This window comes from Bombina bombina, chromosome 3, assembly GCF_027579735.1.
Source record: "Bombina bombina isolate aBomBom1 chromosome 3, aBomBom1.pri, whole genome shotgun sequence".
Taxonomy (NCBI): domain Eukaryota; kingdom Metazoa; phylum Chordata; class Amphibia; order Anura; family Bombinatoridae; genus Bombina; species Bombina bombina.
In genome coordinates this window covers 323700765-323844943 of record NC_069501.1, presented here as the reverse complement: position 1 = coordinate 323844943, position 144179 = coordinate 323700765, and the positions used below count along the sequence as shown (strand labels likewise).

General features: G+C 37.1%; 1 protein-coding gene across 1 annotated transcript; it reads right to left on the bottom strand.

Moving 5' to 3' along the window:
- Nucleotides 1–50752: 50752 nt before the first annotated feature.
- On the bottom strand, nt 50753–124470 carry LOC128652337 (acetylserotonin O-methyltransferase-like). Its single transcript, XM_053705273.1, is given in 8 exon segments — nt 50753–50964; nt 55251–55373; nt 90643–90783; nt 92077–92195; nt 96144–96212; nt 110946–111075; nt 112699–112942; nt 124399–124470. Coding segments are annotated over 8 exon segments (1110 nt in total).
- Between the last annotated feature and the right edge of the window lie 19709 nt (nt 124471–144179).

Sequence of the window (144179 nt, the reverse complement as noted above, 5' to 3'; positions counted from 1 at the left end):
AACAATCCCTGTGAAAGCTCAGGTTTTTCCGAATTTTGTTTCAGATTTAGAGTTTTCAGGGGTGAAGGTTCCAGTTCCTCTGCAGGAACGGAGTTTGGGTTTCTATTCAAATCTATTCATTGTCCTAAAGAAAAAAATTGTTCAGACCAATTCTCGATCTGACATTTTTATATTGTTTTGTAAGTGTCCAAACTTTCAAGATGGTGACTACAGGGAATATTCTGCCTTTCTGTTTAGCAAGGTTACTTCATGTCCACAATAGACTTACAGGATGCTTATTTTCAATTCATTCAGACCACTATTGTTTTCTAAAATTCTCTTTTCTAGATAGCATTACCAATTTGTCGCTAGTGGCAGCTCAGAGATTCTTTTCAAAGATTCTTGGTGCCCTTCTATCTGTTTTCAGAGAGCTGGGCATTGCAGTGTTTCCTAATTTGGATGATATTTGGTACTAGCTTTAATCTTTTCATTCAGCTGAATCTCACTTGAAACAACTAGTGTGGTTTCCTCAATACATGGTTGGAGGATCAATTTACAATAGTGTTTCTTGATTCCTTAGACAAGGGTCACCTTTTTAGGTTTCCAGATAAGATTTAGTGTCTATGATTCTTTCTCTGATAGAGTAGAGACGAATTGAGTTAATTTTAGTTTATCTAAAAATCTTCAGTCTCTATTTTTTCCTTCAGTGGTTATATGCATGGAAGATTTTGGTCTCATGACTGCAGCATCAGGTGCAATCCTCTTTGCACGTTTTTCGTTTGGGGCCTCTAGAACTTTGCATCTTGCACCATAGGCACAGGGATTATTTTCAGTTATTACAACTGATATATTTAAATACCAACACTTTTTTCTCTCTAATTTGGTGGTTGGACTATCACCTTATTGTTCAGGGGGCCTCATTCGTTCGTCCTACCTGAACTGTATTCTCAACAGATGCTAGTTTTTCAGGTGGGGGAGCTGTCTGAGAGTCTCTGACAGCACTAGGGGTTTGGAAACCTCGGGAGGCGAGGTTACCAATCAATATTTTAGAACTCCATGCTATTTTCAGGGCTCTTCAGGCATGGCTTCTTTTGAAGAGACAACCTTTACATTTATTTTTTAAACACACACTATCACAACAGTGGCATTTGTCAATCATCAAGGAGGGACTTGCAGTCCTTCAGTTATGTAGGAAGTATCTTGGATACTTTCTTGCACATAATCCAATTCTTGTCTAATTTCTGCGATTCATATCTCAGGTGTAGACAATTGGGAAGGGGATTATCACAGCCGTCTGACTTTATATCTGGGGGAGTGCTCTCCATCCAGATGTGTTTTTTTTTCATCTTGTACAGATGTGGGGGTCTTTCAGAAATAGATCTGATGGTCTCTCATCTAAACAAGAGGTTTTCCAGATTCCTTTCCAGGTCCAAGGATCCTCAGGAGGAGATAGTGGATGCTCTAGCAGTTCTTTGGTTTTTACCAACCTGCTTACTTGTTTCCGCCTCTAGTTCTTTTTCCAAGGGTGATCTTCAAGATCATAATAGAACAATTTTTATGTGTTTCTGATTGCTCCAACTTGGTCTCTCAGGTTTTGGTATGCGGACCTTGTCAGGATGTTCAGTTGCCAGCCTTGGCCACTTCCTTTAAGGCCAGACCTTCTGTTTCAGGAGCCGTTTTTTTCCATAGGATCTCAAATTTCTAAATTTGAAGGTTTGGAAATTGAACGCTTAAGTGTTTAGTCATAGATGTTTCTCTGACTCAGTTATTAGCTCTATGACACAGGCTCGTAAGTCTTTTTCTAGGAGATTTTATTTTCAGGTTAGGGAAAACCAATATTTCATAATGTTCAACTCATGATTATTCTTGGCATTCTTTTAGAATACCTAGGATTCTTCAGTTTCTTCAGGATGGTTTGGATTAACGTTTTGTCTGCAAATACTTTGTAAGGACAAGTTTTTTCTCTTTCTGTCTTATTTCATAGAAAGATTGATGAATTTCCTGATATTCACTGTTTTGATTAATATTATACCTGTTTTTAAATCTATTTCTCCTCCTTGGAGTCTCAATTTTGGTTTTGAAGATTTTTCATGCTCCTCCTTTTGACTCTATGGCCTAGATTTGGAGTTTGGCGGTAAAAGGGCTGTTAACGCTCCGCGGGCTTTTTTCTGGCCGCACCATAAAATTAACTCTGGTATCGAGAGTTCAAACAAATGCTGCGTTAGGCTCCAAAAAAGGAGCGTAGAGCATTTTTACCGCAAATGCAACTCTCGATACCAGCGGTGCTTACGGACGCGGCCAGCCTCAAAAACGTGCTTGTGCACGATTCCCCCATAGGAAACAATGGGGCTGTTTGAGCTGAAAAAAAACCTAACACCTGCAAAAAAGCAGCGTTCAGCTCCTAACGCAGCCCCATTGTTTCCTATGGGGAAACACTTCCTACGTCTGCACCTAACACTCTAACATGTACCCCGAGTCTAAACACCCCTAGCCTTACACTTATTAACCCCTAATCTGCCGCCCCCGCTATCGCTGACACCTGCATATTTTTTTTAACCCCTAATCTGCCGCTCCGTAAACCGCCGCAACCTACGTTATCCCTATGTACCCCTAATCTGCTGCCCTAACATCGCCGACCCCTATATTATATTTATTAACCCCTAATCTGCCCCCCTCAACGTCGCCGACACCTGCCTACACTTATTAACCCCTAATCTGCCGAGCGGACCTGAGCGCTACTATAATAAAGTTATTAACCCCTAATCCGCCTCACTAACCCTATCATAAATAGTATTAACCCCTAATCTGCCCTCCCTAACATCGCCGACACCTACCTTCAATTATTAACCCCTAATCTTCCGAGCGGAGCTCACCGCTATTCTAATAAATGTATTAACCCCTAACGCTAAGTCTAACCCTAACACCCCCATAACTTAAATATAATTTACATCTAACGAAATTAATTAACTCTTATTAAATAAATGATTCCTATTTAAAGCTAAATACTTACCTGTAAAATAAATCCTAATATAGCTACAATATAAATTATAATTACATTGTAGCTATTTTAGGATTAATATTTATTTTACAGGCAACTTTGTAATTATTTTAACTAGGTACAATAGCTATTAAATAGTTAAGAACTATTTAATAGCTACCTAGTTAAAATAATAACAAATTTACCTGTAAAATAAATCCTAACCTAAGATATAATTAAACCTAACACTACCCTATCAATAAAATAATTAAATAAACTACCTACAATTACCTACAATTAACCTAACACTACACTATCAATAAATTAATTAAACACAATTGCTACAAATAAATACAATTAAATAAACTAGCTAAAGTACAAAAAATAAAAAAGAACTAAGTTACAAAAAATAAAAAAATATTTACAAACATAAGAAAAATATTACAACAATTTTAAACTAATTACACCTACTCTAAGCCCCCTAATAAAATAACAAAGCCCCCCAAAATAAAAAATTCCCTACCCTATTCTAAATTAAAAAAGTTACAAGCTCTTTTACCTTATTGTATCAGCCAATCGGATTGAATTTGATTCTGATTGGCTGATTCCATCAGCCAATCAGAAAATTCCTACCTTAATTCCGATTGGCTGATAGAATCCTAGTGTTAGGTTAATTGTAGGTAATTGTAGGTATTTTATTTAATTATTTTATTGATAGGGTAGTGTTAGATTTAATTATATCTTAGGTTAGGATTTATTTTACAGGTAAATTTGTTATTATTTTAACTAGGTATCTATTAAATAGTTCTTAACTATTTAATAGCTATTGTACCTAGTTAAAATAAATACCAAGTTGCCTGTAAAATAAATATTAATCCTAAAATAGCTATAATATAATTATAATTTATATTGTAGCTATATTAGGATTTATTTTACAGGTAAGTATTTAGCTTTAAATAGGAATCATTTATTTAATAAGAGTTAATTAATTTCGTTAGATGTAAATTATATTTAAGTTAGGGGGGTGTTAGTGTTAGGGTTAGACTTAGCTTTAGGGGTTAATCAATTTATTAGAATAGCGGTGAGCTCCGGTCGTCAGATTAGGGGTTAATAATTGAAGGTAGGTGTCGGCGATGTTAGGGAGGGCAGATTAGGGGTTAATACTATTTATGATAGGGTTAGTGAGGCGGGTTAGGGGTTAATAACTTTATTATAGTAGCGCTCAGGTCCGCTCGGCAGATTAGGGGTTAATAAGTGTAGGCAGGTGTCGGCGACATTGAGGGGGGCAGATTAGGGGTTAATAAATATAATATAGGGGTCGGCGGTGTTAGGGGTAGCAGATTAGGGGTACATAGGGATAACGTAGGTGGCGGCGCTTTGCGGTCGGAAGATTAGGGGTTAATTATTTTAAGTAGCTGGCGGCGACGTTGTGGGGGGCAGGTTAGGGGTTAATAAATGTAATACAGGGGTCGGCGGGGTTAGGGGCAGCAGATTAGGGGTACATAAGTATAACGTAGGTGGCGGTCGGCAGATTAGGGGTTAAAAATTTTAATCGAGTGGCGGCGATGTGGGGGGAGCTCGGTTTAGGGGTACATAGGTAGTTTATGGGTGTTAGTGTACTTTAGGGTACAGTAGTTAAGAGCTTTATGAACCGGCGTTAGCCAGAAAGCTCTTAACTCCTGCTATTTTCAGGCGGCTGGAGTTTTGTCGTTAGAGCTCTAACGCTCACTTCAGAAACGACTCTAAATACCGGCGTTAGAAAGATCCCATTGAAAAGATAGGATACGCAAATGGCGTAGGGGGATCTGCGGTATGGAAAAGTCGCGGCTGAAAAGTGAGCGTTAGACCCTTTAATCACTGACTCCAAATACCAGCGGGCGGCCAAAACCAGCGTTAGGAGCCTCTAACGCTGGTTTTGACGGCTACCGCCGAACTCCAAATCTAGGCCCATGTATTCTCTGGACATTAAATTACTTTCTTGGAAAGTGTTATTTCTTTTGGCAATCTTTTCTGCTTGAAGAGTTTCTGTATTGTCTGCTCTCTCTTGTGAGTGTCTTTATCTGATTTTCCATCAAGATAAAGCTGTTTTGTGGACTTTATTTACATTTTCTGCCTAAAGTTGTGAATTCTAACAACATCAATAAGGAAATTGTTGTTCCTTCTTTGTGTCCTAATTTTAAATAATACTCTTGTAGGGTCTTTACATTATTTGGATGTGGTAAGAGCTTTGAAATATTATGTTGCGGCTACTTAAGATTTCAGAAAAACTTCTAGTCTTTTTGTTATTTTTTTCTGTCTCCAGGGAAGGTTAGACAGTCTCTGTTATTTATCTGGTTTGTTTTTTTTATTGAGACTTTTGATTCACAAAGCTTAGAGAATTACAACTCATTCTACTAGGTCAGTTGCCACTTCTTGGGCTCTCAAGAATGAAGCTTCAGTTGATCAACTTTGCAAAGTAGCAACTTGGTCTACTTTGCATACTTTTTAATTTGACCATTTTTTATGCCTTTGCTTCTTCGAAAGCAGCCTTTGGTAGGAAGGTTTTTCAGACAGTTGTCTCAGCTTAATTATCATGCCCTGATTTGAGGTTTTTTTAAATATTTAAGAAAACTTAATTATGGTTTGGGATTTAATTTCTCAGCGGAAATAGCTGTTTTTATTTTTTATCCTTCCCTATCTAGTGACTTGTTGACTTCCACATCTTGGGTATTATATCCCATACGTCACTAGCTCATGGACTCTTGCCACTGAGATGAAAGAAAACATAATTTATGTAAGAACTTACCTGATAAATTCATTTATTTCATAGTGGCAAGAGTCCATGAGACCCACCTGATTTTTTCTGGTTATGATTTTTTTGTATTAAGCACATTATTTTTTTCAGTTCCTCTTTTTGTATGCTTTTTACTCCTTTTTTACACCTCACTTCTTGGCTATATATGGTTAAACTGAAGTATGAGTGAGGTGGGAGGTGTATTTATAGGCATTTTGAGGTTTGGGAAACTTTGCCCCCTCCAGGTAGGAATGTATAAACCATATGTCACTAGCTCATGGACTCTTGCCACTATGAAAGAAATGAATTTATCAGGTTAGATAAATTATGTTTTTTGCACAAAAAAGTTATAAGGGCTCAAAGATATGAGGTATCATAAAAAAGGCAGGCAAAGTGCTTTAACATTGAGATACATACACATTTCTAAATAAGTTACGGTATTGTAATGCAGCAAATAGAAATCACTGCTAGACAGCCTGTTGTGTTCCTTTTGGAACTCTTCAGTAGCAGATAGATTTCTAATTGTTGCTTAGGTAAAGTTAATTTCAGGGTTAAATCAAAGGTCATTAAAATTATGGTGGGGATAAAATTTTGAGAATAAAATCCTCCATGTCTCAAAAGTAAATCAATAAAACATGTTTGCATAGGAAATTAGCACATCTAGGCAAGTATCCCTGCTTGCTTTTCCCCAATAAAACTCCATTAACATTGTTACTGATGCACCAAGAGGATTCTGGGTAAGATATGCAAATTAGATATGCAAAATCTCAAAATTTTAATTTTAATCTCAAAATTTTATCTCTACCATAATTTTATGAATTTTGATTTAACCCTGAAATTAGCTTTACCTAAACAGCAATTTGAGATCTATCTGCTACTGAACGAAACAGGCTGTTTTAAGATTTTGCATATCTAATTTGCATATTTTACCCAGAATCCTCTTGTGCATTGGTAACAATGTATATGGAGTTTTATTGGGGAAAAGCAAGCAGGGATACTTGCCTAGATGTGCTAATTTCCTATGCAAAAAATGTTTTATTGATATCCTCAGCCAAAATTGAAAAAGAGGCGAGTCGGGGCCACAGGCTTAAGAGCTTAAAAGGGTAATTTTATTGCCATACAAATTAAAATAGTGATATTCACAGCAAAAAACATAACAGGTCAGATCTGAGACAGCAGCGGTCTGACATGTTTCAGCTCACTGCCTTAATCATAGACCGTGCTGTCTCAGATGCACAGCCTTCTTAAATTACAAAATCATAGTGACGTGCAATGTCTAAGTTTAACTCTTTGATTACCTGCTGACACATATATATATGTTCTACAATCTAATGCAAGAGGACTATATAGATATTAAGATTCTGCAGAACGTTACTTTGCAATAGAAATATAAAGTTGTTGACAACATGTTAAATAAACAATCTATCAGTTAAAGCAATATTCAATCTATTATGTAACAGATTGTTCACAAACGTTGCTTAGGGTTCCACAACCAAATTTTGGGTGTTTATAAAGCTAAGGAGTGTCACTTTTTGTAATCAACATTATGACAATTTAAAGAGAAATTATCTCAATACTTCCTATTATATTTATATATTTCTTAGCTTAATCCCTACTAGATGTGTTTGGGTTTCCTCATAATAACTTGGCAGTGTTAAGGGAACTTAACCCCATTTTTTTGTTTTTTTATTTTATATTAAGCTTAAACTAGATGTTGTTGTAACATATAATCTCTCTCAACTTGATGTCTATTGCGGTTGTAAGAGAAAGACAGAAACTAGGGAAAGGGAGTAAGAAGCAAAATTCTATAAATATTATACATTAGTGGGACCACTTGACAGTATATATTTTGAAACAAGACCAGAGTAGGCACATATATCCAAAAAGTGCCCATTTTGTTTAGCATCATAAATTAGGAAAAATAGAAATGTATTTCATTGCGGCTAATGCCGAGAGAATTATCTCCAGCAGTTTATAAGGTCAGTATGTATATTTAGGCCCCTAGGGGCCCTCGTATCCAATTTGAAGATCCAAAATGCCTCGCGCATGCGAAGCAGTTTGTCTCTGTCACCCCCTCTACTGGGTACTTTAACCCATTCAATAATTTGCCACGATAGATTGTTTGTGCTACTATTGTGACAAAATTTGAAGTGTCTCGCTACTTGTGAGTCTGGATCTTCTGATTTGATATCATAGATATGTTCCTTTATCCTCTCTCTAGCTTCCCTTGTAGTAAGACCTACATACTGTTTTAAACATTCTTGGCATGTTACAAGGTATACTACATATGTGCTGCGACAGTTTGTGCATGCATCTATAGTAAACACCCTTTGTGTGTATGTTGATTGAAAAGTTTTACCAGTTAGGGTGTAGGAGCAAGCTTTACATCTCGCAGCACCACATCTATAGTGGCCCTTGCATTCCAGCCAGCTTGTGGGTCTTTGTGGATTTATTTTAATTTCACTTGGGGCCAAAATGTTCCCCAGGGTTTTGTTTTTTCTTGGGATGCATTTACATCCTTTTTGTACTATCTCATAGAGATCTCCATCTCCTTTGAGGATCGGTAGGCATTCATGAATAATGTTTGCAATCTGATCAAATTGCTTGCTATAATTTGTTACAAACATTGGTACGTTGATCATCTTTTTGTCTTTGTGCGCTCTATTTGTATTGAGCATTTGATCTCTATCCATTCTAGATACTATGTTGTATGCTTTAGTGATTTGCTTCCTAGAGAATCCTCTCTGCAAAAACCTCTCTTTAAAGTCCCTGGCCATATTATGATACTCTGATGTTGAAGAGCAATTCCTTCGTAAACGAATGAATTCTCCTTTAAGTATGCCAAAGCTTGTGTGTTTGGGGTGCATACTTTTAGCATGCAAAATGCTATTACCTGCAATCTGTTTCCTATGTAGTTTGGTGACTACTTTACTACCTTCACTAGAGAGTGTAAGGTCCAAATATTCAATACTTATTTTACTTGCATTACTCGTAAAGCTCAGACCAACATCGTTGTCATTGAGACTTTCCACAAATTTGATGCCTTCCTCAGACGATCCCCGCCATATTAGGAGGAGATCATCTATGAATCTCCGGTACATCACAATATTTCTCCTCTGGCTGCAGCTCTCTCCATATATATGGGATAGCTCCCACCACCCCATATATAAGTTTGCAAATGAGGGGGCAAAAGTGGCCCCCATCGCTGTACCTCGTTTTTGCAAGTAGAAGCTGCCGCCAAAGGAGAAATAATTGTGCGTTAGCAAGAAAAAAAGAACTCTTAATATGAAGTCTTTATCTGTATTACTGTAACCTGTATATTTATCCAGGAAGTATGCCACAGCAACCATACCTTTGTCTAATGGTATGGTTGAGTATAGGCTAACTACATCAATAGTCAACCATGAGAATTCTGGTTTCCAATTAATGTCTTTTGTCAGGACCAGTAAATGCTTTGTATCCTTAAGGAATGAGGGAAGAATTTTAACTAGAGGTTGTAGAATACCTTCCATCCATCTTCCCAAGGATTCCAACAAGGATCCAATGCCAGAGACAATAGGGCGTCCCTGGACATTGTCAAGACCCTTGTGTGTCTTGGGGAGATGGTGGAATATAGGAATTCTGGGGTTTTTAACCCATAAATATGCCTTAGTATCGTCATCCATAATGCCTAATTCATTCCCATCATCTAGGATCTGTCTCAAGCTTAGCTGGAATGCATTAGTAGGGTCAAAACTTAATTTCTCATATACCTCTGTTTGACTTAATTGCCTTTCTGCTTCTAGGATATAATCCTGTTTGTCTAAGACAACAATGTTGCCACCTTTGTCACTTCTACGAATCACAATATCATGTTTGGACTTGAGCCTCTGTATGGCTTCCTGTTCTAATTTTGTCAGGTTGTTTGATCTTTCATGTTCCGTTACAACAGATTCCTGCAGTTTATGTAGTTCTGCCTCTACACGTTTATGAAAGGATTCTAAATAGATTCCTCTTTTCCCTGTAGGGTAAAATACTGAAGTCGGTTTAAATTTTACTTTAACATTTTCTCCTTGAGATGACTCCATTTCTAAATCTAATAGGGATAGATAATCTGTAGCCTCACTAAATTCAACATTATCATACACATTAGACCCTACCTCACATGTATCAGAAGTGTTTTCTTCAATTCTACTCTCTTTGAAGCATTTCTTAACAGTTAGATTTCTCACAAATTTGTTTAAATCTAGTAATGTCTCAAAGAGATTAAAATTGGTAGAGGGAACAAATCCTAGACCATATTTCAATACTTTTTCTTCCTCTTCATCTAGGTCTGTATTTGAAAGATTCAGGATAGTTAAATCTTGTACTTGTTCTTCTGTTTTATTTGGGGTCTCAGTGTGTACCTGTTTGTCCCTGCGTTTCCCCCCCCCTCTTGTGTGATCTCCTCCTCCTTTTAGGTTGGGCTGGTCCCTTTGAAAAACCTGCCTATCATTATTGGCTGTTTCTATAATGCTATCATAGGCGGGTTGCAATTGGTATTTATTTTTGTTCTTTGCTTGTGTTATTGGGGGCTCATTAGATCTTAGAATCCCTCCTATTGCACCTGTGACATGTTGATTACTATAGGCTGCATTAGGTGCATTACTGGGTTCTATGTGTGTACTATGTGTATTAGGTTGACTCTCATAGGTTCTCTGCTGATTGCTGCATGCCTCTGTGAGTATGGTAGAGTTAGTTTGAAAGTCTCTATCTTCTCCTGATTCTCCATCTGTGTCCGAGAATGTGACTCGTCTTCTATTTCTTCTCCTTTTTTGCTGTGAATATCACTATTTTAATTTGTATGGCAATAAAATTACCCTTTTAAGCTCTTAAGCCTGTGGCCCCGACTCGCCTCTTTTTCAATTTTGGCTGAGGATTTTATGCAGACTTACAGAGGTCTGCTGGCGGTTAGCGGGGAGCTCCACAATTGGATGCTGTGCTAAGGAAGGAGCAAAGTAGATTGGTCACGCCTGGTTGTGACGAAGGATTGTAGGAGGGTTCAGATAAGGAAGACAGACCGAGACCGGGAGACCATGCAGCAATTGCAAACACCAGAGGATTAAGGTACTGTGCATACTTTAATTTGATACACTGCCCTCGTATATCCATTGCATTCTGGATCTGCAGTTTAGTTTGAGCGCTATATTGGGACTTTCTGTTTGTATATGATGTTTTATTGATACCCTGTCACTAAATACCGCCACTATACTAAAATGTTTAACCCCTATCCCGCTGCTCCTGGACCCCGCCGCAACTAGATAAAGTTATTAACCCCCATCCCGCTGCCCCCGGAGCCCACCGAAACTCTAATAAAGTTATTAACCCCTATCTCGCTGTTCCCAGAGCCCACCGCAACTAAATAAAGTTATTAACCCCTATCCCGCTGCTGCTGGAGCCCACTGCAACTAAATAAAGTTATGAACCCCTATCCCGCCGATCCCGGAGCCATCCGCAACTAAATAAATGTATTAACCCCTAAACCTCTGGCCTCCCACATCACTACCACTTACTAAACTTATTAACCCCTAAACCACCAGCCCCCCACATCGCCATAAACTATGTATTTATGCAACATCGGACTAGGATATTTCAGATATCTGAGAAAAGAGTTAATATGAATCTCAGCTGCAGATCTAAAAGTTATTTCAAATTATTCTTGCTGAATATATATATAACTTTCAGAATGAATAAATGATTTGGTGTGTAGCTGTGGAAGTAAAATACTATAGAAAAACTTAAGACACTGGGGTCAATTTATCAAGCTCCGTACGGAGCTTGATGCCCCGTGAAGACTCGCTGGAAACAGAAGTTATGAAGCAGCAGTCTAAAAACTGCTGCTCCATAACTTGTCCGTCTGCTCTGAGGCGGCAGACAGAACTCAATCCGATCGAATACGATCGGGTTTATTGACACCCCCTGCTAGCGGGCGATTGGCCGCAAATCTGCAGGGGGCAGCATTGAACCAGCAGTTCACAAGAACTGCTGGTGCAATGATGAATGCCGACAGCGTATGCTGTCAGCATTTATCAATGTGAATCGGACATGATCCGCCATATCGGATCATGTCTGCTCGCACCATAGTAAATATACCCCTATAACATTAGAGAATGGAGCATAAAGACAACAGTAAGTCACAGAAAACTGGTCTGAACAAAATCCCACAGTGGTTCTATGTACAGGAATCAGATCAGTATAACAATAGTGCAGACATGACAGTCTATGCTATGCTGCATCTGATCATAGCGATTATGTGGGCTCTTGTTACAGGTACCTGTTAATAACATATGGATTAAAATAAGCATGCAAAAAGCTAAGTGCAAGAATAGTCCAAAATGCATTTACTGGTTATGATTAAGCAGAGTAAACGTTGGACAGTGTAGATGCGATCAGCGTGGTTGCAGAGCAGGGGAGATTCTGAAGGCAGTCTCAGTTTGCAGGTGGAGTTGATCAGCTGATTGGAATCAGTAAGCGTCACTGCTACAGGAATAGCAGCAGACAGTTCACTCGAAATGAACGTGGTTAAAGAAAACAAACAAAAGCTTAAATTAGGTCAGCCAAAGGCTGTAAAGTCCAACAAATAGCAACTGCTACTGATGTGAGTTTAGAAAGTACGATACTATTTTCCTTTGCACTTCAGATCAATGAACAGAGAGAGTTCTTCATAGGAAAATAGGAGGCTTAGTTCTACTAGCCCATAGGAAAACAAATACCAAGCAAAGAGGTCAGGAAGGGGTGTGAATATATACAGCAAAGACTTAGGATAAACCCTCCCTTCCTTAAAGGTACAGGCTCATGACAGAACACTGTCACGCTTGGATGAGCAGGTTCTGGGGTATGCAAGGTGGTGGCAGACTGTCTTGAATACTGAAAGGGGCCAGTGGTATGTGCTTCTTTCTGGAATTACCCCTATTAGGCATGTTTAAGAAACAGACAAGCAATTAAGTTTATTGCACAGGAAATGGAGACTTGAAGCAGGGTAAGTAACCAGGCGAGTCTGAGGTAATGCCCACAATATGGCCAGGAACAGGAGTGCAAACTTAGGCTAACACAGGGGGTGCGAATGGAGGCCGAGGCAGGAGGTGACCACTTGAGGCCGAGACTAGAGGTGCCCACTTGAGACCGAGACTCGAGGTGCCCACTTGAGGCCAAGACTCGAGGTGACCACTTGAGGCCGAGACTGGAGGTGTCACTTGAGGCCGAGACTGGGAGGTGCCCACTTGAGGCCGAGACTGGATACACTGGTACTGCTGAGACAGGTTGAAGACACAGGATACACAGGTTCTTCTATGACAGGCTGAAGACACAGGATACACAGATACTGCTGTGACAGGCAGGAGACACAAAATACACAGATACTTCTGTGACAGGCTGGAGGCAAACTGATACACAGGTACTGTTGTGACAGGCTGGAGGCACAGGATACACAGGTACTGTTGTGACAGGCTGGAGGCACAGGATACACAGGTACTGTTGTGACAGGCTGAAGGCACAAGATACACAATTACTGCTGTGAAAGGCTGGAGACACAGGATACACAGGTACTGTTGTGACAGGCTGGAGACACAGGATACACAGGTACTGCTGTGACAGGCTGGAGACACAGGATACACAGGTACTACTGTGACAGGCTGGAGACACAGGATACACAAATGTTTGGCAGGGCCCACTTCAGATACCTGAACACTGGTAGCAGAGACTCTTACGCAAAACTTGGCACACATGCAGTATACTGGAACTTGACAGAGTTTGGATGCAGAAGTAGGTGACTGAAACTTTGCAAATATGCTTAGCTGCGTTTGGGTACATGAGCTCGATTAAGGAACTTGGTAAGTGTCTTCGTTAGGGCTAGGCACTGAAACAGAATTCCAGGGAAGCAGGATGATGCCACAGAAAGCAGAGACAAGCTGGTACAGAGAGGATAGTCAGGAGACAAGCCAAGGGTCAGACATCTGAGAGCAGTCAGTTTCCATAAACAGAAAAGCAGTCCAATCTTTCATCAAAACCAAGAGAGATCCAAAAGGGTAGTCAGAGAACAAGCCAGGTTCAGGAACCAAATGGGAAATACAGGCAAGGTTTACACTGTGGATTGTAAAGCAGCCTATTATAGGGGAGCTGATTGCAAAACTGCCTGCAGTTGACAAGCAAATGCAAAGTCCTCTGATGGTGCAGGAAAAGAGAAACAGGCTGGGAACCAAAAGACCCAGGTTCAAATCTGGGCACTGCTGGGACAACCCCCCCCCCCAAAAAAAAAAAAGAAGTTTCCCAAGAATCTCTCTCCTCCTCAAACCCAGACCATCTGATATACTAGAGTTACCCCTTATGACGTCTGGAATTGAGTATTTAATTAACTTCATATTCAACGTCATCCACAACATCAGGCAGGGTGGTACCTGGCACCAGTTCCTCAGGACGATAGAACTTTAACAGAGCCACATGAAAGGTGGGTATGAATGTGGTACATTGAAGGGTGTTCCAATGTAACTGCATTTTCATTGATAATCTTAATTATGCGGAAAGGAGCCACATAGAGCGTATTGACTCAATAATGGCCGCAAAATAAAAACAGTCAGAACTGCTTGCGGGAACGTTTAACTGCTCCGTCGACAGATACACAAGAGAAACTGAAGGACTCCGCTCTCCGATCAGATGTGAAAAAGCAGAATCATAAGAGCAGTCATGTGACTGCATCAGAGCAAAAAAGAGATGTGACATAAGGAAAAGCGTGCAAGTTACGCTGTGCTGCCGGCCCAGAGAAAATAAAAAAGTAAATGTCTGTAGGGCGGTTTAGCCCTAAAACATAACACCCATATCTAGGAAGCATTAAATAACCCACATTTTTTTTCTTTAATGATTCAGATAGAGCATGCCATTTTAACCCCTTAGTGACCAGGCCACTTTTCAATTTAGTTACAAATATAGTCTATATCTAGGAGGATAGAGACTAGAAGAATGCACTTGAGTAGCACTTGAGTTCCTAGAAATAATATGATGCTTGTATGAGACTTAAACACTCGCTAGGAGTCAATGGGTTGGAAGGAAAATTAAAACATAACTTTTATTAACTAAACATCAGATAAAAATATGATGTGTACGTGTGTGCATTTTTAAAAACACATAGCAACTTTGAAAATATAAGTGGCTCTAAGTATCAAGAAAATCAGTTGTCTTGGACTAGAAATATCGGTGGATTGTATAAAAACTGATTAATGTAAATCTATCTAACTGATAGTTTTCTTATCCCCTATAGTGTTGTCCACTGCTATTTCCCTAATGGAGTTGTTACTGTATCTGATAGGGTAATCGTGTGTAGAAGATGGATGCAAAATTTGTATCAGTAAAGGATACTAGTAACTAAAGTACTAAAGTATGTTTGCACCTTCCATTATCAGAGTGAATGGGTTTCTAAATTGAGCTCGGTATTTTAAATTTATTACTTCTATTATACCAGATTATATTATTGATATGTGTATAAAGTAACAGCACATATTTATTCAATATTCCATTATTTCATGCACTGATATATTACACTAGCTCAAATAGCTAGAATATGTATATCAATATATACTGTATAATTAACCTGTTGTTACAGCAGGAGTTTTTTTAGTGTAAATGGCTCAAGTTTATATCTGACATGTATGGGTGCTTGGTGTACTTTAACACAATTGCTCTTGAGAGTTTCGAGTTTGTGTTTACATTAGTAGTGGTGTTAATATTTCACCAATTTTAATACTTATGTAATTTGTACTTTGTGGCAAAAGTTATTTGGCTTTTTCTATCACTTAAACTATCTGGTCATCTGGCAGGCTTTCAGTGTCTTGCTTTTGAAATTTGCAGCATTCTCTGAACAAAAACCTGCGTTTTGGATAATTGTGTAGATATCTTGTGGATATTATATTCTAGGTATCCAATATTTTTGTGTATCTATAGTTAGGTACTATTTGCTAAAGTGCAAACTTAAGTAGCCAGTATAAACGTCTAACCGTAATGCTTAGCAGTATCAAGAAATTGTTTTATCTTTAGTTTCTTCTAAATCAACCATTGTAAGCAATTATTAGTTGTAGTTTAGAGACGTTTAAAGTATATATTATTGTATTATCGAAAAGAAGTTTACTGCTACTTGTACCAACATCTAGCTTCTATGCCTTTAAATATCAATAGAAAATTGTTTGAGCCTGCCACGATAACTGACTAGTGGTTCTAACTTTCAAATATTGTTCAACAATTTACCAACAACACTTATTACTAACTCGCCGCTATAGCCTTGAGGTATCACCATATATGTATATGATAGATTGTTTAAATTTATATAAGAGAGGAAGGAGTAGTTTCGGCGGTTGGCGGTTATGGCTTTTGTAATAATAGCTTATGGAATGCCTTTAAAGTTTGCCACTGGTACTTTAGAGATAATGCCTAAAGTCTTAGTATTGATCTAGTCCGGATTTGCCACTTTATCAATATAATAATTAGAGTTAGCTATGCCATTAAAAAAACAACAACGGGGTATTTAACTGATACCCATCCCTAACATGTTTCGCCGATAGCGTTTCGGCTTTTTCAAAGGTGACGCGTGCCGGCGTCTCAGGGTATTTGAATGCGTGAACAAAAACCCATTGGCTACCTTTGAACCAATCTTAGCCCTCTGAACGTCTAGAGGGGCGTAATTAGAGTATGATTGACATTAGTAGTATTGACAGCATTTTTCTATGCTTGCCGATGTAAATTAGTTCAATACAAGGCGGAAGATTAATGGCATTAAAATATCATGATATATACTTTGCATAAACAGAGTTTATTATTGTGTATGAATATCATAGATAGATTTGAGTCATGATCGTATGTACCTGTCCGATATTGCAAGAGAAGTTGTTGCTTTTCTCTCTGTGTGGGAAGTGTATTATTTGGTATATATTTGTTGTTTTCTTCTTTCAAGAGTTATATATCCTTAATGATATGTATGGAGGTTGTAAGTACATGTTCTCCTTTAAGTGATCACTATTGCTTTTTTCGGACTTCATGTGTACTGAAAGTTTTACTCATTCCCATTGAAGGTATATACTTGTTACCTATTGTCATAGTGGCCCTTGTATAATAGGGGCATGACTTGGACTTGTAAATATTGTTTTACTATACTTGAGGGGAAATTACAATATCGATGCTTCATGTATAGTATTGTAGCTCAGACCCTCCGATTATAATTCTCTCATATTGACTAGAAGGAGGGGGAGGTGTTGTTAACCCTTGAAGTTAGATAGATGTCAATTGTGGTGTGGGGGGGTTTTAGTGTTAGGGAAATGTGAGATTTATCAATTGAATGGGGAAAATAAATTAAAATGAATAGTGTAATTTCTGCATGAGGGATAAAAGGGATCCTTTAATACGTGAATAAGGTGCACTCGGGCAGGGGAAGTATTCAAATATGTGTGGCGAGGTGTAATAATTAATGTGAGTTGGGATTAAGGAATATATATATAATCACGTGCTGCCTGTGTAAGGGATTGACATCAGGTTGTGCTCTACATATTGGGTTGAATGGAAACTTATTGGAAATACATTGCACTGGGTGATGTTAATGTTACATTTGTAATTGTAATTATTTAGAACAATTTTTGAAAAAATCAAAAGTGAAGATGAAAATAGAATAGAAATAAAAAATATGTAAAAAAATTATATAAAATTTTTGATAAGAGTGAATATAAATATAAATATAAACGTAATGTGATAATAATTACATATGAATGTGATGGCAAACGTGTAGTTAAGAGAAATAATGACAACATCCTTCAAGGATTAGTTGAGATATCTCGTATATCGTATCAGTCTGAAGATACTAGCTTACATGGAGATGGAGAAACTTATTTTACATGTCATTGACATTAATTTTCCTTATATAAACATCGAATAGTTGTTCTGCTCGTTCATGCCTTTAGGGTATACACTATCCATTAAATATATCCATTTTGCTTCTGCCTTGAGTAGCGCTGTTTCTAAGTCACCCCCTCTTAGTCCTAAGGATATCCTCTGGATTCCAAAGCATTTTAATTCAGAAGTTTTTGATTGGTGGTGTTTAAAGAAATGTGAAGCTACGGACGTTATTTTTTTGTCTTTAGATAGATCTTTCGGGGCATTGCGTATGTTTCGTAAATGTTCCATCAATCGAGTATGCACTGTTCTAGTAGTCATACCAATGTACACTCTGGGACATTTACATTGAAGCACATAAATTACTCCACTAGAATTGCAATTGATGTAACTTTTAATTTGATGTTGTTTTCCAAATCTATCGGTGATGGATTTCTTTTTAATCATGTTGCCACATGAGGAGCAATTTCCACATAAGAATGAACCTCTTTCTGGTGGTCTGGTTTGATTGTTTTTTTGTACGAAATGACTGGGGCTCAGCATTTCCTTTAGGTTTCTATTCCTGCGATAGCTGAGTTGAACCCTTTCTCCTATTAGATCCTTTCAATAAGGGTCCGCTTGTAGTATGTGCCAGTTGTTGTTAATTATGTTCACAATTTCCTGTGTTTGCTGGTTGTACGTTAGTACCAGTCTGGTTTTATTATCACCTTTTTTGTTTTTTGTTTTTAATAATTCGGATCTATTTGTTTTTAATGCTCTTGTTTTAGCTTTGCGAATAGATCTCTTGCTGTAGCCCCTTACAAGTAAGCGTTTTTCCAATTCTGCAGCTCTCATTTTGAAGGAGAATTCTTGTGAGCAGTTTCTCCTTAGTCTCAAAAATTCTCCAACTGGTAGGGATTTTGTAGTGTTGGGTGCATGGGCACTGGTGGCAAATAAGACGTTGTTGGTAGCTGTTTCTTTTCGATACAAGTCTGTGCTTAGGGAGCCATCTTCTTCTTTACAGATCATTAAATCCAAAAAAGAGATATTTGTCTGACTTTTGTGGTGGGTTAATCTAATGTTCAGATTGTTCTGATTCAGTCTTGATAGAAAGATTTCAAGGTCTTCTTCGGTGCCTTCCCATAAGAATAGAATGTCGTCTATGTATCGAATCCATACAGGGATCTTGTCTGCATAGTCGTCATTTATATCACTAAATACCACAGTTTGCTCCCACCACCCCAAAAATAAATTTGCGTAGGTAGGGGCACAGGCCGTGCCCATGGCAGTACCTTGCGTTTGGAGGTAGAACTTATTGTTGAAGAGAAAATAGTTTTTAGTTAGCACAAATTTGAGTAGGTTAAGTGTGAATTGGTTATGGTCTGGGCTTTCATCAGAAGACATATTAAGAAAGTATCGGATGGCATTCAATCCAATTTGGTGGTCAATGCTGGTATACAGTGATTCCACGTCACAGGAGACTAACCAGGTGTTTTTAGAGATGTTAATATCCTGTATTATTTGTAGCACTTCCATGGTGTCTTTTACAAATGATGATAGTTGTGTTAAGAATGGTCTTAATCTTAAATCTACATATTGACTCGCTTTTTCCGTTAAGTTCTCATTACCGGAGACGATGGGTCTGCCAGGTGGTTTTTGGCTGTTTTTGTGAACTTTTGGAATTAAGTAAAAAGTTGCGACTTTGGGATGTGTTATAGTCAGATACTTCTTTTCCTTAGTATTGATTAAGCCGTTCTTAAAGGCTGAGTCAATTAATTTATTGTATTGCTCATGGAAATCTCCTGTTGGGTTACTCCATAGTTCTTTATAGCAGACTTTGTTCTTTAATTGAAGTTTGGCCTCATCCAAATACATTTCTATGGGCCATATTACAATATTACCACCCTTGTCAGCATTGCGAATTATGACATCATTCCAGGATTCCATTTCAGTCAAAGTATCCCTTTCCTTTTTTGATAGATTTTGTTGTTTGGAGGTAATATCTAATTTGTTGATACTTTGACATACAATTTGATTGAAGACTTCAATATTGGGACATGTGTTGTTAGGGGGAACGTATTTCGATTTGGTTTTTAACGTTCTTCGCCAATTAGGTCTTTCATGTTCTTCTTGTTCTGAATTGAGATCATTTAATATTTGTAGAGATTCCAATTCGTCTTCAGTCCAGTCAACAGATGGAATGTCTGGTTCTTTGTTAGTGAAATGTCTTTTTAGAAGAAGTTTGCGTAAAAACAATTGTACGTCTTTAATTACCTCAAATTTGTCCAGATTGTTATGTGGACAAAAAGATAAGCCCTTTGATAAAACGTTAATGTGAAGAGGGGTTAGAACCCTATTAGATAGATTTATAATTCTTAATTTCTCATCCGTATTAGAGAGAATGGGCTCGGATTCCTTTTGGGTGGTTTGTTGGTCTGTTGTTTGTCTTTCTGGTTCTTTTTGTTTCTAGTTTGTCTTTTGTTTTTTCCACCCACCTCTTCTGGTGGTTCGGAATCGGTACTTGAATCCTCTTCTAAAAAAGATTTTCTTTTTCTGTTTTCCACTATACTTGTGTTGCTGGAAGTGGATGCTTGAGGGGTTGTTTCCTGATCAGTGTCTTCATTGTCTGTATCGGATATGTCAGTTTCCACAATGTTTACTCTTCTCTGAGATCTAGAGTTGGTTGGATTGATTTTGTTTCGCCATTTGTAGACTTTATTATTATTGAAATCCTGTATGTCTCTTTGTAATTTGCCCTTTTTAGTCATCTTGATTTCATTTTCATATTTATCCAATTCGTTTTGGTATTTTTTATATGCAGTTTCAAATTCTTGCATTTGCTCAAATTGTTTCAGTTGTTCATTTTGGCTTTGGATTATCTCTTCTAATCTATCGTATTCAGAGGAGTCGTGTTTAATGAGAATTTTCATTAATTTGGCAGAGCATTCACTTAGTGCTTCTTCCCATTCTATACTTAAATTTTTTTGTTTGAATTTGAATGCTGGGAAGAGTTGTATCCTCAGGCCCCTAGGTATTAAGTTCCTCTGAATATACTGCTCACAGAATTGTTTGTCCCACCAGAGTTTATCTTGTTTAAAGAGGTTTTTATGTAGTTCTCTTAATAGAGTGTCTAGATTGTTTGGAGTGGTATCTGTACTAGTGGTTATTGAATTGTTAAAGACTTCATTCATATCTGCAAGTCTTTTTTGCTCCCTAGTTTGTCTATCAGTCTCGAACTTTTCAATTTGTTGACCATCTGGGACCAAGGCTATTTTTGCATTTCTGCAATGTTTGTGTTTAACTGTTATTTTCCTCTTACTCATTTACTGTACCCACACATATTATATACCGTTTTTCTCGCCATTAAATGGAATTTCTAAAGATACCATTATTTTCATCATATCTTATAATTTACTATAAAAAAATTATAAAATATTAGGAAAAAATGAAAAAAAACACACTTTTTCTAACTTTGAGCCCCAAAATCTCTAACACATCTACAACCACCATAAAATACCAATGCTAAACAGTTTCTAAATTTTGTCTTGAGTTTAGAAATACCCAATGTTTACATGTTCTTTGCTTTTTTTGCAAGTTATAGGGCAATAAGTACAAGTAGCACTTTGCTATTTCAAAACCATGTTTTTTCAAAATTGGCGATAGTTATATTGTAACACCAATATCTGTCAGGAATCCCGGAATAACCCTTCAAATGTATATATTTTTTAAAAGAAGACAACCTAAGGTATTAAACTTGGGGTATTTTGACTTTTTTTATGCAACCATTTTACCACCAATCTATGCCAAAGTTTGGGGGGGGGAAAAATAATTAGATTTTTTGACAAATAGCAATTTAAGAATACATTTACTGATAAAATGGTAAGGGTTAATGCCAAATAACACCCTAATATGTCTTCAGTAGCTACTCCTGGGTACAGTGATACCACCCATGTATAGGTGTGTCGGGTTCTCTGTGGGCTAAAAGCCCTTATTTTTAGAGAGCGCATTCCAGTTTTTCAACTTGGAATTTTCACATCGGTCATCATGCACCCATGTCCTATTTGGGACATTTCTGAAGCTGGCCAATGGAATTTACCCCCATCAAACCATATATTTTTGAAAAGTAGACACCCTAGGGTTTTTCAAATGCTGATATTTTAACACTTTCCATGCACTAATTCAACCACCAGTCTTTGTCAAACTTTTGGGTAGTCATTTTTTTGTGTTATTTTTCACACACATTGTATTTTAGGCATGTATTTTCAGTTCCTGTTATGTGTTACTGCCAAAAACCACCTCAATATGTGTTCAAAAACATATCCTGAGTACAGTGATACCACCTATGTATAGGTGTGTCGGGTTCTCTGGGGGCTAAATGGCCTTATTTGTAGGTAGCGCATTCCAGTTTTTCAACTTGGAATTTTCACATCGGTCATCATGCACCCATGTCCTATTTGGGACATTTCTGAAGCTGGCCAATGGAATTTACCCCCATCAAACCATATATTTTTGAAAAGTAGACACCCTAGGGTTTTTCAAATGCTGATATTTTAACACTTTCCATGCACTAATTCAACCACCAGTCTTTGTCAAACTTTTGGGTAGTCATTTTTTTGTGTTATTTTTCACACACATTGTACTTTAGGCATGGATTTTCAGTTCCTGTTATGTGTTACTGCCAAAAACCACCTCAATATGTGTTCAACAACATCTCCTGAGTACAGTGATACCACCTATGTATAGGTGTGTTGGGTTCTCTGGGGGCTAAATGGCCTTATTTTTAGGTAGCGCATTCCAGTTTTTCAACTTGGAATTTTCACATTGGTCATCATGCACCCATGTCCTATTTGGGACATTTCTGAAGCTGGCCAATGGAATTTACCCCCATCAAACCATATATTTTTGAAAAGTAGACACCCTAGGGTTTTTCAAATGCTGATATTTTAACACTTTCCATGCACTAATTCAACCACCAGTCTTTGTCAAACTTTTGGGTAGTCATTTTTTTGTGTTATTTTTCACACACATTGTACTTTAGGCATGGATTTTCAGTTCCTGTTATGTGTTACTGCCAAAAAACACCTCAAAATGTGTTCAACAACATCTCCTGAGTACAGTGATACCACCTATGTATAGGTGTGTCGGGTTCTCTGGGGGTTAAATGGCCTTATTTTTAGGTAGCGCATTCCAGTTTTTCAACTTGGAATTTTCACATCGGTCATCATGCACCCATGTCCTATTTGGGACATTTCTGAAGCTGGCCAATGGAATTTACCCCCATCAAACCATATATTTTTGAAAATTAGACACCCTAGGGTTTTTCAAATGCTGATATTTTAACACTTTCCATGCACTAATTCAACCACCAGTCTTTGTCAAACTTTTGGGTAGTCATTTTTTTGTGTTATTTTTCACACACATTGTACTTTAGGCATGGATTTTCAGTTCCTGTTATGTGTTACTGCCAAAAACCACCTCAATATGTGTTCAACAACATCTCCTGAGTACAGTGATACCACCTATGTATAGGTGTGTCGGGTTCTCTGGGGGCTAAATGGCCTTATTTTTAGGTAGCGCATTCCAGTTTTTCAACTTGGAATTTTCACATCGGTCATCATGCACCCATGTCCTATTTGGGACATTTCTGAAGCTGGCCAATGGAATTTACCCCCATCAAACCATATATTTTTGAAAATTAGACACCCTAGGGTTTTTCAAATGCTGATATTTTAACACTTTCCATGCACTAATTCAACCACCAGTCATTGTCAAACTTTTGGGTAGTCATTTTTTTGTGTTATTTTTCACACACATTGTACTTTAGGCATGGATTTTCAGTTCCTGTTATGTGTTACTGCCAAAAACCACCTCAATATGTGTTCAACAACATCTCCTGAGTACAGTGATACCACCTATGTATAGGCGTGTCGGGTTCTCTGGGGGCTAAATGGCCTTATTTTTAGGTAGCACATTCCAGTTTTTCAACTTGGAATTTTCACATCGGTCATCATGCACCCATGTCCTATTTGGGACATTTCTGAAGCTGGCCAATGGAATTTACCCCCATCAAACCATATATTTTTGAAAAGTAGACACCCTAGGGTTTTTCAAATGCTGATATTTTAACACTTTCCATGCACTAATTCAACCACCAGTCTTTGTCAAACTTTTGGGTAGTCATTTTTTTGTGTTATTTTTCACACACATTGTACTTTAGGCATGGATTTTCAGTTCCTGTTATGTGTTACTGCCAAAAACCACCTCAATATGTGTTCAACAACATCTCCTGAGTACAGTGATACCACCTATGTATAGGTGTGTCGGGTTCTCTGGGGGCTAAATGGCCTTATTTTTAGGTAGCGCATTCCAGTTTTTCAACTTGGAATTTTCACATCGGTCATCATGCACCCATGTCCTATTTGGGACATTTCTGAAGCTGGCCAATGGAATTTACCCCCATCAAACCATATATTTTTGAAAACTAGACACCCTAGGGTTTTTCAAATGCTGATATTTTAACTCTTTCCATGCACTAATTCAACCACCAGTCTTTGTCAAACTTTTGGGTAGTCATTTTTTTGTGTTATTTTTCACACACATTGTACTTTAGGCATGGATTTTCAGTTCCTGTTATGTGTTACTGCCAAAAAACACCTACCTCAATATGTGTTCAACAACCTCTCCTGAGTACAGTGATACCACCCATGTATAGGTGTGTTGGGTTCTCTGGGGGCTAAAAGGCCTTATTTTTAGGAAGCCCATTCCATTTTTTCCACTTTGAATTTTCACATCCCATGCACCCATGTCCTATTTAAGACATTTCTGAAGCCGGCCAATGTAATTTACCTCAATCAAACCATATATTTTTGAAAAGTAGACTTCCTAGGGTATTTCAAATGCAGGTATTTTAACACTTTCCATGCACTAATTTAACCACTAGCCTTTGTCAAACTATTGGGCATTCATATTTTTGTGTTATTGTTCACATACATTGTACTTTAGACATGGATTCACAGCTCCTGCTATGTGTTACTACCAAAGACGACACCAATATGTGGTCACCAACATCTCCTGAGTTCAGTGATACCACCTATGCATAGGTTTGGTGGCTTGTTTGGGGGGTGCAATGCCAAATGTCTGACATGCGTTTGTGATTTTTTTTCACATTTAACATATTTTCTTTGCCTATCGTCTTTTTGGGGGGTCTTTTAACATACCCCAATTTATTTGTTTTCCATGAATGTGCATATATTTGAAAAGTTGACACCCCAAGGTATTGTATATGGTGTGCTTTGATGCCTTTGAAGCAACCGTTTTAGCCAAAAAAATTGGAGAAAGTGTATGGTGGTTATTTTTCAATTTTCATTTTTACAGACACATTGCTTTTGACTATGATTTAGGAGAGACTGTTGTAAGTTATTGCAAAAGAATACTTCAGGTTGTTTTCTGCAAGGCACCCTGAGTACACCTATGCCCCCCATGCATAGGTTTGCCAGGATTTTGGGAAGGTTATGTTACAATTTTATGACTTGTGATTTTAGTTATTAACAATGAGAGTATTTCTTCTGATAGGCCTATCTTTAGTTTGTGGCCTATTGCATACCCCACTTTTATTTATTGCCATGAAAGTGTATATTTTTTAAATGTTGACACCCGAAGGTATTGTATATGGTGTGCTTTGATGCCTTTGAAGCAACCGTTTTAGCCCAAAAAATTGGAGAAATTGTATGGTGGTTATTTTTCAATTTTCATTTTTACAGACACATTGCTTTTTGACTATGATTTAGGAGAGACTGTTGTAAGTTATTGCAAAAGAATACTTCAGGTTGTTTTCTGCAAGGCACCCTGAGTACACCTATGCCCCCCATGCATAGGTTTGCCAGGATTTTGGGAAGGTTATGTTACAAATTTATGACTTGTGATTTTAGTTATTAACAATGAGAGAATTTCTTCTGATAGGCCTATCTTTAGTTTGTGGCCTATCGCATACCCCACTTTTATTTATTGCCATGAAAGTGTATATTTTTTAAATGTTGACACCCCAAGGTATTGTATATGGTGTGCTTTGATGCCTTTGAAGCAACCGTTTTAGCCCAAAAAATTGGAGAAAGTGTATGGTGGTAATTTTTCAATTTTCATTTTTACAGACACATTGCTTTTTGACTATGATTTAGGAGAGACTGTTGTAAGTTATTACAAAAACATACTTCAGGTTGTTTTTTGCAAGGCACCCTGAGAACACCTATGTCCCCCATGCATAGGTTTGACAGGGGTTTTGGTTAAAAAAAAATAACAGGCCCAATTTTAGAAAAAAATAGAGTAGTGAAATGTAAAAATCTGGCACAGTAAAAGTAAAAAAAAAAAACCCATCTAACAGTAAACATAACCAAAAAAAAAATATATATATATATAACACCAAATGTATTTATTTTTTTAAAAATTGACCATTGTATGGTACCGCTTGAAGCAGTCCCCAATGCAGAGTGCAGGCTGTCCAGGGCAATCAGGACAGTGATATATGGTGTCCCTTCTCTTCCCCCTCTTGGTACAGACTCTGCATTTTTTTTGTGGTTTCTGCTTTGCGGCAGTAGGGGGGATTTTAAAAATAAAATGAGTAGCCCCAACTCTGCTCTCTCCCATCACCACCCGGGGAGCAGGTGCATCATGGTACAAAATCCCAGTAATAATCTGGAGCTGAAACTGTAAAAATGTTTTTTTAACTCTGGGGTTTGCTTTTTTGAACAACAAAAAAGCGTTGTGGGTTGCAATCTGCATTAGGTAAATTGCAACCTTTTTGTACCAGGCCCTTGTCTTCCGCATAATTAGGTAGGGCTGCAGCAGCTGATCAGCCAGATCAACCCCACCCATATGCCGGTTATAAGACTTGATGCACACTGGCTTCCTTATGATCTCAGCTCTGCCACGTACAGAAACCGCCACCGTCCTCTCTGTGTGGATGGTGGTAAGAAGGTATACATCCTTCTTGTCTCTGTACTTAAGTGCCAACAGCTCCTCTTGGCGCAGAGCTGAGGTCTCCCCCCTTCGTAGCCGGGTGCGTACAAGTTGTCCTGGGAAACCTGCGCGGTTCTTTTTAATTGTACCGCAAGCTACTGTATCAAAGCAATACAGTAGCTTGAACAAAAGGACACTTGTATAAAAATTGTCTAAGTACAAGTGATACCCTTTGTTCATTAGGGGTAATATCAGGTCCCAGACAATCTTGCCAGTGGTTCCCATATGTTCTGGGCAACCTGGAGGGTCAAGGTGGCTATCCTTTCCCTCATACACCCGGAAGGCCTGAGTATACCCAGTCTCGCTGTCACAGAGCTTATACACCTTTACCCCATATCTGGAGCGTTTGGAAGGAATATACTGCTTGAATCCCAGCCTTCCCTTATACTTCATTAGGGATTCATCAACGCATATATTCCTTCCAGGTGTATAAGCCTCTGCAAACCTGGCAGAAAAGTGGGTTATCAGGGGGCGGATTTTATACAGCCTGTCAAATTGGGGATGCTCCCTAGGGGGGCACAGGCTGTTGTCGCTGAAGTGCATGAAATGCAGAATCATTTCATACCTCTTCCTCGACATAGTCTGGGAGAAAATGGGGGTAGAGCAGATGGAGCTACTACTCCAGTAGGAGCGAATGGAGGGTTTCTTTATGATGCCCATCAGCATAGTCAATGCCCAGAATTTTTTTAATTCTGGCACATTGATGGGGGCCCATTGCTGCTTTGCCAAATATGTTCCAGGCTTTGCAGCACGGAACTGATGGGCATATAAATTAGTTTGGGCGACAATGTTCCCCAATATATCATCGCCCAGAAACACTTCCAGAAACTGCTGGGGGCTAAAACCTGCCACATCTATATTTATGCCAGCATTTGCTGTGAAGGGTGGGATATCTGGCCTCTGGAGATGAGGCGTTACCCACTCTTCAGCAGCAATGGCAGCAACACGCCTCCTTCTGGCAGGGGGGCTAGCAGGGGGGCTGGCAGGGGGGTAGCAGGGGGGCTGGCAGGGGGGCTAGCAGCCACAGATACATCACTATCAGTTGAGACTGCATCTAGTGATGTATCTGAGCACATGGCAGGGTCAAAATTGGGGTCTCAGTCAGAAATAGAGGCATCTGACTCTGACGCAAGGATGGCATACGCCTCCTCAGCACTATATCTTTTCTGTGACATTTTTGTATCTGTCACAGAAAACAATTACTAAAAAAAATTAAATTAACTAAATTAATTAACTAAATTAACTAGCAAAAAAGTACAGCTATGCTACTGCCAGTGATTTATAGCGATCACTGGCAAGCTAGGGGTTAATGGCTCTGAAAATTAAATTAAATTAACTAAATGTTTCTGAAAAGAGCCTTTGGGTTTTTAAAAAATTACAACAACAAAATTAACCCCTAAAAAAATGCACAGACAGAAAAAAAGTACAGCTATGCAACTGCCAGTGATTTATAGCGATCACTGGCAAGCTAGGGGTTAATGGCTCTGAAAATTAAATTAAATTAACTAAATGTTTCTGAAAAGAGCCTTTGGGTTTTTAAAAAATTACAACAACAAAATTAGCCCCTAAAAAAATGCACAGACAGCAAAAAAGTACAGCTATGCAACTGCCAGTGATTTATAGCGATCACTGGCAAGCTAGGGGTTAATGGCTCTGAAAATTAAATTAACTAAATGTTTCTGAAAAGAGCCTTTGGGTTTTTAAAAAATTACAACAACAAAATTAACCCCTAAAAAAATGCACAGACAGCAAAAAAGTACAGCTATGCAACTGCCAGTGATTTATAGCGATCACTGGCAAGCTAGGGGTTAATGGCTCTGAAAATTAAATTAAATTAACTAAATGTTTCTGAAAAGAGCCTTTGGGTTTTTAAAAAATTACAACAACAAAATTAACCCCTAAAAAAATGCACAGACAGCAAAATGCAGCAAAAAAAAGTACACCTATGCTACTGCCAGTGATATATAGTGATCACTGGCAAGCTAGGGGTTAATGGCTCTGAAACAAATAAAATAAATAAATCTCTCTCTCTGCTAAATACAGGTCTCTCTCTCTCCAACAAAATGGCAAGTGAGGAGAGGGAGGGAGATCCACACTGATAAGTGTCAATATTTACAAATATTGACATGATCAGACAAATGGGGTATTTTATTATTATTATTTTTTTTAGGGTGGGAGGCTCAGATTGGGTGACCCTAGCTTGCCCCTATGATGATGCAGGCTAGGGACACCCCCAGAGGCCCCATGATGCACTGGGCATCGCCATCTTGGATGCCTAGTGAAGGGGGAGGGGGGGGCTATTTGGGCTTTTTTTTATTTATCCGTTTTGTTTTTTTTAAATTTTAATTTATTATTTAATAACAAACTAAGTGCCTCAACCCACCGAGGCACTTAGCACACAAGCAGAGCATCGGAAGCGTGTCCGATCGCTTCCGATGCTCTGAAACACTGCCGGGCTCCACGTGGAGCGAAACCGGAAGTGATCACTCGTGGGGGAGTGATCAATCCGGTCCCGGCACTCGGGAACAGTATTGCAGGATGCCTAGACATCAAGGCAAGCCTGCAATACTGTTAGAGCAGCTGGAAGCGATTTCGATCGCTTCCAGTGCTCTGTTAAACCGACGACGTATGCCATACGTCGTCGGTCGTTAAGTGCTTTTTTTTTGAGGACGTATGGCATACGTCGTCGGTCGTTAAGGGGTTAAGCAACTTTCTAATTTACTCCTAATATCAAATTTTCTTTGTTCTCTTGCTATCTTTATTTAAAAAGCAGTAATTTAAAGCTTAGGAGCCAGCCCATTTTAGGTTTAGCACCCTGGATTGTGCTTGCTTATTGGTGGGTACATTTAGCAAACCAATAAGCAAGTATAACCCAGGTTCTCAACGAAAAATGGACCGGCTCTTAAGCTTTACATTCCTGCTTTCTAAATAAAGCTAGCAAGAAAACGAAGAAAAATAAATAATAGGAGTAAATTAGAAAGTCTTTTAAAATTGCATGCTCTGTCTGAATTATTTAAAAATAATAATTTGGGTTTAGTGTCCCTTTAACAGCTCTGCTAGTGTGTTCTTTGTCTCCTCCTGGTGGCCAGGAGTTGAATTCCCACTTGTAATTTGAATGAATTTGTGGACTCTTTGTGCCATTGGAAAGAAATATAACTTTTATATGCACTGGGAAACAAAAAAATGTGTGTGACTCACTCTATTGCTATATTTACTTTATTGAGGTGGTTTGGAACTGAACCCGCTTTATCTCCGAGGTGTGCCTGTATACATATTATTATTATTATTATCAGTTATTTGTAGAGTGCCAACAGATTCCACAGTGCTATAAACATAGGCATGATAGGCAAGGTAACATTTATAGGGATCAAATGGGTAGAGAGCCCTGCCGAGACTTGCACCGTTGTAGTCAGCTCTTATGAAGGTGATCTGCAAACAGTTGGGATTTTAGGTTTACATGCTAAGGGGATTAAAGGGGATAGCAATGGAAGAGAGGAACTGGGATTAGGAATGGTTAGTGTAGGTTGTATGCATCTCTAAACAGTAGCAACTTTAGGGAGCGCTTGATGCTTTCAAAACAAGGGGAGAGTCTTGTGGAGCAAGGCAGAGAGTTCCACAAGATGGGAGCCAGTCTGGAGAAGTGTTGTAAACGGGAATGTGAGGAGGTAACAAGAGAGGAGGAGAGTAGGAGGTTGTGAGCAGAGCAAAGGGGATGAGACTAAGAGAATCTGGAGACGAGGTCTGAGATATAGGGGGGAGCAGTGCAGTTGAGGGCCTTGTATGTCAGAGTCAGAATTTTGTGTTTAATTCTGGAGGCAAGAGGAAGCCAGTGAAGGAATTGGCAGAGAGGTGCAGCAGATGAAGAGCGACATGTAAGGAAGATAAACCTGGCAGAGGCATTTATTATGGATTGTAAAGGAAAATAGAAAATCCACAGCACCACTGTAAGTTTTCAATGCTTTATTGAGACATCTTTATCCCATGCAGGTACAAAGTAGATAGGCAGCAACGTTTCGGGATGTTATCCCTTAATCATGCTAATGAGCCTCATCTGTTGAGGTACATTTATAGGCCTACATATTAACCCCATGTATAATGTTACAAAGTGATTTCTATCACCTAACACTACCACCTAGTGGTTACAAAAATTATTATAATGTTAAACACATAAGTAAAGTTAAAAACAATATACAATTTACCTATTCATATGTTGTTAAAATACATATAATTTCTTACCAATACTTGATTTTTACAATGTAATTCATTATCTAAGGACTATTGCAATTATTTATACTACATAAGTATATATTACAGAAACACTTTAAGGTCCAGTTCTCTATTAATGCCTTTAGGAATTAGAGCATCCAATTTATATATCCAGTATGACTCCTTTTGTTTTAATATGGTTTCCCTATTGCCCCCTCTTCTTAAATTATCCACTCCATCAATTATTTGCCACCTTAACTGACTTATATTGTGGCCTGCACTCAAGAAGTGACATGATACAGGGGCTTCTTGGTCCCCACATCTGATATTGGATCTGTGTTGACTCATCCTATCTCGTACCCTTCTGGTGGTCTCACCGATATAGATTTTGGAACACGGGCATTTAATGAGGTATACGACATAGGATGAGTCACACGTATAGAAATTGTTAATGCTAAAAAAAATTCCCGTTTGGGGATGTTGAAATTCTGTCCCTTTAATAACTGCACTACAGCTTGCACAGCCCAAACATGGAAAGGTTCCATAACTCTTTTTAGTTATGTATTTCTGTTTCTTCCTAGATCCTAAATCATTTCTAACTAGAATGTCCCCCAGGTTTTGAACCCTGCGGTATGTCATCATTGGTGGGTTTTTAAAGGATACAACATCCATATTGCAATTTTTCAAAATGTGCCAGTGTCTGGATATAATGTTTCTAATTTCTCTATTGATGGGGTTAAACTGTGTTACACACACTACCCTCTCTTCATTCTCTTTCTTAGAAACACTAATTCCTTTCTCCTCCGGCTCCTGAACCCTTTTAATCTCACTTTCAATCAATTTCACAGGGTATCCCCTTTGTATGAATTTATCCTCCATTTCTTGAAGTCTATTCTTGACTAGTGATTCTTCATTGACTATCCTTTTCACTCTTTTAAATTGGCTACGTGGTAGGGAATTTTTTAAGGGTTCATTATGGAAGCTCTCATACCTTAGTAAAGTATTTCTGTCTGTTTCCTTTCGGTGTAAATCAATCTTAAAATTACAAGTTTCCTTATCAATATGTATTACTGTGTCCAAGAATACCACCTTTTCTTCACTGAAGGTTAATGTGAATTTTAAATTATTAACAGCCAGATTTAGTTCATCAACAAATGCCACTAGGGTACCAACGTCACCCCACCATACGCCAAATATATCATCTATGAAGCGCCACCATGACGCTCCATACTTAATGAACAACTCATTTTCATATACAAATTTTTCTTCAACACTATTCATGAATATATTGGCGTATGCTGGGGCGACGTTGGACCCCATGGCTGTGCCTCTTATTTGTAGAAACCAGTCATCTTGAAACAGGAAGTAGTTATTATACAATACCATTCTTAACAAACTCTCAAAGAACAGTATTTGAGCCTTATTATATAATGTAGAATTTCTGAGTGCCAAAATGCATGCACCTATGCCACTTTCATGATTAATTACCGTATATAGACTACTTACATCAAGTGTATACAAAATACATTTTGCTTTATCCAATGGTAAACCTTTTAATTTTTCAATAAAATCATTTGTATCCTTAATGTATGATGTTATTTTCTGTACCTCTGGCTGCAAAATTCTATCCAGATAAGTAGCTATATTAGTAAAGACTGACTCAATTCCTGCCACAATTGGCCGCCCAGGGGGTTCTGATAAATTTTTATGTATTTTTGGGACTGTATAAAAGATTGGAGTTTTAGGCCAATCCACATATAAATATTCACATAATTTTTTGTCTATAATGCCAATCTTAGATGCCCAGTTTAACACTCTTTTTATTTCTGCCTGTATTTTAATCACTGGGTTACTCTGTAATGGCTTATAGGTATTAGCATCTCCCAATTGTTGTTTAATTTCTGTGACATAATAGTTGGTATCTAAAACTACGGTGGCTCCTCCCTTGTCTGCTCTCCTTATCAATATATCTTTTTCTTTAAGTGTATCTATGGCTTTCTTCTGTGATGCTGTTAAATTAGGTTTATATCTCTGGTTTTTTTTTGACTTAATGCTGTTATATTTAGCCTTTAATTTCATCATATCACATTTGACCAATTCAATGTAAGTTTCCACACTATTATTACCCTGGGTTGGTATGTAAGTACTTTTCTTATATAAACCAGTAGATTTTAAAGTTAGCATATTCCCTCTAGGAGTAACAGTGTTATTAATCATTCGTGGACTCTCATTAAGCATACATTTTAATCTTAGTGTCCGAAAAAATCTGTATAGATCTTTCTCTAATTCAAAAAAATTAATGTCTTTTACCGGACAAAATGACAATCCTTTTTCTAATGTCTCGTACTCACTATCTTGCAGAGTCTTACTTGAGATATTAATCACTGTGGGCTCTTCTTTTTCGCCTTGTTGGCTTTCCTCCTCGGCTGGTATCTGCGGTCTTTCTCCATGCCGCTTGTGTTTGCGGCCGCCTCTGTGGCGCTTCCTGATGACGTCAGCGATTCGTCGCTCGACTCTAAAAAACTTTGCCCATCTGACGATTCAGTGCTGCTGGCTCTGTTTCCACCATCTTTGAACTTCTCTTTGCCTTGATTTCGATTGGCCCTCTGTGTTTTACCGGCCCCTCTTCTCCTCCAATGTGTAGGCTCACATCTCCATCTGTAGACATGCCCCTGGAGGTAATCCATTTCGTCTCGCTGGAATTTTAACCTCTTCTGTTCCTGCAGCTCTTTCTTCAAGGTATTAATTTTATCATCAACCTCCTTTATTTTTTTATCAAAATCCTCCAATTCCAGCATTTGTTGTAAGTCCTCTTTTTTCTTGTCTATTTCCAGCTCTTGTTTATCGATCTCTTGTTGCAATGACTCCACTGTTAGCACAATAATGTCGTAAGAACATTTATTTAATATTGCCTCAAATTTCTCGCAATATTGTGGATTGTCCTTAAGTAGAGTAGGTTGTGTGGACATGCGTAATCCTCTTGGGATCCTTTTCACCCTAAAGTATTCAGCAAGGGTAATCGCATGTAATTCCCATATCATATTTTTTCTTTTTAATCTCTCATACTCTTGTCCGCTTTTTTCTTTTGGGGCTTCTTTGAGGAAATCCCTAGACCCCCGAATGAGTGTGGTAATCCTGGCCGCATCAACATCTGAATAGGTAAAAGTCTTTGTACCATCAACTTTGGGTATTGCATCCATAATATCCGGACACAACAATTACCTGGAGCAGGTAAGCACCATAGACAATCTGTAATATCACAGAATACACATGAACAGTGTACAGCTCCACAGTATCACAGGTGCAGGTGGTGAGAGGGACTGTCAACCTCGATAATATGTAGAAAAATAGAAAATCCACAGCACCACTGTAAGTTTTCAATGCTTTATTGAGACATCTTTATCCCATGCAGGTACAAAGTAGATAGGCAGCAACGTTTCGGGATGTTATCCCTTAATCATGCTAATGAGCCTCATCTGTTGAGGTACATTTATAGGCCTACATATTAACCCCATGTATAATGTTACAAAGTGATTTCTATCACCTAACACTACCACCTAGTGGTTACAAAAATTATTACAAAGAGGGGGCAATAGGGAAACCATATTAAAACAAAAGGAGTCATACTGGATATATAAATTGGATGCTCTAATTCCTAAAGGCATTAATAAAGAACTGGACCTTAAAGTGTTTCTGTAATATATACTTATGTAGTATAAATAATTGCAATAGTCCTTAGATAATGAATTACATTGTAAAAATCAAGTATTGGTAAGAAATTATATGTATTTTAACAACATATGAATAGGTAAATTGTATATTGTTTTTAACTTTACTTATGTGTTTAACATTGTAATAATTTTTGTAACCACTAGGTGGTAGTGTTAGGTGATAGAAATCACTTTGTAACATTATACATGGGGTTAATATGTAGGCCTATAAATGTACCTCAACAGATGAGGCTCATTAGCATGATTAAGGGATAACATCCCGAAACGTTGCTGCCTATCTACTTTGTACCTGCATGGGATAAAGATGTCTCAATAAAGCATTGAAAACTTACAGTGGTGCTGTGGATTTTCTATTTTTCTACATATTATCGAGGTTGACAGTCCCTCTCACCACCTGCACCTGTGATACTGTGGAGCTGTACACTGTTCATGTGTATTCTGTGATATTACAGACTGTCTATGGTGTTTACCTGCTCCAGGTAATTGTTGTGTCCGGATATTATGGATGCAATACCCAAAGTTGATGGTACAAAGACTTTTACCTATTCAGATGTTGATGCGGCCAGGATTACCACACTCATTCGGGGGTCTAGGGATTTCCTCAAAGAAGCCCCAAAAGAAAAAAGCGGACAAGAGTATGAGAGATTAAAAAGAAAAAATATGATATGGGAATTACATGCGATTACCCTTGCTGAATACTTTAGGGTGAAAAGGATCCCAAGAGGATTACGCATGTCCACACAACCTACTCTACTTAAGGACAATCCACAATATTGCGAGAAATTTGAGGCAATATTAAATAAATGTTCTTACGACATTATTGTGCTAACAGTGGAGTCATTGCAACAAGAGATCGATAAACAAGAGCTGGAAATAGACAAGAAAAAAGAGGACTTACAACAAATGCTGGAATTGGAGGATTTTGATAAAAAAATAAAGGAGGTTGATGATAAAATTAATACCTTGAAGAAAGAGCTGCAGGAACAGAAGAGGTTAAAATTCCAGCGAGACGAAATGGATTACCTCCAGGGGCATGTCTACAGATGGAGATGTGAGCCTACACATTGGAGGAGAAGAGGGGCCGGTAAAACACAGAGGGCCAATCGAAATCAAGGCAAAGAGAAGTTCAAAGATGGTGGAAACAGAGCCAGCAGCACTGAATCGTCAGATGGGCAAAGTTTTTTAGAGTCGAGCGACGAATCGCTGACGTCATCAGGAAGCGCCACAGAGGCGGCCGCAAACACAAGCGGCATGGAGAAAGACCGCAGATACCAGCCGAGGAGGAAAGCCAACAAGGCGAAAAAGAAGAGCCCACAGTGATTAATATCTCAAGTAAGACTCTGCAAGATAGTGAGTACGAGACATTAGAAAAAGGATTGTCATTTTGTCCGGTAAAAGACATTAATTTTTTTGAATTAGAGAAAGACCTATACAGATTTTTTCGGACACTAAGATTAAAATGTATGCTTAATGAGAGTCCACGAATGATTAATAACACTGTTACTCCTAGAGGGAATATGCTAACTTTAAAATCTACTGGTTTATATAAGAAAAGTACTTACATACCAACCCAGGGTAATAATAGTGTGGAAACTTACATTGAATTGGTCAAATGTGATATGATGAAATTAAAGGCTAAATATAACAGCATTAAGTCAAAAAAAACCCAGAGATATAAACCTAATTTAACAGCATCACAGAAGAAAGCCATAGATACACTTAAAGAAAAAGATATATTGATAAGGAGAGCAGACAAGGGAGGAGCCACCGTAGTTTTAGATACCAACTATTATGTCACAGAAATTAAACAACAATTGGGAGATGCTAATACCTATAAGCCATTACAGAGTAACCCAGTGATTAAAATACAGGCAGAAATAAAAAGAGTGTTAAACTGGGCATCTAAGATTGGCATTATAGACAAAAAATTATGTGAATATTTATATGTGGATTGGCCTAAAACTCCAATCTTTTATACAGTCCCAAAAATACATAAAAATTTATCAGAACCCCCTGGGCGGCCAATTGTGGCAGGAATTGAGTCAGTCTTTACTAATATAGCTACTTATCTGGATAGAATTTTGCAGCCAGAGGTACAGAAAATAACATCATACATTAAGGATACAAATGATTTTATTGAAAAATTAAAAGGTTTACCATTGGATAAAGCAAAATGTATTTTGTATACACTTGATGTAAGTAGTCTATATACGGTAATTAATCATGAAAGTGGCATAGGTGCATGCATTTTGGCACTCAGAAATTCTACATTATATAATGAGGCTCAAATACTGTTCTTTGAGAGTTTGTTAAGAATGGTATTGTATAATAACTACTTCCTGTTTCAGGATGACTGGTTTCTACAAATAAGAGGCACAGCCATGGGGTCCAACGTCGCCCCAGCATACGCCAATATATTCATGAATAGTGTTGAAGAAAAATTTGTATATGAAAATGAGTTGTTCATTAAGTATGGAGCGTCATGGTGGCGCTTCATAGATGATATATTTGGCGTATGGTGGGGTGACGTTGGTACCCTAGTGGCATTTGTTGATGAACTAAATCTGGCTGTTAATAATTTAAAATTCACATTAACCTTCAGTGAAGAAAAGGTGGTATTCTTGGACACAGTAATACATATTGATAAGGAAACTTGTAATTTTAAGATTGATTTACACCGAAAGGAAACAGACAGAAATACTTTACTAAGGTATGAGAGCTTCCATAATGAACCCTTAAAAAATTCCCTACCACGTAGCCAATTTAAAAGAGTGAAAAGGATAGTCAATGAAGAATCACTAGTCAAGAATAGACTTCAAGAAATGGGGGATAAATTCATACAAAGGGGATACCCTGTGAAATTGATTGAAAGTGAGATTAAAAGGGTTCAGGAGCCGGAGGAGAAAGGAATTAGTGTTTCTAAGAAAGAGAATGAAGAGAGGGTAGTGTGTGTAACACAGTTTAACCCCATCAATAGAGAAATTAGAAACATTATATCCAGACACTGGCACATTTTGAAAAATTGCAATATGGATGTTGTATCCTTTAAAAACCCACCAATGATGGCATACCGCAGGGTTCAAAACCTGGGGGACATTCTAGTTAGAAATGATTTAGGATCTAGGAAGAAACAGAAATACATAACTAAAAAGAGTTATGGAACCTTTCCATGTTTGGGCTGTGCAAGCTGTAGTGCAGTTATTAAAGGGACAGAATTTCAACATCCCCAAACGGGAAAAAAATTTAGCATTAACAATTTCTATACGTGTGACTCATCCTATGTCGTATACCTCATTAAATGCCTGTGTTCCAAAATCTATATCAGTGAGACCACCAGAAGGGTACGAGATAGGATGAGTCAACACAGATCCAATATCAGATGTGGGGACCAAGAAGCCCCTGTATCATGTCACTTCTTGAGTGCAGGCCACAATATAAGTCAGTTAAGGTGGCAAATAATTGATGGAGTGGATAATTTAAGAAGAGGGGGCAATAGGGAAACCATATTAAAACAAAAGGAGTCATACTGGATATATAAATTGGATGCTCTAATTCCTAAAGGCATTAATAGAGAACTGGACCTTAAAGTGTTTCTGTAATATATACTTATGTAGTATAAATAATTGCAATAGTCCTTAGATAATGAATTACATTGTAAAAATCAAGTATTGGTAAGAAATTATATGTATTTTAACAACATATGAATAGGTAAATTGTATATTGTTTTTAACTTTACTTATGTGTTTAACATTGTAATAATTTTTGTAACCACTAGGTGGTAGTGTTAGGTGATAGAAATCACTTTGTAACATTATACATGGGGTTAATATGTAGGCCTATAAATGTACCTCAACAGATGAGGCTCATTAGCATGATTAAGGGATAACATCCCGAAACGTTGCTGCCTATCTACTTTGTACCTGCATGGGATAAAGATGTCTCAATAAAGCATTGAAAACTTACAGTGGTGCTGTGGATTTTCTATTTTTCTACATATTATCGAGGTTGACAGTCCCTCTCACCACCTGCACCTGTGATACTGTGGAGCTGTACACTGTTCATGTGTATTCTATGGATTGTAAAGGAGCTATGTGGCAGCTAGGGAGGCCAGAGAGGACTTAGTTGCAGTAGTCAAGGCAGGAAAGGATGAGAGAGTGGATTAAAATCTTAGTTTTGTCTTGTTTAAGGAAATTAATATTTTAGAGATGTTTTTAAGGTGGAAGCGGCAGGATTTAGCCAAGGACTGAATGAGAGGAGTGAAAGAAAGATCTGAGTCAAATGTGTACATATGTATTTATATGTGTATATATGTATTTACAGACATATATACACCTATAAACATATAAATACATATGTATACATATATAGACATATATAAAAGTGCATTGGAGTCCTTTGCAGTTAAGCAGATGAAAACATATAAAATCATATTTATGCAATAGTCATATTCTATAATGTGTTATACTGTGTATTTACTGTAAATATTTCACATTCTAATGTTCTGCACATAGCAAAATATGTTCTATGTATTTTGAAATAGATATTCCTATATATATATATATATATATATATATATATATATATATATATATTTTTTTTTTTTTTTTTATTTTTTCCTTTACATAATCTTCTATCTATCTATCTATCTATCTATCTATCTATCTATCTATCTGCCTCTGACGAAGCGGATGTTTCCGTGAAACGCGTAAGGCCATGCCCACCTTACGTCACTTGTGAACCACACGCTGTACAGGAGATTTGTATCGCACGCTATCAAACAGATCCGCGCTGCAACTGCTCTCAGTGTTCACTTACCAGCCTTGGATTGGTTCTTCAAGAGTGGTAAGTCCTGAACTTTAGGACATTATAAACTGTTAACAATCGAAACAGCATCTTCTTTGGATTCAACTGGGGACAGTAACAGTAAGGAGACTTTCCTATTACATTGGGGACCAGTTGCCTGATATAAGTGGGGACACTTTAAAGTTTAGACTGCCAATACTTACCTCATATGATTGGGGTTACACTTGTGAGTAGGATTCACTCCTAGATGCCTGTTTTATGTTTTTTGGTTTTATTGTATTAAATTGATTTGCACTATGAGAGGTGTATCTGTGCACTTGTTTTTTTAGATCCCTGCATATATATATATATATATATATATATATATATATGCAGGTATAAATATATATTGTACCAAAATACCATCAGATATATGAAAAAATTGAAACATAAAAGAAACAGTGCGACCCAAATTCAAGGTATTTTTATTAACAACGATTGTTGCACAAATAAAAACACACTTACGAAACGTAAGTTCTTCATCGAATGTCCAAAACAACTGCCCAATTGCGATCTAACTGCTCTCTGCAGCTCCAGATAATCTGTCCCGCGTTCACCATAAGCATCCGATTGAACACCTGTTGCAGCAGTCATCTACGGGTCCTTGTGCTCGACACACCAAGTTCAACGCATTTCTCCCAGAGTACTCCCGGGCAAACTACCTTGAATTTGGGTTATGCTGTCTCTTTTATGTTTCAAATTTCCTAGATCTGCATTTCCACTCGTGGAGGAGGAACCCAAGGGAATAGAAACGGCAGCACCCTATCTTGGAGGACTGGTGTGTAATAATTGTCAGATCAAAACTATTTGAGATCCTAGCCTGGACTGGTATCTCCTCATGTTTTTTAACCAGTAAGACTCCATTACATTTTAATCAGTAAGACTCTACATTGGAGCCGTCATTTGTTGTTACTTAAAGCTGTGTCTAATATTCACCTGATCTTTATGTCTGTGTGCAAGAGCTGCTACATTGCTTGCATTTATCTTAAGTGCTTTTTTTCTGTTAGATATATGAACAATGTGTATTTATGAATAATTGAACATAGTGTTCTATGGGCAGAACATTGGAATGTGAAATATTCATATTTTCATGTCGGGTTAGCGCACTTGAGATAATGCGATCAGATTTGCACATGAGAAGGGAGTTTTTCCCCCCACTTTTTTTGCTCCATTGCCTTCTATGGGGGAATACGTTAACAGGATTGTGATATTCAAAGGTCGGCTTTTTGCTGGTGTCGGGTTAGCGACCGTACGAGGGAAAACACTTTGCTTTCAACTTGTATTATGAGCGCTACCCGACACGCGCAAAAAAACGTGAAGTTAGCACACGAGCGGCAGCGTTAAATACTGCTCCACTTGTAATCTGGCCCTTATTTTGTTAATTGCTGACATGATACATTCTGAGCAGTTTGAGCTGCTGCAGTATTTAAAATGCTGGTGCACTGACAATATCTAGCTATGCTTCACATGCACATGCAGAGACAAATGGTAATACTAAAACAGTGATAGCTTTTACTAGAAGTATTTATGCCAATATGTGTATATTGCAAATGTTCCTATTCAAAAATTTAATTCATCTATGCACATTTAAATTTTGACCGGAATGTCCCTTTAAACACAGTAAGATGTTTTATAACAATAAATATGTTGACTACTGATAAATGTTCCTTTATTATGCATTAGTTTAGTCATATTTATTTTATTTTTTTGATAGAGTGGAAAGTTTGATGAGGAACTATGGTGAGGTTGCGCACTCTAGTGGTTAATTTGCAAATCTGTTTTTTAAGAAGATAAATATTTTTAGTGGGCCCATCAGTCATTTAAGTGTTTATCATTTAGACTTTCCTGGACCTTTCTGTAAACACTGTTCAGCAGGGCTATGCTTTCTTTTAAGTCAAACTAAGTCCTTCATTGCATACATATTTAAAAACAAGTGCATGACATTAAAAAGGCAAAATCTGACAAGTTTATAACCTCTGGCACTTTCTCAATGATGAGAAGTAAATGAATGAATAGAACATGCAGAGGTCTTAATTCACAAAAAGGGGAGGATATAAACCTGAAAATGAGACTGCTAGAATCTTCAAAGTGACAGTGCATGTAAAACTTGATTCCCCTTAATGTGTTTCTAGTGACTCGTTATAACAGATGAAGAGTATAAAATGAATGGGAAATATTTCCTTTAGGTTTATTTTTTTGAACTATCTGTTTTTTCTCTTTGAAACCACAACCTATTAAAATGGTTTGAGCTTGCATGGTTATCAATTCTCCTTAAATTATCACTCTGTCATTTCTGTTTGCATTATTAGAGAGAACAAGTGAAAAACAACATTTGAGTACTTATCTCTATGACCCCCCACTGGGGTTCTATTTATACAGCTTTTCCATAGTGAATACTTAAATATTAAAATGTTCAGAATAGGTGGGGATACAACAAGCAAACGCATCTATTTCAAATGACAAAATAAAGCTAAATAACATTTGTAATCAATTTATAATACTCCAGCAGGTAAAATAGATCATTAGTAACACATTAAAGAGGATAAAAAATGACAGTACACTGTCCCATTAATCACACAGGTCCATTTACTACAACCACTGTTTATCCAGGTGCAATTGAAAGTGTTAAGGAGTTTATTGTTTTCCCTTCTTCTTGATTTTTATAAATTAAAGGGACATTCCAACCAGAATTGGAATCCACATGGATACATTTCAGTTTTGAATAGAAGCATTTTTGTAATATAGATGTATTAGCAAAAATGTTTTTAATAAAAGCTATAGCGGTTTCAAATGTGTATTTAAGTACGCACGTGCACCAGCATTTTAAACACAGCCGGCTAGATTACGAGTTTTTGTCGGTAAGGCTCGCGGTGCTAACGCTCAGTTTATGCTCACTGCTCACCTACAAACAATGCTGGTATTACAGGTCTTCTTAAACCCGGCGTTAGCCGCAAAAAAGTGAGCGGAAAGCAAAATTTAGCTCCACATCTCACCTCAATACCAGCGCTGCTTACGGTAGCGGTGAGCTGGCTGAACATGCTCGTGCACGATTTCCCCATAGGAATCAATGGGGCAGAATCGGCTGAAAAAAACCTAACACATGCAAAAAAAACAGCGTTCAGCTCCTAACGCAGCCCCATTGATTCCTATGGGGATATAAATTTTATGTCTACACCTAACACCCTAACATGAACCCTGAGTCTAAACACCCCTAATCTTACACTTATTAACCCCTAATCTGCCACCCCCGACATCGCCGACACCTACATTATATTATTAACCCCTAATCTGAAGCTCCGGACACCGCCGCCACCTACATTATACCTATGAACCCCTAATCTGCTGTCCCCAACATCGCCAACACCTACATTATATTTATTAACCCCTAATCTGCCGCCCCTAATATCGCCGTCACCTAACTACACTTATTAACCCCTAATCTGCCGTCGCCAACGTCGCCGCCACTATAATAAATATATTAACCCCTAAACCTAAGTCTAACCCTAACACCCCCCTAACTTAAATATAATTTAAAATAATCTAAATAAAATTACTTCAATTAATTAAATTATTCCTATTTAAAACTAAATACTTACCTGTAAAATAAACCCTAAGATAGTTACAATATAACTAATAGTTACATTGTATCTAGCTTAGGGTTCATTTTTATTTTACAGGCAACTTTGTATTTATTTTAACAAGGTACAATAGTTATTAAATAATTATTAACTATTTAATAACTACCTAGTAAAATAAAGACAAATTTATCTGTAAAATAAACCCTAACCTAAGTTACAATTACACCTAACAATACACTATAATTAAATTAATTCCCTAAACTAACTACAATTAAATACAATTAAATACAATTATCTAAATTACAAAAAAAACACTAAATTACAGAAAATAATAAAATAATTACCTTTTTTTTAAACTAATTACACCTAATCTAATCCCCCTAATAAAATAAAAAAGCCTCCTAAAATAATAAAAAGCCCTACTCTATACTAAATTACAAATAGCCCTTAAAAGGGCTTTTTGCAAGGCATTGCCCCAAAGTAATCAGCTCTTTTACCTGTAAAAAAAAAATACAATACCCCCAACATTAAAACCCACCACCCACACACCCAACCCTACTCTAAAACCCACCCAATATCCCCTTAATAAAACCTAACACTAACCCCTTGAAGATCACCCTACCTTGAGACGTCTTCACCCAACCGGGCAGAAGTGGTCCACCAGACAGGCAGAAGTCTTCATCCTATCCGGGCAAAAGAGGACCTTCAGACGAGCAGAAGTCTTCATCCAGGGGGCATCTTTTATCTTCATCCATCCGGAGCGGAGCGGGTCCATCTTCAAGAAATCCGACGCGGAGCATCCTCTTCATCCGACATCAGACGACTAAGTGACGGTACCTTTAAGTGATGTCATCCAAGATGGTAGAAAAAATCCTATTGGCTGATCAATCAGCCAATAGGATTGAGCTTGCATTCCATTGGCTGATTGGAACAGCCAATAGAATGCAAGCTCAATCCTATTGGCTGATTGGATCAGCCAATAGGATTTTTTCTACCTTAATTCCGATTGGCTGATAGAATTCTATCAGCCAATCGGAATTGAAGAGATGCCATCTTGGATGACGTCACTTAAAGGTACTGTCATTTAGTCGTCGGATGAAGAGGATGCTCCGCGTCGGATGTCTTGAAGATGGACCCGCTCCGCTCCGGATGGATGAAGATAGAAGATATCGCCTGGATGAAGACTTCTGCCCATCTGGAGGTCCTCTTCTGCCCGGATAGGATGAAGACTTCTGCCCGTCTGGAGGACCACTTCTGCCCGGTGGGGTGAAGATGTCTCAAGGTAGGGTGATCTTCAAGGGGTTAGTGTTAGGTTTTATTAAGGGGGTATTGGATGGGTTTTAGAGTAGGGTTGGGTGTGTGGGTGGTGGGTTTTAATGTTGGGGGGGTATTGTATTTTTTTTTTACAGGTAAAAGAGCTGATTACTTTGGGGCAATGCCCCACAAACAGCCCTTTTAAGGGCTATTTGTAATTTAGTATAGGGTCTGGCTTTTTATTATTTTGGGGGGCTTTTTTATTTTATTAGGGGGATTAGATTAGGTGTAATTAGTTTAAAAAAATTGTAATTATTTTATTATTTTCTGTAATTTAGTGTTTTTTTTTCTTCATAATTTAGATAATTTATTTAAATTGTATTTAATTGTAGTTAGTTTAGGGAATTAATTTAATTATAGTGTAGTGTTAGGTGTAATTGTAACTTAGGTTAGGTTTTATTTTACAGGTAAATTTGTATTCATTTTAACTAGGTAGCTATTAAATAGTTAATAACTATTTAATAACTATTCTACCTAGTTAAAATAAATACAAAGTTGTATGTAAAATATAGGTAAGTATTTAGTTTTAAATAGGAATAATTTAGTTAATTGTAGTAATTTTATTTAGATTATTTTAAATTATGTTTAAGTTAGGGGGGTGTTAGGGTTAGGGTTAGACTTAGGTTTAGAGGTTAATACATTAAATATAGTAGCGGCGACATTGGGGGTGGCAGATTAGGGGTTAATAAATGTAGGTAGGTGTCAGCGATGTTAGGGATGGCAGATTATTGGTTAATAAAATTTAACTAGTGTTTGCGAGGCGGGAGTGCAGTTTAGGGGTTAATATTTATTACAGTGGCGGCGATGTCCGGTCGGCAGACGAGGGTTAAAAAATGTATTTAAGTGTTTGCGATGTGGGGGGGGGGCTCGGTTTAGGGGTTAATTGGTTTTTATGGGTGTTAGTATACTTTTTAGCACTTTAGTTAAGAGTTTTATGTTACAGCGTTAGCCCATAAAACTCTTAACTACTGAGTTTTAAATGCGGTAGGAGTCTTGACAGGAGAGGGTGTACCGCTCACTTTTTCCAAGACTCGTAATACTGGCGTTAGGAAAATCCCATTGAAAAGATAGGATACACCATTGATGTAATAGGATTTGCGGTATGCTCGAGTCGCGGAAAAAAAGTGAGCGGTACACCTGTACCTGCCAGACTCATAATGCCAGCGGGCGTTAAAAAGCAGCATTGGGACCTCTCAACGCTGCTTTTTAACCCTAACACAAGACTTGTAATCTAGGCGAGCATTAGCTCAGAGAGCCTAAGGTGCTTGTATCATCTGGAAATGACTCAATGTATTGATACAAACCCCACTGGTGATCTGAGCAGCTGCAGTATTCAAAATGTTGGTTAACTGAGAATATCTAGCAATGCTTCACATGCACGTGAAGAGAAAATTGTTGCCAAAAATCAATAATAACTTTTACTGAAAGCATTTTTGTCAATAAATGTATAGTGCAAATATATAAATATATAAACCCACCCAAGCATGGAATACTTTGTAAATGTATGACTGTTGACTCTTGAGAATTAAGTATTCTTTTGAGTTCAAGTATAGAGCCTTTTTATCAAGAAATTCTCTTATCCATCTGAATTCTATAAAAGTCAATATTTTTTTTTTTAAGAACAAAAGTTATAAACTTGAATCACAATTCTAGGGTATGCATTTCAACCTCTTGTGGGAATTGGAAGAAAATACCATTTTTAGAGCTAATTTTCAGGAAAAAAGAATGCAAAAATATGATAAAATACATTACAAATTATTTTTACAATGTATAATTAAACATTTTGGGGGATTCAATTTGAATCCACAAAATGAGAGATCTTTAAATCTTGGCCACATTTTGGCCACCAAGGGCTGAACTCACTAAATATTCAAAAGAAAAAGGAGTATATTTATTAATGTGTGAGCAGACATGATACGACATAGCATATCACGTTCACTGCACATTGATATTTATGATTTATCATTGCACCAGTAGTTCTTGTGAACTGCTTGTGCAATGCCATTCCCTGCAGATTTGCGGCCAATTGCCCACTAGCAGGGGGTGTCAATCAACCCGATCGTATTTGATCAGGTTGATTTCTGTCCGCCGACTCAAAACAGGTGGGCAAGTTATGGAATGCTCACGGGGAACAAGGGGCATCAAGCTCCATACGGAGCTTGATAAATCGATATATATATATATATATATATAACACATAGAAACACCCAGCACTCACCAGCTAGCTCACAGCTAAGATAAAATCACAACTGGAAAGGTTAGTCACCGCATCTGGCCAAATGGGAAAGCTCAGGCACCACGTCAAGGTCCTTTCCTTAGCCTGAGTCCCTAACACAGACACACCATCATGCGAGCTCACAAAGCTAAACAAACTGAGAACAAAGAAGGGGTGCACAGGTGGCTGTAATCACCCATAGAAAATACAAAAGATGGAAGGGAACTGCACTCCAAGACTGGATCAGGTACACATCCTGTGACTCAGTACCATCCAGCCCTGGGTGCTAAATAGCACTCCAAAAAAGCTGTGATGTCACCAGAGCCACAGGCAGTTAACCCCAGTCCGGAATGGGTGCAAGAACCAAGGGAGATTACAAATAAAAAGTAATACAACACATAGAAACACCCAGCACTCACCAGCTAGCTCACAGCTAAGATAAAATCACAACTGGAAAGGTTAGTCACCGCATCTGGCCAAATGGGAAAGCTCAGGCACCACGTCAAGGTCCTTTCCTTAGCCTGAGTCCCTAACACAGACACACCATCATGCGAGCTCACAAAGCTAAACAAACTGAGAACAAAGAAGGGGTGCACAGGTGGCTGTAATCACCCATAGAAAATACAAAACATGGAAGGGAACTGCACTCCAAGACCGGATCAGGTACACATCCTGTGACTCAGTACCATCCAGCCCTGGGTGCTAAATAGCACTCCAAAAAAGCTGTGATGTCACCAGAGCCACAGGCAGTTAACCCCAGTCCGGAATGGGTGCAAGAACCAAGGGAGATTACAAATAAAAAGTAATACAACACATAGAAACACCCAGCACTCACCAGCTAGCTCACAGCTAAGATAAAATCACAACTGGAAAGGTTAGTCACCGCATCCCATTTGGCCAGATGCGGTTACTAACCTTTCCAGTTGCCCCTTGGAGAAGCAAAACAAAATCTACCTTTTGAAAATTTCACTAGGGATCTCGCAGTGCTAAAGGATCATTTTAGAAGATCTCACTTGAGCAGAGAGGTTTTGAATATCAGGGCCTGAGAATGAATATATATATGGAGTTTGGCACTGGGATTTCCAATGTAAGGTTTTTTTTAGACAAATTTCAGCAGCATTATGTTTATATGTGTGTACATATGAATTTATGCATTTATGTTTTACTATAAATTTACTGTACATATTTCACATTCCAATGTTCTTCACTTAAAGGATAATGTTTTTTTATTGTAAATACATATTTCTATATATACCCATACCTGTATATCTATTCCTATAAATATATACGTATAAATATGTATTTTACTTGAACAGTAGCAGATATATATAGCAATATACATTTAATAATAAAAAGTATTTTTTTTTCTATGTGATTTAGATTTAATGAGGTTGGGTTAGCGCACATGAAACTTTAGTAATCTTAAAACGGATTATTGAAATATTACATCTAAAATATTTTTTAAAATTATTTAAAATTGTTAAATATAATGTAAAATATTCTAAATAATCCATATAATAAATCTATATATTTTACAGTATGTTTAATCATTTTTAACAAATTTTTTTTTTAAATATTTTAAATGTATTTTTTCAATAATGTGCCTTAAGATTACTTGAGAGCTAACCCGACCGCGTTCAAATCTAAGGGCCAGATTACAAGAGAAGCGCAAATGTAATGTGAGCCGGTAAAGGGGCAAATTCGCTATTTTTCAGGAGCATGTTAAATAACCAGCCATTACAAATGACTGGTCAATGCTGTAGCAATCTCACGGTAGCACTTAGTGCTATATTTCATTAACTAGAGGTCAGACCTCTGGTTAATGAAATAAATGTCCCTCAATTTCCCCCAAAATAATGTGTAGAGTTCCTCAATAAAAAAAAATAAAAAAAATAGTACCATCTTTATAATTTTTTTTAATAACTGCACAAAGCAGTTTTAAAGGGTTAAAGTGTGCGGATGTGAGATGTTAGAAAAAAAAAATGGCACTAAAAAGTGCCTTTATATTGCGGTCTATAGGGACTGTGTTATTATTCTAAATATATATCTATATGCTTAAATAGATATATTTAAACTTTTTTGCCCACCACTGTGCTACATACCCTTCTTCGCTGCACTAGGCTCTCTGCCGTGACTATTGGCATGAGAACTAGGCTCCCGTTGGAGCCTAAGGAAGCGCTCCACTCATAATTTGGCCCTAAATCGTGAAACCCAATGTGTAAGATGCATATTTTACATTCCTATGTTATTCATATAGAAAATAATGTACTTTGTATTATTACAGGTACAGTCTACACCAGAATTTTTATTGTTTAAAAAGATAGATAATCCCTTCATTACCCATTCCCCAGTTTTGCATAACCAACACAGTTATATAAATATAATTATAATTTTTACCTCTGTGATTACCTTGTATCTAAGCCTCTGCAGACTGCCCCTTATCTCAGTGCTTTTGACAGACATGCCATTTAGCCAATCAGTGCAGACTCCTAAATAACTCCACGGGAGTGAGTGCAATGTTATCTATATGACACACATGAAATAGTACTGTCTAACTGTGAAAAACTTTCAAAATGCTCTGAGCTAACAGGCGGTTTCAAGGTTTTAGAAATCAGTTTGAGCCTACCTAGGTTTAGCTTTTCAAAAATACCACCAAGGGAACAAAGCAAATTTGATGATAAAAGTAAATTGGAACGGTGTTTAAAATTGCATGCCCTATCTGAATCATGAAAGTTTAATTTTGACTAGACTGTCCCTTTAAATATATATTTCTATATATATCGGATATTGTTCATGTAAAATACATATCAATACCTATATATCATTAGGAATAGACATACAGATACAGGTGTGTATATATATATATATATATATATATGTGTGTGTATTTACAATAAAAAGTACATTGTTCTGTATGTGACGAACATAGGACTGTAACTTCTGTCGGGTTAGCAAGCGAGTATAGGTGTTAGGTGTTTCAGTTTACGCGTTCCATTGTCTTCTATGGGAGAAGTTAATGTGGTTGTGATATATTTTTTGCACATTTTGTGTTTATGCTCACGTGTAAACTTTTTATGTTCAACTTTTAAAACTAGTGCAAAACGGCGAGCACAATAAGCGCTAAATTGTGCTTCACTCAGTCCACCCCTAAGCCATTTTACTCAACTAGTAAATGGCTACACATGTCTGCACATAGCCTTCAATTAGAGCCTAGGAGAGAAACAGTAGTGAGAGCTTTACTACCTCTTTTTAAATCTACTGTCCTCTGAAAGGAACTGCTTCCACAGACTCTAAAGTTTTTTCCTCCAGTATTCTTTAACTACACTGTGCCACAAAAAAAATTCTGTTACCGCCCCCCAAAAAAATCTGCTCTTGTCTGAAGTCCCACCTTAGTCACTTTGACTTTAGGCATAAATACACCCATGTAAATGATATACAAATATATAGCAACCTCAATAGTGCTTTCTAAAATATATATCTATAATCTGTAAAATGATTAAGAGTCTTAAGGATCTCTGTTGATCCTGTCTGGAAGACAGAATAAAAAGGTAACAGGAAGGGGAGGAGTCTTTTACTTACATTAAAAGGTGGCATCTCAGGTGTGAGGTGTGTATATCCTGTTTATTTTAAAATAAAAATTTTCACTGTGAGGGCTAATAGGGGGAGACGAGATAAACTTATTTGCTGAGTAGATTATATATTATTTTTTTTAAACATATAAAATTGCAGCCATTTTTTGTTTGGTTTCCTTTTTTTTTACCATTTTGTTTAAAAGTTTGTAAGACATATTTTTTTCCAAGAATACTGCAGATTTTTTTAATCAGTCCTTTTCAAATAGTACTTTAGTAAAAAATAAAATAAAACTGCTTCTATTCCATGGGGCCTATTTATCAAGCTCCGTATGGAGCTTGATGCCCTATGTTTCTGGCGAGCCTTCAGGCTGTCCGCCTGCTCTGAGGTGGCGGACAGACATCGCCAGAAATTTACCCAATCCAATACGATCGGGATGATTAACACCCCCTGCTAGCGGTCGATCGGTATATTGGATCATGTCGCACGTTCTTAAATAGGCCCCCATGTCTTTAGCTGAAATAAGTTTATTAGCTGCATAATTACAATAGTTTTTTTTAAAGCTACTCTCAATAAATATACATTTGAAGCAAAATTATATCTAGTTTGTCAAAAAATATGATGGAAAAAAATAAAATTGTCACTTTTTATAACAATGTGCTGTGTCAAAATGAAAACAATACAGGACACATACGTTTATTTTCTACCAAGAACAGCGTCATATATTTTTCCAGTTGATTTCACTTGAACATCCCTAAAGCCAGAGGCTGTTAGAAGCTTCTTGTATTCAGATGGAGTTCTCTCCTTCCCTTCTGTCTGCACCAACATGTTCAAAGAGTACAGCTGGGAAATTAAGGGACCACTTCTGTCTTCATTGAGGAGTACTTCAACCAACAGCACTCCGCCTCCTTTCAAAAGAACATTATATCTAGGCATTAGGAACATTAAATAAACATCAGACTATATTAATTGCAACACAAATAACAGTAAAAAATATGTGGCAATCAATTGTGCAGTACATGTAAGTAAATCCATGAAATTTATGAGAATAGTATATCCATTTGCATAGAAAATAGTTTGAATGTGAATTCTGAATGATGTATTTATTAGGGCTCGATGATCTAAACTTCGAGGGTTCAGATGTGTTTTTTTCTTGCTGACCCTCGCAGGGGCTGTCCTGGTGGAATGGTCATAACAAAGGGGCAGTTCCTGCAAGTGGCAAGATGGCTCCTATTGAAAGTAATGGAGCTCGCTGAATAGGGACACTTCGCTCTGCTAGAGCGAAGTTAGCAGTGAGCAGGAGGTGCATTTTCGTATACATGTGTTTTTCTGTTAGGGTTATATAAGTATTTTGAGTGTTTTGAGAAAAACTCACTACATTTGCAAGAAAAAACTGAGATCTGTAGTATAAAAAAATCTAAACAGAATTACAATGGGATTAAAGTGGCAATTTCATATACACCCATGGAATGCCCATGTTCAGCCTATTTTACGGGAAAAAAAAACAATTATGCTTTGTATTTTGTACTTTTAAGTATGAATTTTGAAGTGATTTTTGCACATACAGTGTACGATGTACGCTGTACATATTTCATTCAATTTATTCTTGAGTAATTTACATACACATTTTATATTTTTGGTTAAGAATTTTGTTATGATTTTATATGATGTTTAAAGTACAAATTTACTTAGCGAGACCATGTTTTGCATGGTAAAAAGATCATTCCACCAGGGAAATAGAAGGAGTTGCGAGCAGTCTTTAATAATCTTGCCAACCCAGAGAGCTTTAGATCATAAGGCCTAAAGTCTCAAAAAGTGATTTTGAAGGACATTTTTAAATCTCTCTCTAAATATCTATATATCCATCCAATTTGAAGATTGCACTCTCACAAACTCATCCAGACTCAGATATATTTCTGACCAGGGTGCATCAAAGATACAAATAAGTGAATAAAGAAGTGAATAATTCATATTTATATATATATATAATTATTATTGAATATGTGTAGAGTGCCAACAGATTCCGCAGCGCTAAATAAGTATTTAAGCCCAGTAGTATACTTAGCGTTACACTAATCATGTCAGTTAGCACAGGAACAATTTTTCTCTCAGACAAAAAAATTATATGAGTGCTTAGAGATTTTTGGTTAAAGGGACATAATACTAAATCACTTGAAACTGATGCAGTATACCTGTAAAAAGCTGACAGGAAAATATCACCTGAGCATCAAATATCAAGATATTTTACCTCACAATCTCCTCAGCTCAGCATAGTAAATTCTGTGTAAAAAGTTATACTCAGCTGCAGCCCAGCTGCAGGTAAAAAAAAATAAAAAAATGAAGAAATGAACAGCAGCCAATCAGCATCAGCAGTGCTGAGGTCATGAACTCTTTTACTGTGATCTTATGAGATTTCACTTAACTCTCATGAGATTTCATAACAAACTTCCTTTAAACTGAATAGGGAAATAAGATGAGAGTGCACATAAGCTCGCCCCTTCCGCTGTCCCGGGACAGACATACTGATATGCTGCTTAGAAATCCTTTACAATGGGAGGTGGCTGCTGAGGAACTTTTGAGGTAAAATATCTTTCTTTTTTACATAGAGATGTTCAGGTGATATTTTCTATTCCGCTTTTTACAGCTATACTGCATCCCTTTCAAGTGTTTAAACATTTGGGTATTATGGCCCTTTAAGTTCTTTGCTGTACACCTTTAATGTTTTTGAATGCACACTAATAGTTCAAAGATAAAGTGGTATTTTGTAAAAGTGCTTTATTAACTGACTTGTAATACGAGCAGAATGAGTGTGCTACTTTTGTTTCTCATTGATGGTATAGGGTGCACTGAATAAGTTTGGTTTGGTTTAACATTTTAACCAACAAATTTCAATACTCAATCTTGCATTATTATATTTTTTTTTGCATGAGGCCATATTACAAGTGGAGCACTATTTAACAATCCTGTTCGAGCGTTAACTGTGCTAGAAGTAAGCTTTTTGCGTGCGTTGGGATGCGCTTGTATTACAAGTTGAAAGTAAAAATCAATTGCTTGTGCGCTAACCTGAGAGTAAAAAGCCGAACTAAGAATATTGTGCATGCAATGACCTATTCCCCCATAGAAGTCAAAGGAGCAAAAAAAAAAGCTGAAAAAATAGATAAAAATGGACATTCTAGTCTAAAAATGAAATGCTGTTGTGTTACAGCATTTTATTATGAATCAAGTTGCATTTTGTTGTGTTACAGCCACTTGTAATGGCTGGTTAGTTATTGCACGGCCGCAAGTAGGTGAATTTGCTAGATTGCGAGTGTGCGACAAATTAGTGCACCACTTGTAATCTAGTCCACAATCGGTAAAGTGGACAAGAAGTTAGTCATTGGTTTCAATGCTAGAAATGGTTACAAAACCTACTATTATGACCAGTAAAAACCACAGACATTTTTTATGCAGGATTATATCTTATACTGTTTATCTAGCTTCTAAACCAAAAAACATGCAGCTAGATTACGAGTCTTGCGTTAGCCTTAAATAGCAGCGTTAAGAGGTCCTAACGCTGCTTTTTAACGCCCGCTGGTATTACGAGTCCTGCAGGGACAGGTGTACCCCTCACTTTTTTGGCCAAACTCGGAAATACCGCAAATCCACTTACGTCAAATGCGTATCCTATATTTTCAATGGGACTTGCATAGCTCCGGTATTACGAGTCTGACCAAAAGTGAGCGGTACACCCTCTCCTGTCAAGTCTGGTACCGCAATTTTAAAGTCAGTAGTTAAGAGTTTTACACTACAAAGCCGTAGCATAAAACTCTTAACTAAAGTGCTAAAAAGTACACTAACACCCATAAACTACCTATTAACCCCGAAACCGAGCCCCCCCCCCCCACATTACGAACAATAAAATAAATATTTTAACCCCTAATCTGCCAAACCGGACATCGCCACCACTATAATAAATATATTAACCCCTAAACCGCCGCACTCCCGCATCGCAAACACTAGTTAAATATTATTAACCCCTAATCTGCCGTCCCTCACATCGACGCCACCTACCTACATTTATTAACCCCTAATCTGCCGCCCCCAACGTCGCCGACACTATATTAAAATGTATTAACCTCTAAACCTAAGTCTAACCCTAACCCCCCCTAACTTAAATATAATTACAATAAATCTAAATAAAATTACTACAATTAACTAAATGATTCCTATTTAAAACTAAATACCTGTAAAATAAACCCTAAAATAGCTACATTATAACTAATAGTTACATTGTAGCTATCTTATGGTTTATTTTTATTTTACAGGCAACTTTGTATTTATTTTAACTAGGTACAATAGTTATTAGTTATTAACTATTTAATAACTACCTAGTTAAAATAAAGACAAAAGTACCTGTAAAATAAAACCTAACCTAAGTTACACTAACACCTAACACTACTCTATAATTAAATAAATTAACTAAACTAAATACAATTAATTACAATTAAATAAAATTATCTAAACTACGAAAAAAAAACAAACGCTAAATTACAGAAAATAATAAAATAATTACAAGATTTTTAAACTAATTACACCTACTCTAATCCCCCTAACAAAATAAAAAAGCCCTACCCTACACTAAATTACAAATAGCTCTTAAAAGGGCCTTTTGCGAGGCAATGCCCCAAAGTAATCAGCTCTTTTACCTGTAAAAAAAAAAAAGTACAAAATACCCTCCCACATTAAAACCCACCATCCACACAACCAACCCTACTCTAAAACCCACCCAATCCCCCCTTAAAAAAAACCTAACACTAACCCCTTGAAGATCACCCTACCGTGAGATGTCTTCACCCAACCGGGCAGAAGTGGTCCTCCAGACGGGCAGAAGTCTTCATCCAGCGCGGAGAGGGTCCATCTTCAAGACATCCAACGCGGAGCATCCTCTTCATCCGGAGTCTTCTTACTAAATGATGGTACCTTTAAGTGACGTCATCCTAGATGGCGTCCCTTCAATTCCAATTTGCTGATAGAATTCTATCAGTCAATCGGAATTAAGGTAGAAAAAATGATTGCGTTCTATTGGCTGATTCTATTGGCACAATTTACACTAGAAATCTCACACAAAATACTGCCCCACTTGTAATCTATGCCTATCAGTTTAATATAACTTTAAAATCACTAGAACAATTGTCTATTTTGCAAACAAACTCACCAGGTCTGCATGATTCATATATTTTAGTCAGCAACTGTAGACATTTATCTTCATTCCAGTCATGAATAATCCTAGCCAGAATAAAAAGATCTGCTTCTGGAATATTGTCATTAAAGAAGTCCCCTTTGAAAGAAAAAAAACAGAAACAATGCCACTTAAACAGTCATAACAATTAAAATCCATAAAATATTGGCTATAAAAAAAATATATATCATTTTTATTTCTACTCGACCTTGTGGAGAAGAAGGGGTAAATTAGCTTGAGCACAAGCATTAAACCATTTCTTAAATGTTGGTTTTGTCATTGTTGTCTTCAAAATGCATACTTTACAAATCTTTAAGAGGAAGAGGTAACTGCTTTAGATACACTGAAGGATCTAAACAAAACCACATCCAAATACAGACAAAAAAAAAAGATATTGATAGTCAAGTCATAAAGGGACAGCTTCAATGTGTTTACAACAGTTATCACTTCCCATAGAAGCCCCTACACCATGGAGAGACAGTGCCCCTTTTCCCTACAGTTCTTGATCTACATAACCTATCAGAAAACTTTAAGGGATCTATATTGACAGTAAGCCCCCCCCCACCCACCCTGAATGGTTAATTTGATAAAAGATCAGGGCTGTTCTATAAATTAGAGGGAACAATGAACGAGAACCATACAGTGGGCTCGAGCAGGACCCTTAGGGACTTGTTGCTGACTATCCAGAAGTGGCTGAAGATTTTTGTTTTCAATTAGACTTAATTCAAAATGTTATTGGTTTTACTTACTGTGCTTTTTTTTTTTATTTAATTCTGAGTCGTTTTAGTTTTTGATGGGGTAGTTAGGTGCTCGGGGGTGTGTGCAGAGTGTAACTTTTGGGGAGGTCTTTGGAAGTTAGTGAGGGCATTGCAGTGAAGGCATTATATAGTAGTGTCCTTGGGTGTTAGTATGGCTGTTGCAGTGTGGGATTGCATATTTTGTCCATACCAAGCTAGAAGAGTCACATACTATAAATGTATATTATAAATGTATATATTATTATGTATAGAAGAACATTATCATATAAATTCCTTTTCAATCAGATTATGTTTTCATTACTTCCCAAAATATAACATTGATGGTAAATAGGGTTAGATTACAAGTGGTGCACTAACTATGCGCACAAGTGATATTGTCTTTTTGGGCTCAAAAGAAATAGCGCTCATATTACAAGTTAAAAGTAAACGCGAGTGTGCAATCACATTTTACGCTTGATGGGTTATCGCAATTTAAAACGCATAGAGGATAGTGTGTTAACAAAAGTTGAACCAAACACAACATAAATACAATTAAAATTACAGTTACACTCCTATAAACACTTTCTGATCATCAATTATTCACTTAAATATAAAAAGTTATAAGGGTTCAAAGGTATATGGTATATGACAAAGAGTTTGACTGCAAAGGGCTAAAATGTATATATACATGTCTAAATATGTGTACGTATGCATTTATATATATTGTGTTTTTGTGTTTTACTGTATATATACTGTTAATATTTCAGATTCGATGCTCTTTACTTAAAGGAATATGTTATTTTTTATTGCAAATATATATATAACTATATTTATCTGTATATACCTATGTATCTATTCCTATGGATATATAATGAGTCAAAGTAGAAGGAGTATACACTTATGGACTAAACCGGAATATATGTCACACAAAGTGATTAATGCCCCTTAAGGTTGTCAGTAAGTAGTAGACAAATCTCCCTGAGTGGAAACAGTACGGATAGTATCTGTGCGGGGAGCCTCCAGTATATGTGTGTGTCAGCCATGAGATTAGAAGAAGCTTGAATTTATCACTCCAGCGGGAGAACAACAAAAGCAAGCTATGCTCACAGCTTATAGCCGTATCGACTCACTGCATCAAGGTGTTCAAACCGGAATCCAGGCCAGAAAAGTAAGCGTTCTATCACTCAAGAGCCGCCTGCATCCACAGCATTCGTAGCGGCGTAGTGAAGAGCTGAAGGAGGTGTGTCCGGTCACGTGATGTAAAAAGCCAATCAGGAGAGCGGAATCACAGAGCTAATTTCGCTCTATGTCAGAGGCAATCCGGGAGATCCCTTAGCCTACGGTTACCTGGTCCATGTAGAGAAGGCAAAAGACGATGTGTACCGTAGGCAAGGGTGAAGTAAAAGTTAATTTATTGAAAATTCCAAGTAGGATAAAAACAAACCAGGAGGTGCAAAATAAAACATGCACACTTACAGAGAATACAAGTATGCTAACATACAAAAGAACAAAAAAACAATGTATAAATTTGCTTAACTCACAATATAAGAAATAATAAAATACAAAAACAAAAGTGATGGTGCACAAAAAAGGATAAAAGTCCCAGGTTATCACGGTGGTAATGCTCAGCAGGTGAACCTCAGGGGAAAAAAAAAGAAGAAAACACATATAGTAAAGTTCTGTGAAATGTATAGCAGAAGCAAGAAAGGTACTCACATTGTCTAGAGCTTCAAAATCAGGGTCTAGATATATAGGTACAGGAAGCTCCTAATAGGAGGCAAGGCAAAGAAGGATGTTCCAGCTCCAAAGGATGAATCAGAAGTGGTTAAAAAGTATAACAAATTAATTAAAAACAAGTCAAAAGGCATCTACAATGAGACTGTCCCAATCATAGACTACTACAAGCAAAAGACTGTGTGTATCACAATGTCCAATGATTGCTCTGTTAGTCCGGTAAAAATAAGGCTCCACCCCTTTTTTGACGTCACTACTCCAACGTATGTTTCATCAGTCACAGCTTGGCTTTTTCAAGGATGACTTCAAGATGTTCCTGATGACGTTTTATAGTTGTAACTCCACTTCTGATTGGGTTCTGGATTCTTATGCAGGTGTTTTGACAGTTTCCTTATGTCTTATTGATTCAATTAAGAAAAATACTTTTGCCACATAGCAGAAATATATATAATTGGCATCTTATCAAATACAATTCATTTATACATAATAAACAAACATAAAAATTCAAAATTAAATAAAACGTTCAATTAAACCTTATAAATCTAAAAGGTAAATATGGGAATCGAACCTCTGTTTCTACATCCTGAGCTAACATGATAGTACTTAAGCTATAGACTCCTTACTAGTGTTAGCAAATAATTATGTTATACAGAAATATTCATAAAATGGCATCTACCTGGAATCGAACCAATGTCTTCAAGATTGTAAAAATTATTTTTGTGTTACTGTGATAGTCCACCAGGTTATTTAAATTTATGAAATCTACAAAAAACAAAGTGATTATAACCAGAGGAGAATATTATTCTGAAAAATTATGCAATTAGAAATTTATTTAAACCATTGGGTGTAATATAGGAATTGAACCTCAGTCTTAAAGGTTCATAAGATGGCTAAATATATGACTTAGCATCCTGAGCTAACAGGATTGTTCTGTAACTTTAGATTTTTTATTAATATGAACAATTAGTTGTGTTGTACGGAAAAATTTATAATATAGCATTGATCCAATGTCCTCAACATCTTAAAATGATTGAATTACTGGCACAACCCACTAGGCTATTAGAATTTCTGAAACATGTTAAAGGTATAGAGTAATTGTAACGAGAGAGGAATATTATTCTAAAAAGTGATGCAATTCAAAATCTTTATTCAAACCATTGGGAATAAACGTGTTCAGATCAAACATCCATTTCATTTCCAATCTACCTAAGATCGCATTAATGCCCCCACCTTTCCAATGCAATTGGGCCTTTTGGATACCCATATGTAATTTTGTATGTTTAAGATCACAGTTGTGTTTCCTTTTAAAGTGATCAGATAGTGCATGTTTATCAAAACCTTTTTTGATATTATATACATGCTCCCTAAATCTAACTGAAAGTTTTCTAGAGGTTCTTCCAATATAGATTAATTTGCAAGAACATTTTAATAAGTAAATAACATTATTTGAATTTAATGTGATCATTTGTCTTACCTTGTATTGTTTATCATTACTCATTGTTAGAGATCTAATATTCTTCTCTTGTGGAGAGAATTCTTTACAGCCCATTTCCCACATCAGTAGAAACCTTTTAGATTTTCTCTCTAACCAATTCTTTTTGTTCTAATCTTTGAGAAAACTTCTAGTAATTGTATCCTTTATATTGTGTACTCTTTTAAAAACTATAAATGGTTTATCCTGTATAATATCTCTCAGACCATAATCTTTTTTAAGTATGTCCCAATATCTATTAATGATGTTCCTTATTTCTTTATTTTGGGCACAATAATCTAAGATTATAGGTCCTACTTGCCCTTCAATGCATTCAAACTTGTCGTTCTTTTTGTCATATTTCAAAAAGGTCTCTTTTTTTTCTTGGTCTATTTCTTTTGCTCTGGATACTTTTTTTCTATAAATTTAGTCTTAAAGTGTTTAGATTGTTCGTAAAAAACACAGTTATCACTACAATTCCTTTGCAGTCTGCTTATTTGGCTTTTGGGGATATTTTTTAGCCAGTTGTAAAGATGACAGCTATCTAATTGAATGTAACTATTGACATCTACAGGTTTAAAATAAGTTTTAGTTTTTAACATACCATTTTCAATATATATGGATAAATGCAAAAAAAAATTTATGTTTCTTGACTACTTTCCCAATTTAGTTTGATTTGCCAGTCATTAACATTAAAGCGATTCCAAGAAAGTTTTAAGATCTCCCTCTGTTCCCTTCCAGATCATTAATATATAATCTGTATATCTGTGATAGGATACTAGGTTTGTAGGTAAAAAAGGTTTCCAAAAAAGACAAAGACCCTTGGAACTTTTTAAAAAACGAATGTTTCTCAAAGATAAGAACAAAGAGAATTGGTTAGAAGAAAATCTAAAAGGTTTCTACAGATGTGGGAAATGTATAGGCTGTAAAGAATTCTCTTCACAAGAGAGGAATATTAGATCTCTAACAATGGGTAACGATAAACAATACGAGATAAGACAAATGATCACATGTAATTTAAATAATGTTATTTACTTATAAAAATGTTCTTGCAATTTCATCTATATTGGAAGAACCTCTAGAAAACGTTCAGTTAGATTTAGGGAGCATGTACAGTATATAATATCAAAAAAGGTTTTGATAAACATGCACTATCTGATCACTTTAAAAGAAAACACAACTGTGATCCTAAACATATAATATTACATATCGGTATCCAAAAGGCCCAATTGCATTGGAGGGGTGGGGGCATTAATGCGATCTTAGGTAGATTGGAAATTAAATGGATCTTTGATCTAAACACGTTTATTCACAATGGTTTAAATAAAGATTTTGAATTGCATCACTTTTTAGAATAAAATTCCTCTCTAGTTACAATTACTCTATACCTTTTACTTATTTCAGAAATTCAATTAGTCTAGTGTGTTGTGACAGTAATATAGTCATTTTAAGATTGAGAACATTGGTTCGATTCCAGGTAGATGCTATTTTATAAATTTTTCTGTACAACACAACTAGTTGTTAATATTAATAAAAAATCTAAAGGTTTAGAATAATCCTGTTAGCTCAGAATGCTAAGACATAAATTTAGCCATCTTATGAACCTTTAAGACCAAGGTTCAATTCCTATATTACTCCCAATGGTTTAAATAAATTTTGAATTGCATACATTTTCAGAATAATTTTTCTCCTCTGGTTATAATCACTTTATGTTTTTGTAACATTTCATAAATTTAAATAGCTTGGTGGACTATCACAGTAACACAATAACATAATTTATGTAAGAACTTACCTGATAAGTTCAATTCTTTCATTTTGGCAAGAGTCCATGAGCTAGTGACGTATGGGATATACAATCCTACCAGGAGGGGCAAAGTTTCCCAAACCTCAAAATGCCTATAAATGCATTCCTCACCACACCCACAATTCAGTTTAACGAATATCCAAGAAGTGGGGTGATAAAGAAAGTAAAAAGCATCAACAAAGGAATTTGGAAATAATTGTGCTTTATAGAAAAAAATCATATCCACCAAAAAAAAGGGTGGGCCTCATGAACTCTTGCCAATATGAAAGAAATTAATTTATCAGGTAAGTTCTTACATAAATTATATTTTCTTTCATGTAATTGGCAAGAGTCCATGAGCTAGTGATGTATGGGATAGCAATACCCAAGATGTGGAACTCCACGCAAGAGTCACTAGAGAGGGAGGGACAAAATAAAAACATCAATTTCGCTAAAAAAAAAAATCCACAACCCAAATATAAGTTTATTCTCAAAAAATAAAAATAAAAACTTAAATCATAAGCAGAAGAATCAAACTGAAACAGCTGCCCAAAGAACTTTCCTACCAAAAACTGCTTCCGAAGAAGCAAACACATCAAAATGGTAGAATTTAGTAAATGTATGCAAAGAAGACCAAGATGCTGCGTTGCATCTGATCAACCGTAGCTTCATTCTTAAAAGCCCAAGAAGTGGAAACTGATCTAGTAGAATGAGCTGTAATTCTCTGAGGCGGGGCTTTACCCGACTCCAAATAAGCTTGATGAATCAAAAGATTTAACCACAATGCCAAATAAATGGCAGAAGCCTTCTGACCTTTCCTGGAACCAAAAAAGAAAATGAATAGACTAGAAGTCTTCCTGAAATCTTTAGTGGCTTCAACATATTTCAGAGCTCTCACCACATCCAAAGAAGGTAAAGATCTCTCCAAATAATTCTTAGGATTAGGACACAAAGAAGGGACAACAATTTCTCTATTAATGTTGTTAGAATTCACAACCTTAGGTAAGAATTTAAATGAAGTCCGCAAAACTGCCTTATCCTGATGAAAAATCAGAAAAGGAGATTCACAAGAGAGAGCGGATAATTCAGAAACTCTTCTAGCAGAAGAGATGGCCAAAAGGAACAACACTTTCCAGGAAAGTAGTTTAATGTCCAAAGAATGCATAGGCTCAAATGGAGGAGCCTGCAAAGCCATCAAAACCAAATTAAGACTCCAAGGAGGAGAGATTGATTTAATGACAGGCTTGATACAAACCAAAGTCTGTACAAAACAATGAATATCAGGAAGTTTAGCAATTTTCCTGTGGAATAAAACAGAAAGAGCAGAGATTTGTCCTTTCGAGGAACTTGCAGACAAACCTTTATCCAAACCATCTTGACAAAACTGTAAAATTCTAGGAATTCTAAAAAAATGCCAGGAAAATTTATGAGAAGAACACCATGAAATATAAGTCTTCCAAACTTGATAATAAATCTTTCTAGAAACAGATTTACGAGTCTGCAACATAGTATTAATCACTAAGTCAGAGAAACCTCTATGACTAAGCACTAAGCGTTCAATTTCCATACCTTCAAATTTAATGATTTGAGATCCTGATGAAAAAATGGACCTTGAGATAGAAGGTCTGGCCTTAATGGAAGTGGCCAAGGTTGGCAACTGGACATCCGAACAAGATCCGCATACCAAATCCTGTGAGGCCATGCTGGAGCCACGAGCAGCACAAACGATTGCTCCATGATGATTTTGGAGATCACTCTTGGAAGAAGAACTAGAGGCGGGAAAACATAAGGAGGTTGATAACACCAAGGCAGTATCAACACATCCACTGCTTCCGCCTGAGGATCCCTGGACCTGGACAGGTACCTGGGAAGTTTCTTGTTTAGATGAGAAGCCATCAGATCTATTTCCGGAAGCCCCCACATCTGAACAATGTGAGAAAACACATCTGGGTGAAGAGACCATTCTCCCGGATGTAAAGTCTGACGACTGAGATAATCTGCTCCCCAATTGTCTATACCTGGGATATGAACCGCAGAAATTAGACAGGAGCTGGATTCCACCCAAACAAGTATCCAAGATACTTCTTTCATAGCTTGAGGACTGTGAGTCCCATCCTGATGATTGACATATGCCACAGTTGTGATATTGTCTGTCTGAAAACAAATGAATGGTTCTCTCTTCAACAGAGGCCAAAACTGAAGAGCCCTGAGAATTGCATGGAGTTCCAAAATATTGATTGGTTATCTTGCCTCTTGAGATTTCCAAACCCCTTGTGCTGTCAGAGATCCCCAAACAGCTCCCCAACCTGAAAGACTCGGATCTGTTGTGATCACAGTCCAGGTTGGATGAAAGAAAGAGGCCCCTAAAATTATACGATGGTGATCTAACCACCAAGTCAGAGAAAGTCGAACATTGGGATTTAAGGATATTAATTGTGATATCCTTGTATGATCCCTGCACCATTGGTTCAGCACACAAAGACCTAAAACTTCCATGCACATAGCTACTGAATAGAATGACTGAGATTGAAGGTTTCGACAGGCTGCAACCAATTTCAAACGTTTCTTGTCTGTTAGAGACAAAGTCATGGACACTGAATCTATCTGGAAACCTAAAAAGGTTACCTTTGTCTGAGGAATCAAATAACTTTTTGGTAAATTGATCCTCCAACCATGTCTTTGAAGACACAACACTAGTTGATTCACGTGAGATTCTGCAGAACGTAAAGACTGAGCGAGTACCAAGATATCATCCAAATAAGGAAACACTGCAATACCCCGCTCTCTGATTACAGAGAGTAGGGCACCGAGAACCTTTGAAAAGATTCTTGGAGCTGTTGCTAGGTCAAAAGGAAGAGCAACAAATTTGTAATGCTTGTCTAGAAAATAGAATCTCAGGAACTGATAGTGATACGGATGAATTGGAATATGAAGATATGCATCCTGTAAGTCTATTGTGGACATATAATACCCTTGCTGAACAAAAGGCAGAATAGTCCTTATAGTCACCATCTTGAAAGTTGGTACTCTTACATATCGATTCAAAATCTTTAGATCCAAATCTGGTCTGAATGAATTTTCAATCTTTGAGACAATGAATAGATTTGAATAAAACCCCAGGCCCTGCTCCTGAAATGGAACTGGCATGATTACCCCTGATAACTCCAGGTCTGAAACACACTTCAGGAAAGCCTGAGCCTTTACTGGGTTTGCTGGAATGTGTGAGAGGAAAAATCTTCTCACAGGTGGTCTTACTCTGAATCCTATTCTGTACCCCTGAGAAACAATACTCTGAATCCAAAGATTTTGGACCGAACTGAACCAAACATCTTTGAAGAATTTTAATCTGCCCCCTACCAGCTGAGCTGGAATGAGGGCCGCACCTTTATGCAGACTTGGGGGCTGGCTTTGATCTCTTAAAAGGCTTGGATTTATTGCAATTTGAGGAAGGCTTCCAATTGGAAACAGATTCCTTTGGGGAAGGATTAAATTTCTGTTCCTTATTATGTCGAAAGGAACAAAAACGGTTAGAAGCTTTAGATTTACCGTCAGGTTTTTTATAATGAGGCAAAAAATTCCCTTCCCCCCAGTGACAGTTGAAATTATTGAATTCAACTGAGAACCAAATAATTTATTACCTTGGAAAGAAATAGAAAGCAATCTGGATTTAGATGTCATATCAGCATTCCAAGATTTGAGCCACAAAGCTCTTTTAGCTAAAATAGCTAAAGACATATATCTAACATCAATTTTGATGATATCAAAAATGGCATCACAAATGAAATTATTAGCATGTTGAATCAACTTAACAATGCTAGACAAATCATGATCTGATACTTGTTGCGCTAAAGTTTCCAACCAAAAAGTTGAAGCAGCTGCAACATCAGCCAAAGAAATTGCAGATCTAAGAAGATGAGCTAAATATAAATAAGCCTTCCTTAGATAAGATTCAAGTTTCCTATCTAAGGGATCTTTAAAAGAAGTACTTAGGAATAGTAGTACGTTTAGCAAGAGTGGAGATAGCCCCATCAACTTTGGGGATCTTTTCCCAAAACTCCAATCTAACTGCTGGCAAAGGATACAATTTTTTAAACCTTGAAGAAGGAATAAAACAAGTACCAGGCCTATTCCATTCTTTAGAAATCATATCAGAAATAGCACCAGGAACTGGAAAAACATCTGGAATAACCACAGGAGGTTTATAAACAGAATTTAAACGTTTACTAGTTTTAATATCAAGAGGACTAGTTTACTCCATATCCAATGTAATCAACACTTCTTTTAATAAAGAATGAATATACTCTGTTTTAAATAAATAAGAGGATTTGTCAGTGTCAATATCTGAGGCAGGATCTTCTGAATCAGATAGATCCTCACCAGAGAAGGATAAATCAGTATGTTGCCGATCATTTAAAATTTCATCAACTCTATGAGAAGTTTTAAAAAACCTTTTACGTTTATTAGAAGGCGGGAAGGCAGACAAAGCCTTCTGAATAGAATCAGAAATAAATTCTTTTAAATTTACAGGTATATCTTGTACATTAGATGTTGAGAGAACAGCAACAGGTAATGAACTACTACTGATGGATACATTTTCTGCATGTAAAAGTTTATCATGACAACTATTAGAAACCACAGCTGGAGGTATAATCTCCACAAGTTTACAACAAATGCACTTAGCTTTGGTAGTGCAGTTATCAGGCAGCTGGGATCCAACAGTGAATTCTGAGACAGGATCAGATTGAGACATCTTGCAAATGTAAGAGAAAAAAAACTACATATAAAGCAAAATGATCAATTTCCTTATATGGCAGTTTCAGGAATGGGAAAAAATGCAAACAGCATAGCCCTTTGACATAGAAAAAAGGCAAGAGGCAAATAAAAATGGGGTCTTAAATAATGAAAATATTTAGCGCCAAGTATGACGCACAACAAACAGAAAAATATTTTTTTTGGCGCCAAAAACGTCACACTCGCGTCAGATGACGCAACCTTGTGAAGGACTTGGCGTCAACTAAGACGCCGGAAATGACGAATTTGCGTCAATGAACGTAAGTTCAAGAATGACGCAATAAACTTTGGCATTTTGCGCCCTCGCGAGCCTAATTCTGCCCGTGAATTTAAAAGACAGTCAATTTGAAAAAGAGACTATACCCCAGGTAAGAAATACATTTTCATAAAAAAGCATTTCCCAGATATGAAACTGACAGTCTGCAAAAGGAAATATACTGAAAACCTGAATCATGGCAAATATAAGTACAATACATATATTTAGAACTTTATATAAATACATAAAGTGCCAAACCATAGCTGAGAGTGTCTTAAGTAATGAAAACATACTTACCAAAAGACACCCATCCACATATAGCAGATAGCCAAACCAGTACTGAAATGGTTATCAGTAGAGGTAATGGAATATGAGAGTATATCGTCAATCTGAAAAGGGAGGTAGGAGATGAATCTCTACGACCAATAACAGAGAACCTATGAAACAGATCCCTGTGAGGAAAACCATTGCATACAAAAGGTGATACTCCCTTAACATCCCTCTGACATTCACTGTACTCTGAGAGGAATCAGGCTTCAAAAAATGCTGAGAAGCGCATATCAACGTAGAAATCTTAGCACAAACTTACTTCACCACCTCCATAGGAGGCAACATTTGTAAAACTGAATTGTGGGTGTGGTGAGGGGTGTATTTATAGGCATTTTGAGGTTTGGGAAACTTTGCCCCTCCTGGTAGGATTGTATATCCCATACGTCACTAGCTCATGGACTCTTGCCAATTACATGAAAGAAAATAATTTTTACAATCTTGAGGTTATTGGTTTGACTCCAGGTAGATGCCATTTTATGAATATTTCTGTATAACATCATTATTTGCTAACTTAAGACAGAGGTTCGATTACCATATTTACCTTTAGATTTATAAGGTTTTATTGAACGTTTTATTTAATTTTGAATGTGTATGTTTGTTTATTATGTATAAATGAATTGTATTTGATAAGATGCCAATTATATATATTTCTGCTATGTGGAAATAGTACTTTTCTTAATTGAATCAATAAGACATGAGGACTCTGTCAAAACACCTGCATAAGAATCCAGGACCCAATCAGAAGTGGAGTTACAACTATAAAACGTCATCAGGAACATCTTGAAGTCATCCTTGATAAAACCAAGCTGTGATTGGTGAAATATACGTTGGAGTAGTGATGTCACAAAAGGGGTGGAGCCTTGTTCCTTACCTGACTAACAGAGCAATCATTGGACATTGTGATACACACAGTCTTTTGCTTAGTAGTAGTCTATGATTAGGACAGTTTCATTGTAGATGCCTTGTTTTTAATAAATTTGTTATACTTTTTAACCGCTTCTGATTCATCCTTTGGAGCTGGAACATTCTTCTTTGCCTTGCCTCCTATTAGGAACTTCCTGTGCCTATATATCTAGAGCCTGATTTTGAAGCTCTAGACAATGTGAGTACCTTTCTAGGTTCTGCTATAAATTTCACATAACCATAATGTTTCTTCTTTTTTTCCCTGAAGTATGCTAACATGTTTCGGCCAGTGGCTGAAACATGTTAGCATACTTGTATTCTCTGTAAGTGTGTGTGTTTTATTTTGGACCTCCTGGCTTGTTTTTATCCTACTTGGAATTTTCAATAAATTAACTTTTACTTCACCCTTGCCTACGGTTCACATCTTGTTTTGTCTACCCTATGGATATATAGGTATAGATATCTATTTTACATCATCATATACACTCACCGGCCACTTTATTAGGTACACCTGTTCAATTGCTTGGTAACACAAATTGCTAATCAGCCAATCACATGGCAGCAACTCAATGGATTAAGGCATCTAGACGTCGTGAGGACGACTTTCTAAAGTTTAAACCGAGCATCAGAATGGGGAAGAAAGGGGATTTAAGTGACTTTGAACTTGGCATGGTTGTTGGTGCCAGGTGGATTCTTTCACCACCCTGCCATTTTCAGAATCCACCTGCCTCCCGGATGTCAGGATTATACAACGGTCCTCAAGTTGGGTGATGCTGTGGACACCAAAACGTCATGGGACTATGCTTTTAACTTTTTTTCAATAAAAGTTATTTTTTATCTAAATCCAGTGAGTGCTGTCTTTTCTCTGGACTGTTTATATCTGACACATGCACCCTGGTATATGCTTACCCCAACCTGGGGTTAAAGAGTGCTTATCCTTTACTTGAAAAAAATAAAAAAAATAAAAAAAATATATATATATATATATATATATATATATATAGAGAGAGAGAGAGAGAGAGAGAGAGAGAGAAAATATATATATATATATATATACAAACACACATATACACATACACACACACACACACATGGCTCCAAATGTCAGGTCGTAAGCTACTAACCAAGCCAAAATGTTACATGCCATTTCCAATTCCACTCACTACCTGCCCACACCACACCCACTATGCCACCCCCTTTTTGCATATGTTTAGCCATTGTGAAACACATTATTGTGCAGTCATTTTTAATATTTTTTATTTTATACCTTAACAATTAATAAATGCTACATACAGTAATAGATTAACAAAAATAAGTGCATAGCAGTTAGCAACATGAACTTAGTGATTCTGGGTAAGACAACAGCTGGATAAAAATAGAAAGTTGTTGAAGTGAGAGAATGCAGAGAGTGCTGACAGTCATAGCAGACCTGGAGATTTTGTTTTAATTCTTTCTCTCTCTCTCTAATTTGTAATTATTATTCATATTTTTTAATATTCTATTTGCAATAGTTCAAAAATGCGCTTTGAGATTAGCAGATCTTCATGTGCGCTAACCTGACACTGCATTAGACCTAAAGCGCAAAATACGAATCGTGTTATGAATATTTTACATTTCTATGTTCTTTACATAGAAAAAATTATGTTTTATTATAAAATATATACAGTATTTATATGCGTGATAGTGTTAATGCTAAATATATATATATCTATACCTATCTAAAGGAATTGATACAGATATAGATATATATAGATATATATATATATGTATATATATATATATATATATATATATATATATATATATATATATATATTTATTTATAGGGGCAGGGAGAGAGTGTAATCCTGTATTATAATCTATACACAAATAGTTAAAATTATTTACCTTATTCAAAGGATTATTGGTGCAGACCCTCAAAATAACTTTTAACCTTTAAAAAAAAGAGAAAAATGAAAGAGGTATGATTAAACCTCTTTCCTAAAGTAAGGGAAATCAGCACTCTTTTAGTATTAAACCATAAGTATTTTTATTGTTCATATACGTGCACCTCCCAGACACAAATTAATTCCCATGTGAAATTGGAACCAAATATATCTATACATCTAAGTACATCTATGTGCTTATTGAAACCATTTACTTAAACACTAAACATATAAGTGCAATACTAAACATGTCCCTTTAAGACCTTATAGCATATTTAGATAGGCACATATTGTCCATTGCTGATACCAGATTATTAATCACAGTTCTTAAGCAAGTTTAGTTCATCATCCAAAAAGATAACATATAAAAAGTATTTGGGGATTGTCCATCCAGTGTGTTTTAAAGGGACATAATACTCATATGCTAAATCACTTGAAACTGATGCAGTATAACTGTAAAAAGCTGACAGGAAAATATCACCTGAGCATCTCTATGTAAAAAAGGGAGTTCTTTTACCTCACAATTTCCTCAGCTCAGCAGAGTAAGTTCTGTATAAAAACTTATACTCAGCTGCTCCCAGCTGCAGGTAAAAAAAAAAAAAAAAATGAAGAAATGAACATCAGCTAATCAGCATCAGCAGTGCTGAGGTCATGAACTCTTTTACTGTGATCTCATGAGATTTGACTTAACTCTCATGAGATATCATAGTAAGCTGAATAGGGAAATAATATGAGAGTGCATGGAAGCTCACTCCCTTAGCTGTCCTGGGACAGACATACTAATATGCTGCTTAGAAATCCTTTACAATGGGAGGTGGCTACTGAGGAACTTTTGAGGTAAAATAGCTTTCTTTTTTACATAGAGATGTTCAGGAGATATTTTCTAGTCAGCTTTTTACAGCTATGCTGCATCACTTTCAAGTGTTTAAACATTTGGGTATTATGGCCCTTTAACAAACCATAGCAGTTATTTTCAAACTGTATTGAGCCAATTCCACAGCTCCCTTAAATGCTTTATCATTTATCAGAGATGTTTAAACACACTCTAGCATGTTGCTTCCAATGGGCTGATACAGACTTTGCTTGTAGGTTTACATACTACAGCCAGTGACCGCAGTTTACAACTGCTCTTAAGGTCAAGCTGCTCCTGCTAACCTTTCTCCTCTTACCGGATCTGTAGAAATTGTTAGCAGTTACTCAGATCATCAGTAGCTTAGATCTCCAAACAGCTCTGCTCTCATAATAAACAATCCCCCTGCTTCTCACACATGCATGTCTTTCCAGCGTGCTCTTAGGTCTGATGTCACCGCCCTCTGCTCACTGCAACCAGGTGTAGTGTTTCCAAGCAGGCATGCAAATGCAGTCCGGGGGAGTTTCAATAGCAATTCAAAGCCCAACTTTCCTTTTGCTTTTAAGGCTATTTTAGCATGTGGGAGCTGCCTTCCTTTGCTCCTACATAGGATGATGCTGTATTTTAAAGTGCCATTCAAATAGCATATAAGGTCTCAGCAAACCAACACCATGTACGTTTCACCCCTTTGAAATCATCAAGCAGGGGCCTCATCAGGGCTGTATTGCTAGACACCTGTGTGCCTTCCTTTATGCAACTTAAGCCAAGCCCTCAGGCATCACCTTCTGTCTCTTAAAGGGACATTTACTAACAATCGCCTAGATTACGAGTTCTGCGTTAGCTTTAAAAAGCAGCGCTAAGGGGTCCTAACGCTGCTTTTTAATGCCCGCTGGTATTACGAGTATGGCAGGTACAGGTGTACCGCTCACTTTTCTTCCGCGACTTTTGGCTACCGCAAATCCCCTTATGTCAATTGCGTATCCTATCTTTTTAATGGGATTTGCCTAACGCTGGTATTACAAGTCTTGGAAGAAGTGAGCGGTACAGCCTCTACCTCCAAGACTCCTACTGCATAAAAAAGTCAGTAGTTAAGAGTTTTATGGGCTAACGCCCGGAACATAAAGCTCTTAACTACAGTGCTACAAACTACACTAACACCCATAAACTACCTATGAACCCCTAAACCGAGGCCCCTCCACATCGCAAACACTATAATAAAATTATTTAACCCCTAACCTGCCGACCGGACATCGCCGCCACCTACATTATACCTATGAACCTCTAATCTGCTGCCCCTAACATCGCTGACACCTACATTGTATTTATTAACCCCTAATCTGCCCTCCCCAACATCGCCGCAACCTACCTACAATTATTAACCCCTAATCTCCGGCCCCCAAGGTCGCCGCTACTATAATAAAGTTATTAACCCCTAAACCTAAGTCTAACCCTAACACCCACCTAACTTAAATATAATTTAAATAAAACGAAATAAAATTACTATAATTAAATGAATTAATCCTATTTAAAACTAAATATTTACCTATAAAATAAACTCTAATATAGCTACAATATAACTAATAGTTACATTGTAGCTATTTTAGGATTTATATTTATTTTACAGGTAATTTTGTATTTATTTTAACTAGGTACAATAGCTATTAAATAGTTAATAACTATTTAATAGCTACCTAGTTAAAATAATTACAAAATTACCTGTAAAATAAATCCTAACCTAAGTTACAAATACACCTAACACTACACTATCAATAAATTAATTAAATAAATTAACTACAATTATCTAAACTAAAATACAATTAAATAAACTAAACTATAGTCCAAAAAACAAACAAACACTAAATTACAAAAAATAAAAAAATATTACAAGAATTTTAATCTAATTACACCTAATCTAAGCCCCCTAATAAAATAAGAAAGCCCCCCAAAATAATAAAATTCCCTACTCTATACTAAATTACAAAAGTAATCAGCTCTTTTACCAGCCCTTAAAAGGGCTTTTTGCGGGGCATTGCCCCAAAGTAATCAGCTCTTTTACCTGTAAAAAATAAATACAAGACCCCCCCAACATTAAAACATTGAAAGTTGCCTGTAAAATAAAAATAAATCCTAAAAAAGCTACAATATAATTATTATTTATATTGTAGCTATATTAGGGTTTATTTTAAAGGTAAGTATTTAGTTTTAAATAGGATTAATTTAGTTAATAATATAAATATTATTTAGATTTATTTAATTAATATTTAAATTAGGGGGGTGTTAAGGTTAGGGTTAGACTTAGCTTTAGGGGTTAATAAATTTATTACAGTGGCGGAGGTGTAGGGGGGGCAGGATAGGGGTTAATAAATGTATTATAGGTGGCAGATTAGGGGTTAATAACTTTATTATAGAGGGCGGCGGTATAGGGGGGGCAGGATAGGGGTTACTAGGTATAATGTAGGTTGCGGCGGTGTCCGGGAGCGGCGGTTTAGGGGTTAATATGTATAGAGTAGCTTGCGGTGGGCTCCAGGAGCGGCGGTTTAGGGGTTAATATGTATAGAGTAGCTTGCGGTGGGCTCCGGGAGCGGCAGTTTAGGGGTTAATATGTATAATGTAGCTTGCGGTGGGCTCCGGGAGCGGCAGTTTAGGGGGAAAACACTTTAGTTGCAGCGGTGTAGGGGGGACAGATTAGGGGTGTTTAGACTCGGGGTACATGTTAGGGTGTTAGGTGTAGACAGCTCCCATAGAAATCAATGGGATGTCTGGCAGCAGAGAACTTGTACTTTCGCTATGGTCAGACTCCCATTGATTCCTATGGGATCCGCCGCCTCCAGGGCGGCGGATTGAAAACCAGGTATGCTGGGCTGGAAAAGTGCCGAGCGTACCTGCTAGTCATTTGATAACTAGCAAAAGTAGTCAGATTGTGCCACACTTGTGTGCGGAACATCTGGAGTGACGTAAGAATCGATCTGTGTCGGACTGAGTCCGGCGGATCGAAGCTTACATCACTAAATTCTACTTTTTCCGGTCTCTAGCCTTTGATAACTAAGGCGAATCAGCCTCGCCACAAATACGCTGCGGAATTCCAGCGTATTTGAGGTTGACGGCTTGATAACTACCCCCCAATGAATAGATTTGAATAAAACTCCAGGCCCTGCTCCTGAAATGGAACTGGCATGATTACCCCTGATAACTCCAGGTCTGAAACACACTTCAGGAAAGCCTGAGCCTTTACTGGGTTTGCTGGAATGCGTGAGAGGAAAAATCTTCTCACAGGTGGTCTTACTCTGAATCCTATTCTGTACCCCTGAGAAACAATACTCTGAATCCAATGATTTTGGACCGAACTGAACCAAACATCTTTGAAGAATTTTAATCTGCCCCCTACCAGCTGAGCTGGAATGAGGGCCGCACCTTTATGCGGACTTGGGGGCTGGCTTTGATCTCTTAAAAGGCTTGGATTTATTCCAATTTGAAGAAGGCTTCCAATTGGAAACAGATTCCTTTGGGGAAGGATTAGATTTCTGTTCCTTATTATGTCGAAAGGAACAAAAACGGTTAGAAGCTTTAGATTTACCTTCAGGTTTTTTATCCTGAGGCAAAAAACTCCCTTCCCCCAGTGACAGTTGAAATTATTGAATCCAACTGAGAACCAAATAATTTATTACCTTGGAAAGAAATAGAAAGCAATCTGGATTTAGAAGTCATATCAGCATTCCAAGATTTGAGCCACAAAGCTCTTTTAGCTAAAATAGCTAAAGACATATATCTAACATCAATTTTGATGATATCAAAAATGGCATCACAAATGAAATTATTAGCATGTTGAATCAACTTAACAATGCTAGACAAATCATGATCTAATACTTGTTGCGCTAAAGTTTCCAACCAAAAAGTTGAAGCAGCTGCAACATCAGCCAAAGAAATTGCAGATCTAAGAAGATGACCTAAATATAAATAAGACTTCCTTAGATAAGATTCAAGTTTCCTATCTAAAGGATCTTTAAAAGAAGTACTAGGAATAGTAGTACGTTTAGCAAGAGTGGAGATAGCCCCATCAACTTTGGTGATCTTTTCCCCAAACTCCAATATAACTGCTGGCAAAGGATACAATTTTTTAAACCTTGAAGAAGGAATAAAAGAAGTACCAGGCCTATTCCATTCTTTAGAAATCATATCAGAAATAGCACCAGGAACTGGAAAAACCTCTGGAATAACCACAGGAGGTTTATAAACAGAATTTAAACGTTTACTAGTTTTAATATCAAGAGGACTAGTTTACTCCATATCCAATGTAATCAACAGTTCTTTTAATAAAGAATGAATATACTCTGTTTTAAATAAATAAGAGGATTTGTCAGTGTCAATATCTGAGGCAGGATCTTCTGAATCAGATAGATCCTCATCAGAGAAGGATAAATCAGTATGTTGCTGATCATTTGAAATTTCATCAACTCTATGAGAAGTTTTAAAAGACCTTTTACGTTTATTAGAAGGCAGGATGGCAGACAAAGCCTTCTGAATAGAATCAGAAATAAATTCTTTTAAATTTACAGGTATATCTTGTACATTAGATGTTGAGGGAACAGCAACAGGTAATGAACTACTACTGATGGATACATTTTCTGCATGTAAAAGTTTATCATGACAACTATTAGAAACCACAGCTGGAGGTATAATCTCCACAAGTTTACAACAAATGCACTTAGCTTTGGTAGTACAGTTATCAGGCAGCTGGGATCCAACAGTGAATTCTGAGACAGGATCAGATTGAGACATCTTGGAAATGTAAGAGAAAAAACAAAATATAAAGCAAAATTATCAATTTCCTTATATGGCAGTTTCAGGAATGGGAAAAAATGCAAACAGCATAGCCCTTTGACATAGAAAAAAGGCAAGAGGCAAATAAAAATGGGGTCTTAAATAATGAAAATATTTGGCGCCAAGTATGACGCACAACAAACAGAAAAATATTTTTTGGCGCCAAAAACGTCACACTCGCGTCAGATGACGCAACCTTGTGAAGGACTCGCGACAACTAAGATGCCGGAAATGACGAATTTGCGTCAATGAATGTAACTTCAAGAATGACGCAATAAACTTTGGCATTTTGCGGCCTCGCGAGCCTAATTCTGCCCGTGAATTTAAAAGACAGTCAATTTGAAAAAGAGGCTATACCCCAGGTAAGAAATATATTTTCATAAAAAAACATTTCCCAGATATGAAACTGACAGTCTGCAAAAGGAAATATACTGAAAACCTGAATCATGGCAAATATAAGTACAATACATATATTTAGAACTTTATATAAATACATAAAGTGCCAAACCATAGCTGAGAGTGTCTTAAGTAATGAAAACATACTTACCAAAAGACACCCATCCACATATAGCAGATAACCATTTCAGTACTGGTTTGGCTATCAGTAGAGGTAATGGAATATGAGAGTATATCGTCGATCTGAAAAGGGAGGTAGGAGATGAATCTCTACGACCGATAACAGAGAACCTATGAAACAGATCCCCGTGAGGAAAACGGTGATACTCCCTTCACATCCCTCTGACATTCACTGTACTCTGAGAGGAATCAGGCTTCAAAAAATGCTGAGAAGCGCATATCAACGTAGAAATCTTAGCACAAACTTACTTCACCACCTCCATAGGAGGCAACGTTTGTAAAACTGAATTGTGGGTGTGGTGAGGGGTGTATTTATAGGCATTTTGAGATTTGGGAAACTTTGCCCCTCCTGGTAGGATTGTATATCCCATACGTCACTAGCTCATGGACTCTTGCCAATTACATGAAAGAAAATAATTTTTACAATCTTGAGGTTATTGGATGTGTATGTTTATGTTTATTATGTATAAATGAATTGTATTTGATAAGATGCCAATTATATATATTTCTGCGGAATGTGGAAATAGTACTTTTCTTAATTGAATCAATAAGATATGAGGACTCTGTCAAAACACCTGCATAAGAATCCAGGACCCAATCAGAAGTGGAGTTACAACTATAAAACGTCATCAGGAACATCTTGAAGTCATCCTTGATAAAACCAAGCTGTGATTGGTGAAATGTACGTTGGAGTAGTGATGTCACAAAAGGGGTGGAGCCTTGTTCCTTACCTGACTAACAGAGCAATCATTGGACATTGTGATACACACAGTCTTTTGCTTGTAGTAGTCTATGATTAGGACAGTTTCATTGTAGATGCCTTGTTTTTAATAAATTTGTTATACTTGTTAACCGCTTCTGATTCATCCTTTGGAGCTGGAACATTCTTCTTTGCCTTGCCTCCTATTAGGAGCTTCCTCTGCCTATATATCTAGAGCCTGATTTTGAAGCTCTAGACAATGTGAGTACCTTTCTAGGTTCTGCTATAAATTTCACATAACCATAATGTTTCTTCTTTTTTTCCCCTGAAGTATGCTAACAAGTTTCGGCCAGTGGCATACTTGTATTCTCTGTAAGTATGCGTGTTTTATTTTGGACCTCCTGGTTTGTTTTTATCCTACTTGGAATTTTCAATAAATTAACTTTTACTTCACCCTTGCCTACGGTTCACATCTTCTTTTGTCTACCCTATGGATATATAGGTATAGATATCTATTTTACATTATCATATACACTCACCGGCCACTTTATTAGGTATACCTGTTCAATTGCTTGGTAACACAAATTGCTAATCAGCCAATCACATGGCAGCAACTCAATGGATTAAGGCATCTAGACGTGGTGAGGACGACTTTCTAAAGTTTAAACCGAGCATCAGAATGGGGAAGAAAGGGGATTTAAGTGACTTTGAACTTGGCATGGTTGTTGGTGCCAGGTGGATTCTTTCACCACCCTGCCATTTTCAGAATCCACCTGCCTCCCGGATGTCAGGATTATACAACGGTCCTCAAGCTGGGTGATGCCATTTGACAAAGGTGTCTGTGGACACCAAAACGTCATGGGACTATGCTTTTAACTTTTTTTCAATAAAAGTTATTTTTTTATCTAAATCCAGTGAGTGCTGTCTTTTCTCTGGACTGTTTATATCTGACACATGCACCCTGGTATATGCTTACCCCAACCTGGGGTTAAAGAGTGCTTATCCTTTACTTGAAAAAAAAAAAAAATATATATATATATATATATATAGAGAGAGAGAGAGAGAGAGAGAGAAAAAAATATATATATATATATATATATATACAAACACACATATACACATACACACACACACATGGCTCCAAATGTCAGGTCGTAAGCTACTAACCAAGCCAAAATGTTACATGCCATTTCTAATTCCACTCACTACCTGCCCACACCACACCCACTACACCACCCCCTCTTTGCATATGTTTAGCCATTGTGAAACACATTATTGTGCAGTCATTTTTAATATTTTTTATTTTATACCTTAACAATTAATAAATGCTACATACAGTAATAGATTAACAAAAATAAGTGCATAGCAGTTAGCAACATGAACTTAGTGATTCTGGGTAAGACAACAGCTGGATAAAAACAGAAAGTTGTTGAAGTGAGAGAATGCAGAGAGTGCTGACAGTCATAGCAGACCTGGAGATTTTGTTTTAATTCTTTCTCTCTCTCTCTAATTTGTAATTATTATTCATATTTTTTAATATTCTATTTGCAATAGTTCAAAAATGCGCTTTGAGATTAGCAGATCTTCATGTGCGCTAACCTGACACCGCATTAGACCTAAAGCGCAAAATACGAATCGTGTTATGAATATTTTACATTTCTATGTTCTTTACATAGAAAAAATTATGTTTTATTATAAAATATATACAGTATTTATATGCGTGATACCGCTAAATATATATATCTATACCTATCTAAAGGAATTGATATAGATATATATATAGATATATATATGTGTATATATATATATATATATATTTATAGGGGCAGGGAGAGAGTGTAATCCTGTATTATAATCTGTACACAAATGGTTAAAATGATTTACCTTATTCAAAGGATTATTGGTGCAGACCCTCAAAATAACTTTTAACCTTTAAAAAAAAAGAGAATAATGAAAGAGGTATGATTAAACCTCTTTCCTAAAGTAAGGGAAATCAGTACTCTTTTAGTATTAAACCATAAGTATTTTTATTGTTCATATACGTGCACCTCCCAGACACAAATTAATTCCCATGTGAAATTGGAACCAAATATATCTATACATCTAAGTACATCTATGTGCTTATTGAAACCATTTACTTAAACACTAAACATATAAGTGCAATACTAAACATGTCCCTTTAAGACTTTATAGCATATTTAGATAGGCACATATTGTCCATTGCTGATACCAGATTATTAATCACAGTTCTTAAGCAAGTTTAGTTCATCATCCAAAAAGATAACATATAAAAAGTATTTGGGGATTGTCCATCCAGTGTGTTTTAACAAACCATAGCAGTTATTTTCAAACTGTATTGAGCCAATTCCACAGCTCCCTTAAATGCTTTATCATTTATCAGAGATGTTTAAACACACTCTAGCATGTTGCTTCCAATGGGCTGATACAGACTTTGCTTGTAGGTTTACAGACTATAGCCAGTGACCGCAGTTTACAACTGCTCTTAAGGTCAAGCTGCACCCGCTAACCTTTCTCCTCTTACCGGATCTGTAGAAATTGTTAGCAGTTACTCAGATCATCAGTAGCTTAGATCTCCAAACAGCTCTGCTCTCATAATAAACAATCCCCCTGCTTCTCGCACATGCAGGTCTTTCCAGCGTGCTCTTAGGTCTGATGTCACCGCCCTCTGCTCACTGCAACCAGGTGTAATGTTTCCAAACAGGCATGCAAATGCAGTCCGGGGGAGTTTCAATAGCAATTCAAAGCCCAATTTTCCTTTTGCTTTTAAGGCTATTTTAGCATGTGGGAGCTGCCTTCCTTTGCTCCTACATAGGATGATGCTGTATTTTAAAGTGCCATTCAAATAGCATATAAGGTCTCAGCAAACCAACACCATGTACGTTTCACCCCTTTGAAATCATCAAGCAGGGGCCTCATCAGGGCTGTATTGCTAGACACCTGTGTGCCTTCCTTTATGCAACTTAAGCCAAGCCCTCAGGCATCACCTTCTGTCTCTTAAAGGGACATTTACTAACAATCGCCTAGATTACGAGTTCTGCGTTAGCTTTAAAAAGCAGCGCTAAGGGGTCCTAACGCTGCTTTTTAATGCCTGCTGGTATTACGAGTATGGCAGGTACAGGTGTACCGCTCACTTTTCTTCCGCGACTTTTGGCTACCGCAAATCCCCTTATGTCAATTGCGTATCCTATCTTTTTAATGGGATTTGCCTAACGCTGGTATTACAAGTCTTGGAAGAAGTGAGCGGTACAGCCTCTACCTCCAAGCTTCCTACTGCATAAAAAAGTCAGTAGTCAAGAGTTTTATGGGCTAACGCCGGAACATAAAGCTCTTAACTACAGTGCTACAAAGTACACTAACACCCATAAACTACCTATGAACCCCTAAACCAAGGCCCCTCCACATCGCAAACACTATAATAAAATTATTTAACCCCTAACCTGCCGACCGGACATCGCCGCCACCTACATTATACCTATGAACCTCTAATCTGCTGCCCCTAACATCGCCGACACCTACATTGTATTTATTAACCCCTAATCTGCCCTCCCCAACATCGCCGCAACCTACCTACAATTATTAACCCCTAATCTCCGGCCCCCAAGGTCGCCGCTACTATAATAAAGTTATTAACCCCTAAACCTAAGTCTAACCCTAACACCCACCTAACTTAAATATAATTTAAATAAAACAAAATAAAATTACTATAATTAAATGAATTAATCCTATTTAAAACTAAATACTTACCTATAAAATAAACTCTAATATAGCTACAATATAACTAATAGTTACATTGTAGCTATTTTAGGATTTATATTTATTTTACAGGTAATTTTGTATTTAATTTAACTAGGTACAATAGCTATTAAATAGTTAATAACTATTTAATAGCTACCTAGTTAAAATAATTACAAAATTACCTGTAAAATAAGTCCTAACCTAAGTTACAAATACACCTAACACTACACTATCAATAAATTAATTAAATAAATTAATTACAATTATCTAAACTAAAATACAATTAAATAAACTAAACTATAGTACAAAAAACAAACACTAAATTACAAAAAATAAAAAAATATTACAAGAATTTTAATCTAATTACACCTAATCTAAGCCCCCTAATAAAATAAGAAAGCCCCCCAAAATAATAAAATTCCCTACTCTATACTAAATTACAAAAGTAATCAGCTCTTTTACCAGCCCTTAAAAGGGCTTTTTGCGGGGCATTGCCCCAAAGTAATCAGCTCTTTTACCTGTAAAAAAAAATACAAGACCCCCCAACATTAAAACCCACCACCCACACACCCCTACTCTAAAACCCACCCGATCCCCCTTAAAAAAAACCTAATACTAACCCCCTGAAGATCACCCTACCTTGAGCCGTGTTCACCCAGCCGGGCCGAATTCTTCATCCAATCCGGGCTATGTGGTCCTCTATCCGGCAGAAGTCTTCATCCAAGCGGGGCAGAAGAGGTCCTCCATCCAGCAGAAGTCTTCATCCATCCGCAGCTCCATCTTCAAGACCTCCGACGCGGAACATCCTCCTCGGCCAACGGACTAACGACGAATGAAGGTTCCTTTAAATGACGTCATCCAAGATGGCGTCCCTCGAATAGGATTCTATCAGCCAATCGGAATTAAGGTAGGAAAAATCTGATTGGTTGATTTAATCAGCCAATTGGATTGAAGCTCAATCCGATTGGCTGTTTGGATCAGCCAATAGAATGCGAGGTCAATTCTATTGGCTGATCCAATCAGCCAATTGATTAAATCAACCAATCGGAATTCGAGGGAGGCCATCTTGGATGACGTCATTTAAAGGAACCTTCATTTGTTGTTAGTCCTTCGGCCGAGGAGGATGTTCCGCGTCGGAGGTCTTGAAGATGGAGCCGCGGATGGATGAAGACTTCTGCCGGATGGAGGACCACATCGCCCGGATTGGATGAAGAATTCGGCCCGGCTGGGTGAACACAGCTCAAGTTAGGGTGATCTTCAGGGGGTTAGTGTTAGTTTTTTTTTAAGGGGGGGATCGGGTGGGTTTTAAAGTAGGGGTATGTGGGTGGTGGGTTTTAATGTTGGGGGGGTCTTGTATTTTTTTTTACAGGTAAAAGAGCTGATTACTTTGGGGCAATGCCCCGCAAAAAGCCCTTTTAAGGGCTGGTAAAAGAGCTGATTACTTTTGTAATTTAGTATAGGGTAGGGAATTTTATTATTTTGGGAGGCTTTTTTATTTTATTAGGGGGCTTAGATTAGGTATAATTAGATTAAAAATCTTGTAATATTTTTTATTTTTGTAATTTAGTGGGGGGGTTTGTACTATAGTTTAGTTTATTTAATTGTATTTTAGTTTAGATAATTGTAGTTCATTTATTTAATTAATTTATTGATAGTGTAGTGTTAGGTATATTTGTAACAGGTTAGGATTTATTTTACAGGTAATTTTGTAATTATTTTAACTAGGTAGCTATTAAATAGTTATTAACTATTTAATAGCTATTTTACCTAGTTAAAATAAATACAAAGTTGCCTGTAAAATAAATATAAATCCTAAAATAGCTACAATGTAACTATTAGTTATATTGTAGCTATCTTATGGTTTATTTTATAGGTAAGTATTTAGTTTTAAATAGGATTAATTTATTTAATTATAGTAATTTTATTTATATTTCTTTCAATTATATTTAAGTTAGGGGGGTGTTAGGGTTAGACTTAGGTTTAAGGGTTAATAACTTTAATATAGTAGCGGCGACGTTGGGCGCGGCAGATTAGGGGTTAATAAATGTAGGTAGGTGGCGGCAATGTTAGGGACGGCAGATTAGGGGTTAATACAATTTATTATAGTGTTTGTGAGGCGGGAGTGCGGCGGTTTAGGGGTTAATACATTTATTATAGTGGCAGATTAGGGGTTAATAAGTGTAGGTAGATGGCGGCGACGTTGGGGGCGGAAGATTAGGGGTTAATAAATATAATATAGGTGTCGGCAATGTTAGGGGCAGCAGATTAGGGGTCCATGGGTATAATGTAGGTTGCGGCGGTGTCCGGAGCGGCAGATTAGGGGTTAATAGTATAATGCAGGTGGCGACGATGTTGGGGGCGGCATATTAGAGGTTAATAAGTGTAAGGTTAGGGGTGTTTAGACTCGGGGTTCATGTTAGGGTGTTAGGTGTAGACTTAGAAGTGTTTCCCCATAGGAAACAATGGGGCTGCGTTAGGAGCTGAACGCTACTTTTTTGCAGGTGTTAGGTTTTTTTTCAGCCAGCTCAGCCCCATTGTATCCTATGGGGAAATCATGCACGAGCACGTTTTGCCAGCTTATCGCTACCGTAGGCAACGCTGGTATTACAGGTAGAAGTGGAGCCAAATTTTGCTCAACGCTCACTTTTCTGAGGCTAACGCAGCCATTCAGAAAACTTGTAATACCAGTGTTGTTTAACCCCTTAATGACCACAGCACTTTTCCATTTTCTGTCCGTTTGGGACCAAGGCTATTTTTACATTTTTGCGGTGTTTGTGTTTAGCTGTAATTTTCCTCTTACTCATTTACTGTACCCACACATATTATATATCGTTTTTCTCGCCATTAAATGGACTTTCTAAAGATACCATTATTTTCATCATATCTTATAATTTACTATAAAAAAAATTATAAAATATGAGGAAAAAAATGGAAAAAACACACTTTTTCTAACATTGATCCCCAAAATCTGTTACATATCTACAACCACCAAAAAACTCCCATGCTAAATAGTTTCTAAATTTTGTTCTGAGTTTAGAAATACCCAATGTTTACATGTTCTTTGCTTTTTTTGCAAGTTATAGGGCCATAAATACAAGTAGCACTTTGCTATTTCCAAACCACTTTTTTTCAAAATTAGCGCTAGTTACATTGGGACACTGATATCTTTCAGGAATCCCTGAATATCCCTTGACATGTATATATTTTTTTTTAGAAGACATCCCAAAGTATTGATCTAGGCCCATTTTGGTATATTTCATGCCACCATTTCACCGCCAAATGCCATCAAATAAAAAAAATCGTTCACTTTTTCACAAATTTTAGGTTTCTTACTGAAATTATTTACAAACAACTTGTGCAATTATGGCATAAATGGTTGTAAATGCTTCTCTGGGATCCCCTTTGTTCAGAAATAGCAGACATATATGGCTTTGGCGTTGCTTTTTGGTAATTAGATGGCTGCCAAATGCCACTGTGCACCACACGTGAATTATGCCCAGCAGTGAAGGGGTTAATTAGGGAGCATGTAGGGAGCTTGCAGGGTTAATTTTAGCTTTAGTGTAGTGCAGTAGACAACCCCAAGTATTGATCTAGGCACATTTTGGTATATTTCATGCCACCATTTCACCGCCAAATGCGATCAAATTGAAAAAAACGCAAATATTTTTCACAATTTTATGTTTCTCACTGAAATTATTTACTAACAGCTTGTGCAATTATGGCACACATGGTTGTAAATGCTTCTCTAGGATCCCCTTTAATCAGAAATAGCAGACATATATGACTTTGGCGTTGCTTTTTGGTAATTAGAAGGCCGCTAAATGCTGCTGCGCATCACACGTGTATTATGGCTAGCAGTGAAGGGGTTAATTAGGTAGCTTATAGGGAGCTTGCAGGGTTAATTTTAGCTTTAGTGTAGAGATCAGCCTCCCACCTGACACATCACACCCCCTGATCCCTCCCAAACAGCTGTCTTCCCTCCCCCACCCCACAATTGTCCCCGCCATCTTAAGTACTGGCAGAAAGTCTGCCAGTACTAAAATAAAAGTTTTGTTTTGTTTTGTTTAAAAAAAAAATAATTCTGCTGTGTAGGACCCCCCCCTAAGCCCCAACCACTCTGATCCCCCCCCCAAACAGCTCTCTACCCCCCTCATCTGCCTTATTGTGCACCATATTGGGTACTGGCAGCTGTCTGCCAGTACCCAGTTTTAAATCAAATGTTTATTTTGAGTTTTTCTGTAGTGTAGCTGCCCCCCCTTAACACCCAACCCCCCACCCTCTCCCAGATCATTAATATTTTTTATTCCCACCCTCTCTCCCACTGAGTCCCACCTTGTGCCTCTTCAACTAAAAATGCTAACTTATGGCGTTTCACACGTGCACGCGCGCGCACGCTCCCGTGCACGCGCGCGCACGCGATCCCGCCCCCCTCCTCTACTGATGGCCACCCACTCGCCTCCCTGGACACGCTCCCACCCACCAACGATCATAGCCATCAATAGCCGATGCAGAGAGGGCCACAGAGTGGCTCTCTCTGCATCGGACTGCTTAAATAAGTTATTGCAGGATGCCTCTATATCGAGGCATCACTGCAATAACATGAAAGCAGCTGGAAGCAATCAGGATCGCTTCCACTGCTTTCAAAGACCAAAGACGTGCAGGGTACGTCCTTGGTCGTTAAGGACATTTTTTTGGAGGACGTACCCTGCACGTCCTTGGTCATTAAGGGGTTAAAGTAAGCGCTGGAAATAAAAGGAGCGTTAGCCCCGCAAGTTTTTACCGACAAAACTCGTAATCTAGCCAGATATATTTACACATTTAAACATTAAGTAGCAATTATTAGCCTAATCCTACTTGGTTCTGAAAGGCATATGTACATACCCCACTTCTCATCATATCAATATAAATCAATACACTAATAGTAATTTAACCTAACTTCTTACAGTTATATGCAAATAGGTTTTTAGTTTACATCTATTTTAGAAATCGATTTTTAACATAGACATTTTTTCTCTAAATCATTACACAAAGCTGGCAAAGGCCATTTTATCTTTCAGGCCCAGTGGGCGTCTTGTTCTTAAAGGGACAGTACACTGTAAAATTGTTTTTCCATAAATGTATTTTAAATGACTTGTTATACCAACTGCAGAGTATAAAATATTTGAGAAATTGCATTTTCGGGTTTATTTGTGTATCTGAAGTAGCTGGTTTTGTGCTTTGAAACCACAGCCTATTACAATGGGTTGAGCTTCAGGTAATATCAGATCTCATTATGTTATCACTTTATGTACACATACTTGCTTCCTTATCTTATATTTGTCTGGAACACCAAAGCTTAATACATAGAGAGAACAATGGAAAATTATCATTTTATTACTTAACTATCATGCCCCCCACTGAGGGTGTAATCTCTTCTGCTGGCTATGTTTATTTAGGCTTGTCAATAGCGTATACGCCAGTATCAAAACTTTCAGTATAGGTTGGGAAACCACAAGCTAAATCAGCTATTTCAAATGCTGAAATATGAGTAAAGGAGCTACTTGCAACCAATTTAATACACTCTAGCAGGTAAAAAGGATCATTGGGAATAATTTAAAGGGGAGAAGGTTTTTGGGTAGACTGTCCCTTTAACCTATAAATCCACCTTGCCTCTTTTTGTAACAGAATTTTATCAACATTACCTCCCCTACCATGGGGATCACCTTTATAAATAGCCACAAACTTTAGGCTTGTTGTTTCACTGTTATGAAAAGAGGCAAAGTGTTTTGCAACATTTGTATCCCTTTTATTTGTTACACCATCTCAATGTTCCTGTATTCTGTCCTTCAGAAGCCTTTTTGTTGTTCCAATATAGAACCTGGGACAGGAGCAGTGTAACAAATAGATCACCTCTGTTGAATCACAATTCATAAAGAATCTTATATCAAAAACTCTGTGCCCATTACCCTGGAATGTTTTACTCCTTTCCATAAAGGGACAGTGCACACATTTACCACAGGGGTGGCTTCCTTTGACTCCTCTGTCTTTTCTAAGCTAATCTGACATTGAGGGGCTTCTCATGAACCTGCTTCTTACAAGCCAATCTTTTAGACTAGGGGCTTTTCTTGCTGTTAATAGAGGATATTCTCCCACTATCTTCCCAACTTTTTCATCTAACTGCAATATGTGCCAATTCATTTTTAGTATGCCTCTCAGATCTTTCCATTTATTATTGTATGTAGTGATAAACCTTATTGTATGCTGTTCTTCTTTTACCTGTTCATTATACAGCAGGTCATCTCTGCTTGTATTCCTTGCTCTAATCAGAGTGATTAGAGAATATCATTCTTGATACAAAAAGAGGCAAGGTGGATTTATAGGTTAAGAACAAGACGCCCACTGGGCCTGAATGATAAAGTGGACTTCGCCAGCTTTGTGTAATGATTTAGAGAAAAAAATGTCTATGTTAAAAATCTATTTCTAAAATAGATGTAAACTAAAAACCTATTTGCATGTAACTGTAAGAAGTAAGGTTAAATTACTATTATGTATTGATTTATATTGATATGATGAGAAGTGGGGTATGTACATATGTCTTTCAGAACCAAGTGACTGCATTTGCATGCCTGCTTGGAAACACTATGCCTGGTTGCAGTGAGCAGAGGGCGGTGACATCAGACCTAAGAGCACGCTGGAAAGACCTGCATGTGTGAGAAGCAGGGGGATTGTTTATTATGAGAGCAGAGCTGTTTGGAGATCTAAGCTACTGATGATCTGAGTAACTGCTAACAATTTCTACAGATCCGGTAAGAGGAGAAAGGTTAGCAGGTGCAGCTTGACCTTAAGAGCAGTTGTAAACTGCGGTCACTGGCTGTAGTCTGTAAACCTACAAGCAAAGTCTGTATCAGCCCATTGGAAGCAACATGCTAGAGTGTGTTTAAACAACTCTCATTAATGATAAAGCATTTAAGGGAGCTGTGGAATTGGCTCAATACAGTTTGAATATAGCTGCTATGGTTTGTTAAAACACACAAAATGGACAATCCCAAAATACTTTTTATATGTTATCTTTTTGGATAATGAACTAAGCTTGCTTAAGAACTGTGATTAATAATCTGGTATCAGCAATGGGCAATATGTACCTATCTAAATATGCTATAAGGTCTTAAAGGGACATGTTTAGTATTGCACTTAAATGGTGTTTAAGTAAATGGTTTCAATAAGCACATAGATGTACTTAGAGGTATAGATATATTTGGTTCCAATTTCACATGGGAATTCATTTGTGTCTGGGAGGTGCACGTATATGAACAATAAAAATACTTATTGTTTAATACTAAAAGAGTACTGATTTCCCTTACTTTAGGAAAAAGGTTTAATCATACCTCTTTCATTATTCTCTTTTTTTTTAAAGGTTAATATATATATATATATATATATATATATATATATATATATATATATATATAAATACAATAAAAATAACACTGTTTTGTAAGTGAAGAACACTGGAATGTGAAATAGTCATAACGCCTGTCGGGTTGGTGCTCAAGGTTTTATTTGGCTGAGATCTCCACTGACTTCTTTGGAGAGAGAACGTTAATGCGGTCACGATATTGCAAAGTCTGGAAGATACAGCTAGTCGGGTTTAGCTTGCACCGAAACTTTTTACTTTCAACTTGTAATATGAATGCAACACGATGTGCGCAAAAAGTCAACTTCTAGCTAAGTTAACGTTTGAGTGAGAGCGCTTAATAGCACACCACTTGTAATCTAGCCCTAAATACATTATATTAGCATAGTATTATGGTTATTCCCCACCTCTCTCTAGTCATGGGTGACGCTATATTGAAATCTAGCTTTCATTTAATTATTGTGCTTATGTATTTACACATGTGCAGCAACTCTCCTTTCGTTACCGGCAATGAATTCTAACTTCTAAATGGCAGCACCCATAATAAGAGGAAGGTGCATGAAATGTAGATAGTGTTTAAAAATGTCCCTTTAATACTTTAATCAGCATTAGATCACATCCTGGTGGCAGTGGAGGCTCCTACATTGGGATGGCAAGGGCAGCGCCCCCCTCTAAAAATTTTGGGCAAAAAAATCAAAATAAAATGTAATTAATTTTAAATAAATAAAACTGTAAAGTGGGAAAAACAGGATAATATTTTTTTTCAGGAGTTGGGTAAGGGAATTTTAAAAGCTCCTAATAAAAGAAAAATTAAAATGACAACAGAATCTAGGGCAGTGCTTTCCAAACTGTGTGTCGTGACACACTAGTGTGTCGGCAGCAGTGTGTAGGTGTGTCCCTGCTTCAACACAAATTGTTTGGAATTTAACATTTTTTTGGTTTCCAACTTTCCGCCTGCCTGCTACGCATATAACATGGTTGACACGTGATTGATACCTAGTGGGTCACAGATCATCTTAACCTATTGGCACAGCTCAGCGGGAACTGAAACTATTCCCATTGACGGCTTTAGCGGCACATTGGCTCCTGACTGAACGTGTAGTCTCCTCAATCGGCTCGTGACTGCATGTGTAGTCAGTGAGTGGTACAGCAGTGTGTTTGCAGTGCGGGCACTAGCCAGTCAGACTCGCAGAGCTCTAAGGGTGGCATCTTAAACGCTGAGCTGAAGTCAAAGGTTGTTTTTTTTCTTTGCAGCTAGCTCCCAGTAGTGCATTGCTGCTCCTGCTCTTGATATATGGATAGGAAGTGGAAGCTTAAAAATGCTTGATGATGAAATGCGAGTGTCTTTAGCTAATATTCCACCAATTATTCAGAAATTGTGTTCATCCCATCAACCTCATACATCCCATTAAAATAGTAAGTAGCTATTGGTGGTATTAAGCTTTTTTTTAATTCTTGCACATAGTTACTTACTGTTACTTGTAAATACATTTCGTTATTATATAATTAATGTTTGTGTCCGTATCTCTTAAAGCAAGTTAGTTTAACCTCCTGTTTGCTAGTACAACTGAATTACTGTGTCGCAAAATGATTTAGGTCTAAAAAGTGTGTCACCAACATGAAAAGTTTGGAAAGCTCTGATCTAGGGCGTTTTTAACATCTGTCCTGATTCAGAGCACTTCACGCAAGCTTAGTCTGTCCCTATTGGACAATTGTCACATGACTAATTCAGTTTACATACGGGCGTCTAAGCAGAGTCGGAATTAAAAAAACAAAAACAGAGGGCTAATTTCTTATTGGATAGCTGTAGGGGTCAGGTGACTGAATATGATAGCAAGCACGTAGGAACATTCATTCTCCCTCCAGCTCTATTTTCAACACGTCTTGCAATGTAAGCGTTTTGCTTGAAGTTGCTGTACACTAAGGGGGCTCATAAATCAATTGAGGTCTGCAGCTGCCGGCTACTCTGTTTGTGCTGCGGTAACCCCTTCCCTGCTACTTCTAGTTATATATAACTAGTATATTTATATAAGCATATTAAGCTGAGGTGCGTGTTCCATTAATTTTAGTCAATGCCAGATTATTGCTCAAAGGGTGAAGGGGGAGGGAGGAGGAGCAGAGCTGAACCAATGTTGCATAAAAACTCATTCCCCCGTGGCAAGCTGCAAGATGAATGCTTTCCTTCCTGCTTCAATTGGACAGTCCCTCTCCTCACCATGTGCTCTCTCTGCAACATGCATCTTGCTGACCGGTTCAGCTTTGCTCTGCCCTCCACCTTTATAGCTTGCTTCGTCTCAAGTAAGCTTCGAAGGGGGAGGTTAGAGCAGAGCTGATCCGGGCAGCATGATGAATGCAGCAGGGAGACAGAGAGCAGACAGTGTGACAACTCTGTTGGTTTGAATCTGCTGTCACTCACACAGAAATTGAAGCCTTGTGGTGACAAAATGTGCAACCCTAAATTACCTAATTGTGTTTTAAATAATCCCTTTCTCCAGCTAATCTTTTAGTCCCATCTGCTTCTTCATTTGTTTGTTTTTTTTCTCCTCTCTTTCCATCAGTCTCACTTTACTGGACACTAAATCATTGATCCCAAAGGTATAATACAACAGAACTAAAGCCTTGCTAGGGCAACAGTAAAAGCACACAAGCCAGGAAAGTCTGGGGCAACAAAATTACCAGCTACAAGTGACCATAAAATGCTGAAATCATTCACATATCTTTCATATATGAGCTGAGCAGCTCATCCTGTGATGAAAATATATAAAAGCAGCATCAACAGTAATTATGTTATAAAAACATAATCTAAATATTCACAGTAATACTAATTATTATTATTATTCAAATTATTTTCAAATTTCATCCACTTTAAGTCTTCTGAAATAAACTAGAAGCATATATATTTTTTAGATAAAAACATATCTATCACATATACAGTTTCCCATTTGGGGGCGGGGCTTTACTTCAAGGGTGGGATCTAGCGCCCCACCATTCCCAAAATTCACCAGCCGCTACTGCCTGGTGGTAATTTTAGGCTCTGTCTGGTTATATATACTTGTAAAGGATTTATCATTATACTATGTATAAAGTTGATAATTTTACTCCTGTTGTACTCCTGGACAAACAGCCTGAGATAAGTTCCATTATCTGCATTGTAAGTTATATACCCACATTAGACCTCAGAACTTAAGCATGGCCCTGCAGCCTCTGTCACCACCCTCATAAGACCTCAGATTCAATCAATTAAATCTCCAATTTTTTTATATAGATATTTTACAGGATAGCTGAGTGAAAAATATTTGCCTGTCTAGTAAAATACTATGAAAACTAGCAACCCAAGCTACATACCTTCATGGAAATAAATGTGATCATCTTTCTCAGTTATAAAGTGTTTCCTTGCAGTTTGCACTACCTTTGGCAGATCAAGAATGGTGACTGTAGATCCAGGGTAGAGGCCAACATAATGTTTGGCTAAGGCTCCAGAACATCCTAAAAGGTGAAGCAGGTTTTAGTTTTTAAACAATAGTTCAGTAAAACTATTTTGTTTATCTTAAAAATATCAATATAAACATAATTTTGCAATCCTATGCCCATTGTAGATACATTTTAGTATATACTTAATATATCACCCTATCAGAATGTACACAAGTAGACAGAAGAGTGTATTAAAGGGCACAAGTTAGTGCCAAAACTGTAGAATAATGTCTTTCTGTTGTCTGTAAGTGCATTAAATACACGTCTTAGAAAGAATATCTATGCCAATCTTAAATACTTTTTCAGTATTTCAAGGGGACAAGAAGTGACTGTTTCCTTTTCAAAAGGGTTGACACAATCAATAAATGTAAAGTTGGGGGGGATACGTGTGCTGTCTTTATATGAAACCATGGTATTTCACCTATTATTTACCCTTCCAGGTTTTTGACCCCAATTGTTTCCATCCCAGCAGTTGTAACCTCATAAGTACTGAATGTAATAAGATAATCAGGAAATGGTTTCTATAACAAACATAAACATAAATGATAATTTTAAACATAGGTGTTTTGAGTGGTGTACAAGTCCGTATTTTACTAAGAACTATTCAATAGGGATGGCACATTGATAAATTTGTAATATAGTTCATGTGCCTACTTTGATACAAACTTACAACAAAATAGTGTATAGACAGGTGATGGCTTCATAAATAGGGGAATTGTCTAAATCTATATCTTTCTGGAGATCGTTCTGCTTTTAGGTGTTGTCCAAAAGAAAAAGAAAAGAAAAATAATAGTAATTGCTTAATCTTCTATATGTTATAGATGTTTTAAAATAAAATAAGCAGTCACTGATAAAACGTGTTCTTTTAATTATTATTTTTAAAGTATTAAGGTTCATCTTAGATAATATGTTGTTTATACTGTAAAATTATATATTGAATATACAAGGTTTGTAAAGGTTGTAAGCCAACAACCTTCCATTTCCCAGAAAAAGATCATTGAAGGAGGCACTAAAGCGTTACATTATAGCATATCAAGCTTATTTAAGCTAATTATTGTATTAATAATTTAAAGGCAATATAAAATATCATATCCTTAGCCTAACAAAGTGTAAAACTTAAATAAGTTATATAGTTATTCTATTTTTTATGTATACAAATACCATTTGCACTGCTGGATAAATTGTTGCTACTTAAATGGGGCAAGTTTTGTTTATAAATACTAAACTGATTCATTGATTACATATTTCCCATGGGTACATACACCACATCATGATAAACACATATAGATATTACTCAAAATGCATTACCTCCAAGATCATACACCTTGCTAAAACTAGAGAGGTCAAAAGCTGTAATAACATCCTTTCCACATATGTTCCATATTGAATCCATATGATGCATGAAGGATAACATCTCATCCTCTGACCTAAAATAGTCAACACATAGGTCATTTTTTTAGATGTAGGTAGTATCCCATTTTACTGAATCAAATATGCTTGCACATGCCAACTAGTTTGTAAGCAATTTAACAAAATCAATAAGTTTGGTTACATAATTTTAAATTAATTCTGCTAAATTAGTTCACAGAAGGTACCAATACTTTATATGAATTCTGAGGGAAAAAAGATAAAAATTAAGTCAAAGAATCATCTCAATTAATATTGCCATAGCTGCTCCATTTATTTAATACAGCACCTGGGCATTACATTAAAATATGCTTTTGTCATTAGTGTTAACAGGCTGTTTAGTTGGCCATAATATATGATTTCTATATATAGATTACCAGTTATAGATAACAAGCTACAAGAAAGAAATAGATGACCTAGACTTGAATAATGTGAATACCTAACTCATCTGCTTCACCTTTTTCTTTAAAAAAAAACAAAAAAACATTAAACTTGTAAAGTACTAATATAAAATATTGTCTGAAAATATGAAAAAAATCTATATCTGATATGCATGCAAATTAAATAAGATAATTAAATATTTGTAAATACATTTTCTTATCTATTTCTGTCAGAGGTAAAGGCTGCATGCACAACACGAGTCTTTTATACTTTCTTTTTTTAGTTTCTAAGTAATATAAAGATACTAAGTATTCCATAAAAAACCCCACCAAGCTGCTGAACGGTAAATGAAAATACGGATAGGGCTAACATTAACTATTGATTAGTGGCACTAGACTAAATCGCTAACCTAGTAAGCAGGAGATCTAGGATTGAATCTTAGTTTTTATGTTATTGTGACTTTTAATATAATATTTTATTGCTATTTTAATTTGTAATGTTTTTATTATGCCCACTATTTTAATTGAGTTGCTATTTTTCTGTACACATATTATTTATTTGACTGTTCCATGAGAATTGTTTGTTTATTTGTAATTCCAGTTTCTTATATATGTTACTAGAAGTTCATCTGTGGATTGATACAATTGTTAATGGATCCATCAATAGGAACTTGAGACTGGCTATAAAAAGGAATGAAGGAAAGACAGGATCAATCTCCATACAGTGAAACATACATCAGAGTAGAGTGCAAAGCGGGTGTCACAGAGAGCGGCATTAACCAGCACAGAGGAGTAGTGTTTATGGTAAACTTCTTAATGGTTATCACTGTTAAATGGTGTGTGTTTGGCAATTGAATTATATGATTTTGCTTACACCTGTGCTATTCTCTAAGCTTTGACCCTGATTTACTTTATGCCATATTGCTTTTATACGTTTTTATATATTTAAATCTGTATGTCTGAAATGGAATACATTTTATGCATGAAGAGATCCTGTTTTGGCCACTGAGGTCTTTTATAAAACACACACAAACCCTGAAGCGGCTTTAGCTCTGGTAATTGTGAGTATACATTGCTACCACCTTTGCGTAACAAGCATTTTGCTACAGATTAACACCATGATTGAGAGTTGGTTTTTTTTTCTGCTTTCCTATTTGATAAAATCCTGTAAATATACAATTTACTGAGAAATGAATGCATACATATTAAATTGCTTATCTTCACCATCCACTGGTGGTTGGATAATTAATATACACACTTTTTATTTTTATTAACGCTTTATTTTTTGTGTGTAATTTGATCACTTTTTAGTGGTTATTTTTGGTTATTCACTATTTTGTTTTTTATTTAATAATGACTTGTTTTCTACTTGTAAAAAAGGAATGATAACAAATATAAACCTGCAACAAAATGGAAAACTTAAAAAAGGAACAATCTAGTCAAAGTTTTGGATAGAGCATGCAGTTTTAAGAGACTTTTTAAGTGTCATTATCGGTATTTTTATATACACACTTTCTGAGGAACCAGCTACTATTGATCATATGCAAGAGTTCACAGTGTATACATATAGGAGTCTGATTAGTTGATGGCTGTAACATGATATAGGGGGTCGGCAAATCCAAAAAAACATTTTAACATTTGCCAGAAAAAAATCTACTGCTTATTTAAAAGTGCTACTATGCACTTGTTGGTTGTATTATGAATTCTACTGTATTTAATAGTCATTTGAAGGGACATAAAAGCACACTGTTGTATATTAGATGATAGATAGATAGATAGATAGATAGATAGACAGACAGATAGATAGATAGATAGATAGATAGATAGATAGATAGACAGAAATAGTAAGCTTTCTTAAATGGATAAGAATCTAAATACAGTACTTCAATTTATATTTATTCATTCTGCTACTTACGAGGCAACACAACATTCTTCAATTTGAATCCATCAGCATTTCAATGCAAACACATTTAAGTATAATCAAATAATTTAGAAAACATAAAAGTGTTGTTGACAGCTGGGGTGATTTTTCTGGCTTAATTTTTAGTTTTAAACCATTCAATCCATTAGAAGAGTAAATCCGCTAAAATTGGTTAATGATATAGCAGCACAATCTAGCAAAAATAAATCTATAAGCAGCAGGATATTCTAAAGGATTTTCACATACTTTCACAGAAGGATAAAATATGTGACCAAATGAAACGAAAAAAAACAGCTGTTAATTTATTGCATATTGATGATTAATAATGAATATGTTTCAATATAGTATTTATATACTGTATCTCATGAAAAGCGAGCACTCAATTCATATAATATTGAGAAGTTTTATAATTAAAGGGACATAAAACATATTTTTTTCCTTTCATGATTCAGATAGAGCACACAATTTTGAATAATTTTCCACTTTAATAATATTATCTAATTTGCTTTGTTCCTTTGGTATCCTTTGTTGAAAAGTATCCCTAGGTAGGCTATGGAGCAGCAATGTGCTATTGAGTGCTAGCTGGTGACTGGTGGCTGCACTTATATGCCTCTTGTCATTGGCTCACTCAGCATGTACAGCTAGCTCCCAGGAGTGCATTGCTTCTCCTTCAACAGAGGATACCAAGAGAATGAAGCAAATTTGGTAAAAGAAGTAAAGTGGTTTAAAATTGTATGCTCTATTTGAATCATGAAAGAAAAAATGGTGTTTGTATGTCCCTTTAACATATCCAAATATTTTCTTGGAATTATAAATTAAAATTTGAATCATCATTTTTAAGTAAAATATTCAGATTTCAAAAGTGTTGTTTGAGCAATATTTAATATGCATTATTTAACCACAAATTTGATTGCATTTATTAGCATGTGACTAAGCATATGCAAATGCATTTAAAAAAAAGTCTTGCAAGCAGCCAAGATATCCCCCTCAAAACAAGTCAAAATAGGTTTTCAAGGGGTCAGGGCTGATGGATTGTAATGCAGATGTGAAAGTTTATCAATGCAATATATTAGGAGTATCATGTCACAAATTACCCTCATTTTACAGTTTAGAAGCTCCTCCCTTATAGCACTCACATAGTTTCCCTTTCAGGGCAAATATCCCAGTTTTGTGAGTTAAACCAGGGACAGCCCAAGCACTGAACCAATCGCATGGATCCCACAAGACACAGCCAACCCCACAACCTCACCTATAGTTAGGGAGACCATATTGCCGCTTTAAAAAGGGACACATGAAAAAAACATATGTCAGGGCTGTTTAAAGAAATGTTTTGTATAAGAACCCTGACATATATATTTTTCATATGTGTCCCTTTTTAAAGCAGCAATATGGTCACCCTACCCATAGTACACTCACAGCTCCATCCACAAGACACATACCCAGCACTCACCAAGCTTTCCTTACCTTACATAAAATATCCTGTTGGGAGGCAATCATTGGGTTATTGCTGGGTTTTCAAATTAATTAGAATTACTCAGAATTTTAAAACCCTGAGAAAAGCAATGTTATATACAACTTGGATTAGAATGGGAGGGGCATCCTCATACATTAGAAAACAATCCTGAACACTAAATATAAATTATGTGAAATTGTTATAATAAAATTACCTGTAAATCAAATCAAACACATCTTTTGAAGAAATGCCAAAAGCACTTTCATACTGGTTTTTGCCATCTCTGAAACACAGTATACAAGAAAGATATTAAAAACAGTCGCATCATTATATAAATTATTGACATTTTTAAAAAATGTAAACCTGCAGTTCGCAAATTTCATAACAAAACAGTAACATACTTAACAAGCTGAGTAAAAAAAACTCATGTAAGTTCAGTTGTAAATCTGTGAAAGGGACAGTAAAGTCAACATTCAACTTTCATGATTCAGATAGATAAAGCAATTTTAAACAACTTTCCAATTTACTCCTATTATGAAATTTGCTTTTGTTCACTAAGGGCCAGATTACAAGTGGATCGCTAACAGTTACGCACGAGGGATAAGGGGTTTATCGCAGGTGTTTGCTATCGCAATTTACACTAGAAAAATTACTGCATCCTCACAAAACACATCAAAAATATATTACAAAGAACAGTTACACTCATAACACCATCTAATAAAAATTATTTAAAACAATATTGCAAAAAAAGTCATAAGGGCTCAAAGATATGAGGTCTCAGGTGTTAGGGAAAAAAAGGCAGGCAAAGGGCTTTAACATAAAGATATACATATACATCTCTATACACATATAAACACATATGTACACATATATAGCCCTTTGCAGTCAAGTAGATGAAAACATGTAAAATCATATTTATGCAATATTCATATTTAATAAATGTTTTAATTATGTATTTAATGTAAATATTTCACATTCCAATGTTCTTCACATAGTGGAATATGTTTTAAGTATTTTTAAATAGATATTCCTATTTATATCTGTATATAATCATGTATATATAAAGTTATAGATCTAAATTGCATTAAAATACCATCAGATATATGTTGAAATATTTATTTATGAATAAATAGAACATATTCTTCTATGTGAAGAACATTGGAATGTAAAATACTCATATCTTCATGTAGGGTTTGCTCATGAGTTGGGTGTTTTTTCCCCCACTTTTTTTGCTCCATTGACTTCTATGGGGGAATAGGTGAACGCACACGCGATATTGTAAGTTGGGCTTTTTGCACTCGTCGGGTTAGCCCCCAAGCGAAAACAGTTTACTTTCAACTCATAATACGAGCGCAACCCAATAAGCCCTAAAAACTAACTTCTAGTACAGTTAATGATCTAGTGGGAGTATTAAATAGCGCTCCGCTTGTAATCTGGCCCTAAGTATCCTTTATTAAAAATCCTACCTTTGTAGGCTCAGGAATAACAAAGAGCTACTAAGACCTAACTGGCTGCACCTATATGCCTCTTGTCTATGGCTGATCAGGTGAGTTCAGCTAGCTCCCAGTAGTACATTGCTGCACCTAGGTTTAGTCTTTAACACAGGATGCCAAAAGAAAGATTCAAATTTGATAACAAAAGTAAACTGGAAAGTTGTTTAAAATTACATGATCTGTCTGAATAATGTATCTCTATGTTAAAACCCTTTGCAGTCCTTTTTTTCTAATACATGAGACCTCATTTCTTTGAGCTATAGTGGGATAGATGACAAGTGGCTCGCTAAAGATAGCACAGGCCACTATAAGCAATACTGTGTCCACGCTAACTTGTGTACCTATTACAAGTTGAAAGTTAACGTGTGCGAGAGTTAAGACCTAGAGTAAAGTGTAAGTGGTAAAAAAAAATTGCACCAAGTATATTAAAATAAAGTGTTACACTCATAGTTACATTCATATTTACACTATCTGATAAAAATGATTCACATTAATATAATTTTTTATAAGGGTTAAAAGTTATATGGTATATGACAATGTGTTTAACTGGAAAGGGCTATTGTGTGTGTATGTATAAATACATTTATAAAGAAGAAAAAGACAGCAGTTTAAAAAAAAAAATTAAATCCAATTTAAACAAAAATTGCTTTATTTTCAAATCTTTAAAATTGCAGAGCCCATGGAGAAATGCAAAGGGGTGTAGTTTGTCAGATAGGCTTACGCGTTTCGGCGGAAGCCGTAGTCATAGCCTGATCTATCTGGCACACAGCACCTTCTTATACTGATAAAAAGCCATTAATTGGCTGCTCGCAACAAATTAAAAACACACCCCTAATTAATGTGTAAAACTAATATGGTTAACGAAAGAATTGCCAAAATACAAAAATATTAAAATACAAAGTGTATACAAAACTCAACTGCATACTAAAAGATAAGGACAATTAAGTACCTATATACATAAGTTAATAAACATCCACGAGTACTGCTAGGGAGAAAAACAATTCGTAATGATTAAATACTCAGGCAGAGAAAACAGTTAACCCTGTACTGCAGAATTAAAAACTTTTTTTCATGCAGTTCTACACTTGTATAATTTATGATGTGATTAACCTATTCATAAGATACTGATAAATTAACTAACAAATTCATGAATTAACCAAGTATGTTATGCAATAAATTAAATAATAATAATACAAAACTAAAGTAATTTGTATTATGCTCAGCCAAACAAATGCATACCTTCAAGCGAATGCTTAGCATTTCATTATGTCATAACTAGCTGGCTGTAAAGTGTGAATGCAAGCATATCACAAATAATGAATGATTAAATAAACATATGAACCCATAAAGTATAGTGCAATAATACACAAGGGATAGAGATAAGTGTGAGGATATCTTATAGAACGAAATGCTTATTGCAACAATTAATTAAATCATACTCTGAATTGAGTCCAGAGGGCACCCTAGTTTTTAACCTAACAATCCAACACATTTATTGCCTCTCAAGGCATTTAGTTCTATCTCCACCCCTGTTTATTGCTGAAATTTTCTCAATGATATTCCAGAAAAAAGTCTCACTTTTCTTATCGTGTACTTGTACAAAATGATGAACCAATGGTATTTTGGCTTTACCAACATGTATAGTAGTGAGCCCTACATACTGTAGGGAACAAGAGGTGCATGTTATCAAATAGATCACAAAGTTGCAAGTAAAGTTAAGGCAACTTTGTATGTGAAAGGTCTCCTGTGTAACCATTGACCTAAAGGTGTCAACCATTAACGTATGTTCACATGGTTTACATCTTGCTCTACAACACCTGAACATGCCTTTGTGTTGCAACCATGCAGAATTGGATCCCTTAGGTTTAATCACCTGAGAAGGTGCTACTAGATTAGCAATAGTTTTAGCCTTTCTGTATGCACATCTAATACCCTTTTCAAAAGTTGGGACTAATATATCGTCCGCTACTAAAACACAAAAGTGCTTGCATGCCATGTCACACACCTTGTCGTATTGGGCACTATAGCTAGTGATGAATTTAACACCCTCAAAGGGACTGCTTCCCAATGTTATTTTATCCTGAATCAGAGTATTCCTGTCTAACTGGGCCACTTCAAGTTTGGCTCTTTTGACCACTGTTTTTTGTACCCCCTTTCCAGCAATCTTTTACTGAGTTCCTGGGCCTCTTTATTGTATTGCTTTTAATCTGTACAGCTCCTCTTGATACAAATAAATTGCCCCTTTGCAACCGCATGGGGTACATGCCTAGGGTGGTCGCTATTGGCCCTTCGTATCAAGGGACAGCCGGCTTGCTCCTCCATTGGACCCCTGGCCTCATGTGATCTCTCTGTCACGTTGGTAGTGACGTATCCGGAATCGTTGGATGTGGGCGCATGGATGCATTAGCAGTGGTGGTAGACTACGTACTCCAAACGGATCAAAGGAGCCTTCAAGGTAGCTGATTCGTGAGTAGGCTCGGTTGGGCCGAGTTTGTTGCCGCAACACATTTATACACACGCCTGTAATTCCTTAACCGGTGAGAGGAAGGTGAGCCTCTGTTAATTATTGTCTTGGGGTCTTCTGATGATAAAGGTTAAAGAAAGCCTGCCAAAACTTGCACCGCATGTGGGCAATTAAATGAATGTTATAGTATAGAGATACAGCCCATCTCATTTTGTCTATTACATACATTTCTATACATATGAACACATATACAGTATACATGAAAGATAAGCAGTCCACAGGGAGCACACGCCATATTGCAATAAAGCAATTTAACATTTTCGATGTGTAACCCCCGTCTTTAGACTCATGTGGGAAGAGGATGGAATTTTTCTTCCCACAGGAGTCTAAAGACAGGGGTTACACCTCGATAACATTAACTCCACAATAAACTGCATTATTGCAACACGGCAAGTGCTCCCTGTGGACTGCTTATCTTTCTTATATTTACTTTAGAAGCACCCCGGAGTAGTCAACTTTAGTACAGAGAGAGCTGGTTTTTCACATTGTCAACACATCGATACACATATACTGAGTTTTAATATAAAATGTTCACATTCTAATGTTCTCCACATAGAAGAAAATGTTCTTTGTATTTTTAAATATTTATTTATATCTGTATACAGTATTTCACAAAAGTGAGCACACCCCTCACATTTTTGTAAATACTTTATTATATCTTTTTATGTGATAACAATGAAGAAATGACACTTTGCTACAATGTAAAGTAGTGAGTGTACAGCCTGTATAACAGTGAAAATTTGCTGTCCCCTCAAAATAACTCAACACACAGCCATTAATGTCTAAACCGTTGGCAGCAAAAGTGAGTACACCCCTAAGTGGAAATGTCCAAATAGGGCCCAAAGTGTCAATATTTTGGGTGGCCACTATTATTTTCCAGCACTGCCTTAACCCTCTTGGGCATGGAGTTCACCAGAGCTTTACAGGTTGCCACCGGAGTCCTCTTCCACTCCTCCATGATGACATCACAGAGCTGGTGGATGTTAGAGACCTTGCGCTCCCCCACCTTCCATTTGAGGATGTCCCACAGATGCTCAATAGGGTTTAGGTCTGGAGACATGCTTGGTCAGTCCATGTGATAATTAGGTTCAAATATATACTAATAATTAAGTAAATGTTTGTATTCATATCTCCATAATACCATGGCTTGGTTATTATGGTCATGTATAAATACAATTTTATTTATTGATTTGTGTGAGTTAACACAACTTTAAACTTTATTGTTGTGAGAGACTCAATATGAGATATGTTAATGACTGTTAAAGAAATGAGAAACATATGATTGAGAAAAATAATAAGAATAAGATTCAGATTATTAATTGGTGATTCAATGGAATAACATGAACTTGAGTTAAGATTATTAAACTCTGAGAATGTCTCGTTAGAAAAATAATAAAGATAGTATTCCTTAGGCAATGGTTAAATTAAGGGTTAATCTCCTTTTATACTTCACAGCGTAAGAAATAATGATTAGAGATGAATTGCGTCGCATAAAGATAAGAGCACAAAAGTTCAGTAATGCATTACTTAAGTCTTTTACCCGGCATGCTATAAGTATTCGTTGGTGCACATACCTTTCTGGCTAACGTTAGAGGATGGTAGAAAGTCTTACTTGTTATCCAGAGATGTTGCAGGGAGACCGGAGAGCAGCGTTCAGTCTGGTCAGCGTGGTTACCGACTCTGGCGTGCTGCGCAGGAGATTGTCTGTGAGTGGAGATGACGTCAGAAAAAGCAAGTGCGTCCGTTCACAGACTGAATGCGGCAGAACAGCTGGTGTTACTGTTAACTTGCTGATATGTGGTATTTAAGTTCAGCAATAAATAAAATAACAAATACGTTATAAGGCTGCAATAGCCCTAAAGGTAAAGGTTGCAGAAAAGTTAATTCCTCAAAAAGTGAAGTACTGAAAATACAGGTTGTCTTTGGCTTCATATGAAATGTTGTCTAGAGAGACTAGAGCAAGTCACCTAAACACACTTTAATAATCAAGCAATGAGTCCTGGGAGGTTGAGACTTAAGTAGGATAGAATTTGGGGAGGAGATCTGGTTTTAAAGGTGTAGTGTCAAACCAAATGCTGACAGATCCCCCCTTTCAGGAGCCCCCTCCAGCAGACCTAGAACCTGGTTTAAAAGGATAAGCGAGATGAAAGTCTGCTAACAAATCAGGTGCATTCAAGTCACGCAATGGAACCCATGAGTTTTCATCATCACCATAATCCTTCCAATGGACTAGGTACTCAAGTCTCCCTCTACGAATTCTGGAATCCAGAATCTCTGAAACCTCATAATCCTCAGGATCAGGTAAAGATAATGGTGAATGTTCCGCAGTAGGAACAGTAGACCCCAAGTAAGGTTTTAAAAGAGATACATGGAATGAAGGGTGAATCCTCATTGTTGGTGGTAACTTCAAAGTTACAGCATTCTGATTAATTATCTTAAGTATTGGGAATGGACCGATAAATTGGTCAGCTAACTTTTTACTTGGTACGGGCAGTTTGATATTTTTCGTGGACAACCAGACCATATCATTTGGTTTATAAACCGGAGGTGTCATCCTTTTCTTGTCATAATACCGTTTCTGTGTTTCTTTAGCAGTAACCAAATGAGTCTGCAAAGTTTCCATTACATCTTTCAATGATTCAGAATAATTGGAAACAGACGGTGAATGGGAACAAGTTAATGTGTTTGGATAAGTACGTGGATGAAATCCATAGGTTGCGAAAAAAGGAGAAATCTTTGTTGAAGCATTGATTGAATTATTATAGGCGAATTCTGCGCTTGGTAACCAATCATACCAGTCATCTTGTTGAGATGAAATAAAACATCTTAGATATTGTTCAAGGGTTTGATTGAGTCGTTCCGTTTGTCCATTGGACTGTGGATGGAAGGCAGTCGTGAACCTGAGTGAGATTTGTAATGTTTTACATAAGTATTTCCAAAATTTAGAAGTAAACTGACTTCCTCGATCGGTTACAATGGATGTTGGTAACCCGTGTAGCTTAACTACATGACTATGGAAGAATTTTGCAGTAGTTGATGCAGATGGAAGTCTTTTTAATGGAATGAAATGTGCCAGTTTAGTTAAATGGTCTATTACAACCATTATAGTGTTGTGACCATTAGATATTGGTAATTCTACAATGAAATCAATTGCTATCATATCCCATGGTTTTATGGGAATGGGTAAGGGTGACAGGAGTCCATATGGTCTATGATGTTCCTTCTTTTTCTTCGCACAGGTTTCACAGTTCAGAATATATGTATGGTTGTTTTCATCTGAGGCCACCAGTATTCTCTACTGATAAGTTCAGTTGTTTTTTCAACACCTGGATGACCAGCCAAAGGTGTATCATGATGTTGTTGAATGATTTGGTTTCTTAAGATATGTGGAACATAAATTAGACCATTCTTCATATATAGTCCAGATTCAGAATCTGGAGAACATATAGGTGGAATATCAGAATCTGAATGTTGTGCCTGAATTATGTCAGATGTTTCTAAAACCACTGCAGCAATGATTTTAGATGGGGGAATAATAAATGTGTTGATTTGAGAGTCTTCTACTGTTTGATATGAACGAGATAAAGCATCAGCTTTTATATTATTTGTACCTGGTATATGAGTAAGTGAAAAATTAAAGCGATCCAGAAATAAGGCCCAACGTACCTGTCTTGAAGACAGAGTTTTATTTTTCTTCAAATACTGAAGGTTCTTATGGTCGGTGAAAACCTGGAAAGGGATTGTAGTTCCCTCTAAGAGATGTCGCCAATGTTCCATAGCTGATTTCATTGCTAGTAATTCCTTATCGCCTATTGAATAATTACTCTCTGCAGGAGTTAATCTTCGAGAAAAATAGGCGACAGGATGGAGATGACCATCTTGTTTTCCTGGTTGTGAGAGTATTGCACCTATTCCAACATTGGAAGCATCCACCTCCAAGGTGTAAGGTAGTTCAGGATCAGGTAAACTTAATACAGGTGCTGTTGTAAACTTTCCCTTTAAATTTTGGAAAGCTTGCTCAGCGCTGGAATCCCAAATGAATTTTTGTTTACCTGTCAATCGGGTTAAAGGTTGAACAATGGTTGAAAATTGATTAATGAACTTTCTATAAAAGTTTGTGAAGCCCAGAAATCTTTGTAAAGATTTCAAACTTGTGGGTCTTTGCCAATTGACTATAGCTGTTACCTTCTCTTGATCCATTTGAATTCCTTTTGGGGATATTATGTATCCCAAAAACTTGATGGTATCTTTATGAAACTGACATTTTTCCATTTTAGCATATAAATGATGATCTCGAAGTGTGGAAAGAACCCATCTCACGTGTTTTCTATGATCTTCTAGACTTTTGGAATATATTAGTATATCGTCTAGATAGACTATTACGCACACATCCATAAGTTCTTTAAAGATCTCATTTATAAAGAACTGGAATGTGGCAGGAGCATTCGTGAGTCCAAAAGGCATTACATTGTATTGAAATAAACCATACCTGGTTCTAAATGCCGTTTTCCACTCATCTCCGGATCTCATACGTATTAAATTGTATGCTCCCTTAAGGTCTAACTTAGTGAAGATGGTTGCTCCACTAAGTCGTTCAATTATCTCCGGGATGAGTGGTAATGGGTATCTATTCTTTACGGTAACAGAGTTCAGAGCTCGGTAATCTATAATGGGCCTTAAAGTACCATCTTTGTTAGTAACAAAGAAGATGGCTGAAGCTATAGGAGATGATGATGGTGATATAAAACCTTTTTTAAGGTTTTCATCAAGGTATTCTCTAAGCTGTTTCAATTCTTTTTGTGAAAGAGGAAATATTTTTCCTGTTGGTATTTCTACTCCTGGTTTAGTGTCAATAGGACAATCAAAATGCCTATGAGGTGGGAGAGATTCAGCATTTTTTAAATTAAACACATCATTAAATTCATGATATTCAATAGGTAATTCGGAGGATATGTGTCCTATATGAACATATGGGTAACATGTCTTTTGGCAATATTGTGATTGGAAAGTGATTTGATTTTGGGTCCAATCTATTGATGGGTTATGTTTTTGGAGCCATGGTAGGCCGAGTATTATGGGATGGATTGAGCTAGGGATGATATCATATGTTAAAAATTCTTTGTGTCCATCTGGTGTGATGGTTAATAATGGGATTGTGTGATGAGTGATGGGACCCTTTGATATCTGTGTACCATCTATTACCCTTACATAAACAGGAGAAGATTTCTGCAGAATAGGTATTTTATTTTGTTTAACAATAAATTCATCAAGGAATATACCATCAGCTCCGGAGTCAATAATGGCTTCGTTCTGAAGTTGTAGACTGTCCCACTGCAAAGACAATGTTATGGATAGATAAGAAGGGTTTTGTAATTTATTTGATGTGTAATTTAGTGTCAACTTACCCTTCTTTTGTCGAGAGAGGATAGGACATGATGTAACATCATGATCTTTATTTGCACAGTAGAGGCAAAGATTAGCGGATCTTCTTCTTTGTTTTTCTTCAAAACTAAGAGGACCACGAATGGTACCTATTTCCATTGGCATAGGTGTTGAGTGGGTCTTATCTTGATAAGATGGATAAGTTCTTTTGGGGGTGTTATCAAAATGATGTTTTTCAATCTTCCTTTCACGGTATCTCCTGTCCATGGCTATGGACAACTTAAATAAAGATTCCAAACTCTCCGGGAAATCCACTCTGGAAAGTTCATCTTTTAAATGTTCGGATAAACCTAAACGGAACTGGTTTTTTAGGCTTACTGAGTTCCATTCAGAATCCGTGGCCCATAGCTGAAAATCTGCTATGTAGTCTTCCACTGGTCTTTTCCCTTGTTTAAGGGATCTTAATCTATGTTCAGCTGTTTGCTGTTTGTTTATGTCATCATATAAAACAGCCATAGTTTGAAAAAAGTTTTCCAGGGAATTTAATATTGGATCTTCTGTTTCTAGAAATCTGTCTGCCCATGCTCTAGGCTCCCCAGAGAGATAGGAAATAGTGGTGAAAACTTTAATTTTATCACTTTGATAGGTACGTGGTTTTAAAGTAAATAATAGGATACATGCGTTCTTAAACTCACGAAATTTCGTGCGATCACCAGCAAATGGTACTGGGGGGTTAACCTGTGGTTCAGGAGTTTCAATTGGCTTATGAGTGACATATTCATTAAGTATACTTTTTAGTGTACTGTTTTCATTTTTTAGTTCGGTTAAACCTTGGGCCAGTATTTTCACTTTCTGGTTTAGCCATTTCAACAGGATCCATTTTAACCTGAAAATATGTAGCTAAAATAAATTATTTATTTCTTTTAAAGGCTTGATTATTCTGTGATAATTAGGTTCAAATATATACTAATAATTAAGTAAATGTTTGTATTCATATCTCCATAATACCATGGATTGGTTATTATGGTCATGTATAAATACAATTTTATTTATTGATTTGTGTGAGTTAACACAACTTTAAACTTTATTGTTGTGAGAGACTCAATATGAGATATGTTAATGACTGTTAAAGAAATGAGAAACATATGATTGAGAAAAATAATAAGAATAAGATTCAGATTATTAATTGGTGATTCAATGGAATAACATGAACTTGAGTTAAGATTATTAAACTCTGAGAATGTCTCGTTAGAAAAATAATAAAGATAGTATTCCTTAGGCAATGGTTAAATTAAGGGTTAATCTCCTTTTATACTTCACAGCGTAAGAAATAATGATTAGAGATGAATTGCGTCGCATAAAGATAAGAGCACAAAAGTTCAGTAATGCATTACTTAAGTCTTTTACCCGGCATGCTATAAGTATTCGTTGGTGCACATACCTTTCTGGCTAACGTTAGAGGATGGTAGAAAGTCTTACTTGTTATCCAGAGATGTTGCAGGGAGACCGGAGAGCAGCGTTCAGTCTGGTCAGCGTGGTTACCGACTCTGGCGTGCTGCGCAGGAGATTGTCTGTGAGCGGAGATTACGTCAGAAAAAGCAAGTGCGTCCGTTCACAGACTGAATGCGGCAGAACAGCTGGTGTTACTGTTAACTTGCTGATATGTGGTATTTAAGTTCAGCAATAAATAAAATAACAAATACGTTATAAGGCTGCAATAGCCCTAAAGGTAAAGGTTGCAGAAAAGTTAATTCCTCAAAAAGTGAAGTACTGAAAATACAGGTTGTCTTTGGCTTCATATGAAATGTTGTCTAGAGAGACTAGAGCAAGTCACCTAAACACACTTTAATAATCAAGCAATGAGTCCTGGGAGGTTGAGACTTAAGTAGGATAGAATTTGGGGAGGAGATCTGGTTTTAAAGGTGTAGTGTCAAACCAAATGCTGACAGTCCATCACCTTTACCCTCAGCTTCTTTAGCAAAGCAGTGGTCATCTTGAAGGTGTGTTTGGGGTCGTTATCATGTTGGAATACTGCCCTGAGGCCCAGTCTTCGAAGGGAGGGGCTCATGCTCTGTTTCAGTATGTCACAGTACATGTTGGCCTTCATGGTTCCCTCAATGAACTGTAGCTCCTCAGTGCCGGCAGCACTCATGCAAGCCCAGACCATGACACTCCCACCACCATGTTTGACTGTAGGCAAGACACACTTGTCTTTGTTCATCTCACCTGGTTGCCGCCACACATACTTGACACCATCTGAACCAAATAAGTTTCTCTTGGTCTCATCCGACCACAGGACATGGTTCCAGTAATCCATGTCCTTAGTCTGCTTGTCTTCAGCAAACTGTTTGCAGGCTTTCTTGTGCATCATCTTTAGAAGAGGCTTTCTTCTGGGACAACATCCATGCAGACCAATTTGATGCAGTGTGGGGCATAAGGTCTGAGCCCTGACAGGCTGACCCCCACCCTTTCAACCTCAGCAGCAATGCTGGCAAAACTCATATGTCTATTTCCCAAAGACAACCTCTGGATATGACGCTGAGCATGTGCACTCAACTTCTTTGGTCGACCATGGCGAGGCCTGTTCTGAGGGGAACCTGTCCTGTGAAACCACTGTATGGTCTTGCCCACCATGCTGCAGCTCAGTTTTAGGTTCTTGGCAATCTTCTTATAGCCTAGGACATCTTTATGTAGAGTAACAATTCTTTTTTTCAGATCCTCAGAGAGTTCTTTGCCATGAGGTGCCATGTTGAACTTCCAGTGACCAGTATGAAAGAGTGTAAGAGTGATAACACCAAATTTAATACACCTGCTCCCTATTCACACCTGAGACCTTGTAACACTAATGAGTCACATGACACCGGGGAGGGAAAATGGCTAATTGGGCTAAATTTGGACATTTTCACTTAGGGGTGTACTCACTTTTGTTGCCAACTGTTTAGACATTAATGGCTGTGTGTTGAGTTATTTCGAGGGGACAACAAATTTACACTGTTATACACGCTGTAAACTCACTACTTTACATTGTAGCAAAATGACATTGTCACATGAAAAGATATTATAAAATGTTTACAAAAATGTGTGGGGTATACTCACTTTTGTGGGATACTATCTGCTAGATTACGAGTTTTGTCGGTAAAGCCGTGCGTTGCCAAAGAGCCTTTTTTTTCCAGCGCTCACTTTAAACAACGCTGGTATTACAAGTTTTCTGAATGGCTGCATTAGCCTCAGAAAAGTGATAGTTGAGCAAATTTAGCGCCACTTCTCACTAATACCAGCGTTGCTTACGGTAGCGGTAAGCTGGCTAAAACATGCTCGTGCACGATCTCCCCATAGGAAACAATGGGGCTGAGAGGGCTGAAAAAAAAACCTAACACCTGCAAAAAAGCAGCGTTCAGCTCCTAACGCAGCCCCATTGTTTCCTATGGGAAAATACTTTCTAAGTCTACACCTAACACCCTAACATGAACCCCGAGTCTAAATACCCCTAACCTTACACTTATTAACCCCTATTCTGCCGCCCCAACATCCTCGTCACCTGCATTATATTATGAACCCCTAATCTGCCGCACCGGAAACAGCCGCCACCTACATTATACCTACGAACCCCTAATCTGCTGCCCCTAACATCGCCGACACCTACATTATATTTATTAACCCCTAATCTGCCATCCCCAACGTCGCCGCCACATACCTACAATTATTAACCCCTAATCTGCCGCCCCCAACGTCACCGCTACTATATTTAATGTATTAACCCCTAAACCTAAGTCTAACCCTAACCCTAAAACCCCCCTAACTTAAATCTATTTTTAATAAATCTAAATAAAATTACTATATTTAAATAAATTATTCCTATTTAAAACTAAATACTTACCTATAAAATAAACCCGAATATAGCTACAATACAACTAATAGTTACATTGTAGCTATTTTAGGATTTATATTTATTTTACAGGCAACTTTGTATCTATTTTAACTAGGCACAATAGTTAATAAATAGTTATTAACTATTTAATAACTACCTAGATAAAATAAATACAAATATACCTGTAAAATAAACCCTAACCTAAGTTACAATTACACCTAACACTACACTATAATTAAATTAATTACCTAAACTACCTACAATTACATACAATTAAATTAAAAAAACTAAATTACGAAAAAAACAAACACTAAATTACAGAAAATAAAAAAGAAATTACAATATTTTAAACTAATTACACCTAATCTAATCCCCCTAATAAAATAAAAAAGCCCCCCAAAATAATAAAATTCCCTACCCTACACTAAATTACAAAGTAATTGCCCCAAAGTAATCAGCTCTTTTACCAGCCCTTAAAAGAGCTTTTTGCGGGGCATTGCCCCAAAGTAATCAGCTCTTTTACCTGTAACAAAAAAATTCAATACCCCCCCAACATTAAAACCCACCACCCACATACCCCTACTCTAAAACCCACCCAATCCCCCCTTAAAAAAAACTAACACTAACCCCCTGAAGATCACCCTACCTTGAGCCGTCTTCACCCAGCCGGGCCGAAATCTTCATCCAATCCGGCAAGAAGAGGTCCTCCAGAGGGTCCGAAGTCTTCATCCTATCCGGGTAGAAGAGGACATCCAGATCGGAAGAAGTCTTCATCCAAGCGGCATCTTAGGATAGGATTCTATCAGCCAATCGGAATTAAGGTAGGAAAAATTTGATTGGCTGATTCAATCAGCCAATCAGATTGACCTTGCATTCTATTGGCTTCTTCCAAGACTTGTAATACCGGCGTTAGGAAAATCCCATTAAAAAGATAGGATACGCAATTGACGTAAGGGGATTTGCGGTATGGAAAAGTCACGGAAGAAAAGTGAGAGGTACATCTGTACCTGCCAAACTTGTAATACCAGCGGGCATTAAAAAGCAGCATTAGAACCCCTTAACACTGATTTTTAAGGCTAACGCCAAACTCGTAATCTAGCCGTGTATATCTATATCTGTATATATTCATATATATATATATATATATATATATATATATACATATATATATATGCAAATAAATAGTCATAAATATAGAAATATATATTTAAAAATAAAAATAACATTTTCTTCGGCGAGAAAGTTATTTACATGTCACTTGTAATCAAGTCCAGTGTTATTTAATTTGATGTTTGGTAAATCTGATTTGACTTTTATTGATTCCCAACCACTTTGAGCGGGGTATACACAATAATGCATACAAGGCATTACATTCAATTTAAAATAAAAAAAAAAATATATATATATATATATATATATATATATATATATATATAGCAAGCAGAAAAAACGGGATGCAGACGTCTTAGTTCCAAATTCCAATACTTGATTTATTGCAAGATAAAATCATCCATGTTATACACGATCAAAAGGATAATCACACAAATCCAGCATGAGCTTGTAGGAAAACTGCTGCTATTTATATATATATATCTTAGACATGCATAAAGCCAGGCAGGTATCCAGGTAGAGAAGCAGCTTGACAGGGTGAATACAGTACGTCTAAATTTGTCGCAAGTTGTAGCAATATGTATATATATATAAAAATGTACTGTGTTTAAATATATATATATATAATGGATATCTTACCTTATAGCCTCAGGCAAGAAGAACCAGCATTTGTACATTGTTTGAGAATAGTACATCATCATGTGATACAAGGATCTGGGACTTGACTTTGTGAGGTATATGCTTGAGAGATCCGTGTTGGCATAAAAAGCTCGAAAAGAAGAAAGGGAATCATGAACATAATATAAAAAGGCTTCATTTATGCACCTATAAGTACAATTTTTTGGTCATAATATACTGTATGGACTAATTATCAAGGTGATCACTTGCTACTTAGAGGGGCCCCCCATTCAAAAGAGGGTATTTATTGGAAATAAGGAGTCTCATTTTCTCCTAATTAAATTGGCGAGGGAGATAAGGACTATGGTATAGTCCTCCTCCTCTTCAATATAAAAAAATCATTGGTGTCCAGTGGGGTAAATGAGAACCATTTTTAAAGGTCATTACCTGCAACTTAATTAGACAAATTACTACTCATTTGAAAGACGGCCATCACAAATTGGAAGGTTTGCAGTTTGACTCCTACTAAAGGTCTTCACCATTTTATAGTTACCATCTGCATCTTAGTAGAGAGCGCAAGACCATTATTTTAAATAGAAGCTCCTATTTTTAAAACAGTGGATCTCATGTCCCTGTAAATGTTGCTGGGACTGAGATATGAGCTATGTTAAATTCTCCTCTGCCCATGAATCACTAGCCTCTGGGTATTTTCTCATTGTGTGTGATGTCTTTGTACACAGACACATGTGTCTACACTTTAAAGCAGTGTTTCTCAACTCCAGTCCTCAGGACCCTTAACAGGCCAGATATTCATTATATCTTAACTAGAGCACAGGTGAAATAATCAGCTGATCAGTAACCATGGATACTAACCTGCTCTCACCCTTCAGATGATTATTTCACCTGTGCTCTAGTTAAGATATAATGAAACACTGCTTTACAGAGATACGCAACCCACATTTATTTATAATGCAGATAGAGCATGCAATTTCTCTTGGTATTTTTGTTGAAGCACTTTTTCCTGTCATATAGTGCTTCAGACGATTACCTATCTCTTCAACAAAGAATACCATGGGAATGAAGCAAATGTGAAAACAGAAGTAAATTGTATGCCCTGTCTGAATAACAAAAAAAAATGTTTGGTTTTCATATTTACATTAAAGGGCCATAATACCCAAATGTTTAAACACTTGAAAGTGATGCAGCATAGCTGTAAAAAGCTGACTAGAAAATATCTCCTGAACATCTCTATGTAAAAAAGAAAGATATTTTGCCTCAAAAGTTCCTCAGTAGCCACCTCCCATTGTAAAGGATTTCTAAGCAGCATTTTAGTGTGTCTGTCCTGGGACATCTGAAGGGATGAGCATCGTGCACTCTCATCTTATTTCACCAATCAGGTAAAGGAAGTTTACAATGAAATCTCATGAGAGTCAAGTCAAATCTCATGAGATCACAGTAAAAGTTTATGACCTCAGCACTGCTGATGCTGATTGGCTGCTGTTCATTTCTTCATTTTTTTAAATTTTTTTACCTGCAGCTGGGAGCAGTTGAGTATAACTTTTTTACACAGAACTTACTCTGCTGAGCTGAGGAGATTGTGAGGTAAAATATCTTCCTTTTTTACATTGAGATGCTCAGGTGATATTTTCCTGTCAGCTTTTTACAGTTATACTGCATCAGTTTCAAGTGATTTAGCATATGAGTATTATGTCCCTTTAACTAATGCTTTGTGACCTGTAGAGATCATATAGCTATTGGAAGCACTGTGTTATACCTTCTCCATTTTGTATTTCTGCTTTCAAGAGTTTCAGTCCTGCACAGGCACTGAGTAGTCGATCTGTTCCTTCCACACTGGTACCTAAACGAGCTGCAACAGCTGTTGTAGACATGGGTAGTTCTGCTTCATGCAGTACATCAAAAACACCCAATTCACATGCTGTAAACATTGTCTAAAAGAGAAGAGATGTATCCAAAAAATAGAGATTACCTTTAGGCTCCACATGCACTTGCATGAAGAGCTAAACTAAATCAATTTAAATGTTAAATCACTTTTATGTCTAAATTAAATATATAATCTAAAATATTTTAATTAAAGTGATGGTAAACTCTCCCCTTTTTAAAAGCAGATACAGAATGTTAGTTAAATTTTAGATAGAGTTTAATTCATCAGTTGTAATGAAGAAGCACAATAACTTACTTTTTAATATCGATATGAAATTCAAATTCCCCGCATTCCGTCACCCAACTCAAAAGTAAATTTTTCTGTGAGTTTAAGGTTTGAACTGTTCTCCAATCAGCGCTCTCCCCATATGGCACTTTTGTTGTAGCTATAGCACTGATTGGAGAACAAAAGGGTTGAATTCCAGTCTTTATGATCATGCTTTTCACCTAATTTAAGGATCCCAGCACATATTAGAAAATTCTCCCATAGAATGCATGGACAACAATGACATTGGTGATTACAATCCACCCAACGTCAAGCTATAGATTAAGTATTGACCACAAAATGGACATATCAAGTTCACTAGGCAAAAGAAATTAATAAATGCTCATCACAACAAAGGTGGCCCTTGTTGATGACAACAGATTCACTCCAAACAATGCATTTTACTAAACACATGGTTATCATCATTACAATATCAACCATGAAAATTCATAAAGGTTAGAATTAACATGATTAGATAAAGTTTAAAAACTTGCTAAAATTCTGATTTTACAAATGGGTTACAACTCAACCATGTTTCATATTCCTACCCCTATCAAAACTCTGCTTAGTTAGAATGTAAAAATAATTGAGAAAGAAAAGAGAAAAAGAAACAACTTTGATGATTAACCATACTGCAGCATTGGACATGAAAAGCGATCTGTAGCTGGAGCTAGACGCCTTATTTAGCTTTTTTGTATACACTTTCCATTGCAAAGTATCTTACATACTATTTACCATGTTCCTTTAACCCTTTTTATTTTTAAGGTGTTTAAGACATGGGGATTACCAGTCGGGAAGGGGATCACAAAGTAGGGGTTTGAAGTGAACAAGTAGGTTATGATATTAGTGGATGGGGTTCATTTTAGTGAAGGATTAATTAAGGTGTATTTATTTTACTGGTAGCTATGTATGGGGCAATTTTAGTGGTGTTGATTTACGATTGGAGGAGTAGTTGATGGTACGTGGGGTGATCTAGTATAAACCTTGTATGGTTAATTATATTAAGGTATCATGTAGCTAGCAATTAGGGTTAAGTGTGATTTGGGGATAACAGTATATTTGCAGTGAATGGGTTAGCCAGGAAAGCAGTAGTTAGGGTTTTTAGAAAGTGATCACAATCTTGCAAATAATGATTTCTGAACCTCAGCTTGTTTATTAGTGTAGTTTTCCAGTGAACACAATCATAAAATGATTCTGCCTTCATATCCTGAAGCTCAAAAATGTTACTTCCCAAAGAGAACACAAAATTTTTATCTTCATCTTCAACCTCCTAATTTTGTAATCCAAAACCCAAATATGCAGGATATAAAACACCAAAAAATATGTACATGATTCCGACAGAGCGCAAAATTTTAAAAACACTTTACAATTTATCAGTTACTTTGTTCTCTTAGGTTCCTTTGTTGAAAGCATTTAGGAAGGTGTAGAAGCATGCACGTGACTGGAGCAATATGGCAGCAGTTTCCTAACTTTTCTATACATTTTCAAATAAAGTAGGTGGTAGCAGTAATTTCTGTCATGTATTGCTCCAGAAATATGTACACTACCTATCTAGATAGCTTTTCAAAAAAGAATACCATGAGAACAAAGTACATTTGATAAGCGATGTCAATTGAATTTTTTTTTTTTAAATTGTATGCAAAATGGCAATTTCAGCTATAAAGAGATTGCATCACAGATTGAACAAGATGGGTTGTACAAGTTCTTATTTTAGGCTTTGCACAAAGAGAGGCCAGCATCAACTATGCAGGCTGCCAAAAATAGTAGCAACAGTAATAAGGATACTGTAGCGGCTTATACATAGCGGCTTCTAAATAAAGTTTGGCAGTCTGTACTTGGTGCAGTCGGCCACTACATGTCTGTTACATCTCCATCTAATTGCTCAAGTCTGATGGATTATGAGTTATTATTTGTAGTGTCAGATTTGCTAAAAAGTTGAAGTTTAAGTCAAGAGGATTTCCCAGAGAGGGAATTTTTGACTGGAAAGAATGCACTTTTGTAGCACTTCTGAGACCCCCTTAAATAGAAAACATCATACTAGAGGAAATTTGGAGGTCGGTGTAGGTAAACATAAAACTTAACTTTTATTATAATATATGTTCAATAAAAATACTTGGTAAGTATGTGTGTATTTATTAAAACCTCAAAGAAACTCGAAGTTGCATTCGTTCCAATACCTATTGGGTATTGGTTACACAAATATACTGGAGAGATTAACACTGTGTTGGGGATAAAGGGCTGGCTAGCTGAGTAATACGAAATTTCCAGTATTTGCTTGAAAATTGGATTTGTGTCTAAATATTACTTTAAGAAAGTAAATTGAGAAATAGGTTAGTGTGTCCAACTGGTTCGATTTTACTCAAGAAATCATTTTTTATTTTTACTCATAACAACAAATTGGACATTTATTTAGATTCTATTTCATGTACATTGAGGAGTACTATTGTGTGCTAGTATATCTATGTCCTTTAGAATAGCACAATTTTTATATTGAATCAAATTGGTTGGATACACTAATACACCAAATATCGTGATTAAAGTTCTTTAAAAACAATAATCAAAACATAAATTTGTATTACTCAGCTAGCCAGCCCTTTATCCCCAACACAGTGTTAATCTCTCCAGTATATTATTATTATTATTATTCTTTATTTATAAAGCGCCAACAGATTCCGCAGCGCTGCCCATGGGTACAAGGATAACAGTACAATGGAGAAACAATACGATAAAAGACAAAGTTTTACAGACAAATACAGGGGGAATTGAGGGCCTGTGTAACAATACACAATAGGTATTGGAACGAATGCAACTTCGAGTTTCTTTGTGGTTTTAATAAATACACACATACATACCAAGTATTTTTATTGCACATATATTATAATAAAAGTTAAGTTTTATTTTTATCTACTCCGACCTCCAAGTTTTCTCTAGTATGATGTTTTCTATTTAAGGGAGTCTCAGAAGTGCTACAAAAATTCCCTCTCTGGGAAATCCTCTTGACTTAAACTTCACATTTAGTTCCTTTGCACAAGCACTCTAGCTCAGAAAATGCAATTAAAGTAATTCAAATAGGGCAACCCCCCGCTATATGTGTAGTGCTATTGCTACCTCTTCTGCTTTTATATTTGCTAAAAAGTTGTACAACGGTTGCTATGAGTAGTGGGTCCTATAGGATGCTTTAAAAAGAGTGGCCAACAAATGGTGCCCAAGTTTTGTTATTGGAGGCCAAGCACTGAAGCATGTTGAGCCATCGTGATTTTTGTGAATACATTGAATTTGTAATGAGCTTTAATAAAAGTATTCTCAATGTAAAAGAGGATTGTTTTCACTATTTCTGACTTCCTATAGAATTTTGGCCAAGGTCAGGAGCAGGCTGAAATCTAAATTGAATTTGGAAATTGCATGAAAAAGGTTGCTTCACAGGTGCAACAAGATGCATCATCCCAAACCCTGTCTACAACCCAACAACCACATGCTCACAGATTCGCTCCTCTGGCTGCTGTGAGTTGTATTTCCATTGTGCAGCTGGGGCGATAGCTTAGCACAACTGGGGTTGAATAGAACTAGGCAAAGGGCAGACAGATGTAAAACAATATGTTCTAGGCTTTCAAATTTAGGCCCCAAGTCTGATTTTAAACTGCAATGACAACCTTCCGTCGTGGATCTTCCAAGCCCTGCGTCTTCTCATATAGAAACATAGATATTGACGGCAGATAAGAGCCATAGGCACAGCAAGTCTGCCCGATATTACCTAACAGTATAAACTTAGCTAGTTTATAGGATAGACTTATGCTTGTCCCATGCATTTTTAAAGTCCCCCACAGTGTTTGTCGCTACTACCTCTTGAGGAAGATTATTCCATAAATTAATCACCCTTTCTGTAAAGTAGTGCTTCCTCAAATTACTCCTGAATCTACTACCCTTTAGCTTATGACCCCTAGTTCTTGTATTTTCATTTTATGTAAAGTACCCACAGCCTCAGTTTTACTAAGCCCTTTAACATACTTGAAAGTTGTAATCATATCACCTCTTTCCCTTCTCTCCTCTAAGCTATACATATTTAGGTCATTGAGCCTATCCTGGTAAGTTTTATTTTTTAGACCATGTACCATTTTTGTAGCCCTCCTTTGCACAGATTCAAGTTTGTTAATATCCTTCTGAAGATATGGTCTCCAGAACTGCACACAATTCTCAAGATGAGGGCTAACTAATGATCTATAAAGTGGCATAAGATCCTTACTATTTCTGCTGCAAATACCTCTACCAATACATCCAAGCATTCTGCTAGCCTTACTCGCTGCATTACTACATTGTTTACTAAGTTTTAAATCATCTGAAATAATAATTCCCAAGTCCTGTTCCTCATCTGTAACAGTCAGTAAAGTGTCATTGAGTCTGTAATTAACATTTGGACTTTTCTTCCCTAGATGCACTATTTTACACTTTGCTGTGTTAAACTTTAGATCCCAGTCATTTGTCCAATCCTCCAATTGTTGTATATCACTTCTCATTTTGTCTACCCCCCATGGAACATCCACTCTGTTACAAATTTTTGTATCATCTGCAAACAGACATACTTTCCCCTGTAGCCCTTTGCTGATATCACAGATAAATATGTTAAACAAAACAGGCCCCAGAACTGATCCCTGAGGAACACCACTAGTAACAGCCCCCTCTGCTGAATGAACTCCATTTACTAAGACACTTTGTTTTCTGTCCTTAAACCAGTATTCCACCCAGTTCAAAATTTTTGAATATAGAAAAAGGAGATACAGTTTGTGAATTAGTTTATTGTGTGGGACGGTGTCAAATGCTTTGTTGAAATCTAGATATGCTACATCAACTGCTCCACCCTTGTCTAATACGTTTGTTACATAATCAAAGAAGTAAATTAGTAAAACCATGCTGATTTTGGTCCTCTAAATTGTTTGTCTTTATGTAAGTCATAGTTCTTTCTTTTAAGAGGCTTTCCATTAATTTCCCTACTACTGAAGTTAAACTAACTGGCCTGTAGTTACCAGATTCTTCTATACTGCCCTTTTTATGAAGAGGTATTACATTTGCTATTCTCCAATCATCTGGGACAGCTCCTGTTAATAGTGACTGATTAATCAGATCAGTTAATGGGACAGTTAGCACTGATCGAAGTTCTTTTAAAACCCTTGGGTGAATATTATCAGAACCCACTGCCTTTTTAACATTTATTTTTGATAATGCTAACAAAACCTCTTCCTCTGTAAAAAGATTACTGTTAAGCTTGTTTCTATTTTTCGTAGCATCCCTTAATGTAGACATTCTATCTTCACAATCTTTTGTGAAAACAGAACAGAAGTAATTATTGAGACAGTCTGCAATCTGCTTGTCTCCTATTATTCTACCATCAACTGATTTCCATTTTACTATTCCTACCTTATTTTTTCTTCTTTCACTGATATATCTAAAGAATGTTTTGTCCCCATGTTTTACTGACTGTGCTATCTTCTCTTCTGCATGAGCTTTAACCTTCCTAATTAACTGCTTAGTCTTTTTTTGTTGGAGTCTCCATATTTTCATATCATCATCTGCTTGTGTGTGTCTGTAATTTTTATAAGCTATCTTTATTGTCTTTACAGCATGTGCTACTTCTTTGGAAAACCAAATTGGTTTCCGCTTTCTTTTACTTTACTATATATTTAAAGGGACAGTCTACACCAGAATTTGTATTGTTTTAAAAGATAGATAATCCCTTTATTACCCATTTCCCAGTTTTGCATAACCAACACAGTTATAATAATATACTTTTAACCTCTGTGATTATCTTGTATCTAAGCCTCTGCAAACTGCCCTTTTTTCCGTTCTTTTGACAGACTTGCAGTCTAGCCAATCAGTGCCTGCTCCCAGATAACTTCTTGTGCACGAGCACAGTGTTATCTATATGAAATACGTGAACTAACACCCTCTAGTGGTGAAAAACTGTTAAAATGCAATCTGAAAGAGGTGGGCTTCAAGGTCTAAGAAATTAGCATATGAACCTCCTAGTTTAAGCTTTCAACTAAGAATACCAAGAGAACAAAGCAAAAATTGGTGATAAAAGTAAATTGGAAAATTGTTTAAAATGACATGCTCTATCTGAATCATGAAAGTTTATTTTGGCCTAGACTGTCCCTTTAAGAAAATATCTTAAGTTAAAGGAACATGAAACCCAAAATGTTTCTTTCATGATTCAGATAGAGAATACAATTTTAAACAACTTTTAAATGTACTTTTATTATTTTATTTGCTTCAATATTTGGATATCCTTTGTTGAAGAAAAAGAAATGCACATGGATGAGCCAATCACACGAGGCATCTATGTGCAGCCACCAATCAGCAGCTACTGAACCTATTTAGATATGCTTTTCAACAAAGGATATCAAGGGAATGAAGCAAATTAGATTATAGAAGTAAATTGAAAAGTTGTTTAAAATTGCATACTCTTTTTAAATCATGAAAGAAAAAAAATGGGTGTTATGTCCCTTTAAAGATGTAATGAAATTTAGTCAAATTTGGTAATTAACATTTTTTAATATTATCCAATGAATTATAACTATTGATATTAGGTGTGAATGAATTTACACTGTCTTACATTTGCATAAAGACACCGTAGCAAGAGCAAATATTTTCTTAGCAATATATTTCATTTTATTCTGCTAATAGTCCAAATAACTGATAATTAAATAATAGTTACTGAACAAAATAATCACACCAACTGTGTGAAATCTAATTCAAGCTAATTGATATGTATTTAAGTATTTCTTGACAATTTAACTAAATGTAGCCTATGGGGCCTATTTATCAAGCCGTGTGGAGACCTTGATTCTCCATATTTATGAAAGCCTACAGACCGCCAAAAGTAGAATTTTGTGACGTAACCTGCCGGTCTCAGTCCGACACAGATCGATGCTTATGTCATTACAGATGTTCCGAATGCAAATTCGGCACTATTTGACTACTTTTGGAAGTTAACAAATATCCACCAGGTACGCTCGCCACTATTCCGGCCCAGCGTACCTGGTTTTCAATCCGCCACCCTGGAGGCGGCGGATGCCATAGGAATCAATGGGAGTCTGAAAGCAGCGAAAGCTTATGTTCGCTGCTGCCCAATATCCCATTGATTCCTATGGGAGAATAAAGTTATGTTTACACCTAACACCCTAACATGTACCCCAAGTCTAAACACCCCTAACTTGTCGCCACATACTTTATACTAATTAACTACTAAACCGCCACTCCCGGATCCCGCCGCAACAAAATAAACTTATTAACCCCTAAACCACCACTCCCGGAGCCCACCGCCACCTATATTATGTTATTGACCCCTAATCTGCTGCCCCCTACACCGCCGCCACCTACATTACTTTTATTAAACCCTAATCTGCTGCCCCCAACGTCGCCGCCACTATTCTAAATGTATTAACCCCTAAACCTAAGTCTAACCCTAACCCTAACACCCCCTAACCTAAATATTATTTAAATAAATCTAAATAAAACCTACAATTATTATCTAAATCATTCCTATTTAAAACTAAATACTTACCTATAAAATAAACCCTTAGCTAGCTACAATATAACTAATAGTTACATTGTAGCTAGCTTAGGGTTTATTTTTATTTTACAGGCAAGTTTGTATTTATTTTAACTAGGAAAAATAGTTATTAAATAGTTATTAACTATTTAATAACTACCTAGCTAAAATAAACACAAAACTACCTGTAAAATAAAACCTAATCTAAGTTACAATTACACCTAACACTACACTACAATTAAATACAATTAAATAAATTAAAAACAATTAACTAAATTATATATATATATATATATATATATATATATATCTAAAGTACAAACCCCCCCCCACTAAATTACAGAAAATAATAAACAAATTACAGAAATTTAAACCAATTACACCTAATCTAATAGCCCTATCAAAATAAAAAAAGCTCCCCCAAAATAAAAAAAAATCCCCTAGCCTAAACTAAACTACCAATAGCCCTTAAAAGGGCCTTTTGCCGGGCATTGCCCCAAAGTAATCAGCACTTTTACCTGTAAAAAAAAATACAAACAACCCCACCAACAATAAAACCCACCACCCACACAACCAACCCCCCAAAAAAATACTAACTAAAAAAACCTAAGCTCCCCATTGCCCTGTAAGGGGATTTGGATAGGTATTGCCGTTAAAAAGGCAGTTAGCTCTTTTGCAGGCCCAAAGCCCTAACCTAAAAATAAAACCCACCCAATACACCCTTAAAAAAACTTAACACTAACCCCCTGAAGATCGACTTACCGGGAGACGTCTTCATCCAAGCCGGGCAGAAGTGGTCCTCCAGATGGGCAGAAGTCTTCATCCAAGCCGGGCAAAAGTGGTCCTCCAGACGGCAGAAGTCTTCATCCAGACGGCATCTTCTATCTTCATCCATCCGACTCGGAGCGGGTCCATCTTCAAGACATCCAACGCGGAGCATCCTCCTCGGCCGACGACTACCCGATGAATGAAGGTTTCTTTAAGTGACGTCATTCAAGATGGCGTCCCTTAGATTCCGATTGGCTGATAGAATTCTATCAGCCAATCGGAATTAAGGTAGAAAAAATCCTATTGGCTGATGCAATCCTATTGGCTGATGCAATGCCCACCCAAATGCCCTTTTCAGGGCAATGGGGAGCTTAGGTTTTTTTAGTTAGTATTTTTTTGGGGGGGTTGGTTGTGTGGATGGTGGGTTTTACTGTTGGGGAGTTGTTTGTATTTTTTTTTACAGGTAAAAGAGCTGATTACTTTGGGGCAATGCCCCGCAAAAGGCCCTTTTAAGGGCTATTGGTAGTTTAGTTTAGACTAGGGGATTTTTTTATTTTGGGGGGCTTTTTTTATTTTGATAGGGCTATTAGATTTGGTGTAATTAGTTTAAATTTCTGTAATTTGTTTATTATTTTCTGTAATATAGTGTTTGTTATTTTGTACTTTAGATCATTGTATATAATTTAGTTAATTGTTTTTAATTTATTTAATTGTATTTAATTGAAGTGTAGAGTTAGGTGTAATTGTAACTTAGGTTAGGTTTTATTTTACAGGTACTTTTGTATTTATTTTAGATAGGTACTTATTAAATAGTTAATAACTATATAGTAACTATTGTACCTAGTTAAAATAAATACAAACTTGCCTGTAAAATAAAAATAAACCCTAAGATAGATACAATGTAACTATTAGTTATATTGTAGCTATCTTAGGGTTTATTTTACAGGTAAGTATTACTTTTTAAATAGGAATAATGTAGTTAATGATAGTAATTTTATTTATATTTATTTAAATTAGATTTAAGTTAGGGGGTGTTAGGGTTAGACTTAGGTTTAGGGGTTAATACATTTAATATAGTGGTGGCGACGTTGGGGACAGCAGATTAGGGGTTAATAACATAATGTAGGTGGCGGCGGTGTAGAGGGCAGCAGATTAGGGGTTAATAAGTATAATGTAGGTGGCGGTGGGCTCCGGGAGCGGTGGTTTAGGGGTTAATAACTTTATTTAGTTGCGGCGGGGTCCGTGAGAAGCGGGATAGGGGTAAAACAGTTAAGTATAGTGTGGGTGTTTAGTAACAGGGTACCAATAAAGCTGGGAAAAAGCCGAAGAGCAGCAAGATCAATGACTGTTAGTTAACAACAGTCCGCTGCTCATTGCGCCGTACTTGGTGATCGGCTTTTTGACAGCTTTTTTCGTAACTTTGGAAAACGTATTCAGGTCTGTGGCAGCGATGTTAGGCGATCTTAGGCGAGCGTATTGGTGCCGGCAAATGCAAGTAAGTTGACAGGTTGATAAATAGGGGCCTATGTCTGCCTCTGATTCATTTCTTATGTTCTTTAAAGGGACTGTTTAGTCAAAATTATACTTTCAGGATTCAGGTTGCAGGGCATGCAATTTTAAACAACTTTCCATTTTACTCTTATCATCAAATTTGCTTTGTTCTGTTGGTATTTTTAGTTGAAAGCTAAACCTAGGTAGGCTCATATGCTAATTTCTAAGCCCTTTAAGGCCACCTCTTACTTGAATGCATTTGACAGTTTTTCACAGCTAGGGAGATAAGTTAATGAGTGCCATATAGATAACATTGTGCTCACACCTGTGGGATTACCTATGAGTCAGCACTGATTGGCTAAGATGGAAGTCTGTCAAAAGAACTGAAATAAGGGGCAGTCTACAGAGGCTTATATAGAAGGTAATCACAGAGGTAAAAGGTATATTAATATAACCGTCTTGGTTATGCAAAACTGAGGAATGGGTAATAAAGGGATTATCTATCATTTTAAACAATACAAATTCTGGAGTAGACTGTCTCTTTAACCTTGTGTTAGTCATCAATCAAGTTCCAGCAATGCCCAATACGCATAGGATTAACTATGTAGGTTAAGGCAACTGTTTAAGTAAAGCCACCATCAACTCACCCTTTCCTACTTCATTACCAGGGGTTAATTCAAGTCTCTACTGCAGCAAATCATACAAGTTCACTAAATGGACAAGATGAAAAATTAACATTTTACAGAGTAAAGAAAATGAAAGGCATGTTGCATTAGCACCTCAACCCACTGTAGGCGAGCATAGTAAGAGAAAGTATTTTCTTTGCAATACATGGTCCACAATAACTGATCATTTAATATTAATAACTGTACAAAATAATCACAAAATGTGTCATTCAAATGGCTATTTAAGGTTTAGAAATTGGGGAGCAATCAGAAGCTTCAACTTACACATACTTAGTTGTAGTGTGTAACTGCACACAAATTGGGTTATTAGTATTCCTAGTATTTCCTGAGGAATGTAAATCAATCTTTTATGCAAAATTTAAAAAATCTCACTCAAGCTTACTGATATGTATTTAAGTGTTTTTTGTCCATTTAACTGAAACCCACTTTTGATTATTCTGAAAATATTTTATTTATTTAATAATTTTAGTATAAGTAGACCTTTAAAGTCATGTAAACTATTTAACATTCAATAAAACCCTTCTTCCCAAACAAAAGCATAAATGAAATGTCATACTACAGAGATCTTGCAAGCTAGAGGTTTTTAGTTTTAATATAAACACAGAAGTGAGCATAGGGAAACTTAGAAAAACACTCCCACATCCTTATATACAAATATATTATCGGGATTATATCTTCTAAGGAATGTACACAGATTATTCTGTTGTGATCTAATTACACCTAATATCTCTCAAATATATATTAGTGCTATGTCCCAAAAATAAAATGTTTTTTCCATACCTTAGATACTAAAAATCCATGTTTATATTCAAGTAATTGCTTTGGATAATCAAGGTCTTCCTGTGTAGTCATGTTTTTGTTGCACTATGCGACAGTGCTGGTCCTCTTTATATAAGCTGCTTTGTAACCCGAGATATATTATTGTAGAGGGATTAACTGGGATAAGTAAGTAGCTAATTTGACCCAATTTTTATTTGTTTATAAGACGTATTACTCTGTCACATTTTACATCTCTATTTGTTGGTTTATTTTCTTTTTAAGTTTTATGAAATACTTCACAAAAGCACTCACCTCTATAGATTTATTTTTTAAAATAAAATGACTAGAAATATAAATTTGATCTCGTTATCTAAGGATTTTATGCTTTACCTAATTAAGTAGCACTATATTTCTTAAAGCACATAGTTTATTTGTGTTCTTTATGCTACATAGTTTATCTATCAGGATGTTTATCAATAAAGGTAGTTATTCAAAACAAAAGAGAACATGTTTTACTGAATCTCTTAAAGGGACACTGAACCCAAATGCTTTCTTTCATGGGGCGGAGCCAGCCGGGCAGATGAGCGGTTGCACATTCTGTGAGCTCCGACCAAACTTATTTGTTTTTCATCTAGCACCGCTCACCTCCCACAAAAGACAGCCTAAGTGCACTTGCCAATATTATCCTAGACATCTAGCCTTGGATGTAGCGGGGTACTGCACAACTTGAGGAGATCGAACAGTGACCGAGTGAAACCGGCGGCCATCTTGGCTGACGGGTGAAGTTAATAAGGCTTTATTCCAATCGACACTGCAAAGAGCTATAAAGCCAGTCCGAACAGTTCAAAACAGCTCAGTGTACATTTCAGCAGCAACCCATTCTACCATGCAAACCGGACCGAGATATAGAGGTACTTTTAGGGAGGAGAGATACTCCTGAACCATTTATTTTTATACACTGCGCAAAAGCTTAAAAACGGATCACCAATATGTGGTGTATACCCGCTCAAGGCCCTCACTTGATAACACCTACAGAAAAAAGTGCTAATATGGAAGGGGCTATCGATTTCTATAATGAGCTACGCTGCCTACTTCAGGACCATCACAATGCCCTTGAGGACTTGCTGCACGCAGCGTTTTGCCACAGCGGTACACACCCTACTCAGCAGTTAACTTTACCCGCAACTACCCCAGAAGGGTGTGGTGGTGGAGGCGCTTTGGGGCCCTAGCGCTCGCCACCTACTCCTAACAGTCTATTATGCAATTCTACGCTATGTGGGGGATTAGAGGGCTCAGCTACGGCTGAGAGATCGAAGAGCGTTCCGTAGAGCCATGCGGCTTTAATGAGGAAGGGCAAACGTACTCCTGCAGAGTACTGGCCAGTCATGGCACTGTTTCAGGAGAAATCTATGAGGCGCTTGGCTCAAATTTTTGGTGAAGTCCGGCTACAAATTCCTTGCTGTTTACCAATCTTAAAGGGTCACTGAACCCAAATTTTTTCTTTTGGGATTCAGATAGAGCATGACATTTTAAGCAACTTTCTAATGTACTCCTATTATCAAATGTTCTTCATTCTCTTGGTATCTTTATTTGAAATGCAAGAATGTAAGTTTAGATGCTGGCCCATTTTTGGTGAACAACCTGGGTTGTCCTTGCTGATTGATGGATAAATTAATTCACCAATAAAAAAGTGCTGTTCAGAGGTCTGAACCAAAAAATAAAGCATAGATGCCTTCTTTTTCAAATAAAGATAGCAAGAGAACTAAGAAAATGTATAATAGGAGTAAATTAGAAAGTTACTTAAAATTGCATGCTCTATCTGAATCACGAAAGAAAAATTTTTGGGTTCAGTGTCCCTTTAATGCCTCATGACATCTATTGTGTAGGCTGGTTACACTTTAAATGGGATCATGGAGGCTTACTTAAAGGGACAGTAAACCTTAAAAAAAATGTTATATAATTCTGCACATAGTGCAGAATTATATAACATTACATTAGCCAAACGTTTTAAATCATAATATTGCCTTTTTATTTTTAAAAAATATCGCCGTTTTACAGACCCGCTCTCTGGGCTCTGCTGAGCGGGTCTGTTGTTTTTACTGAGCGCATCGGGCCAGCTGTATAGTCACAGCCCGGCCCGACCGCGCCATTAGACACAATGCAGCTCACTCCGGGAGCGAGCTGCATTGTGTCTAATGGTGCGGTTGGGCCGGGCTGTGACTATACAGCTGGCCCGATGCGCTCAGTAAAAACAACAGACCCGCTCAGCAGAGCCCAGAGAGCGGGTCTGTAAAACGGCGATATTTTTTAAAAATAAAAAGGCAATATTATGATTTAAAACAATTGGCTAATGTAATATTATATAATTCTGCACTATGTGCAGAATTATATAAAAAAAAATTTAAGGTTTACTGACCCTTTAAGCTGGACATCAGTTTTATGTTTGAGCGAACTGGAATAGGATAAACACAACAACTCTGTTATATGTTCTAGTACTGTTGCTACAATATGGCATGGGTATAGACTGACACACATGCTGAATATGATCAACAGCACAAGTTACTGTTTCTCATAAGTACACTATGCATTTATGATTATGCTGAAAAGCTAAATAAATTTTATTGTACTATATTGAATTTGTTTGCTACTTTTAACTGTATTGTGCTGCTTTCAAGAATGAAATTCCCCATGTCAGGTATTTATAGATGTACACGTACTGATGCCTTTGTATGTTACTAGAAAGTTAGAAAACTTAAAGGTATCTTATTCTCTTCATTTTCTGGGATACAGCAGCCATATATCCTTAAAGGGACAGTATACACTCATTTTCATATAACTGCATGTAATAGACACTACTATAAAGAATAAGATGCACAGATACTGATATAAAAATCCAGTATAAAATGGTTTAAAAATGTACTTAGAAGCTTTCAGTTTAGCTCTGTTGAAAAGGCAGTTGGAAAGCCCACTGCAAGTGGGAAATAAGACACTCCCTCCCCCTTTTTTTTGCATATGAAAAGACCCTTTACACAAACAGGATCAAGCTGGAGAAGGTAGCTGATGGTATTCAAATAAAACTTTTGGGCTTGGTTAGGAGTCAGAGCAATGTTCTTTAAAAATAAGCAAAATTATACATTTTTAAAAAAAAAAAACTTTATGGGCTATATAAATAGATCATCTACAAACCATTTATGCAAAGAAAAAATGAGTGTATAACGACCCTTTAACCAGTACATTACCCCCTGGAGATTTGTATGTATTGACAAAATCAATCTGCAAGGGGCTGAGGCTTTTTAAGTACTTAGCAATCTCTCTTCCATGTATAACAGGTAAAAAGAGACCTGACAAAGATAAGGTTCAATTATGTAGTCTATTAAAGCGCCAGATAGCTGTTAATCTGCTCGTATATAGCCTGCTTTGTTTCTAGTTTAACCCTGTAACTACTCTCTGGTTCCGTGTAGTTGCGCTGCCAGCAGCAGTAACGGTGCGCTGCGCATACTATACATAACTATATTTTATTATATGTGGTTATCTATTCTGCTTGCAGATTATTAGATGTGTTTGGTTATCTATATGTTTTCTTTTTGCTTGTGATGCACCTACTCATGCCTGATAGATGGAAGTAAAAAATAGACAATAGGGTCATGAGCTTTGCAGTGTTGCTTTGCTACTTGGCATGCCAGCTGGCTCCGGATACATTCCTTCCTCCCCCCATTCCTAATGTACTATGGCAATTCTTGCAATTTGATCCAGAGGCTTACTTTGCGGTTTATCTTGCAAATACTGCTAAAACAATTATATTTTCATGTATGCAACTCGACATGTGAGTGACCCTTTCCTCTACTGTAGACAATGCCCCTCTTTTATAACTACATATTGTAAGGCCCAAAAGTGGTCATTTGTTAAATTGGGGTTAATCTATCCTCTGTATTCTTTAGGTCATTTCTGATTGCAAGCTAATTCAGCACTTTAAAAAAAATATGGGCTCCCTGCTATGTTTTTTTTATGTAAATAGTAAGGCCCAAGAGTGGCCTATAATATATTTGAGGGTAGCTCAAGTCCTTAGTGCCATAAGCTTTAAAGGGACAGTCTACACCAAAAATTTTCTTATTTAAAAAGATAGATAATCCCTTTATTACCCATTCCCCGTTTTTGCATAACCAACACAGTTATATTAATACACTTTTTACCTCTGTGATTAACTTTTATCTAAGCCTCTGCAGACAGCCTCCTTATCTAAGTGCCTTTGACAGACATGCAGTGTAGTCAATCAGTGAAGACTCCTAAATAACTTCACGGGAGTGAGCACAATGTTATCTATATGACACATGTGAACTAGCACAGTCTAACTGTGAAAAACTTTCAAAATGCTCTGAGCTAGGAGGCAGTTTTCAATCAGTTTGAGCCTACCTAGGTTTAGCTTTTCAAAAATACCACCAAGGGAACCAAGCAAATTTGATGATAAAAGTAAATTGGAAAGTTGTTTAAAATAGCATGCTCTATCTGAATCATGAAAGTTTAGTTTTGACTTTACTGTCCCTTTAATGTTGCATAAATTATCTATTTATAGTCCCTACCATAGTTAACCTGTGAATTTGCCATAAGACCTTTATATTGTTTCTATGTATATTGTGCTTGGTTAGTATTGCATTTAGTCACTTTTCCATGGTTTGTCAAGCCTGCAGAACTAAAGTTAATTTCTCTAGTTACCTTATAAGAGTAAAAATGTAATCCACAAAATTTCTGAGGTGTGTAATATGCACTATGGTTCTATTGTACATTACACATTGCATGTTATTGTATCAATATCTTTCTGGCTTGATATGCCTTTAGAATACTGTACCTTGAATTATCTGTATGCATTGGCATGTAATATTGTTGCATAGATTAACTGTATTTCTTGATATACTGTTTACTGTTGCCTGTTCATATCATTGTAATGTTTGTCTAAACACCTCAATTAAAAAAATAAAAATATTTCATGATTCAGATAAAGCATGACATTTTAATCAACTTTCTAATTTAATCCTAGTATCAATTTTTCTTCGTTCTCTTGCTATCTTTATTTGAAAAAGAAGGCATCTATGCTTTTTTTTGGTTCAGACCTCTGAACAGCACTTTTTTATTGGTGAATTAATATATCCACCAATCAGCAAGGACAACCCAGGTTGTTCACCAAAAATGGGCCGGCATCTAAACTTACATTCTTGCATTTCAAATAAAGATACCAAGAGAATGAAGAAAATTTGATAATAGGAGTACATTAGAAAGTTGCTTAAAATTTAATGCTCTATCTGAATCCCGAAAGAAAAAATTTGGGCTCAGTGACCCTTTAAGATTGGTAAACAGCAAGGAATTTGTAGCCGGACTTCACCAAAATTTGAGCAAAGCGCCTCATAGATTTCTCCTGAAACAGTGCCATGACCGGCCAGTACTCTGCAGGAGTATGTTTGCCCTTCCTCATTAAAGCCGCATGGCTCTACGGAACGCTCTTCGATCTCTCAGCCGTAGCTGAGCCCTCTAATCCCCCACATAGCGTAGAATTGCATAATAGACTGTTAGGAGTAGGTGGCGAGCGCTAGGGCCCCAAAGCGCCTCCACCACCACACTCTGCTGGGGTAGTTGCGGGTAAAGTTAACTGCTGAGTAGGGTGTGTACCACTGTGGCAAAACGCTGCGTGCAGCAAGTCCTCAAGGGCATTGTGATGGTCCTGAAGTAGGCAGTGTAGCTCATTATAGAAATCGATAGCCCCTTCCATATTAGCACTTTTTTATGTAGGTGTTATCAAGTGAGGGCCTTGAGCCGGGTATACACCACATACAGGTGATCCATTTTTAAGCTGTTGTGCAGTGTATAAAAATACAGGTGGCCCTCGGTTTACAATGGTTCAATTTACACCGTTTCAGAATAACAACCTTTTTTTCCAGTCATGTGACCGCTGTTGAAAAGCATTGAGAAGCAGTGCATTTATTAAAATAGCCAGTAGGTGGAGCTGTCCGCTTGTGTTACAGCAAAGCCAAGCAAGCGGAAATTAATCAGTTTAACCACAACTGAGCTGTCGAGCAGATTTCAAAGGAACAAGATCTTCCTGTCTATAAATCAGTCCAGTTTGGAATGCATAGAAAGAACTATTTGCAGAAAAATGCAAGTGAAGTCTGTGTTGTGTCATTATTTTATTAGGTTTATAATGCTGTTTAGCAAATGTTTTCGTTCATTTAACTTAGTTTAATTATATATTTTGTGTTGTGTGATTATTTTATTAGGTTTATAATGCTGTCTAGCATTTAAAGTCTTCATTTCAAAGCTTTAAAAATAATGTATTAGGTGTTACTTATGACAATTTTGAGAGGGGCCTGGAATCTATCTCCCTCACTTCCCCTTGACTTACATTATAAACTGGGTTTCAATTTACAACGGTTTCGATTTACAACCATTCATTCTGGAACCTAACCCCGGCGTAAACTGAGGGCTACCTGTAAATGATTCAGGAGTATCTCTCCTCCCTAAAAGTACCTCTATATCTCGGTCCGGTTTGAATGGTAGAATGGGTCGCTGCTGAAATGTACACTGAGCTGTTTTGAACTGTTCGGAGCTCTTTGCAGTGCCGATTGGAATAAAGCCTTATGCACCATGGATAGAACTTGCTTTTTGGAGGCTTACATTTACCCACCAATAAGCAAGCATAACCAAGGTTCTCCACCAAAAATGGGCCGGCTCCTATGCATCACATTCCTGCTTTTAAATAAAGATAGCAAGAGATCAAAGAAAAATTGATAATAGGAGTAAATTGGAAAGTTGCTTAAAATTGCATGCTCTATCTGAATCATGAAAGAAAAAAAAATGGGTTTAATGTCTATTTAACAAATAAAATCAAGGCATGCGCATTTGTCTATATCGGAAGGAAACAAATGCTGAAGATGGGGGCTTCAAGCCACATTTGACAATTTTCAGAGCAGATTTATTCTGGTGAAAGTGCTAAGATCTGTACTTGCACAAGAATAAATATGGCTCTGAAAATTGCCTAATGCCGTGCGTTTTGCGGCCCCCATCTTTGACATTTGTTTTCCCCGGAAATGGACAAAAGCACATGGCTAATAAAATCATTTCAATGTAATGACAGGAGTTATGAATATTTCACATTCCAATGTGCTTCACATATAGAATATATATATATATATATATATATATATATATATATATATATATATATATCAGTCTATTTAAAAAAAAAACTATAACCCCCAAAGCTAAAATTACAAAAAAGAAAAAATGTAAAATTACAGAAAAAAAAAAAATAAAGCTATCCAAAATAAAAAAATTAAATCTAAACTAATATCCTCTGCGGCAGTCCTCAATGGCAGTATCCTCGGTGGCGGCAGCAGTACTCGGCGGCATGGAGGCTCCTCTTCATCCGATGTCCGTTGTACACTAAAGATTGAATGCAAGGTACCGCAATCAATTTGGGGTACCTTGCATTCCTATTGGATGAATTTTTGAAAACTGCAAATAGGATTAGAGCTACTGAAATCGTATTGGCTGTTCAAATCAGCCAATAAGATTTCAGTAGCTCTCATCCTATTGGCTGATTTCACAATTTCAGCAAATAGGAATGCAAGGTACCCCAATAAATATGGGGTACCTTGAATGCAATCTTTAGTGTGCGATGGACTATTGCATGAAGAGAAGCCTCCACGCCGCTGAGGACCACCGCCGCCGAGGACCGAGGCATCGGAAAGACAGCTCCGCAACTCCTCGCCGCCTTCACTCCAAATGAAGATATAAGATGATGGAGCCGCCTTCTCCGCAGGACTTCAGGAACAGTGAGTACCTATTTGGGGCTTAGGTTTAGGCTTTTTTATTTTAATTTGTTGGGTGTTTTTTTTTTTTTAAATTAGGGTTTTTTGGGCTTGAAAAAGAGCTGATTGCCCTTTTAAAGGCAGTAAAAAAGCTGAATGCCCTTTTAAGGGCAATGCCCATACAAATGCCCCATTAGGGGCAATGGAAAGTTTAGTTTTTTGTTGGGGGGGTTGGTGGGTTGGGGTTTTTTACTGTTAGGGGAGGACTTAGTATTTTTTAGAGGTAAAAGAGCTCTTTAACTTAGGGGTGTTTTTATTTTGTTTTGTTTTTTGTTTTTTCATAGGGATTAGGTATAATTTTTCTTTTTTTATAAATTTGTTTATTTCTTTCTGTAATGTTTTTTTTTCTGTAACTTTTTTATTTTTTGTAATTAAATGTTAGTTTTTTTATTTTAATTGTCATTTAGTAGTAATTGGGGTTAATTTAGGGGGGTGTTAGGTTATGGGGCTTAGTAATTAAATTAGTTATTTGTGTTGTGGGGAGTTTGGTGGTTTAGAGGTTAATAGGTTAATTAGGTTGATTGCGATGTGGGTGTTTGGCGGTTTAGGGGTTAATGGGTTAATTAGGTTTATTGCGATGTGGGGGGTTGTCGGTTTAAGAGTTAATAGGTTAAATAGGTGTATTGTGATGTGGGGGTTTTGCGGTTTAGGGGTTAATAGGTTAATTAGGTTTATTGCAAAGTGGGTGGTTGATGGTTAAGGGGTTAATATTTTAATTATGTTATATGCGGATTAGGGGTAATTACTTTATTGTTTTGCGATGTGGGGGTGGACGGTTTAGGTGTTTATTCATACTTTGTGCAGAAGGTAATTTTTTTTGTTATACTTTGCGCAGGTCAGTTTGTTGGATTCAGAGTTTGCATTGTGTGGCTGTTTAGGGATTCAGGTTTTGGAAGAGACCTTGACATGGTACCTGAGCTTGACCCATTTGGCCAGATGCTGTAACTAACTCTTACATTTTTGCTTTTAATCTTAGCTGAGAGCTTGTAAGTGAGTGCTGGACTTTCTCTGGGTGCTGTATTAATTGGTTTTGTAATTTTCCCTATGGGCCTTGCACCCAGACCTGTCTGGGGTTAACTGCCTGTGACTCTTGGCACAATGCAGCTTCCTGAGAGTGCTATTGTGCACCCAGGGCTGTGCATGTTGCAGGCACATGGGATGTGTAACCAGGCCGGTCTGACAGTGGAGTCCCCCTCCATGTTTTGTATATGTCTAGGGTGATTACATAAGCCTGTGCACCCTTCATTTGTTCCCAGTTTGTTTGATTGAGAGTTTGCATTGTGTGGCTGTTTAGGGGCTCAGGTTTTGGAAGAGACCTTGACGTGGTACCTGGGCTTATACCATTTGGCCAGATGTGGTAACTAACTCTTCCATTTTTGCTTTTAATCTTAGCTGAGAGCTTGTAAGTGAGTGCTGGGTTTTCTCTGTGTGTTGTATTAATTTGTTTTGTAATTTTCCCTAGGGCCTTGCACCCAGACCTGTGACTCTGGGGACAGTGCAACTTCCTGAGAATGCTATTGTGCACCCAGGGCTGTGCATGTTGCGGGGTCATGGGATGTGTACCCAGTCCGGTCTAAGAGTGCAGTCCCCTTCCGTGTTTTATATACAGTATCTCACAAAAGTGAGTACACCCCTCACATTTTTATAAATATTTTATTAAATCTTTTCATGTAACAACACTGAAGAAATGATACTTTGCTACAATGTAAAGTAGTGAGTGTACAGCCTATATAACAGTGTAATTTAGCTGTTCCCTCAAAATAACCCACAGCCATTAATGTCTAAAACGTTGGCAACAAAAGTGAGTACACCACTATGGAAATGTCCAAAATGGGCCCAAAGTGTCAATATTTTGTGTGGCCACCATTATTTTCCAGCACTGCCTTAACCCTCTTGGGCATGGAGTTCACCAGAGCTTCACAGGTTGCCACTGGAGTCCTCTTCCACTCCTCCATGACGACATCACAGAGCCGGTGTATGTTAGAGACCTTGCGCTCCCCCACCTTATGTTTGAGGATGCCCCACAGATGCTCAATAGGGTTTAGGTCTGGAGACATGCTTGGCCAGTCCATCACCTTTACCCTCAGCTTTTTTAGCAAGGCAGTGGTCGTCTTGGAGGTGTGTTTGGTGTCGTTATCATGTTGGAATACTGCCCTGCTACCCAGTACTGCTTCAGTATGTCACAGTACATGATGGTATTCATGGTTCCCTCAATGAACTGTAGCTCTCAGTTCCGGCAGCACTCATGCAGGCTCAGACCATGACACTCCAACCACCATGCTTGACTATAGGCAAGACACACTTGTCTTTGTACTTCTCACTTGGTTGCCGCCACACACGCTTGACACTATCTGAACCAAATAAGTTTATCTTGGTCTCATCGGAGACCAAGATAAACTCTCTGTCACCCCCTGTCCCTCTAGGGGGTGACAGAGACAGGCTGCTACAGAAGAGGGAAATGTTCTGGATTTTTAAATTGCAAACACGTGTACCTACAGGTCTAAATTCAGAATATGATCTTATTAATTATTGGGAGTAGCTTGATCTACTGTATTGGGTTATTACTTTTCCCTCTTGTGTGGTAGCCTGTTCTCATCTGTCCTCTTTTGTTTATCAGTTTTATTTATTTATCTATATATTAGCTTTTCTAATTGTCTCTCCTCTGTTCCAATCCAATTTTGTGCTTTATCTGCACATCACCTATGTGTAACTAATACTGTTATTATTATCATAGGTGTTGGGGAGGTTGCAAGTATACTCCTATGTACTGTTAATGTTTATAACATTAACACTTCTTACTATTACTATATATTCTTTACCACCTTATGCTGATCACTAAGTCCTATTAAATATTAAATATTATGTCCTACTTTCAAGTACTTATGTCGTCATGTTTTCTCCAGTCCATCATCATTTATATAATCTTTATAATTTTATTTAAGTACTTCATACTCTGATTTTTAGGCTGTTATTAGGTTTCCAAGGTTTGGCGTTTGAGCTGTATACATCCTTATGTTACAATATGTATGCTAGTGATATTTATCACACTAGAAATTAGTTTTTGAGATATTGACTAACTGTTACCTTGTAATAATATTATTGAGGTTTATTTGATTTAATTTAATTGTGTATTTAAAATGGAACATGTTTACATTTACATTTCTATTGTGCTCAATCTTTGAAATTATCTATTCTATGGTAATATCTTTGCTATGCCATTCATTGCAAGTACTGATCTATTTAAGACTAAAAATAGGCTGTATATATATATATGTAAATCCATGCAGGTCCCAATAGGGTTAATTCTCACACAACAAAGTTTTTTGATTTTACCCAATCAGGGTGATCCTGATGCCTTTTAAGTGGCTCAGGTGCATAGTCCTTTAGCTATGATTACGGCCTGATGGCCGAAACATGTTAGCGGACATTTTTGTTGTGTGCCTGTGCTGACCCCTGGAATGTGTGTTTTTTTATTCTATTTGCACAAATAAAGACTGAGTTTTAAACTTCTACTGACCGTTGTCTGCACAAATCTTTTCTTTGATATATATATATATATATATATATATATATATATACATAAAAAAGATCAAATAACTTTATTGGAACGTTTTCGGGGATAATATCCCCTTCATCAGCATGACATATGTCAACACAACACTCAATATATATAGTGCAAATACCACACCAAATCTTATACCTGCCTCTCGTGTCTGTTGTGCCAAAAAATTGTGTTGGAAAGCATTCTTGCGTTCCACTGTCCCGTGTAACCGGAAGTGTGATTACATCACTTCTGGGAATGTGTCACTCGTGATATATAACATATACTATCTCGTCATAAACAAAAATTGCCTATATCGCGGCTTAATACCTTTTGTGTACCTATACTTGGGATAATAGCTATATCTTCTATTGGGCTCTGATCACTATAAGGTGCGATTTCAATCATACGTTACCTATTTGTTTATGTTTGTAACCATGGTTACCAACTGCCCATGTGTTATTACAACGTATTGTGAGCTTATGCTAATTTCGGAGTGCCTGTCATATACTAATGTGAGTGATATGTGTCAAAACCGTCTGCACCTGCAGCCATGTGAAATTAATGTTATGAAAAAGACGATGATTAAAGTGAAACACTACAACCTCATGTCTTGCTTATTATTATATTTTACACAACTCATCATGTTATTCATACTTAGTGGATTTTCAAACCACCCTTTTATTCTGGTGTAATTAATCACTTGTGAACCCTCTTCATTACCCACTGATCTTGCTAGTACACATAAAGTAATAGAATATATAAATAAAATTTACTATTTACACTATAAGACAAAAAACACATAGAGACTATACTGTTTTCCTTCCAAGATGGAATATCATAGTTATATGCATGGAAATATTTCATTATATAAAAAAATCCAGAATCAAGAGGGTGTTTCTCATCACCCTATATGCCTCAAATTACATTGATGCTGATACTTTAATTCAACCATACCATATATCCTCCCCTCAATCATAGAGAGAACATTATCGGTGTACCCCTATATACATAGGAGCATGTCGATGTATATGCAGAGAAATATATATACCCAGAGCTATACATGTATATATAGAAATATATATGTGGCTATAGACAGAAGCCTATGACCAGCCTTCTTATATTCATACATGGGTACAATCGTTGAGTGACCTTTTTCAAGGGACATAGAATGGTAGTGGGGGTGTTATGTGACCAACCTCCCTGTTAGTGACATTGTGGGTGGTTTTACCCACCCCCTGTACCAATATATTCCCAAAATTATGCACTCCTGGTATGTAGTACCCTGACTTAATCTCCAACGGACATTATGAGGCCAGTATATATAGCTACCCCGTCCCACAACCTTACTGAATAGGAGTGTGGATAGTTGAGTGACCCCTGTGGCAGGGCCGGTGCAAGGATTTTTGTCTACATAGGCGAAGCTGCATTTTGACATCCCCCACAGAACTCTAAGTACACCTCACTGGCCTGTGACCTAGGCCCAGGACAAAGTCTGTCAGCCAACCTGAACCCTGAGCCCCTATGTATATTGAGCCAGACCAGTTTACTGTTATATTCTAATAAAAAAGGCCAGTATATATATATATTTATATTAAAATAATAACTGTCTGACTGCAGTGACTGAGTCTGTGTAGTGCGAGTGTGTGACAGTCAGAGACTGTTTAATAAGATCTGTGGGGTTAATGCAGCTGTCAAATACAGATAAATGGGGCTAAGCTAGTGACTTTACAAGCCTTCCTAACAAAATAACTACCTCCTCCAAGGTAGATATATGACATAAGGAATACACTGGTGAAGGAAGCGCTAAAAGCTGTAAGTTTAAAAACACACAAATCAATGTAACAACTAATTTAAAAATAATGTTTTTATGGCCTCCCCCCAAACCCTTGCCCTCTCCTACCTCTTCAGATGTGCATTGGTCAGACCCTCACCCTCAAACCTCTTCGTGCAGATGTGCATTGGTCTTCTCTTCAGTACCGATAACCGGTCTGGGGGAGTGGGCATGGGCATCACTCACTCACGTTGCTCAACTTATAGACGAGACTCTCAGTCACGCGGCGCCAGCAGCCATCTACCTCCGGATTTCCCTCTCAGGCAGACTGTTATGTGAGTGACTCACACAGTGCACAGATTGGCTGCAGGAAGGTTTAGCGCAAGCCCCATGGCACGCCCACTGGCTGCCACATAACTATTCTAAGTAATCTAAGGTAGAACTGGTCTGGATTCAAGTTAACTTTTGCAGCTACTGCCAGGTAGCCCCAGATTAATGCTGTGGTGTACCCACTAGTACTACTACCACATTTTTAAACAATTCTCTCGGCGGCGCAAGGCAGATAAACCTCCCGCTCTTGGCGCCCCCCTGTCAGCTGATCACTGTGACTACTGACTGCGGCAGCTCAGCTGTGAATGAGTCAGTGACTCTGGCTGAGCCACTGCCTGTCAATCTGTGTGCAGTGCTGCTGGCGACTCCGACTGCTGCTGTGCTCCCTCACACAGCTGTGCCAAGGTGCTTGCTGCGCCTGCGCTCCAGCTGAGCAGCCTCTGCCGGCCGGTGGCCCACCTGGATTTTTACCGGTATCTCGGTGGCCCAATCCGGCCCTGTTTTCAAGCACGCTAACCTGATCGTAAAATGCAATTGCACTCTTGAAATCACTTTTAATGATTTCACAAGTCTTCTAGAGCAACACGAGCTGGTTTAGTGTCCAGTGAATTTTAGAGAAAAAGGAAGTTAGTTTCGTTATCATGATCAGAAGAGGCAGAATGCAACTCCCTTTAGAAACTATAAGCAGTGGCTACACTGAAAACTTATGTGCTCTTTTTTCAGAAATATTTGTATGTTATTTGCAGTTTTTAACACAATCTGTTTCTGTTTACTTTTATTTAACATATTTTTTTTTTACTAAAGGAGCACTGATTTGTATATTTAAAAATGCATTTTTTGTTGTTGTTTTTATACTTTAAAAAATAATATTCATAAAAGAAATAAGCATATACAGTGGGTATTGAAAAGAATCACCCCCCTTGAAAATAATCACATTTTGTTGCTGTGCAGTCTGAAATAAAGGCAGACACGTTTTTTTTTTATCCAGTTCTAATTACTCAGTGCAACTTATAACATCCAAGTGAAAGATATAACACCAACATGTCAGGCAAAAATAAAGATAATTCAAAAACAGAATCACTGAGTTGCAAAAAGAATCACCCCCTCCTAAAATTACATGTAAACTCAATCAGGTGAAGCTAATCACCATCTGTGATCAGCTGTGGGTATATTGATTAGCTCAGCATGAAAAGAGCTTTCCTGGAGCATCTTAGTCCCTGGTAATGCCACTGAAGCAAACAATCAACTATGGGTGGCAAGGCACTGTCAAAAGATTTCCAGGATAATGTTGTGGACAACCACAAGTCAGTAGATGGGTACAAGAAAATATCAAAGGCTTTATCAATGCCTAGAAGCACAGTGAAGTCTATTATTAAGCAGTGGAAGGTACTTGGTACAACACAGACCATCACTGGATCAGGACGTCGCTCCAAACTGGATGAAAGAGCCAGGAGGAAACTGGTCAGAGAGGCTACCAAGAGGCCCACAGCAACTCTGAAGCAGTTGCAGGAATTTATGACAAAGAGTGGTCATTGTTTGCATGTGACAACAATATCACAAATTATCCACAAATGTAGCTTGTATGGGAGGGTTGCAAGAAAAAAGCCACTCCTCAAGAAAGACCACATGCAGTCACAACTTAGCTTTGCCATAACACACCTAGGAGATTCTAAGGCCACATGGATAAAGGTGTCAGATGAGACTAAAATTGAATTATTTGGGGGCGGAGCCTGACCGTGCTGGAGAATGGTCGCACTTGCCTAGAGCTCCGGAGCTAAAGTCGGCCCAAATAATACTACTCTAGCAACTTAGCTGAGCCTGACACACAGCAAGCACCCTAAACCGAGGGGAGCTACCTGCCAAAATCTATATCGCTGGAGAAGGACCCGGAGACTTCAGCAGAGGTGCGGCGCACCTTCTGTACAGGCCGCAACCAAACTAAAGTCAGAAGTATGCGGCACTTGCATTAGAGGGACCCAGTCAAAAGCGGACACCTTTAGACTTGCTTAAAGCCATCCCAAAGCATAGCGGTCGCTCCATCCTGTAATATTTCACAGACCCAGCTGCATCTGGGGAAATAGACCCGGCGGACAGCCTGACAATACCGAGTGAGTACTTTTTAACACAGCTGAGTGCTGCAGAGGCCTAGATAGTTATCAACAAGAGAGTATCTTCTATTTGCACTAATACTACTCCTGTGAATCCATGTGATTAACATCCCATAAAAAACACTGTATTTGAGATAAATAATGCAGCATGCTGCAGGCCCTCACATATTAGCTTGTTGCTGGACTGAACTAAGGAGAGATCCTGCAGAGCATCGCAGAGCCTGCCTGGTTTGGGCTTTTTTTTGGGGGGCTTTTTCTTTTATGAGTGTTTTCACTGGTGTTTATCTTTCAACTGTCTGTCCAGCCTTAACTTCCAAGGTGGTGCTGTATATTATACTTTCACAGCTTGGCCAGTCTATCCTGAGGTGGGGCCCTTTTTATCCACTCTTTTTTTTACTTTTGCTACTGTCGGTCAGTTGCAAAATGGCACAAAAGAAAAGTGGCCAATAAGACAAGGGCTCAAAGACAAGAAACATGAACCACTATCTTAAAAGTGTAGATGCGCAGCCAGATGAGGAAAATATGCCGTCACAACACACAAATTTGAACGAAACAGCACAACTTTCCTCACAACCTCATATAACGCCACAATATGTCACCAAAGAAGATTTGAAATCCCTCTCCTCCAAAGAAGACATTAAAGAGGTGGTCTTTGAAATTAAAATTTTGTTTAGTGAGCTACGCAGAGATCTGACAGAGGTAACGCAGAAAGTTGCAGTAGTAGAGCAACATCAAAATGTCATGCAGGAGCAATTAAAAGACACTACCTCACAAACGCAGCAAAACACAAATATGATACATAGCCTCCAGGACCGCATTGAGGACTTGGATAACAGAAGCCGGCGGAACAACCTCCGCATCAGGGGGGTCCCTGAATCGATCAACCCAGGCGCTCTACAGGGCTACCTGCAAGATTTATTTAGACTGGTTAAAGGCACACCTATGTCCCCTGAAGTAATAATAGAAAGGGCACATAGGGCGCTTCGCCCTAAACCCTCAAGTAAAGCACCGCCGAGGGATGTAATTCTCAGGATTCTTAATTACAAGGATAAAGAGGAAATACTTAGAAACAGCAGAAACAAACACCAGATCCAACATGCCGGCATCACCCTACAGATTTTTTCAGATCTCAGCCCGGCAACCCTGCAGAAGCGCCGTGAACTGAGATTCCTTATCACAATACTACAAGATAATAAAATTCCTTATAGATGGGGGTTCCCCACGTGCATTATCGCCACCAAAGGAGACAAGACTGCCTTATATAGGTCACTATCTGATCTAGATCTTTTCTGTGACACACTGGGTGTTGCAGCTCCAGTTCCTGACAACTTGTCCCAACAGACTCCATTGAGGAGTGAAGATCAACCCCAGCCATGAGAAACATTCACATTGTTGGACTTCCTCTCTAAACGAACTGCCTACACTTAGAAAGGACTAGCTCGTTTAACGAGAAGAAGAGGTAGTCAGTATAATGCACTGAGCAGGTCTGTATGATACCATAAACTTAAGAGTACTGTTTGTCACCTGCTCCCTGTTATTCTATTTTAGCATAAATAGATGGGAATGTAAACTATGATGTTTTTATTTTTTATTTTCTCTCCCGAACACAACATGTGAACCCTCGGTTTTACTGTTCTTAAGCTATGTAATTTGATATGCAATTACTGTTCATTTATCAGATTCAGTTTTTTTACAAGGTTCAAATGATGTTAATTTGTGTGCAGGTTTAACTATGTCTTTATATTTAAAATTGGGCCGGTTTATGGCACATACCTCTCTAAATAGACTCTTTAAGTGTAAGAGTTTATTGCGGAACGCCTTTTGGTTTTCCAGTGTTTTTTCTTATCTCCCTTACCCCTTTATACCTTTGCTCTCCTCTCCTGACCACATCAGACACACAGCCTCTTACAGAGCTGGTAAATTTGATTCCTACTGGCTGCACTGTTTGTAACAAAGTTTAACAAGGAAATCATACGTTCAAAATAATTTTTTTATTTTTTTTTATTTTTTTTATTTTCCCCTCTTCCTCCACCTTTCCCCTCTCTCCTCTCCCATACCCCCTTCTTGGTCCATTCTCCCTCTCTCCTTGACTCCCTCTCTTTCCTACTCCACTAACTTTACTTTGCTGTCCCTTCTCAAGATGACTCACTCTCAACATAAGCCGAAGGTTCACCCCTTGAAATTCATAACTATCAATGTAAAAGGCCTAAATAACCCGGGCAAGCGCTCTATAGTCTTTAGAGACTTACACAAAATGCAGGGCGACATCATTTTTATACAAGAGTCACATTTTGTTAACAACAAAGAACCTAAATGGCAAAGTGTTAAATTTCCTCTGGCTTACTTTTCCTCAGGACCCGGTAAGCGTAACAGAGTGGGTATACTGATTCACCACAAAACACCCTTCCAACTTCAGAAGTTGGAAAAAGACAAAGAAGGCAGATTCATCATAGCAGTAGGCCTACTTCACGGCAGGCAGGTCACATTGGTAAACATATATGCCCCCAACACCGCCCAACATATATTCTTTAGAAACCTCTCTGGTAGGCTGCATGAATTAGCCAAGGGGGTAGTATTTTTAGGGGGCGACTTTAACGCTCCACTGAACCCCAGACTAGACATGTCAAATGGCATCTCCAGTGCACCTCACCAGGTTCTAAAGAAAATTAACGCAGTACTAAGAGACAACATGCTTCATGACATTTGGAGGACCATGCATCCCATAGATTCCAATTACACGTTCTATTCAAGCCCACACAAGAAATACTCACGTATTTACTTTTTCTTTACAGACTCACAGGGAATAGCTTGTATAACACATAGCGACATCAGTGCTTTTACTTGGTCTGACCATGCCCCAGTTGCATTTGACATGACATGGCCGGACACCCCTGACACGCCATTTATTTGGCGCCTGGACGAATCGCTTTTAGACGACCCCTTAGTCAGAGATGATATTTCCTCGAAACTAGAAGAATATTTTGAGTTAAACAAATCTGAAGAGATAGCACCGCCAATTATCTGGGAGGCCCACAAAAGTGTTATTAGAGGGCATCTAATAAAACATAAAGCACGATTAGCAAAGCAACGTAGGGAAAAATACAATTTGGCTCTTAGTAACATTATGTTGCTTGAGGAAAAACACAAGAAAAGCCCATCAGACCCAGAAGTGGAGTCGGCTCTTGGCCATGCTAGAATAGATTTCAAACGTCTCTTACAAGAGGAAAATCAACGCATTGCACTTTATATGCAGCAAAAATTTTATGAGGGCGGAAACAAATCAGGCAAACTGCTTGCTAGAGCACTCAGACACTCCCAACTGAAATATTTCATTCATACATTGAAAGATAGCAAGGGAAAGATTTATAAGGATAGCCCCAATATTGCTAACACGTTTCGATCGTATTACAGCTCCCTTTATAACCTTGAATCAACCCTTGAAGACACACAACTAGGGGACGCTACCATTAATGACAGAGTTCAGGAATACCTACGTACTACTGACCTGCAGAGACTAAACCAAGACGCAGTTGATTTTCTTGAGACACCCCTGATGCGGGAGGAAATCCATACAGCCTTGAAGGATCTTCCCAACGGCAAGAGTCCGGGCCCTGACGGTTTAGGGGCAAAGTATTACAAATATTTTTTTGCAGATCTGCTTCCATTCATGCAAGACCTGTTTAATCAGTTAGCAGACACAGAACAGCTCCCCTCCTCTATGTTGATGGCCTACATCACGGTTATTCCGAAACCGGGAAAACCAACGTATCAACCTCAAAGTTATAGACCTATTTCACTTCTTAATATGGACGTCAAGATCTTGGCAAAGGTCTTGGCGAACAGAGTGAACAAATATCTTTCGGACCTGGTCTCACCAGACCAGGTCGGGTTTATCCCGGGAAGTGAAGCGAGGGATAATACCCTCAAAGTGCAACAGCTGATGGCCCTTGCGCAAAAAAAGGGAGTGCCGCTCGCCCTGTTAACAACAGATGCTCAAAAAACTTTTGACAGGGTGAGCTGGCACTTCTTACGCTCAGTTCTATCTAAAATGGGTTTTGGCGATAGATTCCTTAAAACAGTTTTTGCCCTATACTCCTCACCTAACGCGCGGCTCTAGCAAGTAATATAAGAGCCAATCCCGTCATACAGGGAATGGAGATAGAGGGTAGAGTGCACAAAATAGCGATGTATGC